At 47.1% G+C, this 144179-nt stretch overlaps 2 protein-coding genes across 13 annotated transcripts; both read right to left on the reverse strand.

The window, feature by feature from the left end:
* Positions 1-3342: 3342 nt before the first annotated feature.
* On the reverse strand, positions 3343-51213 carry miga2 (mitoguardin 2). Of its 9 annotated transcripts, XM_087998173.1 has the most exons (19): positions 51074-51191; positions 48165-48290; positions 40940-41043; positions 37050-37475; positions 30354-30446; positions 28936-29125; positions 28035-28147; positions 25698-25818; positions 24042-24178; positions 22809-22923; positions 22589-22695; positions 19168-19283; positions 18367-18439; positions 16415-16501; positions 14701-14799; positions 13423-13557; positions 7550-7603; positions 7242-7358; positions 3343-6053 (listed from the first exon to the last, which is right to left on the reverse strand). In XM_087998173.1, exons 5-19 carry the CDS (start codon positions 30378-30380, stop codon positions 5847-5849), a joined length of 1698 nt encoding a protein of 565 aa, XP_087854299.1. In that variant the 5' UTR covers positions 30381-30446; positions 37050-37475; positions 40940-41043; positions 48165-48290; positions 51074-51191; the 3' UTR covers positions 3343-5846. The 9 variants fall into 9 exon arrangements, with proteins under 9 accessions (XP_087854299.1, XP_087854296.1, XP_087854300.1 ...); XM_087998170.1 differs by lacking the exon at positions 30354-30446 and having other exon boundaries at positions 51140-51213; XM_087998174.1 differs by lacking the exon at positions 37050-37475.
* A 32065-nt stretch (positions 51214-83278) lies between these two features.
* LOC122565000 (zinc finger protein Gfi-1b-like) lies at positions 83279-118965 on the reverse strand. Of its 4 annotated transcripts, XM_087998176.1 has the most exons (9): positions 118761-118965; positions 114917-115034; positions 102919-103083; positions 98216-98481; positions 93017-93154; positions 91992-92157; positions 85241-86499; positions 84900-85088; positions 83279-83460 (listed from the first exon to the last, which is right to left on the reverse strand). In XM_087998176.1, the coding sequence occupies exons 2-7, from the start codon at positions 115020-115022 to the stop codon at positions 86318-86320; spliced, it is 1023 nt and encodes a 340-aa protein (XP_087854302.1). In that variant the 5' UTR covers positions 115023-115034; positions 118761-118965; the 3' UTR covers positions 83279-83460; positions 84900-85088; positions 85241-86317. The 4 variants fall into 4 exon arrangements, with proteins under 4 accessions (XP_087854302.1, XP_087854305.1, XP_087854304.1 ...); XM_087998179.1 differs by having other exon boundaries at positions 84900-86499; positions 118761-118957; XM_087998178.1 differs by lacking the exon at positions 102919-103083 and having other exon boundaries at positions 84900-86499.
* Between the last annotated feature and the right edge of the window lie 25214 nt (positions 118966-144179).

Consider the following 144179-nt stretch of genomic DNA (forward strand, 5'->3'; position numbering starts at 1 on the left):
TCTTTGTCCTCCTCCTTCTGCAAGTACTAACCATATTCCAAAACTTACCTCCCCACAAATTGGGGTCAGGCGAGTAACTTGCTCCAGACCAACTCCTATGCTCACTTAAAAGGTGTACAAACATGAAAACACTTTATTCTTCCCTCCTCTATTTAATGTTCCTCTCCTTCACTCACCCTGGGCACCACACTCTCATCACTTCTACTCTCACCACCAACATTTACAGTTCTCCTAACTTGGCTCCAAACTTGCAGGTTGTATTTCATGAGGTATAGTTTACAAAACATATCCCTGTTGTGAAACCCAACGAGCTCCATTCCGACACGAGGGTGACACACACAGTGTGTGTTAAGTAAGTGCCTAATTCTCTTACACATTAGCCTGAATCAGAAATAATTGGTACACTGGGCTTTCAGAAAGAGCTACAAGAAAGATTAATAAAATTCATACTTCTGTAAGCACAGAGCTTGGAAGAATGGTGTCTGCTGGTGCACTGTGTGGATCAACGAGGTTCTTTAACTACAACAACATGCAAACAAACTCCCGGCTGATTAATAGCCCTCACTTGGGTTGACATAGCTCAATCAATAACCGAAGTAAACACATCTTTTCCAAACCTGATTCACATATCAATTCCCTCATGTAAAAATTAATATATTGGAATTAACAGAACAAAATCCAACAATGTCTTGCTAGCTTTGTAAACAATAAAAGTCACTGCTAGAGACATCAAGCGAAAACAGGACAGCAATCAAAACCAAGAGAACATTAAATTTAAAGTCACCAAAAACAACCGTGAATGCAAAGCGAAGGATGTTGTGATCAAATTATACAGAGCTATGATCAGGTCACATTGCATAGGCAGCATTCTGCTCTGGTCATGGGCAGCAAGGTAAGAATTAAATATTCTCCGGAATTTGGACGAGAGAAAAGGAATTAAGTGACAAAGACTTTTCAGCCTGAAAAGGAAGCTAGCCTACAAATAGACAATATTAAATAGTATGGAAAAGGTTAAATCTAGATATTATTTTAAATCCAATGGTAGGAATAGGACACAGATTAAAACTGACTAATTAACTGCAGGATAGCCATCAGCAAGCTTTTCCTGCAAAGAAGTGTCAGCAACGGGAAATTTCACCCAAGTAAAGATTTTGATGCTAAAATACGAGAATGATTTGAGAAATCACGCTGGCCTCGCAGGGTACACTCTGATGAAGAGTCATGTAGCCTCAAGACGTTAGCTTGCTCTCCCTGTAGATACTGTCTGACCGCTGGGATTTCCAACATTTGTCGTTTTCAGTACAGATTCCAGCATCTGCAGTAATTTGCTCCTACACTTGGTTGAATAATGGGCACCTTTACCCACACTACCTTGTGATCTTAAATCACAAGCAGTTGCTCTTTAGAGAAAGTGGGGCAGAAACCAGAGGTCTGATGGCTTTGCTACTGAGAGTGAGCTGTTTCTAAATGGACTTCCATTGCTTTCTCCAACTTGGTAGGAATAGAATTACAATGAATGACAAGAATGATCCCAGCTCACATCTAGCCGAGTCATAAAGGTAAGCCCACAGATGTAGGGAGCAGCAAGATCCACAGGCAATGAAGGAGGCATGGGGATCAGTGGCCATAATTACCTATGAATCAATGCCAAAAGCACATTCTCAGTGAATCAGCAATGGGAAGCCCTATGACCTTCGGTAACTGTTAGAATGTATTAGTCTTCCACTGCAGAGTTTCAGGAACAAATTCTAGGCTGACACTCCCCATAGATCACTGAGGGAGTATTGCACTGTTGCAGATACTTTAGGTTAGCTGAACCATTAAGCCAGAGCCTCCTATTATCTATTTAGATGGTTGGCCTTCCTGGCACTATTCTGAATTGCAGCAGGTGCTTCCCAATATTTTGTCCTCAATCAACTATCATGCAGAAAAGATTATTCCATCATTGTCCCGCTTGAGAGATTTAGCTGTGTGTAAAACAACTCCAATATTTTCTATTTTACAACAGTGACCACTCTAACACGTGCTCAATCACTGAAACATTTTGGGATTTCAGAGGTCACAAAATCTGCTATACAGATGTATATCCTTTCTTTAAAACAGTTACAATTTTACAAAGTCAGCAATTCTGGTCTAGGCCAAGATTAGAGGTGCTGAAAATGTGTTGCTGGAAAAGCGCAGCAGGTCAGGCAGCATCCAAGGAGCAGGAGAATCGACGTTTAGGGCATGAGCCCTTCTTCCTGAAGGACTCATGCCCGAAACGTCGATTCTCCTGCTCCTTGGATGCTGCCTGACCTGCTGCGCTTTGCCATCAACATATTTTCAGCTCTGATCTCCAGCATCTGCAGTCCTCACTTTCTCCTCCAAGATTAGAGGTGGTAGAGTTTGGAATTTGTTCAACTTGGCCCAAGATTTCTTAAATGAAATAAAGAGCGTTAGCAAATCAGATTTCTACGTAGCCAAATTTGCTCTACTTTCTTAAAAAAAAGGCAATTGGACTTTTATTGAGCATGACAATTTTCTGGCACATTATCAAAAAGAAAGCTTTGCTGTTGACAGTACAGTTTCCAAGCTAGCTCATAATTGGTGAGCCCACATAGACGTAGACTCAAAGTGCCTCTCTTCCATCTTGTCCTTGGAGAAAGTGAGGACTGCAGATGCTGGAGATCAGGGTCGAGAGTGTGGAGCTGGAAATGCACAGGCAGGCAGCATCTGAGGAGCAGGAGAATCGACGTTTCAGGCACAAGCCCTTCATCAGGAATCCGCCACACTCTCTACTCCATCTTGTCTTGTCAAGTACTCCCGTGTCAAGTATACCTTCCATTAAGATGCAGAGTCTAAAAAGGCTCGCTTCACTTGCCACGATGTACTTCAATGCCCAGCTGCAACACAGAACTCCTGACTGCACTAGTCCCACTCCAGTCTCCTTTGCAGGAAGATGAACCCTCACGTATTAGTGATCCAGGCTACCCCAAACTTATCACATCCAGAAACCTCATACCTACCAAGATGAAATTTCATCTGGTCGGAGCTGGGTTCCCAACCCAGGAACTGATGGAGAATACAGCCAATAAGATCACTATTATACCCAAGCCCTCAAGCAGATATCTTCTATTTAAAAGCGATTGCATTTTGTAATTTCTTTAACCCGTTTAACACTTCTAACGGGAATCGCCTCTAGATAATGACTCCTGCCCGTAGTGCATTTTTCCAAACTACCATCAACCACTTTGTTTCCTGAACAGCATGTCACAAATACATGCCCAGACCTCCACTATTTTCCCATAAGCCTCAATGACAACTCAAGAAGAAACAAAGTTACAAATTTCAACACAATAGAAATCACTGCTTAAAAATTCTATTCTCTTTAATATCTTAATACATTCAGTAGTCCTATTATAAATCCTTTAATAATCAACAGGATGTCATTCTGGAAAACATACAGTGACTAAATTATAAGGAGCTTCCATGACACATTGTTGGAAACAATAAACCAGACAGTTAAATTCAGTTTGCAAGAACAATAATCAGTAATTATCCAAGGAACCGATTGTATCAGGGACAGGGTTTGGTCTGAAATTCCAAAGCTCAAACAGAAAAATCACAAAACCTGACACTGAGCCTTTCCTTTTAAAAGCACATACAGACCTGCCCATCTTTAGTGAGTTGTCTCACCTTCTGTAAGTGTTGGTGTAGCACGATCCTAATTGCTCCAAAAGGCAGAAACAGACTTTCTGTTGCTGATGCTGTTCACCATAAACAGATTTGTTCCAAGTCTCTCTGAGACAACATTCAAGTAGACAAAAGACCTGTTTCAGGATGGCATCTATTGATCATAAACCATTGTTAACAGGTGCATCAGGCCTCTTCATTTGGAGGGTTTAAAAGTAATATAATTATACAAACCTGAGTAATAAGACACCTGGTCTTTTAAACAATCCTGACACACATTAAGAGAACCCTCCTCTCACCCCGCCACCTCACACAGGATACAGTCAGCCAGCATTATTTGGGCTATTAAATGTTTGACACCAAGGACCATGTCTCATTGGTGATAATGTGCGCCTGAACTGGCAGAGGGAGAAAAGGGACAAGAATGAGCGATTTGAGTAATCAAAAACCACTCCCATCACAGCAGGAGGCATACATGGAGACAATACAAAAGTGGGGGGAGAAAAGTCTTGTGAATGTAATTTTTCTTTTTTTTTTAAAAAAAAAGTGCAAACTCACTTAAAACTTTGATTTAGACTTTGAGCCCACAATGAAACTTTCAGATTTCCTAAACTAAGTTTAGTCCATCCCTCAAAATTAAAATTATTACATATTAACAATTTCAAAAGGAACTCAAGATCTAAAAAGAGAAACAATTTCATTACAAGATATTCCACGAGTTTGTTTTGCCCCCAAAGTCTTTCAGGTGGTGTATCAATTTAGGGACAAAGATTCCATGTCAGAGGATCTTCAGGGTGGAAGCAATGATCGCTCATATTTTTCTTTGTTTGTGCTGCCTGTTTATTGCACTGTAAGACCGTGTGCATCCGAGGGGTCAAAACTGGCTTATGTCCTTGCAGTACATTCCAGTATGCTGTGTACCCAGACAGCCTTACAGGAACAGAGGACAGAAGTGAGCAATTCACCCTCTCCCATGAATGGTAGGATGGAAAAATATGAGAAACAGGATTATTTCTCCAGCAAAATGCAGTGTGTGGTGAGTAAATACAGAATAGTAATTAAGAGTCACAACAATCCTAGTCACTTACAGCAGTGTGGTCTCTATATGTGACTGACAGGAGATTTAACCAATTCTGGTTGGGACAGTGGGGTCACTATTTGCAGCTTTTTGTTAATACCCTGATGATTATTACCCTCATCTTCCAGAGAGTGCAGGGTGTAGGATTACGGAGAAAGCAACATGTTCCATGATTCAGTTATCTTTGCCCCGCCCCCTGACTGTGCCCTGTAGTGTTGCCAGCTAAGGTGGTGGATGGTGGCACAGGTTACAATGCAATCATTGACAAGAATGACATTAAAATCACAGTCCTTTTTTTCAAAAAGAAAAAAAATTAAACAAAACTAGTTGCCTGTTTTTTAGACTCCAGGTTAGTACTTAAAAAAATAAGTGCTTTGAAATTTCAAACATTTAGCCATTTTCTTTGTACAACGGCTGTCAAGAAATGGGTGCCTCATGTACTTCATCACGCTATAACTTGACAGTAATGTGCTGGGCAAAGAGAAATGAGCAGGCACAAACTGTGGATAAGCATTTTCCTCTCAAGGCAGGAGATGTTAAGGCCAACTGTAGTGTTTCAGTTTACAATCCTGGATATCTGCCACTCGCAACTCACATTTCACGACCCATACAGTTCAGTAACAGACCAGGCAGTGCAGTAAATCAACCACACCACAGAGAGGCACTGTTCCACCCAAGCTTAAAGAGCAAGGCTGATAACTATGCCACACCCCCCCAAATTAAACACAACCTGGAGGGAAGTGTACTACCAATCCTGCAAGCCTCAGAATTTGCTCTCAAGGACGCTCCTCTCCATCAGCGAACATCTCTGCAATGTACTAGATTCACAAGAATAATGCTTCATTCTTCCTGTCCCCAACCAATGATATATCAAAATGCTGATATTCAACAGAAAGAGACAATTGTAATGTATAGGGGGTATTCTGATCAAGATTCTTAATAATCTCCTCAAAACAGACGTGGGAAATGAGGGAAGATGGGAAATCATCCAGGAATCAGATACAGGTCACTGATTCTTAGTGCCAAGTTGTTACTTGTTTCTTGCAAAAATTAATCGCTTTTTTATTTTAAATAAAAAAACCTGTGTGTCCAAGTTTCATACAAGACTGGCCTCTTCCAAAGGTCCATTGTCAGTGGGTAACGTCCCATTCATTTCTGTTATTGCATCAACGCCCAGGTAGCCAAGGAGAATCTCACTGCGTCTGCGTGATAATTGTACAATGTCGTCCGCCAGTGAATTCACTGTAGTGTATCGCACTTTGTCCAAATCAAACATGTCCTTCAAATACTGAAGTATTTGTTGCTATAAGAAAAAGCAACAAGTGTGCATAAAAACCACATTCAAACAACAAACAAGTTGTAAAGCATACAAGATACATCCCTACCTACCCTCTTTCTCTGAATTACAGGATTTATTTATTTCTGCACTGAATTTCTGTCATAACAGCAGGTTCCACTGGGTGGCAATATTGAGGACAATTCTAACTTCATTAAATAGGCAAACTGAACCTCTAACAAAGAAAAAATGCTGGAGAAACTCAGCAGAGAGAGAAATAAAGATAATGTTTTGAAACAGTATGTGAAGTAACTCCAGAGGCCAGTATCCTGTCACCAAGTCCCCCTTTAATTACACGTGGAGAGTCCTCGACACTGATCCAGCTCTCTCAGAGCCAGCTCTCGGTCAACAAAACCTCTACCACTCCTGTTTTTATCTGTCAGCCAGGGCTCCCTTTTTGGATCAGATCAACAGCCTCAATCAGGGAACTCATTCTTTGAGGTCTACCTGGCTGACTTCCTTACAATCACTACAGTATAAGTAGTCTTCAGAAATGAAAAGGGCTGGAAAATGTTTTTTTTTAAATAGATCTGACAGAGGCAGAGCAGCAGCAAGGAGAACAGATCATATAGAGGCCCTGTGTAAAGGGCAAAGGGGTTGTTAGCTGTGATGAAAGCAGAAGCATCAGCTGCTCATATCTTTTCCCCCATCAGCAGCAACATCAACATGATTGGGAGATGGAAAATAGTGATTTTCATTGTTTTACTGAATAGCCCTTTTAACAACCCCCCTCCACTGTCCCTCAAATCCAAAACGTGATGGAATCTAAACATGAAACTGCAAAACATAATGGAATCACGTTAGCCTCATACCTTGGACTTTGCAGTGATGTGCAGCTCTGCGAGCCTCTTAGCAATGGCCAGCATAACACTGACTTATTGCTATTCTAACACCAGTGAGTCAAAAACCTAGAATTCTCTAACAGGCCCTTTCAACACAAGTGGTTTAAGTAATCAGCCAAGTATCACTTTCTGAAGGGATAACAGTATGAATAACACTTTCCAGTGTCATTCTCCATCCCAGAATAATTTTTAATCTCACATTACAAAACATTAAATAAAATTATCAATGTTTGATAAGGCCCTGGGGTAAGCACCCTTACCCTTATCTCCAATACACTGGGTGACCAAGGAGATTTTAAAAGAAGCTTCTTACCTTAAATATAGTGCAAACTTCACAGAGGTGTTGTTTTGGTCCGAGAAAGCCCCAGGCAAGGACAGGACTTACATGCTCCGAAATGGAGTAAAAGTGGGAAATGAACCCATCAGGGACCTATAGTCACGAGGTAACACAATGTAATCACCACAAACTAATCTTGAGAATATCACTCATTTTAAATTTTAGGCTAAATATTATTCCATTTTCACTAAGCTCACAGCATGCCCCACACATCGCGTATTTTATAATATTTTACAATTATTGCCTTGTTTCCTCCCCCATCCCGTGTCCCTCTGTTTACTGACCTGTAACAGTCGCCTTTTTGCTTTTAACACTGACCAACAAGCTGTGGCAAGGGCCTGTGAAGTTGAAGAAATCAGAACAGTCAAAACAGTTTTCTTTTTAAAGGGTGTGGATGTTGTTGGCAAGGCCAGCATTCATTGCCAATTCCTGGTTGCCTTGAACTGAAGGAAATGCAAGGACTATTTCAGAGAACAGTTGAGAGTCAACCACATTACTGTCGCTGTGGAGTCACATGCAAGCCTAACAAGGTAAAGATGCAGATTGCCTTCTGTTATGAAGGTGCAGGCGTGTACGGTACTTTTGAGAGAGAGAGGAAGTTAGAAAGGACTCTGAAAGCACGGTGTGCGCTGAACAATTTAAAAAGTAAAATTTGGTTGAAACAAATAGCTGGAGCCACATTGCCATGGAACAAAAACAAATTCAAATTCGGCCAAATTAAATTAAGCCCCAGCTACCAAAATCCAATCGATTTTGACATCAAACCAATGAAATGATCCGATGCTTTGGGGGTATAAAACCGTACATTTTAAACAGTTAGGGGGAAGAACTGCCACCATCACCAACAAGTACAGACTGCGAGCCGAATAGCTCTCTGTAAAATACCTGTCCATAAGGAAACTTCTGTAGCACCAACACTGAAGACGACCTAGAGGAAAATCTACAAAGGAGAATCGACAAAGCTGACCGGTTTTGAAACATGTTTTTTTCGTAAATTTTAATCAGTTTTTTTTTAAAATCAGACCAGTATTGTAGACTGGGAGGTAAAAGATAGGTTTGAGAGAAAAGAGTTATAAATAGTTGTCTAATGTTCTCTTTTGGACTTAAAGAATAAAATTGTTAATTTTACTTTATATAGCGACCTCTGGGATTGTTCCTTGCCTCTCAAAACTTAACAGATTACGGCGCAAGGTGAGCTTCTTAGTGTGTCAGGTTTAAATTAGCAGAGGGGTTTATCATGTGTGGTAACACTTACGATTGACCTTTTTCCAACCAATCAATGGTGTTTACAGGGCACATTACTGAGACTAGCTTTCAATTCCAAATTTTAATAAGTAATCAAATTTAAATGCCATGGGACTTCCCCCATTACTCCTAAAGTATTAGCCTGAGTCTCTGAACTACTAATCTGCAGTGCCATCGCCCCTCCCTGCTAAATATAATACACGAAGAATAAATAAATGTATCCACAATCACAAAGCTGAAGATATGTGATGGCTGCCAGAGAATCTACTCTGCTTACTGCTAGGCAAATTCATACATGTCCCACAATATGCAGAATAAACGCACTCAGAGACATAGCAGCAGTCCTTGATTAATATGGCTTTAGATTGTGTTTGCGCAGCATAACAGCAATTTGACTTAACTACCCATTATTCCAATAACACCAACCCAAAGAAACCCAAACATATAAATAGAAAGCAGGAATCATGTACAGTGCTTCGTCCAGAGGCCCACTGAAGATGTTACCTAGTATGGTGACAAAACGTTTGGAAATGACCCTTCCAGCTCAGTAAGCAAACCTACGTCCAGAACCTCAACCTGAGCTACAAATCTTCTCAAAATTCCTGACTCTCAGCAAACGTGATTATCATTGATTACCAATATGCTGACAGATATATAAGCAACGCTAAAGGTGGTCTTTAATGGATGATTTACATTTATTCCCACCTCTGAGAACACATTATTTCTTTTCGAAGTCTCTATACTTGCTGTTGCAACCCATCCAGCTGTGCCTGGGACTATTCCCATCTGAATGATTTTCTCCACATCATTCATTGTATTTATAATGACAGTCAGTTCTGCTATAACGCATGTTTCTTCAACACAAATTGGCGATAACGCAATTGAAGAATTTATACCATTATTTGTAGTATGTGAACTTTCCTTGCCTGTATTTGGTATAGCACAATTCCAATCCTATATCGGTTTAAATGTACAGTCGGTTCTGATATAATGCGATAGCTCCATTCTCGTGCAATACCGCGTAATAAGAAAATCGCGCAAAAGTCGCCCCATTTAAACTAATGGGGCCAGAATCATGTTATAGCAAATACAGGTAAGGAAAGTTCATGTTCTAGAAATAATGATCTGAATTCTTCAATCGTGTTATAGCCAATTCATGTTGAAGAAACACGCGTTATAGCAGAACCAACTAATAGTGACAAATCCCTGTTGTAATTGACATGATCCTTACTTGAAATGTCCAATGAAAGGACAGCATTAATCAATGCCATTCTCTCGTAGTGGGAAGGGAGGCAGTATTATTCACTAAGTCGTGAAATGATGGCAATAGCAGGAGGACCCAATCTGTTAAAAAGGTGTCTGATGACATCTGGAACATAACCCAAATATGGGGGAAAAGAGACGATGGCTTGGTGGTATTATTGAGAGACCATTATTCCAGAAACTCGGCTAATATTCTGGGGACTTGGGTTCTAATCCCGTCAAACGCCATCCCTCATTCCCAATTCCTCTGCCTCTACCACATCTGTTCCCAGAAGGACCAATTCCACCTCAAAGTCCCAGATGGCTTCCTTCTTCCAAGATCACAATTTCCCTTACCACGTGGTTGACTATGCCCTCCAGCACATCTCCTCCACTTCATGCTCCACCACCCTTGAACCCAACCCCTCCCAATGCAACAAGGACAGAACCGCCCCCTCACCTTCCACCCCACCAACCTCCGCATACATCGCATCATCCTCCGACACTTCTGCCACGTTCAAACAGACCCCACTACCAAAGATATATTTCCCTCCCCACCCCTTTCAGCGTTCTGGAGAGACCATTCCCTCCGCAACTCGCTGGTCAGGTCCGCGCCCCCCACCAGCCCACACCCCACTCCTGACACCTTTCCCTGCCACCACAGGAAGTGCAAAACCTGCGCCACACCACTCCCCTCACCTCACCTCCATCCAAGATCCCAAGGGATTCTTCCTCATCCATCAGAAATTTACCTGTATCTCTAGCAATGTCATTTACTGCATCTGTTGCACCCAACGTGGTTTCCTCTACATCGGGGAGACAGGCACCACCCTCCTGATCTGTCCATCATCCCCCCCCCCCCCTCTGACCTATCCCCTTCTCCCTCACCCTCATCCACCTATCGCTTTCTCAGCTACCTTCCCCCCCTACCCCACCCCCTCGCCTACAAGCCTCATTCCTGATGAAGGGCTTATGCCCGAAACGTTAATTCTCCTGCTTCTTGGATGCTGCCTGACCTGCTGTGCTTTCCCAGCACCACACTCTCGACTCTGATCTCCAGCATCTGCAGTCCTCACTTTCCCCTCCTTCAAATCCCATCATGGCAGATGGTCGAATTTGAATTTGATAAAAATCTGCAATTAAGAGTCTAATGATGACCATAAATACATTGTTGATTATTGAAAAGCTCATCTGGTTCATTAATGCCCTTAATCAATCTTAATGTCAGCATCAATCAACATCAACCCAGTCAAGGAAACACTGACTACACTATTAGAAGACCCAAAGACACATACACCAACCACCACCAACTTCATCAGCAAGGAAAATATCATCAAGCTAGTGGACCTATGCCTTATCACACACTTCACTTTCAACAACAAAACCTACAGACAAACCAACAGAACACCCATGGGATCTACGATATCAGGGTTCTTGGCGGAGACAGTAATGCAGAGACTCGAACAAACAGCTCTGCCAACCATCCAACCCAAACACTGGGTCTGCTACGTGGATGACACCTTTGTCATCACAAAACAAACAAATTAGAGGAAACCTTCAAGACCATCAATAACACCCTTACTGGCATAAAATTCACTAAAGAGGAGGAAAACAACAACAACAAAATGCCATTCCTAGATGTTACAGTGGAGTGAACAGCCAATGGGGAACTTCAAACCAGGGTCTACAGGAAAACAACACATACAGACCAAATATTGAACTACAGAAGCAATCATCCCAACACCCATAAACGAAGCTGCATCAGAACATTATTTCAACGAATCACCACACACTGCAGCACTGAGGGACTATGCATAGCAAAGGAAAATTACCTATACCGTGTACTCAAAAAGAATGGGTACCCAATGAACACAGTCCACAGATTTCTTAGCAATAAACCCAAACAGACAAAATGCGTCCAGAAACCCTAGTCACTCTCCCCTACATCAAAGACATCTCAGAAATGACTGCCAGACTACTCAGACCCCTTGGCATCATGGTAGCTCACAAACCCACCAACACACTAAAAAAGCAGCTAATGAACTTGAAAGACCCAATACAGACAACAGGCAAAACTAATGTCATTTACAAAATACCGTGCAAGAACTGTAACAAACACTACATTGGACAAACAGGCAGAAAACTAGCCACCAGGATACATGAACATCAACTAGCCACAAAACGACATGACCCTCTCTCACTAGTATCCTTACATACAGATGAGGAAGGTCACCACTTCAACTGGGACAACACATCCATCCTAGGACGAGCTAAACAGAGACATGCACGAGAATTCCTAGAAGCATGGCATTCCAACCGGAACTCTATCAACAAACACATCAACTTGGATCCCATTTACCACCCCCGAGAAAAAGAACAGCAATGACATCACCATAGTAAATGACATGACCAACATAAATAGAAAGCAGGAAACACCAGCAGTGCTTCGTCCAGAGGCTCACTGAAGATTTTACCAAGTATGGTGACAAGAATGTCTGAAAACAAACCTTCCAGCTAAGCGAGCAAACCTACACCCAGAACTTCAACCTGAGCTACAAATCTTCTCAAAGCTTGCTAACATGATTGACTCTTAATGGCAATTATGGATTGGCAATAAATGCTAGCCTCGCCCAAGTCCCACAAGTATATTAAAAAAATTACATGGGTTTCTATGGAAACACATCTTTCCAACAATACAGTTTTGCTTAACATAGTTATTTCCAAGAACATAATGGCCACATTATTCAAGGATTACCTGTACTTTGTCTTATGTTTCATAAAAAGTAAACAAAGCTCTTTTGACATATCTAAATGGCTTAAAGGATATTGAAAATCTGACACTCGTACCTTCTGTTAACTTTGGTCAGCACACATTCACATGACTATAGTAAATACTGCATCCCTCCATATAAATATGTCTCAACATAAAACACAGTGTCTGGCCGCTGGAGACACTGCAAGGTCCCCACTAGCTCAGGTGGGGTAGGGTGAGGGGTTAAAACAAGTGAAAGAGGGAGTTAATTACAGCGTGACAAATTAACTTGGACAGCTTCATTGTAAATGTAACCATTGTAATTTATAATAAAGATGGAATTAAAAATAAGAATGCCTTGCTTCAAAACAGTGACTGAATGGTCTCTGTACACCCTGAATCAATATCATCGCCCATCCTCAAACTTCATTTCACCAGGAAAACTATCACAACAGAAAGAGAGCACAGAGAGACATATGTGGGGCACATAACGAAAGGGAAGTGTGGGTAAGAGCCTCGGAAAATGAGACAAAGTAATTAAAGCTCATTAGTCCAGAGCACCTTCAGTATCCCCGAGCTCTGACACAGCCATAGAATCCTTTCAGTGTGGAAACAGGCCATTTGGCCCAACAAGTCCACACCGACCCTCTGAAGAGCATAACACCCAGATCCATCCCTGTCACCCTCCATTTTCCTCATGGCTAACACACCTAACCTATACATCCCTAAACAGTATGGGTAATTTAGCATGTCCAATCCACCCAACTTGCACAGCTTTGGAATTCAAGTTCTCTGGAGCTCTCTCAGTGGTCAGGGTGACCAGAGATAGATTAATTAATTTATTTGCAACACATGTAGCTGATGAATCATCTTTCCTACAATCATTGCAGTGCAGTACCGTAGATCAATGTCACTTACCGTCTCCTTAAAACTATCTGAGAGCCAGCGGTTCCGTAAAACAGCAACCACAGATGAAGGAGGATTTTCCAAGTCTTCAAAGGCATCCATCAGAATGAAATCCAATACAATATCAAAAAAGCTCATGCTCACAACCTGTAGACACAAGTTTTCTCCCATGAGTGAAAGAAATGGCGTTTATACAGCACTTCACATAACCTCATGACGTCACAAACTACTTTACGTACAATTCTGTTGTAGGAAACAAAAGTGTGTGAAAGCAAGGTACAAAAACAGCAACAAGACGATGGCCAGATAATCTGTTATAATAATTCAATAAGAGATAGAGAAAGACCATTCAGCCAACTAGTCTATGCTCCACATGAGTCTTCTCCCATAAGTCTTCATTTCACGCTATCCCAGCATCGTCTGATCCCTTTCTCCTTTGTGCTTATCCAGCTTCCCTGTAAATGTGTTTACCGTATTCACCTCAATCACTCCTTGTCATACTCTCTGGGAAAAGAAGTTTCTGCTAAATTCCCTACTGAAATTAGCAGCAAATACATTTATATTGATGGTCCCTAGCTCTGGTCTTCCCAGGAAGTGGTAACATCTCCATCACAAAGTAGAGATGGGAAACATAGGAAAACAGAAAATAGGGTCAGAAGTAGGCCACTCAAGCCCAAACCCACTCTGCCATGCAACAAGATCATGGTTGATCCTCTATCTCATTCACTTGCAATCTCCCCCCCGAGCTTCCAGATATCTCCTCTTTCCTAAACATATTTCAGGGATTTGATCTCCACAGCCATCTGCAGCAGAGAATTCCACAGGTTCAATGCCCTGAATGAAGAAATTTATTTACATTTCAATTCAAATGGCCTACCCTCACATGCCCCAAGACCATGACCCCTTGTTCAAGTCCCTCTATAATGGGGACCCATAATTTACAAAGATCACAGTGTGAAAATTAGGACCACACAGATGGACCCATACAACTTCAGATTTATAAAGACATGATTTGGGAATGCAAGGAATTCAGGTTGATCAGATCTCATTAATACTTGCACTTCAGAATAAATATTTCATTGTTTCCACAGCAAGACATGCAAATGTTACACTCTAAACTTCACCGCAGCACAGGCTGCCCCTCATTGGCGTACACCTGAGTGAATGAACAATAAGGTTCTGTAATACGATCAGCTCCAGTCATTTAAAATAACCACATCAGCAAAACATTGAATGGAAGTTCACTTCTGGCCCTAATCAGACAGCGACTAAAATGATTTCGGAACCTACCCCGCGCCCCTCCAGCTCTCTCTTGGTCGTCGCCCAGGTTTCTTCCCTTGCTGCATACTGCAGCATTTCGTGGTAGGTCTCATGGAATCTATTTACATTCTGCAATAGGAAAAGAGAGTCAAGGGAAGGAAGGTGAGATTGCTCTTTTCAATACTTTATAATGATGAGAATATCAGATTTAGTTCCTGCCCAGGTGTACCTCCTTCCTCAAACATTTTAACTGTCACCAGCACCACCTATTGCAGCACAGCTGAGAAATCAGCCAGTCAGCACCTCACACTGCAAGGTTGGTCATAAGGCTAATAACTGCTCTTACAACAGGACAGATTCAAGCTATGAGAAAAAGGAACTGAGACTGCTGGCCAGTGATCTGAGCGTGTGGAATTCAGATGTTAGGTCCATTATCCAAGTATGTTACATTTTAAAATTAAAAAACCCCAAAGAACTGCAGATGCTGGAAATCGGAAGCAAAAGTAGCAACTGCCGGAAAATCTCAGCAGATCTGACAGCAACCATGGAGAGAAATCAGCGTTAACATTTCAGGTCCAGTGACTCTTCCTCAGAACCTGAAGTTGGATTCGCTGTGATTGTTGTCCTTCGATGAGAAGATGCTGAGGGTAGATTTGATTGAAATGCACAAAACTGAGAGGGACCCGGGTAGACTGGATGATTCAATTCTGAGGAAGGGTGATTGGACCAGAAACCTTAAGCCCGATTTCTCTCCACAGATGCTGCCAGACCTGCTGAGATTTTTCAGCATTTCTATCCTTGTTTCATACTACTCTGTAATCCAGGGTGTTAAAACGCCCATCATTGCCAGATACCTGGTCCTCGGATGCTGCCTAACCTGCTGTGCTTTACCAGCATCACTCTAGACTTGGGTTTCCAGCATCTGCAGTCCTTGTTTTTACCTAAATAAAGATACCATTCAGTTCAACTGTGCCCTCATCTACTGACCTCCAATTATTTTAAAGATGAATTGCAAAACACTTAAATGAAACAACAGATATAAATTGTTACTCTTTTTAATTCCACGCAGAAAAGAGGCCACTTGGCCCATCATTTGCTGGCCAAAAAATAAGCTATCCAGCTTAATCTCACTTTCCTCGTCCATGTCTCTACAGGCTATGGTCACCAAACATCTCTCTCTCATTGCAGACAAGCCTTATGGTAGGACGATGATGTTTTTACCTTTTTTTAAATACTTTAAAAAGGTAAAGGGTTTCCTATCTTACCCCTTTTCAGGAAGTGAACTCCAGACACCACCATCCCCTGAATTAAAATTTTTCTTCTTCTTTCTAACCTTTAAACCTATGCCCCCTATTCACCGACTCTCTGTTAGGATAAAAAGGCCCTTCCCATCCAGTCTATCCAGACCTCTCCCAATTTTGTACATCTCAATCAAATCTGCCCTCATCTTCTCATCCAAGGAGAACAATCACAGTGAATCCAATCTTTGCTCATGGCTGCACTTTTCCCATCCAGGTTACATTGTTGTTAATCCCCCTCTGGACCCTCTACAGTGCAAACACATCGACAGCACATACTGCAACAAGAAACAAGTTCCAGCATAACAGGATTTACAAAAAACTTAAAAGGTCGCACACAGCTTTACCAGACAGCCAGGACTGCCTTGGAATCCCAAAATCTCATCACATTAAATCACAAAGTTCCAAATTACAGAATATCTGTAGGGTTGGGCCTGTTGTTTTACCTTTCCTGCAGTGGACATCAGTCCAGTAATCATCTGCTTCCCAATTTCACTGAAATATAGCCGGTTTGCTTCATCCTGCAGCACTACCTGTGCCAAAAAACAGTTTCATTAGAAATGGAAGCAACTCACAGACCCTGCCCCCATAGTGCATGTGAGAACTCCCAAACTGCTAATGTCATCTAATATAGCAGAAGCAGAAAATCCTGGAAATATTCAGCATGCTAGGAGCATGCACACAAAGAGAAACCAAAGTAATTTTTCATGTCTGTGAGAAAAATGTGGCCTGCTGATGGTTTCAGTACTTTGTTTTAATTTTAGATTTCCAGCAATCACGTTGTATCATCTAATACACCAGGTGCAGAGTAGCTACAGACCAGGGTTGAAGCTTACAATAGAAAATCAGACTTAAAAAGTGCTTTACAAATTCACCTTTCCTCAGTCTTCAACTTGTTAGGGATGAAATATACTTTTTAAACAGAAGGTACCTTCCTCGCAGATCACCCTCACCTCCTTTCCTATAACATAGGCATGTTACGCTCTTAAAATTCCTTCCCTCTTCAGTTAAAGCCACAGATTTCTGATGGGGTTTAGCTTCACCACACAGCCCTCAATTAATCATGTGCAAATCTTTTTTTGAATGGCACAAATCCACTTTAGAGAAAATCACAGCCAGACCAAACCCTTGTCTCTCCACTTCACTTGAAAACTGCAGACATCCAAATGAATAGCATCTAAGAGCAGGAAAAGGTGCATCATTATTCTAGCACTTCGGAGCTAAGACTACAAAGTAATGTATTGGACAAGGGGGCAACCTTTCGTCTAGTGAGCCAAGTCTTCCAAATCTCCCAGCAGGCCACTGTAATTCTTGAACTAACAGATTTGTGTCCCTTTTCCCAGCTATGTTTTTTTAAACCATGCCATGGTTCTCTGTCCCACTATGACTGCGAATGATCAACAGTACTTCACTAACCCACAAAAAAAAATAAGTAGCCTGAATTGCCTGTTTACTTTTGACTAACCAAACTTTAAACCTTGCCCCTAATTGCTGTATTCTTCAAAAGGAATAAACTTTAAATGTATTGTAAACATGCTTTAAAATACTTGATTCAAATTATTCTGAATTCCTTCACTGGTCCCAACCAGAATTAGAATTGATTCCAGTGTCTGAAATACTGACCCCACATCTCTCAGAGTGATACCACCTTCCTAATGTATTTGTTTACTGTCCCTTCCTTCAACCAGCTGTATACATTACAAGCCAGCCAGCATCTTTCTTGTAGGCCTTTGCCAGTCTTCATCTAACCCAACTGTTAATAAGTAAGACATCAACGAGGAAGAACTCACTGTAACTCACACCCTTGCCGTTGGAGCCTCTTCATACTACATCATGTGAATCTTCAATGCGAGGCAGTCTTTTTTGATTTCTTCCCCCCACCCCAACCCCCATAATTCCTTCAGGGTTTTAACCAAACATTTCTGGTCTGGAACTTATAAATTAAATTCCTTAGTGAGGTAACCTTTTTCTTAACGATCTTAAACTATGTCCCTTTCTCAAGAGCATCTGTTTCACACATTCAGCTTCAGCGAAGACTCCTGCAAAATTGTCCCAAGGTGAAACTAAAGACTTTTTCTCAAGCTATGGGCGTTTCTCATAAGTCCCAAAAAAAAAACAATTCCAGAATCCTCTATCTGAAAGAATTATGCACTACACTATTTATTTTGTTCCGGAATTTGACCTCATCCCTCAATAGTCAGAATGTCTTTCCTCAAATTTGGAGACCAAAACTGCGAACAATATTCCAGGTGCGGTCTCACCAGGGCCCTGTATAGCTGCTGAAGGCCCTCTTTGCTTCTACACTCCATTCCTCTTGTTATGAAGGCCAGCATGCTATTCACTTTCTTCACTACATCATTTGCTTCCTTCCCACAATGAGCAGCCTCATCAAGCTTACCTCAAATGCCTGACGCACACAGTGTAGCTTCGCCAAAAAATCCTCATCGCTGTAGCATTCCAGGAGCTCCGTTCTGCAACACACAGAACAGTTGTCAGCTCTATCAGGGACTGAAAGCAAGTTAAATCTGACATAGAACGATGGGCAGCACTGCCTCTGCCCTGCGCTCACCGCTGGGACAACCCAGAGAGTCTGACTTCAGCAAATAACAGCTGCTATTTATACAGCGTGCTTAACACAATAAAATGACCGAGAATGCTTCAGAGCAGTACAAATCAGACAGAATTTATTTTTTTTAACACCGAACAACGCAAGGTGAAGAAAGTTTTAAGGAGAGTCTTTAGAGGAAGACAGAAAGCTGGAGAGATTTAGGAAAGGAATTGTACACCTTTGGTGCTAAAGGAGTAGTCACCAAAGGTGTGACAAAGGGAATCGGGGATGCAATAGAGGCTGGAATTGAAACAAAGCAAGATTTTTCCAAGACTGCAGAGGAGGGTTAAAGTGATAGGGACAGGTGAGGCTTCAAAAGATACGAGAACAGGGCTGAAAATGTGATAACTATCCAGCAAGAACTGCTGGGAAAAATGCATGGGCAAAGACAGGATAGAGTAGATTTTACACCTGCCCTTCCAACAATCCACAATCTAACCCCGCACTGTAACAGGGCACCAGAAAGCTGTCCACATCACCCCTGGAGATGTACTGCTGCAGGAATACCCCCTAACAGAGCAGGAAATTGGCTGGGGGTGGGGATTGTGCAGGTAAGCAGCAAGCAGACAAAGGTACAATTTAGCCACACACCTGAATGATCGGCAGGCGACCTGGTCATCTTGAACGATCCTCATGGCTTCTTCATATAAAGCAGACGATCTGGACGACTGAAATCTCTCCTCATCGAATGATAAAGAATCAAATAGCTACAGATATAAAAGTAGTATGGATCATATTTAATTTTTTTTTTGCACAACACACATGATGGCTTAAATGTTGAATTAGGACACAAGTTCCCTGAGTCAACATTCCTCTTCTTCCACATGTCCTTCTATGTCCAGTGCTGATCAGCGGAATCTGAAACATCGTAATTTGAATCTGACCTGGAAGCTTCTGGCAGACCGAAATGCAGAAGGGGAACTGGCCTTTCTCACACTCTGCTTACAGCTGCTGAATCTATTTTAAGCAGTTTAACTTCTCGTTGGAAGGTCCCTATAAACTCCCTCAAAGGCCTCATTAGCTAACACTTGCACTCAACTAGATGAGAGGGTGTCAGGTTCAACCTGTGGTCAGAGGGCTAACTGGAGGATGACAGTTACCTCCAGACTTTACCATTATGACTCCCCTGGCCAGCCTCTCACTTTGCACTCACTGCAAAACCACAGACTCTGCTGCCTTGTATCTTAATTCATATCACGCCCCATTCACCAATCATTGCCAGTGATTACTATACTGGTTTAACGTCTAGCAGCACTTTCAAATTCTCACCTTTGTTTTCAAATTTTGCCACAGATCTGTAACCTTCTTTTGTTTTACAACCCTCAAAGACCTCTGCCTCCCTCCAATTCTGGACATGCCAATCTTCATCACTACACCATTGATTGTCCCTTGGACCACCTAGGCCCAGACTCTGGACTTCTCCCTATGGTACCTCAGATGGTACCTTGTGTGGCGCCATTACGCACTTTTCACCGTACTTGAGAACACAGGAGAATAAAATCTAAATCTAAAATAAATTATCCACTGCTCTCTCTTCACCATATCCTCTTTCTCTTCTTCTCTTTTTCCTCAGATGTAACTACCTTACATTCATCTCAGTCATTTGTATAAAAAATGTTTTTTCTCAAATTTCTCATGAGATTTATAAAAACAAATCAATGAAAAGTTCAACATGTACCTAAAGACTTCTGTTGCTATGTAGGCAAGCGTGCAATCGACCTACACACAGCAAGGCAATGCAGGGAGCATCTCAATCACCCCATTTACAGGCACAGAACATCTCTTAATACATCATAGACAACAAAGTACTGCTGTAATGTATACAAACTGGTAAGGCAATTTGCATGGTTCCCCAAATAGCACGGAGATAAACCAACCAGAAAATCAGACTTAAACACAAGGCAGAATTCTACTGCTCTTCTACACACTGTCCACCAGAGGGTGAGCCAAGGCTACCGTTTACATTTTCATCTGTTAGAAAAGAACTGTCAACTCTATTACATAACTTAGGTGTGGAGCAGTCTTTCCCTTTGTAGGACGCTCCAGGACCAAAGGGAAGAGGGGGACCCATTAAAGACAGAGGTGAGGGGAGGATGTTTTCTTTGAGGGTGGTGAATCTATGAAACTTTTTACTGTTGGATTGATTAGTATGCTCAAGGCTGAGACAAGATTTCCTGATTTGGAGATGCCGGTGTTCGACTGGGATGTGCAAAGTTAAAAATCACACAACACCAGGTTATAGTCCAACAGGTTTGTTTGGAAGCACTAGCCTTTGTAGCGCTGCTCCTTCCTCAGGTGTTTGTGGAGAATAACGATTGTACGACACAGAACTTATAGCAAAAAAGTTTACAGTGTGATGTAACTGAAATTATATATTGAAAAAGACCAGGATTGTTTCTTTCATATGTAAATCACAAAACTTTTTTGAAAAGTTACATTCTCAAGTGCACTTTAACAATTCATGTCATGTCGGCACACATACAAAGTTTGTGGGATGAATTTGTACTTGCAGAATTACATTTTACTTTGCTCAAAAACTGCATGAATCCATGTAAGATTCTGTAAATCTGTTTTTTTAGATTAGAATCAGTCTGACCATTGCGGCACAGACAGTGTCACAGGGAGTTAACACCTTCAATACCTTATCTGGGCCAACATGATACCAATTGTTAAAGCGCACTCGAGAATGTAACTTTTAAAAAAGATTTTGAGATTTACATGAGAGAAACAATCCAGGTCTTTTTCAATATATAATTTCAGTTACATCGCACTGTAAACCTTTGCTACAAATTCTAAAACCTGGGTGTTTGAAACAAGATTTCCTAACCGTTAAGGGAATTTAGGTTGAAGGGGATGAGGGAGGAAAGTGCAGTTGTGAATTATCAGATCAGCCATAATCGAATCGAATGACAGACAGACCTTTATGGACCAAATGGCCCACACCTGCTCCTATGTCTGATGTTATCGCATGCACCTAGCACCTTGCAATATGAACAGAAAAGCTAGTGCTGGCTTGTCTTTCCATTCAGTGAATAAAATCTCTTGCTGGTTTGCGGAAATGGTACCATTACAAATTTCTGAACATGGTGTTAGAGGAGAAAAAGATTTTCTGACTGATCCGATCATTGCAGGAGTGTATCAAAGGTTGCAAGTTCACAAAGCCACGATCAAACTGTCAAAGCAGACTGGTTGAATGTTGGTTGATGGGCACGGAATGGCCAGAAATTAAACAGTCAATTACATTCAGTAAACATGATCGAAATAGATGACATAAAAACTGCTGAGATACAGTTTTCCTCAAGCATGCCAAAGTGACATTACATTGCAAATATTAAATCTGGTGAAATCAGTGAGTTATAGATGGTGACATTATGGAAGGATCCCAAACTCATGCAATGACCTGGTATTGTTTTAAAAGGGACCATCTGGCTGATATTCTGCTATCATCCTGGATTGCACCAGTCAGTCAGCCATCATAGCTCTTAGGGGAGATTCAGAGCCAGTGTAAAGCTCTTGAACATAAATAACAATTTGCTGTAACCAGTGGTCAGGGAAACTATTGCCACTATCAGTGTTCAGACACGATACAGTCAACATCCCTGACTTCAGGTTGGATAAGAGTTAACACATTCCTGATCATAAGATAGGCATATATATTGGGGCAATGGGGTAAAAGGGCATTTGACTCAAATGTGATGGTTCACAATTTAAGCAATGCACAAATGTCTGGACAACCTCATGAAAATCAACCATCCGGGGAAGAGATGAGTGCAACTAGGTACCTGTGTATCATCTCACAAAACTAGGCAAACAATTTCAGGAAGATGGAAGGTAAAAAAGGACAAGAGGGGGGTGGCCATGCTGGATGCAACGGGTCAAATGGCCTTCAGTGCTACAAAGACTGTACAGATCTGAAGAAGAGATTGATCCAAAAACAGGATGTAGCATACTCAGTATAAATTCAACGCAGCATCTTAAAAACTCAACTTGACAGCAGATACTGAAAGCTCACCTCTGCTGCTGAAAAGAATGAATCTTCAGACGTCACACTGACATCATCATCAAGATAATATCGTCCAGAATCCTCTGCATATGGAAGGGCCAGAGCCCCAACACACTCTGGGCAATAACAAAATAAAGAGGTTTCTTCTGTGCAACAATACTGTGTAAGTCATGTTGAAAATCAGTAATTATCCAATCTATTTCTTCCCAGTTAAAGAACTCACACTTACCAAAATCAGCTAGTACACTATTAGAAGGTACCGTTTCCCCAAACTCTTCCTGTAGCCGGTATGCTCGATTCAGGAGGGCTTCCAGCTTCTGTGAAAACTCCTTGTTTCTTGGTGCCTGTTCAACCATTTACATTTTGTTAATTTCAACTTCAACTCATGTTCCTTTCTACCCTTCTAAATGAACCTTTGTAACAAAGTCTACAGGGAGTCATATTTTGGCACAGAGGCTCCTACAGTCGTTCCCAGTGGGACTTACTAACAACAAAGGCTGAGCAAGTGGCAGGTTCAGCTCACCCAACCTTGTAGGTTTCCCACTGAGTCACAGACCAGAAGTCCCTTTGTGATTTCAACCAAGTTGGTGGTAAGGTATGACAACAGGCTTCAGTGAACTGAGTTAAGAGGATGGAAGGGAGGAACATAGTCAGGGCTCAAAAATCAACTTTTCTCTTTCTTCCCGCTGAATAATCCAGGGCATATCACCGAACAGACTGCATTGAGAGTCTGACATCTATTTCTCATCAACAGAAAGGTTATTGTTAAATCCCCTGGCGAATGAACACTCAACTCACCTCCTTTCATTTTAATTCATTTACAGGATGAAGGCTTCAGTGGCTAAGCCAGCATTTATTGCCCAACCCTAATTGCCCAGAGGGTAGTTAAGAGTCAACTACATTGCTGTGGCTCTGGAGTCACATGGAGGCCAGACCAGGTAAGGATGGTTGTTTCCTCCCCCAAAACAGATGAGTTCTTCCAACAATTGACAATAGATTCATGGTCAGCAGTAGCCTCTTAATTTTACATTTTTGTTGACTGCAAATTCCACCAGCTGGCCTGGCAGGACTTGAATCCAGATCTCCAGACATTCCCAGAGTCTCAGCAATGATACCACTTGTCCATCACCTCCCTCCGTAGTTATTTCTCCAGGACACTATGCCAAACACCCACAAGCCCTAACACAGAAGCACATTAAACTCAGAATGTATACGCCAAGCACTTGTCTAAACCAGAGTAGCCAGTTTGAGGAGTGGCATTAAGAGTCAGCTTTATTTCTGATTTCAGTGCCACACAGAAACACGTATGCTGCAGTTACATGATCACTTAGGCAAAGCAGGCAAAATATTTTGGCTCCTCACCACAAACCAATGAAGCCACCTCACAACCGCTACTCAGACATCTGTACAACCACAGGAAGGTATTACTGTTCTGCAGAGTTAACAGCTCTATGTGGTGTACCTCACAGCCGTCCCCAAGTGCGCCACTCGCTCCCAGGTTCATCAGACAATTCTTTCTTTCTGTTTCCGAACTACTCCTCTTCCGTTTGGTAAGGGCAAGTTCCCACTTTTGCAAAGCTTCTTCAAACAGCTCCATCCCTGATCATTAAAATACAGTTACACCGAATTATACAGAAGGTATGGGTGAGAAAAAGGACCAATCAGCTCAATAGGTACATTCTGGCATTTATCATTATTTCACCCTTCATCACCTCACCTCATCACTTTAGCCATCTATTCCTCTCTTCCTTGCATTTGCCCAACTTTTATTTAAGAGCATCTATATCATTCACCTTATGGATGTGAATTACAATTTCTCACCAATATCAGGGTAGAGAAGTTTTGCCTGAATACACTATTGGGAATTTTAGGGCTCCCAAGTGTTTCATTTGTAAAATAAAGGGTCCTTAATATAGGATACTGATTTATAATCAATCACTATCCTATATTAAAGCCCATTATTTTACAAATGAAAAACTCAGGAACCCTAAAATAAAAGACTAGTATTACCATTGAAAATTAAGGCTTAATGTTCAACATATCTGCTCCTTAACATTTGTCAGTATAATCAGAGACAATGGTCAGCACAAGAGGGACAATAATTAATTCAACCATTCCACCATCCAGAGAGGAGCACCTACTTCCCAAGCTGATCAAGATCAAATTAAGAGAACAGTTCATCTGATCTGACACTATAACGTGTTCTAAACAGACTGCTACTTTAAGACTCTTAATTTTTTATTCTCTTTGTAATTAACTGAACTAACTATTAGTTCATGAATCCTTCAGAAAATCAACAATAAAAAAATCTTAGCAGGGTTACATATGTTTCCAATTCTGAGAACAGCAGTTTAGGAAGTATATCCCCAAGGTTTTTAAAGAGGTTGCAGAGGTGATTTCCTAGAATGGTGTCAAGGATGAGGGACATCAGTTTGTGTTAAAACACAAGAGACGTCGGATCTGTCCTTCTTACAATAAATACGAGGGGGATTTTGTAGGGTCTATAGTAAAACAGCAGTGAAAAGGAGACTAAATCAGATAGCTCTTCAATCATATGAATCAGAAAAAGCAGGTAATAGGAAGGCAAATGGAATGTCGGTCTCTATTTCCAAAAGAATGGAATATAAAAGTTGGGAAATCTTGCTCAAACTGTACAAGGCATTGGTCAGATCAGAGCTGAAAAACTGACATTTTGGTCCCCTTATAAACATTAAAATTCTCATCCACGGCCTCTCCCTTCCTGATTCCATAACCATTTACCCTCAGCCTCTTTGATCTCTGTGATCCTCTAATTCTGGACTCTTGAAAACTCAATATTAATCACTTGTCCGTACAAAATCATAGACTGAGGCACCTGGACCCTAAGCTCTGGAAACCTTCCCTAATCATTTCTACTTCTTCCTTTGATACACTCCTTAAAATCCACTTCTTCAACCAAATTTTGGCTGTCTGTCACAATATCTTCTTCTGTGGCTAAGCATTTTTGCCTTATATCACTCCGTAAAGTGTCTTGGGACATATTATTACATTAAGAGCACTATGTAAATGCAACTATTAATATTGTGGGGGCACATTATATTCAGTTATAATGAACACAGAATATAGAAAGCCTTCCTACCAATAATGTATAGGTTCTCAGCATTGGAATCCTCTGTGGGTTCATTCTCTTCTTGAACAGCTCCTGCTTCCCAAGTTTCAGTTGGCAGACCTGCTGGACTTGGTGAGTTCGCTGGTCGCACCTTTCAGAGAATTATTTAACAGAAAGAAACAGCTCAGACTGAAAAAAAGAACAGCTTTCAAAGTAGTAACTAACTTCAGGGACTCCAAACAGCCAAAGTATTTATAGCCAATTAAACACTTTTTCTTTGAAGTGCAGACATTGGTGTTGTGGTTCTGTTCGCCAAGCTGAGAATGTGTGTTGCAGACGTTTCGGCCCCTGTCTAGGTGACATCCTCAGTGCTTGGGTGCCTCCTGTGAAGCGCTTCTGTGATGTTTCCTCCGGCATTTAGTGGTTTGTCTCTGCCGCTTCCGGTTGTCAGTTCCAGCTGTCCGTTGCAGTGGTCGGTATATTGGGTCCAGGTCGATGTGCTTATTGATTGAATCTGTGGATGAGTGCCATGCCTCTAGGAATTCTCTGGCTGTTCTCTGTTTGGCTTGTCCTATAATAGTAGTGTTGTCCCAGTCGAACTCATGTTGCTCGTCATCTGCGTGTGTGGCTACTAAGGATAGCTGGTCGTGTCGTTTCGTGGCTAGTTGGTGTTCATGGATGCGGATGGTTAGCTGTCTTCCTGTTTGTCCTATGTAGTGTTTTGTGCAGTCCTTGCATGGGATTTTGTACACTACATTGGTTTTGTTCATGCTGGGTATCGGGTCCTTCGTTCTGGTGAGATGTTGTCTGAGAGTGGCTGTTGGTTTGTGTGCTGTTATGAGTCCTAGGGGTCGCAGTAGTCTGGCTGTCAGTTCGGAAATGCTCTTGATGTATGGTAGTGTGGCTAGTCCTTTGGGTTGCGGCATGTCCTCGTTCCGTTGTCAAACAGGAAGACAGCTAATGATCCGCATCCAAGAACACCAACTAGCCACGAAACGACACGACCAGCTATCCTTAGTAGCCACACACGCAGATGACAAGCAACATGAGTTCGACTGGGACAACACTACTATTATAGGACAAGCCAAACAGAGAACAGCCAGAGAATTCCGAGAGGCATGGCACTCATCCACAGAGTCAATCAATAAGCACATCGACCTGGACCCAATATACCGACCACTGCAACGGACAGCTGGAACTGACAACCGGAAGCGGCAGATTCAAACCACTACAAATGCCGGAGGAAAGATCACAGAAGCGCTTCACAGGAGGCTCCCAAGCACTGAGGATGTCACCTAGACAGGGGACGAAACGTCAGCAACACAAATTCCCAGCTCGGCGAACAGAACCACAACGAGCACCCGAGCTACAAATCTTCTCAAACTTTGCAGACATTGGTGTTCCCATATGCTTGCTGCCCTTGTTTGACCAGGTAGTAGAGGTAATACGTTTCAAAAGGGGCTGTAGAAGGCAGTTGGTGAGAAGCTGCAGTGGATCTTGTAGATGGTACACATTGCTGCCCGTGTGCTGATGGTGACGCGACTGAAAGTTTAAGCTGCTGAGTGGGGTGTTGATCAAAAATGACTCTTGAGTAATGGCAGAGCAAATTCAATGGGTGGAGTAGTCTACTTCTGCTCCTCCATCATATTATCACATGACTCTTTCAGTATAACATCCACACTACCCACTTCCTTTGTGAAGATACATGCAAAACATTTAATACTTCAGCCATGCCTTCAACCTCCACATGAAGATTGTGTCTCCCTAGCTAACTGCCTCCAATTTATATGCTCATTAAATGGTTTAGGCTCATCGCTTGTTAATTGTTCTCTAATTACTGCTCTTTGCCACATATTACCTCTGTCCAGTATTTTCCAAACCTTTTGTGTTGTTATCTGAATCTTGCTCGCACTATTAGTCCACTTTCTCAGTTTTACTTTGCATGTTATTTCTTTTGCCATGCAAAGCACATTAGTTTTTGATGGTATACCTTTTATCATCAAAGGAATGTTCTTAGTCTGCACCTGAACTAAGTTGTCCCCGAATGCCCTCCAATGCTCCATAAATCCTTTACCCTGTAACTGCAATTCCAATCTACTCGCAGAAGTCCCCTTCGTAAAATTAGCTTTTCCCCTGCTGAGCAGGTAATGAGAAAAATCTGCTTTGTTAGCAGTCAATAACAGCATACACCTGGCAAAATGAGGATTGTTTTGGACATTAAATACTGATGCAGGATCATACAGCATTGGAGCACTTCTGCAATCCTCCGAATCCCAACTAATCTGACTACCGCACTCTTTGCCCACAGCCCTGGAATTTCCTCATGTAGGAAGACAATAAAGAACTCATGGTTTAATTGCTCCTTACCGATGTTAGACTTTGGGACGAGCTAGATCGCCTGCTGAGCACACTGGAGGAGACTGCACTGAGAGTATCATTGCTCTTACTCCCTGGGCTCTGCACTCTTCTGGGTGGGGTTGCTGTAAGGAAGAGGAAAGATATCAGACAATTTGATAGGATCCCTTTAGGGTCAGTGAGGACAATAACATGTGTGCGTGCTTGCGAAATTATGACAGTGTGTGTGGGGTTAGCATAAGGCGATGCCTGTGAATTTTAAAAAATCATTTTTTTATTATTTTAATAATAATAATAAAACTGTTTGGAAAGGTGGAAAAAAGTTGGCAGCCTTGGTTAATTTCATTGCTGATCACCTTAAAGGCTTAAGATAAAATACCTAACCCACACCAGGACCAAATGTGACACCACTGTCAGCTACTGTTCAAATTTGTGGAAACTGGTCATAGTATCTGAAATAAGAGGCAAAATATCCCTATCAAGAACTTATTTGCCTCTAAAACATTGGTAGCAACATTTTAAACTTTTCAGGGCTGCCTGTGGACATCCGAAGGTATTCTGTGGAGCACATGCAGCATTAGCATGCAAACTAGGAAGATTCCAGTTTTGATTCCTGGTCTCCACTAAAATAGCAGATTTATCAGAGCACCCATAGGATTCAGAAAAGAAAATGAGTTTCCCACCAAATATTGATCAGAGATTCTCACAGAGGGGAACAGGAGTGTGAATATCAGGACGATGAGATCAGGTCTCTGTAGTACAATATCACACTGACCCCACCGTCTGGGATCAGCAACAACAGTCCTTTGACCTACACCACTGGCATTTGAGACCACACTAGGAGTCAGACCATTCTAAAAAGGAGTGGAGAACCTAAACAAACACAAACAAAACAGTGGCATCACATTTTTACCTCTCTTTAAGGATGGAAGCTTGCCCAGTGCAGGGAGCTGTAACGCCTTGTGTTTCTCTGCATCTTGCTTTTTCCTCCGTCCTCTCCTCTTCAACTGGTGTGCAGTGAGGGCCAAGGCTACTGTGCCCAAAGCTGTTGCAAACAGCACCTTCTTCAGACCCGGAGACAGCTTCAGTTGTGAGAAGATGGACTTCAAATGGTATCAAACAAAGAACACATTAAAATCAGTGATAAGATGTTATATTGATATCACAGCACAAAAACAGGCCATCTGGCCCAACGTATCATGACACCCAAGTGCCACATGAGCTTCTTTCCACCCTTCATTTCACTCTGACAATATAAAATCATAGAGGTCTACAGCATGGAAACAGACTCTTTGGCCCAACCTGTCCATACCTCCCAGCTTTCACAATTAAACTAGTCCCATTTGCCGTTGTTTGATTCATATCCCTCCACACCGATCCCATCTAGGTACCTATAGCTTCTAATCCTTTCTCCCTCATTACCCTCGGTAACTGGTGGAAGGAATAAGGAACATACCCTCTTGCCTCGCCTGTTAAAAAGGACATTAACCTGCTACTCTATTCAGTCTAACTGGGTGGGAAATATACATCATCATAAAGTGTAACTAGGCTTCTAGCAAGGATAGCAGTATACTCTACAGTTGGGTTTATTTTTATTCTGTTCAGTACTGATGTCAAGCAACTAGGCACATTCAGCACCCACTTAGCTGTCAAATCTAGCATTGATCATGAAGAGAACAGTCATTGGGTCAGAAACTTGAAGATCATGCCTCACAAACTTGATTGAGTTTTTTGAGGAAGTAACCAAAAAGATCATTGAGGGCAGGGTGGTAGGCATTGTTTACATGAACTTTAGTAAAGCCTTTGACAAGGTTCCACTAGGTAGACTAAAGTTAGATTGCAAGGAATTCAGGGAAAACTTGCAATTGGATACAAAATTGGCTTGATGCTAGGAGATAGGTGGAGGAGAGTTGTTTTTCAGACTGAAGGCACCTGATCAGCAGTATTCCACAGGGATCAGTACTGGGTACACTTTCCTTTGTCATTTATGTAAATGATAAGAATGTAGGAGATATGGTTAATAAGTTTGTGGATGACACCAAAATTGGTGGTATAGTCGACAGTGAAGGTTATTTAAGATTACAAAGGGATCTTGATCAATTGGGTCAATGGGCTTAGAAGTGGCTGCTGGCGTTGAATTTGAATAAATGTAAGGTATTGCTCTTTGGTAAAACAAAGATGAGCAGGATCTATACAATTAATGGTAGGGCCCTGAGTAATGATATCAAACAGAGAGACCTAAGGGTTCAAGTACATAATTCTGTGAATCTGCAGCACGGATAGACATGTAGTTAAGATGATGTTTAGCATGCTTGCCTTCATTACTCAGACCTTTGAGAATTGGAATCGGGATGTCATGTTGAGGTTGCACAGGATGTTGGGGAAGCCTGTTCCAGATTACTGTGTACGGTTCTGGTCGCACTCCTATAAGATGGATATTATTAAATTGGAGAGAGTTCAGAGATGATTTACCCAGATGCTACCGGGAATGAAAGGTTTGCGTTCATAGGAAAGACTAGATAGGCTGGGACTTCTTTCCCTGGAGCGCAGGAGGTCGAGGTGTGACCTTACAGAGGTTTATAAAATCATGAGAGGGCTCTGTCCTAAATAAACTCACCCTCAGTCCCCATTCTTTTTGAACCAGAACCTAGTCTATCATCTATTCGCATCAGCAAACTTTAGGCCCCACCAACTCTAATCAGTGGAAATGCTTTAATAAAACATTTACATAGGTAAAGATAAGGTGAATTGGATGGGTCTTTTCTCTAAATTGGGGGATTTCAAAACTAGAGGACATATTTTTAAGTTGGGAGAAGGAAGATTTAAAAAGGACATGAGGGGCAATTTTTTTTGATGGTTTGGATGTGGAAAGAAATACCAGAGGAAGTGGTGGATGCAGGTGCAGTTAAAACATTTAAAAGACGTTTGGATAAGTACATGAATACTAGGAGAGATATAGGCCAAATGCAGGCAAGTGGGACTAGTTTAGTCTGGAAACATGGTCGGCATGGACTAGTTGGACCGAATGGCCTGTTTCCATGAGGTACAACTCTAAGCTGTCATCGCAGAGTTGAGACTGAACTGTTTGTTTCCCTCTAAGGGTACAATATTTAGGTTTTTTTCTAAAAGGTTATAATTTCTTGCTTTTCTAAGAGTCTCTTCTTTCCACATAGGCCCTTAGAGATTTAACCTAAACTGTGGATCTTACATTGCAGCTTTTCTCAAACTGCCTCACAGAAATGCTGAGTGATGCTTAGATTTTCAAAAAGCCTCAAATGGCCACTTAAGTCCAGTCATAAAATGTTAAGATACTATCGGACAGTGGAATAGTCCATAAAATTACCAGATATTCAACAAAATCCCAATTATGAAACACACATCTATTTTTTAAAAAGGCATTAAACTTGAATAGAAGAAACAGAGAAATGATTCTACATTTCTTTCTTTTCAACACCTTTTGTTCAATTATGCTTTGCAAACTAAAGAAACATTGCATAAAGCATTAGGAAAAGGAGTATAGAACAATCAAATCACTCGTGCACAATTATAAAAGTAGGTAAGCCAAGTGTTATTGATTCATTTGAAGTGTCTAATTTTAAATTAAATCAATTGGCAAGACTGCAAATCACAGCAGAAAGAACTGCAGAATTCAGAGATTCTGTCCTAAATAAACTCACCCTCCGTTCCCATCCTCTTTGAATAAGAACCCAGTCTATCATCTATTCTCATTTTTTTTTAAGATTACTTACAGTGTGGAAACAGGCCCTTCAGCCCAACGAGTCCACACTGATCTGCCGAAGTGCACCCACCCAGACCCATTCCCCTACATTTACCCCTGCACCTAACACTACGGGCAATTTCGCATGGCCAATTTACCTAACCTGCACACTTTTGGACTGTGGGAGGAAACCGGAGCACCCGGAGGAAACCCACACAGACACGGGGAGAATGTGCAAACTCCACACAGTCAGTCGCCTGAGGCGGGAATTGAACCCGGGTCTCTGGCACTGTGAGGCAGCAGTGTGCCACCGTGCCGTCCATCTGCAAACTTTAGGCCCACCAACTCTAAACAGTGAAAATGCTTTAATAAAATATTTACATAGGTAAAGCAGCAGTATTTTGCAATGCTCAGTTAAGGCAATTAAACCATGGAAACCACATGGACACATGGTGGATTTAATAACTTACTCACCACATTCAAGAGGCACTGCAGAAATTCACCAAGGCTCCTTAGGCAGCACCTTCCAAATCCATGACCACTTCCATTGAGAAGGACAATGGCAGCAGATACATGGGAACACCATCTGCAAGTTCCTCTCCAAACCACACACCATCCTGACTTAGAAATATATCACCATTGAGTGTTACTGGATCAAAATCCTGAACTCCTTCCTATTGGCCTTGGGGGTTTACTGATAGCCTGTACAGCTCATCTCCACCTTCTCATGGGCAACTTGGCACAGGCAATAAACACTGGCCAGCTGCTGATGCCCACATCCCATGAATGAATAACAACAACCAAAGGAATCCAGGTCAGACTGCTGACATGCATGTTGTTTCTCTCAGCTTGTCCTCAGGGTTCAATGTGAAATTTCTTTGGACATTCCCAATCTAGTTACATAACAGGAAATTAAAAATCAAAAGGATGACTAGTATGGGGAAGTGGAAGAACGAAATGTGGCACCTGGGATTGGTGCATATTTGTCAGGGTAGAGATGAAAACATTGCTTAATACAACTTATATCTGGAAATGCTTGCTATGCCAAGTAGATTGATAATGTAGAACATGCTGCCTGAATGGTTGAAATAACCACATTCAACAGCAACTTCCAAAAGGGAATTGGATAGAACTGAAAAAAAGGACAAATTTCCAGCAATGGGACTAACGAGCAGCTCTTTCAAAGAGCCAGAGTTACGGTGGGCCAAACAACTTCCTCCGGGAGTTCCAGCAATGAAAAGCACCCAATTTTCAAAAATTAGCAAATTTCTCCCAACTAAGCACAATAAATAGGCATGTAAGCAATCTCTGTTGTGCACCAATTAGCCGCAGAGTAAGATAGTCCGATCTGGGATCGCAGCCATGCTTTTTAGATAATGGACAAAGTGGATGCACCACCAAACAGCTCACTGTTTACCTTCATATACTCCATTGAGACAAGAGACCAGCAGAAAACCAGGAACCACAGAAATGAACTCCATCAAGGAGCCTAAACCAGCAGAAAACCAGGAACCACAGAAATGAACTCCATCAAGGAGCCTAAACCAAGACAGGAGAAAACAGAGGATGATAAAAAAAACAGGGAAAAGCTTTAAAAATAAAGATTGCACATCAATATCCTACTGATGCATAGAATATAATGAAGAGTAGTCAGTGTGAGGGAGCTCTCACATGAGTGAGACAGAAGCCAAGTAAGTATTTTTGGGAATTGGTTCAAAGTGAGAATGCAGTGCATGGAGCAAAGAGATGCTTTCAGTAAGGCTTATTGCAAGAACTATACCGAGTGAGGGCAAGGAGGATTATACGTTTCAGCCTCCAGCATCTGACTTCCAATCTTTGCAGCAGAGATAATATGTAAATCAGTAGCTGGTAGTATTAGAAACTGTAAGTATAATGCATGTATTTTACTGTTTCATTGTTTGTAAAAAGTGTAGTGGCAATGCTAAAATATTTGGGAGGTGCAGGCTGCATCAGTTAGAAATTAATCAGTAATTTTAAATAATTAACAATCATTAGTGATGGCAGGGCAGGGGAATGTGGGAGCTTCTGGATGCCAGCATGATCCAAAGCAAATGCATCTGCAGCAAGGAAATACAACTGCAGGAACTTCAGCTGAGAGTAATTGAGCTGAAGCCAAGCTGTACACACTGACACAACAGGGAGGGGAATAACTATCTGGGCACTTTATTTATACCCTTAGGAAAGGGTCTTCTGATTGTGTCAGTGGTGAGGGTCAGGAGGTTATGACTACAAGTAAGAGACTCAAAGTAGAAGCCTTAGCCTCTCCAACTGTCTAAAAGGTTTGAAATTTTCAGTTTATTTGAATGAATTAACTGGCAATGACAGTGTGGTTCAGGAAGTTATTCCAGAGTGAAGCACAAGGAGGAATGGAGTGCTAGTATGGAACAGTGTTGTGATGGAATTGACATTATTGTCTGCAGCAAAGAGCACATGTCCAGGTGGGTGTGTCATCTACCCAGTGCTAAGGTTTCAAATATCTGCTGTGGGCTGGAGAAGAACTTGCAGTGGGAAGGCAGCAATCCCATGGTTATGTTCCATGTTGATACAAACAACAAAGATAAGATAGAAAAAAACAGTTCTGCTGAGCAGGTATAACAAGTTAGAAAGCAGAGCCTCAAAGATGATAATGTCTGGATTACTACCTCAGCCATATGCAAACTGGCATAGGATGGATAAGATTAGAGAAGTGGCTCAGAGGATGATTGGGAGAAGTGAACCCCAATTCACAGGACACTGGCACTAGTGCTGGGGAAAGAGGAATCTCTACTATAGGGCCATTTCCACCTGAAGCATACTGGGACTGGTGTCCTCACAAACGGCGAATGAAGTAGAGGGCACTTTAAACTAAACAAGTGAAGTGAGGGATCAAGTTTGGGTAAATGTAACAAATCGAGACAGGTAGCTGAGGCAGGACAGCAAATCACCAATTTGGAAAATGGAAGTCAGAGAATGGCTGGAAGGGAAAGAGAGAAAAATCCAAGCCTATATGAGCAGCCAAGACTAGAGGCTACAAAAAATAACTACAAACACAACTAAGAGCTCTGTACCTAAATGCACATAGTAGTCATTAAGAAAATAAATTGACAGCACTCGCTGTACTGAATAAATACGATCTGACAGCTATTACTGCAGTATAACAAGGACTGGGTTACATATTGAGTGTTGTATGACATTCAAGAAGAATAAGCTATGCAAAGGAACAAGATCAGCACTCCTAATCAAGGATGATATTGCTGCAATTGAGATGAACTTGGTTCAGGAGACCATAATGCAACATGAGCCTGAGTGGAGGTGAGGAAATAGTAAGGAAAAGAGGTCACTTGGAGTGACTTACTGACCCCTGAACAGTAAGCATGATATAGGAATAGAAATACATGAAATACTAGGTGTTATACATACAAACCATAAAAATCAGATTGGCCGTTATAGTAACTTTGATGTGGAGTTCTTAGAGCTGCAGCTTTTGGAATTGACCAGACAGACTATACCAGACATGGTGTTGTGTAACGTGACAGAGTTAATTAATTACCTCAGAGTAAAGTCACTACTAGGCAATAGCAATCATAACATGATTTAATTTTACATCCAGTTTGAAAGGGAGGAGAGTTGGCCTGAGACCAGTATTTCACACTTAAAGGGCAACTATATGGGCACGGGCGTTGCGCTAGCTGGAATGAACTGGGATATTAGGTTAGACAACAGATCTGAAATGAGAGGCTTCGAACCCATGGAAGACAAACAGGAAGAGAAGAATGTGAAACCTAAAATACTGCACTGCAGTGATGCTGAGCTTTAACTGTGAATGCCAACAGAGGAGGTATAAACGTCAATGGGCTTGCTGAGCTGCACCAAGCAAAATGTCCAGAAGAGGGAAGGAGGTGTCAGGCAGCACGTCTGCCCTCATCACCTCACATTCAAAAACAAAGAATCAACCAACTCTGGTTAATTTAAACTACTAAACTAAGTTATACATTCACTTTATTTTTACAGATGTATGTGCCAACAGGAAATTCTGTAAATAAGGTTGAAAAGCAATCCAAGACTGAAGCACAAGAACACAACACACTGATAAATGTGTGATCAGATTAGATTCCCTACATCGTGGAAACAGGCCCTTCGGCCCAACAAGTCCACACCAACCCTCTGAAGAGTAACCCACCCAGACTAGTTTCCCGCATTTATCCCCAACTAATGCACATAACACCACGGGTCATTTAACCTGGCCAATTCACCTGACCTGTACATCTTTTAGAATGTGGGAGAAAACCGGAGATCCTGGAGAAAACCTACACAGACATGGAGTGGGGTGGGGGGGGAAGAAACGTGCAAACTCCACACACAGTCTCCCTAGGCAGCAATCAAATCCGGGTCCCTGGCGCTGTGAGGCAGCAGTGCTAACCACAGTCACCATTCTGCCCCGTGTGGAATACATTATCTTAAGTGGCCAAGGCAAAAAGCACCAAATGCATTTAGGGGAAGTTAATGAAGTACATTTGGGAGAAATAAACAGAAAGGCACATTGATAGGATGAAATAAAGTGGAAAGCAGGAGGAAGCATTCATGTAAGTCAAATACCTGATATAGTGTCGCACATTCTAGTGAATGTAACAAGCAGCTCCAGATGGATGAACTATTCCTCTGTTGCTTACATGGACCATGTATGGAACTAGCCTGAACAGTCTTGATGCAGTTCCCATTGAGCTAGGGCCTACAATGCAAAACAAATCTTTGCACGATTTACTTCAGAGGGAAACGCAGCAGGCTGGTCAGTGGATACTGATCAGGTACTACCTCAGTATTATTCTCAAGTGGAGCTGAGGCAATAATACTCCTGGCCTCCAGACACTTACTGCTGGAAAAGGTGCTTCATTCTCTGGCACTTGCATCTTTCAAACTCACAAGTAATCCCTTTATCTTTTAAATTGCTCATCACATTGCGTCAAGCTCTGCCTGACCTGTGACCATACCCCAAATCTGACAGCAATAGTTCCGGATTTGCGTCACTTCAGCTCAGATATTAGCGCTTCAACGAAGCGCTGAGGATAGAATAGCTAGCTACAATATTCCTCCCAACGGTTTCTTTCAAACTGCAATATTAAGATTATTTATAAGTCAGAATAATGAAATTACTTGGCATACCTACTTTGAAAACTGCATACAATATAGGAGCCTGTGAGGACGTGCTTATGCAGAAGCAGGATTTTTGTCCACAGTCCACCCCCTCACCCACAGAGAGAGAGAGAGAGAGAGATGAGAAAGGAATCTTGCCCTGTTGGTTGTCAACATACCTGCCCGAACGTAGAGTACAGGAATACCGGAATCTCAGCCACAGTCATCGCCAGGGCTTGGATAATGGATGCCCCATCTGTTCTCCTCAACGACATTGCGCACTCAGATCAACTCTTCCTGTATGTCCACAAGGCTTTGTTCGCTGAGGATTTTGTTCAGTCAATTGGCGAGAGTCATCAAGCAGAGGGGGTTGGGATGTTTCAGTCACTTCTCATTGCATTTTGAAATTCAGCATCAAGGCTCCCTCGAGAGGGATGTGGTGGGGTTGGTGGTGGAAAAAGGTTGCAATCCTCTCAAACTGAGCTGCCGCCCCAGACCCTCTCTGTTGCTTCCTTCCAATGCCAGTAGGTTGACAGCTCTCAGTTACTGTGTGGTTCCAGTCAGAGCTCCTGCCCTAGCCTCAGTGCTCTAACCACTTGCTTCTTCTAGATCAATGAAAAGCCAAGTTTAAAAACAAGGTAACAGCAGTGAGCCGCAGAACAAGCACAATTGCCACAAACACATGCAGCTCTGTGCATCCAACTCCCTACTCAGGTATAACCTCAAACTAAGAGGGGGCAACTCGCTCTGGATTGCAGCATTACACCTACATTAGATTAACACTCCCTCTCCCTTCCCTCTGAATGGGATCATCAGGAATCAGAGTGATTCTTCAGTGCTCCCAAAGTAGCAGCAAAGAAGGGAGAAAAAAAGTCTTCAAAAAGAAGCTAAATCTACATTCAATACAACCAACAGACATGTCTGAGCCTACAATTCTACACTTACCCACTTGGAATCATATCCATTTACAGCATAGGAGGTGGCTAATCAGCTCATTACGTCTGTGTTGGCTACTTGTTAGAGTATCCAAAAGTAACAACTGCCTCACAGACCTGTATCTGCCTCTGTTTCAAACGCACTATCTCTTTTTACCTTAATAAATGCATGTGTCTATTTCAACCTTTCCTTTTAGCAAAGCTCACATGGTCCAATAACTCTCCACGTAAAAGAATTTCTGCTAAATTCTCTCATAACTTGCACTTTAAACAGTTAACCCCTAATCGCTGCCCCACCAGCTGGGTGACTTTCCCTATTCGCCTCCAGAACCATCATTTTAATATCCTCAGTACAGAAAATAGCTCACCCTTCCAACCCCATCTCTCATGTCGCTCTTCAGAATTACAGATTCCCAACATTGCATCATATTAATGAGTCTATCCTATCCATTCCTTATGGTTTTAATGTGCTTCTTATAACGAATATTACACACAACACCACAACTATTGTAAAACACCCTGTCCTACACACAGCATTAGGATTTAATTCCATTGAATGGGATGGAGTTCTTTTTCACAATTACAGATAGAATATCATGAAATGTGCACTATTTTAGAAACAATAAAATAGCCAAAGTTGCTCATTCCCAGAATGTTTCAGTGCAAGGGTGACACCTGGCAAAAAAAAAAGTATTTGTCAGGAAGGTGATAACTGGATTGCACTGCCTGCGAGTGTAGTGCTGGCAGGTCCAATCGAATGGGTTGAAATGGAATTTGACTGTTACTTGAAAAGGAAAAATTTAAAGAGTTATAAGGATTAAGCAGGGCAATGGTGCAGATACAATGGGCCGAATGACCTCTCTCTGCACAGTAAACATTCTGTGATTGAGAAGTCTTTTGTGAGCAGAGCACTCCATATCACAAACAAATCAGACAATAATCAATAAATTATGAAACTGAGAAACAACTACCACATCAGACTGAATTAAACATTACAAGGAAAGATGTGAGTGATTAGAGTCCTTTAATGATTTTAAGCATTCCTTTTCAATTTGCAAAAGGTTAGAACTGAAAGATAAGGGTTTTGTCTGAACCCAGAGCAAAAGCAGGTACAGGTAATTTGTTTTTTTTTGCATGACTATGCCTTAGGGCACAAGTGTGACAAGACAGATTGAACTCAATAATGATTATTTGCAAACCAAAAAAACTGACGTCAAGTCTAAGAATTAATACTGTGGAAAAAAAACAATTTTTTTACAAATTTATTAATTGCCTCCACTCCCAGATTTATAAAAGCTAAATGCAATTTTAAATAAATTTATCGACCTCTAGATCCACTTTCAGAGGATTTGACTCGAGTCACCTCTTTTCACCACATTTTTCAGTACCTTTCCATTGAGTGCATACTCCAATTGCTTGCTGTTTTGTGCAAAATGACATGGCCCCAAATGAGTTTAATATAGGACTTCTACAAAAACTGAGCCATAAAGTTTAAATGGAGGCTCAGCCACACAAGTTCAAAGCTCAATTAAATATGGCAATGTACAGATGGGGAATGCTCTGTGGATCACTGGCCCTTTAAACATCAGCAAACCAGGACAGTGCCAACTGTCCCAAAATCAACTCCTCCCAAAAATAAAGCAGCATGCAACACAAAATGGGTGTACTTTAACAGGAGCACTGCCCAATCAGGAACAATGCAGGGACATACTTTAGTTATGCATCTCCCAGCATCAGAAGAATATTCCTTTTCACATTGCAGCCTCCCTGAGCATTGTCAGATTTAAACCCGGCACCTAGCCAAGCAGCTGTAGGTCTGTCAGCAAATTGTTCCAAATTTGCACACCACATTAATCTGACCTAAGCGGCAAATAACAGTCAATTTTAATTATACACCACTTTTAACTGTTAAAATGTCTCAAGGATCTTTTGTTTTAGTTTTTTTTTTAAAAATGGGATGTGAACATTACTGGCAAAGTCAACATTTGTTATCCATCCCGACCTGCCCTTAACCCGAATAGCTTGATAGGCCATCTCAGAGGGACGTTAAGAACCAACCACATTGCAGTAAGTCCAGAGTCACATGCAAGCTAGACCAGGGAAGGACAGCAGATAAATGTGCTACATAAAAAAAAGACACTGATCTACATAATGGGATATTTGGGTCAAACACAAATGGCAACAGCAATGTTTAGAAATGGAATTCCAGAGCTCAGAGACCTGGTAGCTGAAGACATGGTCACCTTCTCTTAGCAACAGTTAAGTTCTGTTCTCCAAAGAATGCAGTATGGGAAAGGAGACACTGGGACACTTATTTGTACTTGCACCTGGGCCAACACCATCGAAATTCAAGGGCAGCAAGTTGGGGAGGCTCCATTGCAATTGATTCAGTGAGAGCCTGGTACAGGACAAGATAAAATTAACCTTGCAAAACTTTAAAAATGTTTTGTCAGTACAGAGTTAGCTGGTCTCTGATGAAGCAGGGCTTTCAGCTGAGGAGAGGACAAGTCAACTCACAGTTCCATGCTAACCAGCTGTGACAGCATTGATTTACAGGCAAATTCACTTTCTCCCCTTCTTCCCAAATTTCCCTGCACTCACTTCAAATATGGTGAATGCTGCTGGATATGGACATCAGCAACATTTACCCTTCATGTCTAGTTGCCCTGAGGTGGTGGTAGGTTGTGCCTCAACCTACATAACTTGAACGCTGGTCTAATACAGTTATTTGCTGGGCTATTTCAGTGGGCAGTTAAAAGCCAATGTTGGCCTGAGACGGATGTCACAAGGAAGTCAGACTGGATTTACACAGCAGATTTCCTTCCCTAAAACATTTTTATGTTGATCTGACAGAACTTGAACAGACGCAAAACTGAACTCAAAAATGGCTACAGTGGGATTTGCAATTCCTGTTCTTTGGATTACCAGTCGTTTAAAATAACTGCTACATTTCAAATTAAGGATGAGAATCATAACCCTCTTTTATGTTGCATCTGAGTCCAACAGCAGACAGTCATGAAACAATTCGGGGGCGTGGGGCTGGGCATTGCTCCAGTTAATTATTTTACACTCATCTGAATTTTTTTTTTTACTTAAACAATGTATACAGTTGGCTAAAAAACATTAAAAGGTACCTTGAACACAGAATGAGGCTCACTTCCCACTATTCCACCAGACATCCTCGGCCCCAGGATCAGGGTCTTCAGGATACAATTTGATGAAGAACAAACATTATATCCTGTTGAGAATGAGAAACACAACTAAGTCAAAAAAGAGAACACTAATGTTGCAACACTAACATTGAATGAATGTTAAGAAATCAGCAGTGCATGAAGGGAAAAAACCTGAAATTTCTATCCAAACAGAGCATAATGCAGCCAACCTGAAATTTTAAAATTGTTCATGGGACATTGGTATCTCTGCCCTCAGGAACATGCCCTCAGTAAACGATCATGAACTGCAGCAGTCTGTGTGGTTTGATATTGTTAGGTAGGGAACTCCAAGATTTTGTTCCAACAATATTTTTCAAGTCAGGATGATGCACAATTTGGAAGGGATCTTGAGGGTAGTAGTGTTCCCTGGGTGGTAGAGGACAGGGAGTTGGAAAGGGCCATTGAAGTTATTTCTCATAAAAGTGCCAACTGGAATGACTGCTGTGTTCCTATTGAGGCACAACATCATAACTATGATTTGGAATTATGGTAACATATACAGTGATCTGAATAAGTTGCATTGGACATAACATATTAACTGTTTCTCTATCCACAAATGCTGCCAGACCAGCTGAGTTTCTCCAACATTTTCGGTTTTTACTTCTGGTCTCCAGCATCTGCAATGCTCCACTTCTCTTATTGTACTTATATAGAATCTTTAACAGACAGAAGTAGACCTAGAGAACCTTACAGGGCCACATGAACACAAAAGGTGTATGAAAAACCAAAGAAGAAAATATTAGAAGTAGTGATTGCTCAAAAAGGTGAAATTTTAGAGGGAATTCACATGTTTACAATGTGCACAGCTTAAGACAGTTAACAGTGGTGGAGTTTCCTGCTTAATCTAAAATCAAACAAGAAAAATATATGAAATTACAATACATCCACCTTGAATTTATTTAAAAACAAGGTACTAAAAAGTTAAAATGCAAAAATGAAAATATATTTGCTAACTAAATGAAGCGAATCAGCTCTAGTTACAAAACTAGCTAGTAAGGTCACCTTGCTGCAATTCAGTGCATCAGCTCAGAAAACGTGCTGAGGTATGAGAAACAAATATGAGCCAAATCTGTCCTCTGATACCTATGAATTACAATGTAAAGGAGAAAATCAACTGCAGCTAGCACCTGACTTATGAACGCCCAAATTACAAACACTCATACTTATGAACTAGATTCCACAAAGGGGTGTATTAATACGAAAGATCCAAACATGTGAATGCTTGCTCATTTTTACAAACAGCTATTTTATATTGTACTGTATTGTGTTCTGACTTGTGTACAAATCGACTTAGTGAAAACACACAAGAATGGAACTTAAATGCACCTGTAACATGAACATATGAACAAGCAGGAAGAGGCCATGCTTGCCATTTAATAAGACCACAGTTAATGTCATATAACCTCAAATCTAATTCTCATCGACCCCGATAACCTTACAATCCCTCACTGACCGAGAATCTAGCCTCCTCTTCCTTAAAAATATGCATAGACTCTGCTTTCACTGCCTTTTCAGGAAGATAATTTAAAGACTCACAACCCTCAGAACATATTTCGCCTCATCTGTGTTTTAAATGGACGACCTCTTATTTTTAAGCAACAATTTCTAGTTCCAGATTCTCCCACAAGAGCAAACATCCCAACCAGCAGATGCACCCCTGCCTTTTCCTGAAGCCCTGAAAATGAAACAATTTCAGATAACTTCCACTTGTAAGCCATGATTGAATCTGCATCCATTGCACTCTCAGCACATTCCAGATCTGAACCACTTGCCGCTTAAACATGTTTTTCCAAATGTAAGTTGCTGCTGTTTTACATCAATGATGCCAGACCCTAGGATGTTGCATTGCAGGAAGATGATTGAGAAACCAATTTTTAAGGGAAGACAGAATCAACATTTGAAGTGATGTTACAGGGCTGTGAAGAGATGGCTGAGTGGATTGCTACAGAGAGAGAATCTCTGTAAACAGTTAGTGGTGTGCTATGTTACTACCGCATCTGCTTCATGTGAAATTGTACACGAGACTTAGAAGTCAACTTGCTAAAGCACTGTCCGAGACCAAAGGAGAAATAAATACCAGTTCATGTCTGACTAGATGCCCAATGAAACCAGATAAGTATTTTGGATACAAATCCAAACACAATCAAATGATTATATTATATAAAAGATTTGTCAGGCATTTTGAATGCAAAAGAAAGTAAAATAATTCAGCAAATTAGTTAAAAGGAATTAAACCCCAGTTACTCAGCATCCAAAAGATACACACTAAATTATACTGCAATTTTTTTTTGTTTCAGGAGAAAAATACAAGGAACCAAACTACCAACTGCAGATTCTTCAGCACACAAACAATAGCTAGGAGTTTGCAACACGCTCGGAAGAAACTCAAGAGATTTAGATATTGCTATAAATAGCCAAAAAAAACCAAGCTTGAGAAACTCTGAGTCAGATGGTCCGCAGATGTGTTCATGCATTGAATGTAGCCATTTTTTCCATATTACATTACATCGTACATACTGAATATAAGACTCTTGCTGCAACAAACCTATCTGCCAATAAATTCATTATAGCAAACTGTTAATTGCAATAAATTACTGCACCTCTTACACTGGAGTCACTCATCACTGATCAAGCTTCTAGACATGTCGCTCTATCCCTTTATGTGGCTTGGTATTTGATTTTGTCTGATTATATGAATGAGAAGCGCCTTGGGATATTTTTCTGCGGTTAAAGGAACAATATAGTTACAGCAAGTGACTGTTTCAAAAGCATTTAGCTGGTGTAAAGTGCTTTGCGAAATCCAGAGGTCACAAAAGGTAAACTTTCCTTTTCACTTGTCAACATGCTGTAGCTGGATGCTTCCATTATCTCACATACTGTCAATAATTATACGCCACTTGCATAAACAGACTGATCTGATTGCAATCATAATGCAAGCACTACAAATACCTTCATGCTCAGGCAAAACCGTGCCAACGCAAGTCTCACCTTAAACATATCCACATGCCAGCCATCACTGTTTAAAATGTGTTGCTGGAAAAGCGCAGCAGGTCAGGCAGCATCCAGGGAACAGGAGAATCGACGTTTCAGGCATGAGCCCTTCTCCTGAAACGTCGATTCTCCTGTTCCCTGGATGCTGCCTGACCTGCTGCGCTTTTCCAGCGACACATTTCCAGCTCTGATCTCCAGCATCTGCAGACCTCACTTTCTCATCACTGTTTAAACCGCCATTTGTTCAGTTAACCAAGCTTGTGCTCAAAATGTACAAACGCTGTATAAAAACAATCAAAACTTGCAACCCCCAAATAGCCATTCAGTAGTTACTAATAAATTCAATAAGGAACACTGGAGAGTTCTGTTTACCCAGAGCATGAGGAGAACAATCAAACAGGTTGTTTTTTTCCAAAACAAACCATTTAAAAGGCATCTGGATGGGTGTATGAATACGAAGGGTTTAAGAGCGATATGGGCCAAGTGCTGGCAAATGGGACTAGATTACGTGAACTGAATTGGATTTATTTTCATGTGTACTGAGGCACCGTAAAAAGTGTTGCCTTGCAAGCAATACATCATTCAGTAGCATAGATAAGTAAATAATAAGTAAACAGCAGCAAAAATAAAATTACAGATACAGGCGAATATTAAGAGTTTGAGTGTCCATTCAGTATTCGAACAACAGGAGGGTAGAAACTGTTACGAAACCAGCTGGTGCGCATGTTCAGACTTCTGTACCTTCTCCCCGATGGAAGAGGTTGTAAAAAAACATTGCCAGGGATGGATCTTTGAGCATGCCGACAGCCTTTCCTGAACAGCAGGCCTGGTAGATGGATTCTATAGATGGGAGGTTGGCTTTGTGATTGTTCAGGCCAAGTTCACCACACTCTGTAACCGTCTCCGATCTTGAATGGTACAGTTGCCATACCAGGTAGTGATACATCCAGACAGAATGCTCTTGATGGCACACCTATAAAAGTTGGCAAGAGTATTCGCCATCATGCCAAATTTCTTCAGCTGCCCGAGGAAGAGGAGACATTGTTGGGCCTTTGTAACCAGTGTGTCCACATGAAGAGTCCAAGAAAGCTTGTTATAGATAACTACTCCCAGGAGCTTGATACTCTGCACTTGTTCCACCTCTGTGCTGAAAATGTGTTGGGGGGGGCATGAGTAATATCCCACCAAATGTTAGGGCATCTGGTCGGCATAAACAGGTTGGACCAAAGAGTCTGTTTCTGTGCTGTATATCTCTATGACCTGTTCAGACAAATTATTACTCTGATGCAGATGGGACTCCAAAAAAATTTTTTAAAATGGATCCTACCACTTTGCTACAAGATCCCTTTGGAACTGCAGTCAGCAGGACTTATACTAACATAGGAAAACCCCAATGGATTTCTAATCCATCACTTTAACCATTTGGCCTCAAATACAGGCACTGAGCGCTTGAGGCAAATGACACATGTATTTAAACAAGTTAAATATGAAAGGGAAAGGAATGCAAACAGGAATCAGGAGCCGGAGAAAGCTATTCGGTCCCTCCAACCTTCTCCAGTGTTCAATAAGATCACAGCTGATCCAGTCACTCCACATTTCTGCCCATCCTGGATAATATTTCAATCATGCTCAGCAAGAATCGATCCATTGCTGCCTTCAAAATATTCACACACTCAGCTTCCAATGCCTTTTGAGGAACAGTGTACCAAATACCATGATCTTTCATAAGAAGGAAATTCTCCTCAGTTCTGTCTCCAATGGATTTCCCTCATTTTGAAACAGTGAGCCATCCTTCTAGATTATTCTTCTTACATGCACCCGTCAAGACTCCTCAGGATCTCGTGTTTCAATCAAGTCACCTATTAGTCTGCCAAACCCTGCTGCATACTAGCCTAGTCAATGTTTTGTTCATAAGACTTCCATCCCGTCCCAGGTGGAGTAAAACGTGGCTGATAGGGTGAGCTGAAGTAAGGTGGGAGGAGGTGGAACATATTTGAAGAGAAGCAGCATTCTTCTCAATATTCAGAATAACAGTGACCTTTCAAACAGTAACACTGAAACAGATCTAATTGTACAAAGCAAGATCCCACAAACAGCAAATTGTCTGCAAAATGTCTCTACTGCTTCCAAAAATGTTGATAAAATAATTTTCAGTTGACAGAGGGCGGCACGGTAGCTCAGTGGTTAGCACTGCAGCCTCACAGTGCCAGGGACCCGAGTTCGATTCCAGCCTTGGGCGACTGTCTGTGTGGAGTTTGCACATTCCCCCAGAGTCTGCGTGGGTTTCCTCTGGATGCTCTGGTTTCCTCCCACAATCCAAAAGATGTGCAGGTCAGGTGAATTGGCCATAGTGTTAGGAGCATTAGTTAGGGGTAAATATAAGGTGGAGGAATGGGTCTGGGTGGGTTACTCTTCAGAGGGTCAGTGTGGACTTGTTGGGCCAAAGGGCCTGTTTCCACACTGTAGGGAATCTAACAGACATTAGAACAATAACCACAACTGTGACATATTTAATTGGCTATTGAAATGGCTTGGTACATTCTGAAGGTTTTTCCCCCTTTAATGTAGGTTCTACTGAGGATGGGCACAATTTTTTTCATTCATTCATTGGATGTGGGCATCGTTGGATGGGCTACCATTTACTTCCCAGCCCTCATGGTCATTGAGAAAGTGGTGGTGAGCTGCCTTCTTGAAACGCTGCAGTCATTTGGTTGAAGTGGCCCCACAATGTCTCGCCTCAGGAGTCCTCACCTCTGACCTACACTAGTAGCAATTGTATTTACGTGGCTGGACTAGTTCTATTTGCAGTCAATGGTAATCCCCAGAATGTCGACAGTGGGGGCTTCAGTGATGGTAACACCATTGAATGTTATGGGGCAGTGGTTAGATTTTCTCTGTTGGAGAATCATTGACTGGCACTTTTGTAAAACACATGCCACGTATCACTTGTCAGCCTGCATTTGGAGAACATCTAGTACTGCTACATTCAGACATTAGACTGCATCAGTATCTGATGAGTCACAAATGGTGCTGAATGTTGTGTAATCATCTGTGACCATGCTTACATTTGACCTTATGATGGAGGGAAGGTCATTGATGAAGCAGCTGAAGACAGTTAGGCTTATGACATGACATTGAAGGACCTAAAGCTCTTGTGGCACAATATTAGTGTCCCTACTTCTGAACAAAAGCCCAGGGTCACAACCCAATCCCTCCAGAGACATGTGACCATCTCAGAACAGGTCGACTCAAAAATATCTACCTTGAGGAACTCCTGCATTGATATCATGGAACAGAGGTGATGGACTTCCAATAACCACATCCATCTTAGAGTCATACAGCACAGAAACAGACCCTTCAATCCAACTAGTCCATGCCAACCATGTTCCCAAATTAAACTTGTTCCACTTGCATGGCATTTGGCCCTGGTCCCTCTAAACCTTTCCTATTCATGTACCTATCCAAATATCTATTAAAATGTTGTAACTGTAGCTGGATCCACCACTACCTCTGGCATTTCATTCCAGACATGAACCACTCCGTGTTAAAAAAAGTCACCCTTCGAGTCTCTTTTAAAATTTTGTCCTCGCATCTTTAAAAAATGCTCTCCAGTTTTGAACTCCCCTACCATAGGGAAGATATCCTTGCTACACACCTTGTGTGCACTGTTGTGGACATTTGATTACAGAAAGGCAATTACTGCCACAGAGTAAGGATGATGCAGACACATCCATTATAAATGTAAAGAGGAAATTGAGAGGTTGTTTCTTCCAAAGAAGAGACTGCTATGGCGTGGTTAAGAGAATGTAGAGTAAGAGAAAGAATGCTGAAGAAGCGTTCGGCAAGTCTACTTTAATTGGTACGGAAATCTGTAGTGAATGCTCATTCTTAAAACTGTCACTTAAGATGAAGGGAGAGAATACAAGAAATTCTTAATGTAGTAACATATCTCTGACACTAGTAACAGCTGATATATTGGCACTCGGATGTTTGAGGCAGAGATCGCTACACCTTGTGTTAAAAAAAAAGTCTGGATAAATATTGGTGCAGATTTGAAAGAGAGGAGGCAGTGGGATTCATTTCTGGATGGCATTAACAAAGAGTAATGAGTAATGAGCCAAATGGCCTTTTTGTGTTGCGAACTTCAAAGCCTTACCTGCCAATGGGGAAAATAAAAGATGCTCTATGTTGTCTGCTTTGATTTACTGGTGACACTCTTATCTCGGAGTCAGCGTGTTGCAAATTCAGGTTCTGTTCCAAGGACTTCAGCATACAATCCTGGCTGACATAGTATTAAGGAAGTATAACGTTATCAGAGGTACTGAGACATTGAACCATGGCCTGAACAGGCAGTTATAAAAAAGATTCCAACATTTCTCCTTCAATCAACACCATCCAGTTGTCAAATTGCAGCTTCTGGGAGTATTACTACAAGCAGAAAACAATAGCAACTGCATGAGGAAAAAACAAACCAATGGAACTGAAGAGGACGAGGACATCCCCAAGGGACTGACAGATACCTAAAATCTCTCATGGTGTAAAAGCTTTGCAGTATATGTATGAACATTTCTTCCTCCTTGTAAGATCACCATACTACGCCTGACCGGAGAATGATCAACACTGACAAGAGATGCACAAAATGAGGAAACCCACCATGCACTAGCACGAACAGGCTCACCCAGCAGAGCAGAAAAAGTAACAGAAAATCCGAGAAGTACTGAAGATTGTGAGATGGATCCAGATTCAAAGAATTAAACAGAATTTTGAGGGAGAGAAACAGGCTATTCAGCTCAAAAGATTGACATTTACATTTCATATATACCACCTCCTACTCCCCTATATCAAATCCTCATTAGGAAATCCTTCTATCCCTTGTTCTCTCTCACCTATTTATCCAGCTTCCCCTTAAGTATTCCTATGGTTCTCACCTCCACCACTTCATGTGGCACCAAGAAAATACACACTGCCACTGCTGAATCACACCCAGTCCAGATTTCAAGCATGAGGGGAAGGAGACAACTGTTTGTCAGGGTAGGAAGGAGAAGCGGAGGGATGAGATAGTGTTGGGGGGGAGTATGGGGAAGAAGAGAGAGATCAGGTAGGGACACAGAGAGATGGGAGATTTGGAGGGAGAACACAGCAGTCATAGCTGACTGCTGAACAAGCTTCACATAGATTGATCACTTAGCATGGCAAGGTAATATACCAGTCACCCTACCAACCTTCGCATCAACCAAATCATCCGCCGACATTTCCGCCACCTCCAAACAGACCCCACCACCAGGGATATATTTCCCTCCCCACCCCTTTCCGCCTTCCGCAAAGACCGTTCCCTCCGTGACTACCTAGTCAGGTCCACGCCCCCCTACGACCAACCCACCCATCCTGGCACTTTCCCCTGCCACCGCAGGAACTGTAAAACCTGTGCCCACACCTCCTCCCTCACCTCCATCCAAGGCCCTAAAGGAGCCTTCCACATCCATCAAAGTTTTACCTGCACATCCACTAATATCATTTATTGTATCCGTTGCTCCCGATGCAGTCTCCTCTACACTGGGGAGACTGGGCGCCTCCTAGCAGAGCGCTTTAGGGAACATCTCCGAGACACCCGCACCAATCAACCAAATCGCCCCGTGGCTCAACATTTCAACTCCCCCTCCCACTCTGCCGAGGACATGGAGGTGCTGGGCCTCCTCCACCGCCGCTCCCTCACCACCAGACACATGGAAGAAGAACGCCTCATCTTCCGCCTCGGAACACTTCAACCCCAGGGCATCAATGTGGACTTCAACAGCTTCCTCATTTCCCCTTCCCCCACCTCATCCTAGTTTCTAACCTCCAGCAACACTGTCCCCTGACTTGTCCGACCTGCCCAGCTCCTTTTCCACCTATCCACTCCACCCTCTCCTCCCTGACCTATCACCTTCATCTCCTTCCCCATTGACCTATTGTACTCTATGCTACTCTATCCCCACCCCCACCCTCCTCTAGCTTATCTCTCCACGCTTCAGGCTCTCTGCCTTTATTCCTGATGAAGGGCTTTTGCCCGAAACGTCGATTTTGCCTGTCCTCGGATGCTGCCTGAATTGCTGTGCTCTTCCAGCACCACTGATCCAGAATCTGGTTTCCAGCATCTGCACTCATTGTTTTTACCTCGGCACTCAAGAGCAGGCAACCCTCCACATAACAGGGCACCCCCGCTGGCAGCAACACAATTCACTCTTCAGGGTGTCATTCTGCTTCCTGGTAGGAAAGGCACAATGAAACAAAGTACCAGCTGATGCTGGAGATCATCCACCATCCAGTCTGGGTTCAATTCCACCCTCAGGCGACTGTGTGTGCACAGTCTGCATGCTCTCCCCATATCAGCATGGGATTCCCTCCAGGTGCTCCAGTTTCTTTCTGCAGTCCAAAGATATGCAGGCTAGGTGGATTGGCAGTAAGAAACTGTCCGAAGTGTCCAGGAATGCACAGGTTAGGGTGGTTTGGCCAAGGGAAATTGCCCCATAGTGTCCAGGGATGTGGAGGAGGCCAGGGTGGACTAGCCATAGTGCACAGCCCATAGTGCCCAGGGACATGAAGGTTAGGGTGGATTGGCCATTGGAAATTGCCCATAGTGCCCAGGGATGTGTGGGTTAGGATGGGCTAGTCACAGTACTAGCCCAGAGTGTGCAGGTTAAAGTGGACTGGCAATGCTACATTGCCCATGGTGCCCAGGGATGTGCAGGCGAGGGTGGGCAGCCCATGGGGGCATGCAGGGTTACAGTGGGTTTGGCGGGGGAGGGGTGGAGCTGGGAGGGGAATGATCTTCGAAGGGTTGGTGCAGACTCGATGGGCCGAATGGCCAACCTTCCGCACTGTGGGGATTCCATGACCTGAAACAAAGAAACTCAGCAGGGGAGGGATAACGTTTGGAGTCCGGTGACCCTTCTGCAGACCCCAAGGGAAGGCTGGACGGGGATGAGCAGAAATGGTGGATTTTACCCAAACCCTGAGAACACTGGGGCTCCCTTCTCCTACACATCACCAGGGAGACAGACCCCAAAAGGCACACCCACACCTCACCTTGCCTACAAGGCGACAGAAAGCTTTATTCCACGCTCCAGGTGATAGTTAAAGGTATGTACAGACCTGCCCCCACTCACGGGCCCGAGCAACACTCGCTCTGTGCTCTTCATCCCCCCCTCTCAGAGGACAACACACACCCACCACCGCAACCAAACCTGCTCGCCGGATGTCCCACCCTGACCGACAGCCCCCTCCACCAATGGAAGAGCGGGGCAGCCCCGGGCCCGACGTGACGACACCAGTAGAAAGGTACTGGAGGCGGGCACTACGCCTCATCAGGTTTGGTTGAAGCCGACGTCCGTCGTGCGTCACCGTGACGTGGGCGGGATGAGGTAATCCATTGGTTGAAAGAACACTGATTGGCGGGTGAGGAACCAATCATCGGCCAGGGCCCTTTCTTTGGGGAAAACACCATTGATTATTGCACAGATTCCAATTTGGGGATTTCAAATAATATTCACAAATCAGCGACATATTTAACACCTGGCAATCAAACTCTACAATAAATACACACAACACGTCTTACAATATGCACAAAAATGCTACATTTGTCAGAGAGAGCATGTTTGAAGGTGGCAGGGCAAAATCATAAATCTGTTTTTTCCAATCAAATTTATATTCTTTACGTATTGCACAGAGCATAAAAGCAAACAACTCATGCTGATTCTTAATAAACCAGAACCAATAAATTGATAAACCATACATTATGCCTCTCCTGGAGTATTATGTATAATTTTGGGCAGCTTGCTTTAGGAAGGATATGTCAAAGTCTTTAATTGGAAAGCTACCAGAGATAAGGAACTTCAATTATGTGGAAAAAGTGGAACAGCTGGGTCTGTACTCTTTACAGCAGAGAAGTGGAGGGGCAGGGTTATTGCATGTACATAAGCCTCTGAGGTGTGCTGTGAAACTGTGATCCAGGTAGACATGTCATGAAGACTCTGCTGGAAGATTGGAACTAGAGTAGCTCAGAGGGGGGAAATCTGCTGCCCTATTGGTTTCATTATCAATAAATATTGTTCAAAGAAAACTTAAGGTCTGGCCTGTTGGGCCTATATAAAGAAAAGGAAAGCCAAACTAAATAAAGTAGGATAAGACAGACCTGCATTTATTTAGTGTTGCCACTATGACAAAATCTATTCATAATGGTTTCATTGCATGAATTGCACATTTCCCCAGCAATCCCAATTTTTGGAATGATAGAATCCCTACAGAGTGGAAGCAGACCATCGAGTCCACACCTACCTTCTGAAGTGCATCCCACCCCCCACCCTATCCCTGCATTCACCATGCTAACCCACCCAGCCTTCACACCACTGTACACTATTGGACAATTTAGCACAGCCAATCCATCCTAACCTGCACATCCCTGGATGCTATGGGACAATTTAGCATAGCCAATTCTCCAGTCATTCATCAGTCACTTGGCAGCCAACACACCCATCATTGTGACACACCGCCTTCCTCCTTGATTGGGTTGACTATCACCCAAGCAGACCTTTTCCTCCAAATTTTCAATACTTTTATATCTGGTAAATGTTTAAAAAATAGCAAAAAAAAAGAATGTATTGATTTATCCCCAGAGTTTGGGCACAGCACTGACAACACAGTGAGCATTTCTAAAATTGTGAGATTCCAAAGCTTCTGAGGAAAATACAGGAGATAGAAAGAACATGATAGGAAATTTCAGAATAATTGACGTTGCTTTGAGGAATAAAGATTCATCAAAGTTAACATAGCAAACATCTTAAATTTTGAGTTGTATCATCTGTTAATGAATCTAAGACAGTGTACTGGAGATTGATCTTTAATTTCTCGAAACTCAAGGCCAAGTGGAAAGCATTAGAGACCCAAAAAAACTGCAGATGCTGGAATCTAAGGTCAACAAGCAGGAGACTGGAAGAACACAGCAAGCCAGGCAGCGCCACGAGGTGGAGAAGTCAACGTTTCAGGTATAACCCTTCTTCAGGACTGGGGGTGGATGTGGGGGGAGCTACAGGTGAAGAGGGTGGCGGAGGCAGGGTGGTGAAGTGGAGATAGGTGAAGTCAGGTAGAGAGCACGATCTGGTTGGTCAATCAGATATGAAACCAAAAAGGTGTTTGTAGAGTTGGTAGATTCTATTCGATATGAAACCGAAAAACTGTTTGTTGAGTATTAGCAAACCTATCTAACATCTTTTATGACATTTCAAAGTGGTTAATTCCATTTGACAAGGTCTCTCATAGCAGACTGGCACAAAAGGTGAAATCACATGGTATCAGGGGTGAGCTGGCAAGATGGATACAGAATTTACTTAGTCATAGCTGACAGAAAGTAACAGTGGAAGGATGCTTTTTGGAATGGAGGGCTATGACTAGTGGTGTTCCACAGGGATCAGTGCTGGGACGTCTGCTGTTCATGGTCCACGTAAATGATGTGGAGGAAAATGTAGCTGGTTTAGTTAGTAAGTTTGCTGACAATACAAAAATTGGTGGAGTTGCAGATAGCGAGGAGGATTGTCAGACGATACAGCAAGATATAGATCAGTTGGTGGCATAGGCAAAAAAATGGCAGATATAGTTTAATCTGGACAACTGTGAAGTGATGCATTTTGGAAGATCAAGTGCAGATGGAATACCAATGAATGGTAGAACCCTTAGGAATATTGTCCGTAGTGTTAGGTAAGGGGTAAATGTAGGGGTATGGGTGGGTTGCGCTTCGGCGGGGCGGTGTGGACTTGTTGGGCCGAAGGGCCTGTTTCCACACTGTAAGTAATCTAATCTGGGTGTGCAGGTCCACAGATCACTGAAGGTGGCAGTGCATGTAGATAAGGTAGTAAAAAAGGCCTATGGCATGATTGCCTTCTTTGGAAGGGGCAATGAGTATCAGGATAAGGCAAGTTATGCTGCAGCTTTATACAGCTTTAATTAGATCACACTTGGAATATTGTGTACAGTTCTGGTCACCACACTACTAGAAGGATGTGGATGCCTTGGAGAGAGTACAGAAAAGATTTACCAGGATGTTGCCTGGTATGGGGGATTTTAGCTATGAAGAAAGGTTGGGTAGACTGGGTTTATTTTTGCTGGAACGCAGGACGTTGAGAGACAATCTGATAGAAGTGTATAAGATTATGAATGGCATGGATAGAGTGGTATGAATGAGGCTTTTTCCCAAGGTGGAGGGGTCAATTACTAGGGGACACAGGTTAAAGGTGTGTGGGGGGGGGTAGTTTAAAAGAGATGTGCAAGGGAAGTTTTTCACACAAAGGGTAGTGAGTGTCTGGAATGTACTGTCAGAGGAGGTGGTGGAAGCAGACACAATAGCAGCATTCAACAAGCACCTGGATAAATACATGAATAGGAAGGTAATAGAGGGATACGGACCCTGTAAGTGAAGACAGTTTTAGTAGGAAGGGCAAAATGTGTCATTGCAGGTTTAGAGAGCAGAAGGGCATGTTCCTGTGCTGTATTGTTCTTTGTGCTTTGTCCTAATAACGTCTGTTGCCAGTACACCATTGTTGTCATACAGTCATAGAGTCATAGAGATGTACAGCATGGAAACAGACCCTTCAGTCCAACCCGTCCATACTGACCAGATATTCCAACCCAATCTAGTCCCACCTGCCAGCGCCCGACCCATATCCCTCCAAACCCTTCCTATTCATATATCCATCCAAATGTAATGTGACAATTATTTTTAAAAGTCTTCTATGTTTCTAAAATTGTAACCTCTATTTCATTCTTGAGTCCAAATGGCTCTAAGAGGTGGTGGTGACCAGGTCTGTCAATGAGGGTAGGGCAATTGATGTAAAACATAGAATTCTATGGTCTATGGTCTGACCTCTTTAACCTCCTTCATTTCTACAATTCTCTAAGAGCTCAGCACTTCCAATTCCAGTCTTTCACATTTCCTGACTCCGCCCACTTCATGATTGCCCTAATCTCTGATCCTCAGGCTGTCCTCCTTTAAGATGTACCTTTAAAAGCCATATATCAGACCAATCTGTTGTTATATCTCCATTTGGTTTGATGCCAAATGTTGTTTGATAACATTCATAGACATGTCTTGATAAGTTTTAATGTTAAAGATGGGTTGCTGTTCACTTGTCCACATTCTGGGGAAGTTCAGTCAGATCCCTTTAAGTTTATTGTTTGCAGAAGGGGGATGAGGTGGCATAGTGAGAGAGGTATGGTCTATCCTGTCCAATAGCCTCACAGAAATTCCTCTCCATGCCAGGTTTGGAATCACCCTGCCAAGGGAACAAGACTCAAACCTTTATTTTCTGGTTAAAATTTAATTCACATTTCTAAATGTTGCATCCATAGGTCAACAATTCCAGACTTGGATAGCAACATCTATGTGTCACACTTTTGACGTCAATGGCTCTAGATGGTTAAAATTTAGCCAAAGCTCCTGTCCTTAATCTGCTGAAAAGTGTGACTGGATGCACAAGGCTAAGATTTTTTTGTGATTTTCCCCTTTCCCTCGATCGTCATCAAATACTTTTATCACAAGGTGTTAGACAACTAGTGAGTCATGGAAGTTTAATAGAGTTTGTCAGACTGTACACCAGGTAGAAAGGAGGGGAGGGGATAGAACAGAAGGGGAGGCCAGCAAAGGAGGAAAGAAAAGTGAGTACAGCTTGAGGCTACAGCTCAGAGACATAACTGAAATATTAGAGTCAGCTCTTTTAGGAAGATCCTGAGGCAGCATCTTCCAAACCCACGATGACTTCCATCTAGAAGGACAAGGGAAGCAGGTGCATTGGAACACCACACTCTTCAAGTTCCCCTCACCATTCTGATTTAGGAATATTTCGTCATTCTGTCAGACTCACTGGCTCAAAATCCTGGAATTCTCTCCCTAAGGTCTACATACAGCACATGCTCTGCAGTGGTTCAAGAAGACAGCTCACCACCACTTTCTCAAAGGGGGCAACTCCGGACAGACAATAAATGCTGGGCCCGGCCAGCAATATCTGCATCCCGTGATTGAATTTTTGAAAAAGGAAACTTGTCAACAATTATTTTGGTAAACCTGTGGGAGACATTTGGAACGTCCTTCAACAAACGGCAGTTGATGTTGGGTCAATTTTTAATTTTATATCTAGATGTTAATCAAAGATACTAATGGATGCGGATAAAAGGGGGTCAAATGGCGTTAGGTCACAGATCTGGAACATTCTCACTAAAAGCCAGAATGAGCTTAGGGGGCTAAATGGCATCCTCCTTCACAATGATATTTGAAGATTGCTTGCTGCAGGAACGACACATGTCCACCCAACCAGCTCATAATACCTGTCAAACCAAGAATTCATTTTGAGAGGTTTCTGGGACAGCTAATTGGATCAAGGCATTGTCAGTGTAGCTTTCTCTACAGGTGCCAGGTTTGATGGGAACAGTTGAATTTAACCCCTCCCAAAAAGAAACACAGGAAAAAATGAAACCAGCACAACTAGTGAGGCAAAGCAACAAAGTAGTGAGAGTCGAAACACGTCAAGGTCATTCTTCATCATGCAGGAGGGCTGGGGTAAGATTGGAAATACATTCCAGATCTATTCCAGGAGATATTGCCCATAGCCTGCCCCACTCCTACTCTCCCATCATTACCAAAGAGTCATAGAGATGTACAGCACAGAAACAAACCTTTCAGTCCAGCTCGTCCATGCCGACCAGATATCCTAAACTGATCTGGTCCCATTTGCCAGCACTTGGCCCATATTCCTCCAAACCCTCCCAATTCATATAAGTAAAAACAATGACTGCAGATGCTGGAAACCAGATTCTGGATTAGTGGTGCTGGAAAAGCACAACAGTTCAGGCAGCATCCGAGGAGCAGTAAAATCGACGTTTCGGGCAAAAGCCCTTCAGCAGGAATAAAGGCAGAGAGCCTGAAGTGTGGAGAGATAAGCTAGAGGAGGGTGGGGGTGGGGATAGGGGTGGGGAGAAAGTAGCATAGAGTACAATAGGTGAGTGGGGGAGGGGATGGAGGTGATAGGTCAAGGAGGAGGGTGGAGTGGATAGGTGGAAAAGAAGATAGGCAGGTAGGACAAGTCATGGGGACAGAGCTGAGCTGGAAGTTTGGAACTAGGGTGAGGTGGGGGAAGGGGAAATGAGGAAACTGTTGAAGTCCACATCGATGCCCTGGGGTTGAAGTGTTCCGAGGCGGAAGATGAGGCGTTCTTCCTCCAGGCATCTGGTGGTGAGGGAGGGGCAGTGAAGGAGGCCCAGGACCTCTATGTCCTCGGCAGAGTGGGAGGGGCAGGTGAAATGTTGGGCCACAGGGCGGTGTTATTGATTGGTGCGGGTGTCCCGGAGATGTTCCCTAAAGCGCTCTGCTAGGAGGCTTCCAGTCTCCCCAATGTAGAGGAGACCACATCGGGAGCAACGGATACAATAAATGATATTGGTGGTTGTGCAGGTAAAACTTTGATGGATGTGGAAGACTCCTTTAGGGCCTTGGATGGAGGTGAGGGAGGAGGTGTGGGCGCAGGTTTTACAGTTCCTGCAGTGGCAGGGGAAGGTGCCAGGATGAGAGGATGGGTTGTAGGGGGGCGTGGACCTGACCAGGTAGTCACGGAGGAAACGGTCTTTGCGGAAGGCGGAGAGGGGTGGGGAAGGAAATATATACCTGGTGGTGGGGTCTTTTTGGAGGTGGCGGAAATGTCGGCGGATGATTTGGTTTATGCGAAGGTTGGTAGGGTGGAAGGTGAGCACCAGGGGCATTCTGTCCTTGTTACAGTTGGAGGGGTGGAGTCTGAGGGCGGAGGTGCGGGATGTGGACGAGATGCGTTGGAGGGCATCTTTAACCACGTGGGAAGGGAAATTGCGGTCTCTAAAGAAGGAGGCCATCTGGTGTGTTCTGTGGTGGAACTGATCCTCCTGGGAGCAGATACGGCGGAGGCGGAGGAATTGGGAATACGGGATGGCATTTTTGCAAGAGGTAGGGTGGGAAGAGGTGTAATCCAGGTAGCTGTGGGAGTCGGTGGGTTTGTAAAAAATGTCAGTGTCAAGTCGGTCGTCATTAATGGAGATGAAGCGGTCCAAGAAGGGGAGGGAAGTGTCAGAGATGGTCCAGGTAAATTTAAGGTCAGGGTGGAATGTGTTGGTGAAGTTGATGAATTGCTCAACTTCCTCGCGGGAGCACGAGGTGGCGCCAATGCAGTCATCAATGTAGCAGAGGAAGATGTGGGGAGTGGTGCCCGGAGGAAGAACGCCTCATCTTCCGTCTTGGAACACTTCAACCCCAGACCATCCTCTGCCCTGAAGCTCTTCAACCAGATCCTGAAACAAACTCACTACCGCAGCCACATTTGCTTCCTCAGTGCCTGCCTCCATAACCAACTCATCCCACACGGACTCCAGACCACCTTTAAACCAGCAGAGTTCAGACCCGAACAGTACAGACTACAGATTCAAAAACACCAGCAACAGTTCTCCTTCAAGATCCACGCTTGCAGCATTGCGCCGGCACCTAACCTCTCTACAGTCAGCCCTGCCTCAGCTGAGGGCCACACTCTCTCAGAATTGCAAAGGACCCACTCTGTACTACGTCCTCAGGAGAATTCATACTCTCAACAAACAGTATTTCAACTCCATCTCAAACATCAAAAACTGTAAGTACAACAAACTTTTATCTACCCACCTCCATAACCAGCGCTCCTCAAACATTCCAGAAGATTCCCCCGGCCTCTGGAAATGTTTGGACACTATTAGCCATGCAGCTGGTACAGCTACCGCGCCCATGCTGATTGATGATGTCACTTCTGCCCCCATCATGGCCACTCCCACAGCCACTTCTGCCCCTCACAATTCCTCATGCATCACACGTGACATCACTTCCACCCCCACATCATCGCTGATGCCACATGCTCAGTGACTTCCACCACCACTACTGCTGTGTCTTCCACCACTTCCGCCCCCACCAACGCCACTCATCTGCATTCTGCTGGTACACACCCCCCACAGATCCCACTGTCAACATTCCTGGCCCCCAGAACCCTGAGGGGAACACTACCCCTGGTCATGACTCCACCCCCATTCCCCCCACCACCACACCCACTCCAGTTACAGGTTTCGCCCCCACTCCCAGCTCCACACCCACACCAGATCCCAGCTCCCAGCTCTGCCGAGTTTTCACCATCCCTCCAGACCTCCCCCTCACTGCGGACGAACGATCAGTCCTCAACAAAGGAATCACCTTCATCCGCCTCCGTCCACGCATCAATGAATTTAATACACGCCGTGACGTTGAACACTTCTTCCAGTGCTTCCGCCTCTGAGCTTACTTTCACAATCAGGATTCCCGTCCACCTTCCGAGGACCCTGTCGCCCACCTCCAACACACTGCATCCACCTGGACACCCCGCGCTGGCCTATTACCCGCCCTCGACCTCTTCATTTCCAATTGCCGCCGGGACATTAACCGTCTCAACCTGTCTACCCCACCCCCCACTCCAACCTCTCACCCTCACAATGCGCAGCCATCCAATCCCTCTGCTCCAATCCTGACTTCACCATCAAGCCAGCAGATAAAGGGGGGCGCAGTGGTAGTCTGGTGCACTGACTTCTACACCGCTGAAGTCAAATGCCAACTCGAGGACACCTCTTCCTACCGCCCCCTCGACCATGACCCCACCCCCAATCACCAAACCATCATCTCCCAGACCATACAGAACCTCATCATCTCAGGAGATCTCCCACCCACAGCTTCCAACCTCATAGTCCGGGAACCCCGCACTGCCCGGTTCTACCTCCTTCCCAAGATCCACAAGCCTGACCACCCTAGCCGACCCATTGTCTCAGCATGCTCCTGCCCCACTGAACTCATTTCTCCCTACCTCGACACTGTCCTATCCCCCCTAGTCCTGGAACTCCCCACACACGTTCAAGACACCACCCACGCCCTCCACCTCCTCCAAGACTTCCGTTTCCCCGGCCCCCAACGCCTCATCTTCACCATGGATATCCAATCCCTCTACACCTCCATCCGCCATGACCAGGGCCTCCAAGCCCTCCGTTTTTTCCTCTCCCGACGTCCCCAACAGTACCCTTCCACCGACACTCTCATTCGTTTGGCCGAACTGGTCCTCACCCTTAACAATTTCTCCTTCGAATCCTCCCACTTCCTCCAGACCAAAGGGGTAGCCATGGGCACACGTATGGGCCCCAGCTATGCCTGTCTCTTTGTTGGCTACGTAGAGCAGTTGATCTTCCGTAATTACACTGGCACCACTCCCTACATCTTCCTCCGCTACATTGATGACTGCATTGGCGCCACCTCGTGCTCCCGCGAGGAGGTTGAGCAATTCATCAACTTCACCAACACATTCCACCCTGACCTTAAATTTACCTGGACCATCTCTGACACCTCCCTCCCCTTCTTGGACCTCTCCATCACATAGACTGCCATGCTGATCTTTGAGGGACCCTATTCTCTCCCTAGTTACCCTTTTGTTCTTGACATATTTATAAAATCCCTTTGGATTCTCCTTAACTCTACTTGCCAAAGCTATCTCATGTCCCCTTTTTGATCTCCTGATTTCCCTCTTAAGTATACTCTGACTTCCTTTATAGTCTTCTAAGCATTCACTCGATCTCTGTTGTCTATACCTTACATGTGCTTCCTTCTTTTTCTTAACCAAACCCTCAATTTCTCTAGTCATTCAGCATTCCCTATACCTACCAGCCGTTCCTTTCACCCGATCAGGAGTATACCGTCTCTGCGCTCTCGTTAACTCATTTTGAAAGCTTCCCATTTTCAAGGCGTCCCTTCACCGGCGAACATCTGCCCCAATCAACTTTTGAAATTTCTTGTCTAAGACCGTCAAAATTGGCCTTTCTCCAATTTAGAACTTTTAACTTTTAGATCTGGTCTATCCTTTTCCATCATTATTTTAAAACTAATAGAATTATGGTCGCTGGCCCCAAAGTGCTCCCCCACTGACACCTCAGTCACCTGCCCTGCCTCATTTCCCAAGAGTAGGTCAGATTTTGCACTTTCTCTCGTAGGTACATCCACATACTGAATCAGAAAATTTTCTTGCACACACTTAACAAATTCCTCTTCATCTAACCCTTAACACTATGGCAGTCCGAGTCCATGTTTGGAAATTCAAAATCCTCTACCATAACCATCCTATTATTCTTACAGATAACTGAGATCTCCTTACAAGTTTGTTTCTCAATTTCCCAATGAATACTGGGTGGGGTGGGGTCTATAATACAATCCCAATAAGGTGATCATCCCTTTTCTATTTCTCAGTTTTTGCCCAAATAACTTCCCTGGGTGAAATCCCAGGAATAGCCTCCTTAAGTACAGCCATAATATTATCCCTTATCAAAAAACGTTAGTCCCCCTCCTATCTTGTCCCTCTTTCTATCCTTCCTATAGTGTTTGTATCCTGGAACATTAAGCTGCCAGTCCTGTCCATCCCTGTGCAATGTTTCTGTAATTGCTGCGATATCCCAGTTCCATGTTCCTCATCATGCCCTGAGTTCATCTGCCTTATCTGTTAGGCCTCATGCATTGAAATAAACGCAGTTTAATTTGTCAGTCCTACCTTGTTCTCTGCTTTGTCCCTGCCTATCCTGACTGTTTGACTCACTCCCTTTCCCAACTCTACCAGACTCAGATTGATCCCTTTCCTCATTATTTCCTTCCCCACCTCCCCGTCCCCACCTTACTAGTTTAAATCCCCCTGAGCAGCTTCAACAAATCTTCCTGTCAGCATATGAGTCCCCCTCCAATTCAGGTACAATCTGTCCTTTTTGTACAGGTCACTACCACCCCAGAAGAGATTCCCCTTGGCTCTTTAGAAACCTACAGCACAGAAAAATGTCTTGTGGCTCATCACTTCTGTGCCAGAATCCCAACATATTCAGACCAATGACACACATCCTTCCAAATTCAAGTACGTAGCAAACGACTGTCTGATTGGATGATTTTGGACTGTCAGTCAAATAGCGTTTCCTTCTCCCAAACTGTTTTTAGTCATTATAAACAGTATTCAGACACTTATTTAAAAGAAGACATTATTGTGAAAACCCTCTTATGATTTTTCTCAGAGATTTGATCAGTGCTGTTTGCATTCCTGGAGATTTGATGGTAATCTCCAAAAGTTTGGGGCCACTCTCTTGGGACAAGATCTAAATTCACAAAGATGCTTGAAGCAGCAAAATTTCAGAATGCCCAAGAATATTAACATTCAACATAAAGTAATACAAATGAGTTGGATTTCCACTGCACTTCTCACTTGTCTCTTTTGTTTGAAGCAACTACTTATTTGGTCACCAGAGTGCAACATAACAACACTTTTGAATTTACGAGTGTTTTGCTTTCCTGATAATCTTCTCCTGAAGGTGTCCACTCCTTCCTGGTCAATGGTTTTACAAAACAGAAGTAATGTGAAGCCAACGTTTATATACTCCCAGAAAAAAAAGCCAGAGCTTTTACTTTTGAAGTCCATCTTAATGTCAAAAATCACAACAGCTAGATTGCAAGTTCCCAACATCAGCAATGAGACAAAATGATGAGCTGAAGAAAGAAAGGATGAACTTACATTTCATTGTTACAATCTCAGGATGTGGTGGTTAACAAGCTAACAATTAACAAGAGGTGGAGACTCCACAAATATCCCCAACCTCAATGACAACAAAGCAAAGAACATCAGTGCTAAAGACTAGGCTGAAGTATTTGCATCTGTCTTCAGCCATGCCTCATCACCAGAACTTTCCAACAAGCACCAAGACATGGCTTGGCTGGTGGTGAGAAGGGCTGTGCCTGTGTGATCCTTTATGCATGCCCGGACTCTCTCCCGCACCGCACGCTGCCCCCAAAGTCGGGGTCGAAACTGTCACACACCTCCTTCTGGAATGTGCCTATGCAAAGGAAGTCTGGAGAGGAATGCAGTGGTGTTTGTCGAGGTTCGTCCCGAGCAGCTCCGTGACGCATGACTCCGTGCTCTACGGTCTGTTCCCCGGGACGCAGACCAAGACGAACATCAACTGTGCCTGGAGGATCATCAGCTCGATGAAGGACGCTCGCTGGGTGGTCCGAAACCTGTTGATCCTCCAGCTGAAGGAGTTGACCCCGACTGAGTGCTGCAGACTGGCACATTCCAAGGTCCAGGACTACGTGTTGAGGGACTCGCTGAAGCTTGGGGCAGCTGCTGCCAAGGCGCGGTGGGGAAAGACCACCGTGTAACGTCTGCCTGCCTAAGCACAGGGGGCCGACACAGTAAGGGGGCTCTGCTGACCCCCCTGCTAAATATGTGGATAGTAATCGTACAGACCTGTTTCTATGAATGATTAGTCTGTCTCTGTATGCCAAGAAATGGAATGTTTACGTACATGTGGCATGACCAATTGTACAGATCATCTGTCTTCAGCCATAAGTGTTGAATGATTCCTTTGGGTCTCCTCTGGAGGTATCTTGCATCACACATACCCGTTTTGAGCCAACTCGATACACTCCATGTGATAGACACTGAATACTGTAAAGGCTAAGGGCATTAACAATAATCCAACAATAGGGGACACGTGTGTAAAACTAGCTGACTTTCCTCAGCATCTGTTCCAGTACTGCACTGGCATTTACACAGCAATGTGGAAATTTTCCCAGATATGTCCTGTCCACCAAAAAGCAGGACAAATCCGACGGGCAATTAACATCCCATCAGTCTCCTCTTGATCACGGGAGAAGGGGTCATCAACAGGGCAGTCAAGCAACATTTGTTAAGCAACAACCTGCTCAGTGACGGCATGTTTGGGTTCCGCCAGGGCCACTCCGCTCCTGACCTCATTCCAGCCTTGGTTCAAACAGGGATAAAAGGAGCTGAATTTCAAAGCTGAGAGTGACTTCCTTTCAAATTAAGACAGCATTTCACTGAATATGGCACAAGCACGCCTACCTAACCTAGGAATCTGGGAGAAATCCTCTCCTGGTTGAAACCATTACTAATGGCTTCATTGTTGAAAGCTAATTGTCTCAGCTCCCGGACATCTCTGCAGGAGTTCCTCAGGGTAGTGTCAGAAGGTCAAACTATCTTCAACTGCTTCATCAGTGACCTGGTCTCATTTGTAAACTCTGTATTTTTTTTCCCTTATTTTTGATTCTGGACTAGAATGGGTAAAGGCTTGGTTTAAATTAAAGTAAATGCTGCACTTTTAAACACATTGGAACTCATTGGGAGTTGTGTTTATGTGGTTGCTTTGCAAGCAGTGAGGGAAAACAGATATGACACCACAGGACCTGTGTGCGTGTAGAGTGAAGTCCATCCAGCAACAGATTGCTGATTAGTTTGTGCAATTGAGAACAATTCTGAATGCCATAAGACCATGCGACCATAAGATATAGGAGCAGAATTAGGCCATTTCGCCCATCAAGCTTGCTCCAACATTTGATCACAGCTGATAGGTTCTCAACCCCATTCTTCTGCTTTCTCCCTGCAACCCTTGGTCCCTTAACTGTCTATCTTTGTCTGAAAGACCCTCAATGACTTGGCCTCCACAGCCCTCTGCAGCAATGAGTTCCACAGATTCCCCACCCTCCGGTTGAAGGGATTCCTCCTCATCTTCACTCTAAAAGGTCATTTCTTCCCTCTGAGGCTATGTCTTTGGGTCCTAGTCTCTCCTACTAGTGGAAACATCTTCTCTATGTGCACTCTATCCAGGCCCCTCAGTAATCTGTAAGTTTCAATCAGATCCTCCCCCCCTCATCCTTCTAAACTTCATCGAGTACAGACCCAGAGTCCTCAATCATTCCTCACATGACAAGCCCTTCACCACTGGGATTATTCTCATAAACCTCTCTGGACTCCCTCTAATGCCAGTACATCCTTCCTTGGATACTGGGCCCAAAAGTGCTCATAATATTCCAAATATGGTCTGATCAGAGCCTTATACAGCCTCAGCAGTACATCTCTGCTCTTGTATTCTAACCCTCTTGAAATTAATGCTAATATTGCATTTGCCTTCCCAACTGCTAATTGAACCTGCATGCTAACCTTAAGAGAATCCTGAACTAGGATTGTCAAGTCTCTTTGTGCTTCAGATTTCCAAAGCCTTTCCCCATTTAGAAATTAGTCTATGCCTCTATTCTTCCAAACAAAGTGCATAATCTCACATTTTCCCACATTATATTCCATCTGTTGCTGCTTTCCCCGCTCTCCTAGCCTGTCCAAGACCCCTTCACCGCTTCCTGTCCCACCACCTATCTTTGTGTGACCTGCAAACCTAGCAACAGGTTAATGATTAAGGTAAATAGTTGTGATCCCAACATGGACCCCTGCAGAACGTCACTAAGTCATTGTCCGCTATCCTGATGAAGACCCCTCTATCTTCTGTCGGTCAGCCAATCCTTTATCTTTAAGAAAGAACAGGATTACAGTGATAGTGTGCAATGTCACTAAAACACAGCTCCATCTTCAGTACAAAAAAATAGAGAAAATAAGGAAAAATGTTACACTACATTACAGATATACACAGCATAAATTGTCTTTAGGAAAATAACAAATAAAGCTAAAAAGATAGACATTACAATCTTTCTGTGAGGGCTTCCATGTGGTTTGACTGGGCATCACCAGTTCCCAACCAGTATCCATCTTCACTCCAGACTCGCTGACCGTCTCCCCTTCACTCTGGACACGCTGACCGTTCCCCCCTCGCTCCGGACAAACTAACCGTTCCCCCCCTCACTCCGGATTCACTGACCATCCCCTTCGCTCCAGACACAATGACCGTTCCCCCCCTCGCTCCAGACACACTGACCACCCCCCCCCCTCGTTCTGGACTCACTGACCATCCCCCCCTCGCTCCGGACACAACTGACCATCCCCCCCTCACTCCAGACACACTGACCGTCCCCCCTCTCGTTCTGGACTCGCTGACCATCCCCCCGCTCACTCCAGACACACTGACCGTCCCCATCTCGTTCCGGAGTCGCTGACCATCCCCCCTTTCACTCCAGGCTCACTGACCACACCCCCCCCTCGCTCCGGACTCACTGACCGTCTCCCCCTCACTCCAGACTCACTGACCGTCCCCTTCGCTCCGGACTCACTGACCGTCACCCTCTCGCTCCGGACTCACTGACTGCATCCCCTTCACTCCAGACTCACTGACCATTCCCCCCCCACCTCGCTCCAGACTCACTGACCGTTCCCCCCACCTCGCTCCAGACACACTGACCGTTACCCTCTCACTCCGGACACACTGACCGTCACCCCCTCACTCCAGACTCACTGACCGCACCCCCCTCACTCCAGACTCACTGACCGTCCCCTTCACTCCAGACTCACTGACCGTTCCCCCCCCCTCGCTCCAGACACACTGACCGTCCCCCCCTCACTCCAGACACACTGACCGCACCCCGCCTCATTCCGGACACACTGACCGCACCCCCCTCGTTCCGGACTCACTGACTGTCTCCCCCTCACTCCAGACTCCCTGACCGCACCCCCTTTCACTCCAGACTCACTGACCATTCCCCCCCACTTCACTCCCGACAGACGTACTGTCACCCCCTCGGTCCGGACACACTGACCATCACTCCCTCGCTCCGGACTCACTGACCACACACCCCACCCCACTCCAGACTCACTGACCGTCCCCTTCACTCCAGACTCACTGACCATCCACCCCTCGCTCCAGACACACTGACCATCCCCCCTCTTGTTCTGGACTCACTGACCAACCCCCCTCGCTCCAGACACAACTGAACGTCCCCCCTCTCATTCTGGACTCACTGACCATCCCCCCGCTCACTCCAGACACAACTGACCGTCTCCCTCTCACTCCGGACTCACTGACCATCCCCCCGCTCGCTCCAGACACACTGACCGTCCCCACCTTGTTCCGGACTCACTGACCGTCCCCCCCCTTCACTCCAGACTCACTGACCATTCCCTCCCCCTCGTTCCGCACTCACTGACCGTCCCCCCCTCGCTCCAGACACACCGCACCCCCCCTCGTTCTGGACTTACTGACCGTCTCCCCCTCACTCCAGACTCACTGACCGCACCTCCTTCACTCCAGACTCACTGACCATTCCCCCCCCACCTCGCTCCAGACTCACTGACCGTTCCCCCCCACCTCGCTCCAGACTCACTGACCGTTCCCCCCCCACCTCGCTCCAGACTCACTGACCGTTCCCCCCCACCTTCCTCCAGACACACTAACCGTTACCCTTTCACTCCGGACACACTGACCGTCACCCCCTCACTCCTGACTCACTGACCACACCCCCACTCACTCCAGACTCACTGACCGTCCCCTTCACTCCAGACTCACTGACCATTCCTCCCCCCTCGCTCCAGACACACTGACCGTCCCCCCTCGCTCCAGACACACTGACCACACCCCGCCTCGTTCTGGACACACAGACCGCACCCCCCTCATTCCGGACTCACTGACCATCTCCCCCTCACTCCAGACTCCCTGACCGCACCCCCCCCTTCACTCCAGACTCACTGACCGTTCCCCCCCCTCGCTCCGGACAGACGTACCGTCACCCCCTCGCTCCGGACACACTGACCGTCACCCCCTCACTCCGGACTCACTAACCACACCCCCCCCACTCCAGACTCACTGACCATCCCCCTCACTCCAGACTCACTGACCATCCCCTTCGCTCCGGACTCACTGACCACCCGCCCTCGCTCCGGAAGCGCTGACTGCACCCCCCTCATTCCAGACTCACTGACCGTCCCCACCTTGCTCCAGACTCACTGACCATCCCCCCCTCTCTACGGACTCACTGATCATTGCCCCCCCTCACTCTGGACTCACTGACCATCCCCTCCCCCCCCCCCCCAGGTATGATACTTCTTCCTTGGGATGAATTTCTGCTGGGCCTCCTGAATTACCTCCAGAAACCCCTGCCATTGCTGCTCCACTATCTTCCCTGATGCCTCACCTTCCAATCAGCTCAGACCAACTCCTCCCTCACGTCTTTGTAATTATCTTTACTCACCTGTAATACCGTTACGCCTGATTCCAGCTTCTCCCTCTCAAAGTGCAGGGTGAACTCGATCATTTTATGGTCACTGCCCCCTAGGGGTTACTTCTCCTTCAGCTCTCTCATCAAATCTGCTTCATTAAACGTCACCAAATCCAGCATTGCCTGTTCCTGAGTGGGGTCTACCACAAACTGCTCCAAAAACCATCCCGTAGACATTCCTCAAATTCCTTTTCATCACAGCCACTACCAACCTAATTTTCCCAGTCCACCATGGTTATTATAAAAGTCCCTTTGTTCCGTAACCGATTCTATCTCCTGGTTTATTTTCTTCCTGACTACTGTGAGGAGGCCTGTACACAGGGTCGTTTTTGCAGTTCCTCAACTCTACCCAAATAGTTTCTACAACTTTCGACTCCCTATCGATTTCATTTCATTTCTTACGCGTGCAGTAAACCCACCCTCTCTGCCCATCTGCCTGTTCTTTCATTAGAGACAGTAAAACTGCAGATGCTGGAATCCAAAGTAGACAGTCAGGAGGCTGGGAGAATGCAGCAAGCCAGGCAGCACCAGGAGGTGTCAACGTTTCTTTCATTAGCACCTGATCTGATCCCCCTGCAGCCATGACCATGTGATACCCATGACATCAGACCCACCGATTCCAATCTGCACTACACCCTGTTTTGTGTACTGCATGCATTTAATTACAACATTCGCAGTCCTGTGTTGATTGCCTTCTCGGTAGTTGTTCCCTTATCTGGTCTGCCTGGAATTAGATTCCTGACTGTTTCCACACTCTTTCCCCAAATACTTGTTCTGGAAACTTTAATAACCTCTGTTGAGTCTCCCCAACTCCCACCTTTAACATTTTCCATAACATTCCAAGCAACTGATCCCAGCTCCCAGTATTTGATTTCAAGCCCTATCCACAGCCCCAATGATGCCAGGACTCTAGTGGAGCCCAGAGGGTGACTTAAGTGGAGCCCATCCCATCCTAGCAGCTCCCTCCTTCCCTAGTGACCCATGTATTTCTGGTGTAGTCCTTGTAAATTGCCTCTGCACCCTCTGCAGTACCTTCATATCTTTTCTATAATGCAGTGAGCCCACAGCAGTGGGGAGAGAAGCCAAGGGAATACTTTGCGTCGGTGACCTTCCATTGGAACCTGACCTGAGACAGCGGTACCCTCTCAGGGTAGACTGCCCTGCGTCACTCTGAACCAGTGTGAGTGGAAAGCGATTTGATTCCAAGCAGAACCTCTTCGGCACGGCAAATAATTTCAAAAAAGTCACTCTAATGTTGTGGGATTTTTAAGATTCATTCTTGGGACATGGCTATGACTAGCCAGCATTTACTGCCTGTCCCTAGTTACAATACAGAAGCTGCCTTAACGTAGAACATCGAACAAAGAACATTACAGCACAGTACAGGCCCTTCGGCCCTCAATGTTGCGCCGACCTGTGAAACCAATCTGAAGCCCATCCAATCAAAACTATTCCATTTTCAACCACATGTTTATCCAATGACCATTTAAATGCCCTTAATGTTGGCGAGTCTACTACTGTTGTAGGCAGTGCATTCCACGCCCCTACTACTCTCTGAGTAAAGAACCGACTTCTGATATCTGCCCTATGTCTATCACCCCTCAATTTAAAGCTATGCCCCCTCGTGCTAGCTATCGCCATCCGAGCGAAAAGGCTCTCACTGACCATCCTATCTAATCCTCTGAACATCTTGTATGCTTCTACTAAGCCACCTGTTGACCTTCTTCTCTCTAACAAAACAGCCTCAAATCCCTCAGCCTTTCCTCGTAAGACCTTCCTTCCATACCAGGCAACATCCTAGTAAATCTCCTCTGAGCCCTTTCCAAAGTTTCCACATCCTTCCGATAATGTAGTCATCACAACTGTCTTCTTGAACCACTGCAGTCCATGTGCTGTAGGTAGATCCACAATTCCCTTAGGGAAAGGAATTTCAGGATTTTGACCCAGCGACACTGAAGGAACGATGATATATTTTCAAGTCAGGATGATGAGTGGCTTGGAGGGGAACTTGAAGGGAGTGATGTTCCCATATACCTGCTGCCCTTGTCCTTCTAGATGGAAGTTTGTAGGAGTTACTGAGGATTCATTTCTGCACACAGAGAGTGGTGAGCCTGTGAATGGCAGAAATTAGTTGAGGCTAAAACATTGAATGTTTGCAAGGAGCTTGGGCTAAAGGGATCAAAGGAGGGAAAGCAAAAATGGGGGACTAAGTCAGATGACCAGCCATGGACAGGCTTGAAGGGCTGAATGGCCTACTTCTGTTGCTATTTTCTGTGTTGCTATGTTCCTGACATTGTTTTATAAAGAGCTCTTTGAGATTGTCCAGGATTGCTGCACTCTCCCTGATTACAGAGAGAGAGACGGAATTCTGTGATATCTCCTTGTGGACAGACCGAAGTGGCAGCACAGCTGTCATTTATTTCAGGGCTGTGGGCCGTACTTATCTCCTCCTTTTCCAGTAAAACATTTCACATCATCCTAATATTCAATGAGCTACCCCAAAGTGTCAGGGGAACATGATGAGTATTGAGGTTGGGGTTAGGAGCTGAGGGATTGGTGAGGGGTGCTAATTGCTGAGGATTTTCACGTGGAAGTTCAGCAGAGTGTGTCCTAGCCTCAGTATCAACCCTCCCCACACTATACTGGTGTCCAGGGTCACACTGTCACAGCATAACTGCAGCATAGGTCAGGAAAGACAGGGTGGGGGTTGGGGAGTAGTGATTGTTGTTGATTAAAATGTGATGGATGGTACAGTAACCACAGAGCTTCTATCAGACTCATGCAGAGAGCCCCAACCCCTATGACAGGGCAGATTCATAGAACAAGGAACGTAGTGTCAAGAAATCAGAATGTCAGATTAAAGTCACCAACTGTAAAATTATTGTCCAGGGAAAGATCAACTTTACTTTCCTGTTTCTAAACATAGGAATGTGCATTTCCCACATTTTATTTTGTTTATAATTCACTCCTGCTCTTCAGCGGGTTGGTGTGGACTCAATGGGCCAAAAGCTGTAGTGTGCATCGAAGGCTGAGTGATGGTGTAGTGGTGTTACCTGGGTTCAAATACCCCCAAGGCAGAGGGTGGAATTAAAATTCAATAAAAGAAAATCTGAAATTCAGAGTCTAATGATGATCATGAAACCATTCTCAATTATTGGGAAAAAGTCCATTTGGTTCATTAATGTCCTTTAGGGAAGGAAACTGCTGTCCTTACCTGGTCTGGTGTCCATGTGACTCCAGACCTCTGGGCAATTAGGGATGGGTATTAAATGCTGACCTAGCCAAAGATGCCCACATCCCGTGAATGAATTAAACTAAAAAAGATCTTCATAACCATGAGGTAGCAGAAACCTCCACTGTGATTCCCCAAAGCTCAGAGACAGGAGAACAGATAACTTCAGTCCAAGTTGAGTAGAAAAAATGTGACATGCATCTTTACTTTTTGGAGAGAGAGAAAGTTAGAGATTCCCACATCCCTCTGTATCAGGAATACTTCTGAACACCATCCCTGAATAATCTGGCTTTAATTTTAAGGATCTGATCCCTTGTTCTGGAATCGCCCACCCCTATCATAAACCACCAGGGAAATAGATTGGCCTTATCTGTCTCTATATGCCTTTATTATTTTAATCCTCATGGTATTGATATTCTTCTCAAATACGCATTCAGTCAATTTAACATTATAAATTCTGATGAATTTCTGCCACATCCCTTCCAGGCATCCTGAAGTGTATGTTCTCAACTGAGTGTGACAGTTGCTAATTACATTTGAAACAATCAGAGTGTAACAAGATTCAGTAATTTCCCACTCGGTGTTACAGGGGAACGTAGGGGAGGGAGTTGCAGAAGGCAGGGGAAGGCAGTGGTACTGTCAGATAGCTTTATCAGACACCACTTCACTGGTAACTGTCAGCTCCCTCACATCATGTGCAAGGGAGGATAAGTGGCTTTCAGTGCAGAGATAGAGTCATGCTGACAATCATAGTCAAAACGTATTCAATTAAGAAAGACTTGTCAACAAACAAGACTCGAAACTTTTGGTTATGTCTTAGTTGGTTACCCAGACACACTTCAAAGCATTTCATGTCACCCCTTCCCACGCTGGACTGATTCATGTGGACTGAAGATACTGTCCTAAGCAGCAGGATTGAGTAAACTAGGCCATTCCCTGAAGAGTTGGGGTGGGGGGAGGCAGATGAAGTTCTGGGAGGGCTGACATAGGTATTTAACCAGGAGCTGATTCCTCAGGCGGGAGAGTCAGTGGTGCATAGCAATAGGCCCACTCCCGCCGGGATCATCCAGTCATGGTCCGATGAGGTCCTGAGGTCATTTTCATTGGTCACTCAGACCTTGGGTATTGCCAGGTAGGCAGCTTATCCATTGGACATCCCATCCACAAAATAATAATTACAACATGGATACAACACTGGAATCTCCCTAACTGTGTGGAACATCGCCTCGTCAATTGGACATACAGGAATTGAGCAGTGAGAAGCAAAAAGTCATATTTCATCAAAGATTTGTATCTCGCACTCATCAGGACAATTCATAAGAATACCAATAAAGGGGAAAACCCCGGATTGATACTGTGTGAGAGATTGCTGATTGGTTGGCACATGGGCTGTGATTGGTCAAGGTGTTGCTGTGGAGAATGTAGCAGTTAATGATCATTGATGTTTGCCTGTGTGTGGGCATAGATTAGATTGTTAAATCTCTAAAACTGGGCATGAACCCACACCTTTGCCTCAGGCTAGTTGCAACTGACGGCTAATGAATATTTATAAAAATCACATGTAGATCCTTGATCGATGTGGTCATCAACAATTCTGAAAGGAATGAGAAGCCCAGGTCATTGGTTCAGAGGTCAGTCAATATCTCCATCAACCGCCTGGAAGAACTGGGGAGAGAGAAACAGGCAGCAGGACCCAGTCGCTTAAAGAAATCTCGATGTGTCCAATTGAAACAGTTTCTTGCTTATCAAAAGAGTTCATTCAAAATGGAAGGAAAACAATCCTGTCATCAGCTCACTTTGATTAACAAATGAGCAAAATGCAAAACAACCTCTGAAACCTCACCTTGCAGGCTGTAAAATCTTCCTTATCTTAGAACAAGCAACAGGAGAGAGCCATCTGTATCACAACACAAGAATGCTTCCTTGCTCCTGCCTCTCGTTCCCAATTCCCCACTTGTACTCCTTACTCACCTCTCTCCCCCCCCCCCACTGACCAACCTCCCTCCTCACTCCCCTCACCCCCCACTGACCAACCTCCCTCCTCACTCACCTCACCCCCCACTGACCAACCTCCCTCCTTACTCCCCTCCCCCCCACTGACCAACCTCCCTCCTCACTCCCCTCCCCCCCACTGACCAACCTCCCTCCTTACACTCCTCACCCCCCCCACTGACCAACCTCCCTCCTTACACTCCTCACCCCCCCCACTGACCAACCTCCCTCCTCACTCCCCTCCCCCTACTGACCAACCTCCCTCCTCACTCCCCTCACCCCCCCACTGACCAACCTCCCTCCTTACACTCCTCACCCCCCCACTGACCAACCTCCCTCCTCACTCCCCTCCCCCCCACTGACCAACCTCCTTCCTCACTCCCCTCCCCCCCCACTGACCAACCTCCCTCCACACTCCCCTCACCCCCCCACTGACCAACCTCCCTCCTTACACTCCTCACCCCCCCCACTGACCAACCTCCCTCCTCACTCCCCTCCCCCTACTGACCAACCTCCCTCCTCACTCCCCTCACCCCCCCACTGACCAACCTCCCTCCTTACACTCCTCACCCCCCCACTGACCAACCTCCCTCCTTACACTCCTCACCCCCCCACTGACCAACCTCCCTCCTCACTCCCCTCACCCCCCACTGACCAACCTCCCTCCTCACTCCCCTCCCCCCCACTGACCAACCTCCCTCCTCACTCCCCTCCCCCCCACTGACCAACCTCCTTCCTCACTCCCCTCCCCCCCCACTGACCAACCTCCCTCCTCACTCCCCTCCCCCTCTCTGACCAACCTCCCTCCTCAGTCCCCTCACCCCCACTGACCAACCTCCCTCCTTACACTCCTCACCCCCCCCACTGACCAACCTCCCCCCTTACACTCCTCACCCCCCCCACTGACCAACCTCCCTCCTTACACTCCTCACCCCCCCCACTGACCAACCTCCCTCCTTACACTCCTCACCCCCCCCACTGACCAACCTCCCTCCTCACTCCCCTCCCCCTACTGACCAACCTCCCTCCTCACTCCCCTCACCCCCCCACTGACCAACCTCCCTCCTTACACTCCTCACCCCCCCACTGACCAACCTCCCTCCTCACTCCCCTCACCCCCCCACTGACCAACCTCCCTCCACACTCCCCTCCCCCTCTCTGACCAACCTCCCTCCTCAGTCCCCTCACCCCCACTGACCAACCTCCCTCCTCACTCCCCTCACCCCCCACTGACCAACCTCCCTCCACACTCCCTTCCCCCCCCACTGACCAACCTCCCTCCACACTCCCCTCCCCCCCACTGACCAACCTCCCTCCTCACTCCCCTCCCCCCCACTGACCAACCTCCCTCCTCACTCCCCTCACCCCCCACTGACCAACCTCCCTCCTTACTCCCCCTCCCCCCCACTGACCAACCTCCCTCCTTACACTCCTCACCCCCCCACTGACCAACCTCCCTCCTCACTCCCCTCACCCCCCCACTGACCAACCTCCCTCCTCACTCCCCTTCCCCCCACTGACCAACCTCCCTCCTTACACCCCTCTCCCCCCACTGACCAACCTCCCTCCTCACTCCCCTTCCCCCCACTGACCAACCTCCCTCCTCAGTCCCCTCACCCCCACTGACCAACCTCCCTCCTCACTCCCCTCCCCCCCACTGACCAACCTCCCTCCTCAGTCCCCTCACCCCCACTGACCAACCTCCCTCCTTACTCCCCCTCCCCCCCACTGACCAACCTCCCTCCTCACTCCCCTCACCCCTCCACTGACCAACCTCCCTCCTCACTCCCCTCACCCCCCCACTGACCAACCTCCCTCCTCACTCCCCTCTCCCCCCCACTGACCAACCTCACTCCTTACACCCCACTCCCCCTCTCTGACCAACCTCCCTCTTTACTCCCCTCTCCCCCCACTGACCAACCTCCTTCCTTACACCCCTCGCCCCCCCACTGACCAACCTCCCTCCTTACACCCCTCGCCCCCCACTGACCAACCTCCCTCCTCACTCCCGTCTCCCCCACCACCAACCTCTCTCCTCACTCCCTCTCCTCCAACTGACCAACCTCCCTCCTTACTCATAGAGTAATAGAGTCATAGAGATATACAACATAGAAGCAGACCCTTCGGTCCAACTTGTCCATGCTGACCAGATATCCCAACCCAATCTACTCCCACCTGCCAGCACCTGGCCCATATCCCTCCAAACCCTTCCTATTCATATACCCATCCAAATGCCTCTTAAATGTTGCAATTGTACCAGCCTCCACCACTTCCTCTGGCAGCTCATTCCATACGCGCACCACTCTCTGGGTGAAAAAGTTGCCCCTTAGGTCTCTTTTATATCTTTCCCTCTCACCCTAGACCTATGCCCTCTAGTTCTGGACTCCCCGACCCTAGGGAAAAGACTTTGCCTATTTATCCTATCCATGCCCCTCATAATTTTGTAAACCTCTATAAGGTCACCCCCTCAGCCTCTGACGCTCCAGGGAAAACAGCCCCAGGCTGTTCAGCCTCTCCCTATAGCTCAAATCCTCCAACCCTGGCAACATCCTTGTAAATCTTTTCTGAACCCTTTCAAATTTCACAACATCTTTCCGATAGGAAGGCGACCAGAATTGCATGCAATATTCCAACAGTGGTCTAACCAATGTCCTGTACAGCCGCAACATGACCTCCCAACTCCTGTACTCAATACTCTGACCAATAAAAGAAAGCATACCAAAAGCCTTCTTCACTATCCTATCTACCTGCGACTCCACTTTCAAGGAGCTATGAACCTGCACTCCCTAGGACCTTACTATTAAGTGTATAAGTCCTGCTAAGACTTGCTTTCCCAAAATGCAACCCCTCACATTTATCTGAATTAAACTCCATCTGCCACTTCTCAGCCCATTTGCCCATCTTGTCAAGATCCTGTTGTACTCTGAGGTAACCCTCTTCGCTGTCCACTACACCTCCAATTTTGGTGTCATCTGCAAACTCACTAACTGTACCTCTTATGCTCGCATCCAAATCATTTATGTAAATGACAAAATGTAGAGGGCCCAGCACCGATCCTTGTGGCACTCCACTGGTCACAGGCCTCCAGTCTGAAAAACAACCCTCCACCATCACCCTCTGTCTTCTACCTTTGAACCAATTCTGTATCCAAATAGTTAGTTCTCCCTGTATTCTGTGAGATCTAACCTTGCTAATCAGTCTCCCATACACCCCTCTCCCCCCACTAACCAACGTCCCTCCTTACTCCCCTCACCCCCCCACCACTGACTAATGTCCCTCCTTACTCCCCTCTCCCAGCCCTCAGCCATCTCTCAGTACCCTGGGTATCACTGGGTTACATTTTCTCACCATTGAGACAGCACTTTGTGTACTTTTGTCCCTCTTCTATTTCAAAAATATTCTTTATTCATCAAAAATCTTTACATACATCGTCACTAGAGCAGTTCGGTTCTATACAGACTTTGCATCTGGGGAACAAACAAACATTTTTGTTACAGTTTTAACAAATAAACCAAGCCATTTCTTACTAATGCAAGATACTGCCTACATACTGTATACAGTATTCGAGGCACTGGGAGGGTCCGATAACTGAGAGGAACCTCATTGTACTTTGGCCAAAAGACCCTAGACGGTCGTCTTTCCCCATTGCGCCTTGGCACCAGCTGCCCCAAACTTTACTGCATCCCTCAGCACATCGTACTGGGCCTTGGAACGTGCCACTCGGTCGGCCTCTAGAAAACCAATACGTTTCGGGCAGAGCAAAGAGCATCTTTCACCGATTTGATGGTCCTCCAGTTGATGTTTGTCTCAGTGTGCTGCCCAGGGGACAGGCCGTACAGCACAGAATCCCACCTCACGGAGCTGCCTGGGACAAACCTGGGACAAAAACAAAATCACCGCATTTCCCTCCAGCCTCCCTTTGCAAAGGCACATTCCTGCAGGAGGTGTGCGACAGTCTCTCCCCCTCCCCTCACCCGCAGCTGCTACAAGTATATGGGATGGCACAGAGAGTTCGGGCAGACATGAAGGGTCTGACTGGCAGTGCCATTCTCACCAGCAGCCACAGTGTCTGTTTCACCCGTACAGACTGATACTGAGAGAAAGTGAGGATTGCAGATGCTGGAGATCAGAGTTGAAAAGTGTGGCATAGAAAGTGCTTTCTGATGAAGGGCTTATGGCGGAAAGGTCGACTCTCCTGCCCCACGGATGCTGCCTGACTTGCTGTGCTTTTCCAGCACTACACCTTCCATATGGATACTGAGTCACTCCCCCCTGGATGTGTCCGCATTGTGTGACATGGTGTCTGTCTGATTTGGGGCAGGGACCTGTTTGACTGATTGTTGGAAATCAAGATCACCACTTTTGGGTTTTGTTTTAGATCAATTGTCTGAGATCAGCAAACATGCGGCACTTACTGAACCTACATCCTGCATGCTAAGCACAACCTGCCAGTCAACCTCCGTATCCATGGCGCTGGCTCCTGATTTGCATATTTGGTTGTGCATTTGCCTCTATTCTTAAAGCGAAGACAGATTTGCACTTAGACGGAACCAGTCTGTATCCTGCTTTACACTGGAGGAGGTGGGGGGGGGGGGGCGGAGGGGAGGATAAGATGTATGGAGTGCCACAATCCACACAGATCACTGGATTGAGCAGGTAAACTCTGCTCTTTTGAAATGCGTGTATTTCTAAGCATGCTTCCAACCAACCACACACCCACCCCACACCCCCTCCCCCCCACCCACCAGGGGCTGGTTAGTGATGCAGCATGTCATCAACAACACGTTCAGTTCCTGTGGCAGCTAAGGCCACCGTTGAACCATACAACCCCTACGGTGCAGAGGCAGTTCATTCGGCCCATCAAGTCCACACTGACCGTCCGAAGAGCATCCCTCCCAGGCCCAGACCCTCACCATACCCCGTAACCCTGCATTTCCCATGGTTAACCCACCTAGCCTGCACAGCGTTGGACACTATGGACAATTTAGTATGGCCAATCCACCCTAACGTGCACAGCTCTGGACTGTGGGAGGAAACTGGAACACCCGGGGGAAAGCCCCGCAGACACGGGGAGACTGTGTAAACTCCACCCAGACAGTCACCCAAGGCTGGAATTGAACCCGTGTCCCTGGTGTTGTGAGGCAGCAGCACTAACCACTGAGTCACCATGCCAACCTGCTTACCGGGACACCAGGGAAAAATATCTAAGCTCTTCTTCAAAGTGGACTCTTTGACATCCAACTGATACTGTAAGGGGGTCCTCAGTTTAGCATCTCATCTGAAAGGGAACACCCCTTGTACAATGGGACTGGCCCAAAGCAAGGGAGTGAAGGGGGGAAGGGGGGGAAGTATTTGAGTCTCTCTTGGACACTTGACCTTTCCCTCAGAGCATGTTGCCCCCTCCCACCCCCCAACTACCCCGCGCCCCCCCCCACCCTCCCACAATCCCAGTAGCAGCTGACACCTTCCGTAATGAAGCTGGCCATTGGACGGTTCAGTATTCTCACCCAACACATTCACAGGGCAGAGCAGCCATGACACAAACATCAGGGACAGCAGCAGACCATTCTTCCCGTCAGCCTAGTCCACTAATCAGTAAGGTCATGGCTGATTTGGGTATGCCCTTCCCTCCACTGATGCCCTTCAACTCCCTCTCGGGTCAGGAAGCTATCAATCTCTGCCTTAAAATTACACAAACAGTGTGCTCCCTCCAGCACTCTCTGAGGCATAGATCATTTTAAATAGAAGACCCCTTCGTTTTAACCTGTTTGCTCTCGTTCCAGTCAGAGTCAATCACAGAATTGTGACAGCAGAGAACCCACGCCCTCCACCTCGCCAAGACTTTTGTTTCCCCAGCCCCCAATGCCTCATCTTCACCATGAACATCCGGTCCCTATACACCTCCATCCGCCATGACCAGGGCCTCCAAGCCCTTAGTTTCTTCCCCTCCCAACATGCTCACCAGTACCCTTCCACGGACAGTTTCATTAGTTTGGCTGAACTGATCCTCACCCTCAATAATGTCTCCTTTGAATCGTCCCACTTCCTCCAGATGAAAGGGGTAGCCATGGGCGCCCACATGTGCCCCAGCTATGCCTGTCTCTTCGTCAGTTACATGGAACAGTCCATCTTCCGTAGTTACACCGGGACCACTCCTCATCTCTTCCTCCGCTACATCGATGACTGCATCGGCACCACCTCGTGCTCCCGCGAGGAGGTTGTGCAGTTCATCAACTTCACCAGCATATTCCAGCGCGACCTTAAATTCACCTGGACCATCTCTGACACCTCCCTCCCCTTCCTGGACCTCTCCATCTCCATAACAGTGACCGACTCAAGACTGACATATTCTACAAACCCACCGACTCCCACAGCTACCTGGATTACACCTCTTCCCACCCTACCTCCTGCAAAAATGCTATCCCGTATTCCCAAATCCTCCACCTCCGCTGTATCTGCTCCCAGGAGGACCAGTTCCACCAGATGGCCTCCTTCTTTAGAGACCGCAATTTCCCCTCCCACGTGGTTAAAGATGCCCTCCAATGCATCTCGTCCACATCCCACACCTCTGCTCTCAAACCCCACCCCTCCAACCATAACCGTAACCGTATTCCAGACCTGAACCACTGGCTACATGAAAACGTTTATTCTCCCATCACATTTGCTCCTTTAGCAAATCACTTTTAGTCCACATCCTCTTGTCCTTCTTTGCTTTTACAAGTGGGAACAATCTTCACCCTGTTACAGAAACATCCTCTCAGCATCCTCCCTGTTAAGTGCCTCAGGATTTTATAGGTTTCAATAAGATCATCTCCCTTTCTTCTAAAATCTTCCCTTGACTGCAGGCAAAATCCCATCATATGGCTCTCTCCAGTGGCTCAGAGTGAGGTCGCAAGATAAAGATTTAAAACCTTATTCGCCAGTTTCCTTACTCAGTCCCTGGAAAACTCTATCTCTGTAGCACTGATACCAGCTCACAGCTGTGGTAATGGACAGCTGTATATATACACACAGATACATAGATACACACTGACACACAGACATAGATAGATACACAGATATACACTGACACACACACAGTCACAGACAGATACACAGATACACACTGACACACAGACATAGATAGACACACAGATACACACTGACACACAGACACAGACACAGACAAATACACAGATACCCACTGACACACACACACAGGCAAAAAATACACTGACACACACAGGCACACATACACACACTCACAGACACAGACAGATACTCAGATGCACACTGACACACAAACACAGACACAGATCTCAGATACACACAGACACAGACAGACAGATAAAAGATACACACTGACATAGATACACACTGATACACACAAAGACAGACAGATACACACTGACACACAGACACACACACACATAGACAGATACACAGATACACTAGGAGAAAGTGAGGTCTGCAGATGCTGGAGATCAGAGCTGAAAAATGTGTTGCTGGAAAAGCGCGGCAGGTCAGGCAGCATCAAAGGAGCAGGAGAATCGACGTTTCGGGCATAAGCCCTTCTTCAGGAATCCAGCTGCGCTTTTCCAGCAACACATTTTTCAGCTCAGATACACAGATACACACTGACACACACTCACTGACATAGACATGCGCGCACACACAAACACACAGGATGTGGACAGGATGTGGAGGTGCCGGTGTTGGACTGGGGTGGACAAAGTTAAAAATTAGATGACACCAGGTTGAAGTCCAACAGGTTTATTTGGAAGTAAAAGCTTTCAGAACGCTGCTGCTCCACAGCTACCGGATGAAGGAGCCGTGCTCCAAATGTTGGTACTGTAATTCTGAATAAACCTGTTGGACTATAACCTGGTGTTGTGTGATTTTTAACTAGTGGACATAGACCATGGCAGGGATAGTGACAGTGGGTCCCAGCTGGTAGTGACTTCTCAGAACCTGCCAATAAAAGCCAGTGTCTTCAAATACAATGAGGTAAGTGACTCCGATATTTGCATACTTGGCACCAGAGTTCCCAAACCTGTTCAACTCTCAGCCACACAGCTCCAATACTGATTTGTGTCTCTTTCCCAAACTACCTGATTTGCCTTTGTCTCAGGCAGCTCTCGACTGAAATCTTGACACATTTGAAACAATCAGCTCCCTCAACATCACAGCAAATTTGTTTGTCAAATATTTAAATGCCCTGCTCAGCCTTTGCAGGAACTGTTCTAGCCTACAGTCCACTCAGTTAGTTGGAGTAGTGGGGAGGATTGCAGGATGGGACAAAGTGGGGGGAGTTGAGGAGTGGGGGGGTGGGGCAAGATATATGTGTGTGTGTGTGTGTGTGTGCATGCACGCGCTCTATGCATGTTGGAGAGGTTAAAGGTCGCAGGCAAATTTTCCTTTGGCTATAGGCAAAACCCCATCACATGGCTCTCCCGAGTGGCTCAGAGTAAGGTCGCAAGATAAAGATTTAACACCTTGCTCACCAGCTTCCTTACTCAGTCCCTGGAAAGCTCTATCTCGGTTAGTGAGCATTGATATCAGCTCACATACAACACACACACTCACAGACATAGCTATGATGTGGAGGAGCCAGTGTTGGACTGCGGTTCACACAATCACACAAAATCACACAACACCAGTTTATAGTCCAGGTTTAATTGGAAGCACTAGCTTTCGGAGCACTGCTCCTTCATCAGGTGGTTGTGATTTTTAACTAATGAACATAGACCATGACAGGGACAGTGACAGCAGGTCCCAACCACCTGATCAAGGTGCAGCACCCAAAAACTAGTGCTTCCAAATAAACCTGTTGGACATAGGTATGCAAGCACACACAGACACACATTCACACACTCAAATCTCCCATACCCTCTGACATTCCTGTACCACTGTACACCCACCTAAGCTCACTCTCTCACACACACACACTCACACACACACACACACATGCGCACACGCACACATGCACACACACACGCACACACACACAATTCGATGTTTCCTCTTCCTCCTGCTTAGACACTGAGATGAAGGTGCTCCTATTACTGGCTACAAACCCCCACTCTTTCACTGGATCTCTCCTTTATTAAAAATAATTAAATTCTGTTTTTTCAGGACTGCCTGCTTTACCACTAATGAAATATTTCTGAAGTGTTGTCACTGTTGTATTGTAGGAAATCCAGCAATTCATTTTCACCAAGTGAACAGAAATGTGACAATAATGTGACGCTGATTGAGGAATTATTAGCCAGAATTCTCCTGCTCCTCTTTATAACAGTGCGGTGGGATCTTTGACATCCCACAGGACACAGCAATGTTTGTGTGCCCGCTTGAACCCCTCACCTGAAAGAAGATACCTCAGACAGTGCAGCACTCTCCCAGTACTGCGCTGGAGTGCCAGGTGTGGGTTTTACACTCAAAACCTCGAGTGGGATTCAAACCCAGAAGGTGAGCCGAGAGACCTTGGTGTTTGTGTCTACCAGAAGGTGGCAGGACATGTGGACACAAAGGTAAAGGAGGCATTTGGGATTCTTGCCTTTATTAGTCATGGTATATAATTTAGGAGCAGGGAGGTGATGCTGGAACTACATAAAACATTGGTTAGGCCACAGGGAGAGAATTGTGTGCAGTTCTGGAAACCACATTATGGGAGGGATGTTTTTGACCAGATGGGCTGAAGGGCCTTTTTCTGTGCTGTAGATGTCTGTGACCTTCTGATTCAGAGGCGGGAGTGATACTTGTAGCTGGCACCTGTCTGGTTGCACTTCCCACCCAATGCCAATAATGTCTCTGCCAGCCTGGTATTGAACAAAAGCTGTTGTTGTTGAATCTGGCAACAGGGAGCCAGTCTCTCACAGAGGGTGGTATACGTTGGCAAGGATTTTGCCAACTACTGCTTCCCAGGGGCAGGGGGTTACACAGCAGAACCCGGAGAGAATGGTCAGAAAAACAACCTCTTTGGAGTAAAACTGAGGCAAAGAATTCGACTGAAAGCCAGTTAATTCAGCAAACATTTATTTTAATAAAGTCCATCCACCATCAGAAACAGAAAGAGGCACACTTTTTGACTCTGATCTCAACATCTGCAGTCCTCACTTGTTCCTGATTGAAATGCAGAAAAGTCTACCCAGGGTGGCCACACGCAAGTTGCTGGGAGGATGGTTACGCTGGTTGGGGAACCTAAAACCAGGGACAAACAAAAACATAAAGTGTTGGAGAAACTCAGCAGGTCTGGCAGCATCTGGGAAGAGAAAGCAGTATTTCATGTTTCGAGTCCAGTGATCCATCCTGAGCACCACAGGGACAAGCGACACTGTCTCGGGGCGATACGGAGTAGACCATTGATGAGGAAATATTTCTTCACTCAGAGGCTGGTGTACTTGTGGAATTATCTCCTACAGAAGGTTGGAGAGGCCTGGTCACTGAATATGGACGTGGGGGAATGCAGGAACTGGTGACTTGGCCATAATCACGATGAATGGCAGAGCGGGCTCAAAGGGCCTCCAGCCCTTTGTTTCTAAAAATACAGTCAAAGAAGTGATGGGTAAATCTCTAAAGGCACCAAGGGGTATGGAGAGAAAGTGGGAATATTGCATTGAGATAAGGGATCAGCCATGGTAGTATTGAATGGCATAGCAGACTCAAGGGCCAAATGGTCTACTCCTGCTCTGTGTCTCTTTGTCTAAAATTATGTTCATGTGCATAAAAGGAAACACTGAAATTAAAGAGAGGTTCCCAGCACAAGGTTAGTCACGTTTCGAGTCTAACTGACCTTTGTCAAAGCTCTGCTGACACAATGGGCCTGCCGGGACAGTCCTTCTTGTGGATTTTGGAGATTAGGTAGAAACTGGCTGTCCGGGGTTGGGAGACTGTGAGGTTGGAAGCTGTTGGGGGGAGGCATTCGGAGGAAATCAGGCCAGTCACAGTTTTGGAGACAATGGCTTGATGCTCAGTGGTGTGGTCATGCTCCAGGGGGAGGTAGGAGGAGGAATCTGAGAGTTGGCGCTCAGCCTCTGCGAGATAGAAGTCAGTTAGACTCAAAACGTCAGCTCTTTTCTCTCCTTACAGATGCTGCCAGACCTGCTGAGATTTTCATTAGTGAAAATTAGTGGATTAGTGCATTCATTAGTGAATGCATTTTCTCTGTTGGTTTCAGATTCCAGCATCCGGCTTTTATACAAGGTTAGTCATGTTCTCTGAATAATTCTGTTTCTGTCCTTGCCCTTCCATCAATGTTCAGGTCGTGCAGTACATGGGACGGTGTCAGAGAGCAGGAACCCCCCAACTAATTCACACCACCCCTCCACAAACCCTGCGGCACTGGGGTCACACTGTCCCCCTGCACCAAAGAGAGAGCCACATAATTCTATCGCTGCAGACGTTGAAGATTGAAAATAAAATCAGAAAATGCTGGAAAAGCTCAGCAGGTCTGGCAGCATCTGGAGAGAGAGAAACAGAATTGATGTTTCAAGTCAAAAATAGCTGCTTCCAAACTCAGCACCTGCAGGATTGGTTTGACTTAAGTTCATCAGCAACAACAACTTGCATTTATGTAGCATCTTAAAGAGAAACCTTGACACTGAGCAAATTTTTAAAAAGAGGCGACTAGCATGGCTTACCACAAACGTAGTCCATGGACAAAGAGGTAGATTCTTGGGTGTGTCTTAGGAGTAAAGAGAGACAGGTGAAGAAGTTGCGGGAGAAAATTGCAAAGTTTAAGGTCAACACTGCTGAGGGAGCAAAGAGACTGTGTGATACATGAGAGGTCAGAACGTAGAATTGTGGAGCTTTGGATGTAGGTTTGCTCGCTGAGCTGGAAGGTTCATTTCCAGATATTTCATCACCATACTAGGTAACATCTTTGCCTGAGGCCAACTGAAGATGTTCCCTAATATGGTGATGAAACATTTGGAAATGAACCTTCCAGCTCAGCAAACAAACCTACATCCAGAACCTCAACCTGAGCTATTAATCTTCACAAAACTCGCTAATTGTGGAGTTGTTGAAGGATTTTAGGCGCTGACAGAGGTTGTAAGGTTAGAGAGGAGGGTGATCGCCTGAGAGTGATCAGCCTGCTCCATTTTGGTGGTAACAATGCCTGATGACATTGCTTAGGCCACTTTTGGAATTTTGCGTGCAATTCTGGTCTCCATCCTATCAGAAGGATGTTGTGAAACTTGAAAGGGTTCAGTTAAGATTTACAACGATGTTGGGAGAGTTGGAGGTTTAAACTATAGGGAGAGGCTGAACAGGCCTGGGGCTGTTTTCCCAGGAGCGTCGGAGGCTAAGGGGTGACCTTTTAGAGGATTATAAAATCATGAGGGGCTTGGATATGGTGAATAGACAAGGACTTTTTCCTGGAGTGGGGGAGTCCAGAACTAGAGGGCATAGATTTAGGGTGGCGAGGGGAAGATTTTAAAAGGACTTAAGGGGCATCTTTTTCACGTAGAGGGTGTTGCGTGTACGGAATGAGCTGCCAGAGGAAGTGATAGAGGCTGGTACAATTGCAACATTTAAAGGGCATCTGGATGGATAGAGAGGAGCCTTGATTGTCCGAACGACATGGATGGAGAGTATTTTGTTAAGATAATCGAATGTTCGGATAATCGGATGCCAGATAACACAGTTTAGCCAAGCATTGGCATCTTGCAGACTTATTCGGATAATTGACTTTCGGATAATCAAGGATGATAGGAAGGGTTTAGAGGGATATGGGTCAAGTGCTGGCAAATGGGACTAGATTTATTTCAGATATCTGGTCATAATGAATGAGTTGGACTGAAGGGTCTGTTTCCATGCTGTACATCTCTATGACTCTATGACATTGACATTAACTCCAAAATCACACAGACCACCTCTGGAGTAATGACAGAGAAGGTGAGAATGGGCGACAGCACAGAGGGATCAGATGTTCCAGTATTTGTGGCCAAACCCCTAAATGCCCTGAAACAGAGTGGCTCTCCAGAACATTCCAAAGGGCATGGCCAGTTGACTGTACGTCCACCCACTCCGACCCATGCGGGATGGCTGCTTGCTCCTACACCTTCATCCCGTGCTGGGTCTCCCGATGACGCCGGAGATCCACCTTGCGCTGAAAACCTTTGGTGCAGAGTTCACAGCCGAAAGGTTTGAAGCCTGAATGCTTGCGGCTGTGGGTAATGAGGTTGGAGCTTTGGCTGAAGGATTTCCCGCACACCTGGCACTTGTGAGGCTTCTCTCCTGGAAATAAACAAACCAGAAAAACCCCGAGTGAAACAAACCGAGCTCAGACTCTCTCCTCACGGCCTCCCGAGACACTTCACAGCCAGTTACATCCCTACAGTGTGGAGGCAGGCTATTCAGCCTATCGAGTTCACACCAACCCTCTGAAGAGCATCCCACCCCCCCTCACCCTCTTCCCTTAACCCCGACATTTCCCACAGCCAATCCACCAAGTCTACACAGCTCTGAACACTATGGGCAATTTCCCATGGCCAATCCACCCTAACCTGCACATCTTTGGACTGTTGGAGGAAACCCACGCAGACACGGGGAGAATGTGCAAACTCCACACAGGCAGTCACCCGAAGCTGGAATCAAACCTGAGTCCCTGGAGCTGTGAGGCAGCAGTGCTAACCATTGAGCCAGAGTGCCGCCAATGCAATTCTTTGAGACACAGCCTTTGTTTCAATATAGGAACACCACCGCCATTTTGTGCACAGGTAGATCCCACAAACATCCATGAAGCAATGACCAGATAATATCCTTGATTAACCTTGCTTAAGAGATGTGTATTGGAGCCAGGACATCAAGATTACCTCACAAGTAAAGGCTAGATAGGTTAAAGGGGTTCAGTTTGCTCAATTGGCCAGACAGCTGGTTTCTAATACAGAGTGGCCCCAACAATGTGGGTTTAATTCCTGCAATGCCAAAGGTTAGCATAGAGTCATAGAGATGTACAGCATGGAAGCAGACCCTTCGGTCCAACTCGTCCATGCCGACCAGATATCCCAACCCAATCTAGTCCCATTTGCCAGCATTTGGCTCATAACCCGCTTCCTATCCATAGACCCATCCAGATGCCTTTTAAATGCTGTAATTGTACCAGCCTCCTCCACTTCCTCTGGAAGCTCATTCCATACATGTACCAGTCTCTGCGTATCACTTTAAAAATTTTCCCCTCTTACCTTAAACCTATGCCCGCTAGTTCTGGACTTCCCCACCCCAGTGAAGAGATTTTGTCTATTTATCCTATCCATGCCCCTCATAATTTTGTAAACCTCTATAAGGTCACCCCTCAGCCTCCGACGTTCCAGGGAAAACAGCCCCAGCCTGTTCAGCCTCTCCCTATAGCTCAAACCCTCCAACTCTGGCAACATCTTTGGAAATTTTTTCTGAGCCCTATCAAGTTTCACAACATCTTTCCTGTAGCAGGGAGATCAGAATTGCACACAGTATTCCATTAATTGCCTAAACAATGTCCTGTACAGCCACAAAATGACCTCCCAACTCCGAAACTCAATATTTTGACCAATAAAGGAAAGCATACCAAATGGCGCCTTAGTATCCTATCTACCTGAGACTCCATTTACAAGCAAATATGATCCTGCACTCCAAGGTCTCTTTGTTCAGCAACACTGCCCAGGACTTTACCATTACATGTATAAGTCCTGTCCTGAATTGCCTTTACAAAATGCAGCACCTCACATTTATCTAAATTAAACTCCATCCGACACTCATAGAGGGTGGTGGGGAATCTGGAACTCGCTGCCTGTGAGGGATGGAGGGGCTGAAATCCTCGTCACATTGAAGAAGGATTTCGATGTGCATTTGCGATGCCCAGGCTATGGGCCAAGTGCTGGGAAATGTGATTACAATAGTTAGGGAGTTATTGTTGACTGGCACAGACCCAATGGGCCAAAGGGCCTTTTACTGTATGATAGATCCATATGACTGTCTGATTATCAGGGATATACAGGATTATAGAGTGAGTTTAACATTAGATCCACCATGATCTGATTGATTAGTGGGCTAGAGTCGAAGGCCGAATGGCCTCCTCCTGTTTGAATTGAGGTAGCAGTCAAGAGATTATTGACACTGATGTCAGAGGGTAAACAGGGTCAATCTTTAAACTGTCATTTCAAAGTGGAGATTAATTGCTGTGAGTCAGGCGAGGAGTTTAAGATTGAATCCATCTGTTTTACCTTCATAAACATTTATTTACAGAGATGTATTTTCTGAATGTGCAGCCACAAAAATCCCATATAACCTGTTTCAGTCTGTCTTTATTGACTAGGTCACACATGTTAATGTCCAATATCTGCACACAACTGAAATACACAGCACTCCTTCAGCACTTGCTGTGTCAGGCTCTATTTCTGAGCTCAAGTGACTGGACACCACTATCTTTAGTGAGATATTTTCCTATTCCTCTGTTCAGTGATGTTATTACACACCTCTGGATCAGGTAGGACTTGAATCCAGGCCTCCTTGACCAGAGTTAGGGACACTTCCAGTTCACCCACAGGAGGCCCTAAACGACCAACAGGTGAAGAGAATCTGTGTCTGAGCTACAGGTGGTACCAAGGTGAGCAAGGGGAGCTGATGTTCAGGCAAGCATTCATCTGCTGACTTCCGGAATCACGTGTGTCATCAATATTTCAGACCAAATTTACCATCAGCTTGGCGTTTAACAGATCTGCTATGATTCTGACATTACAGGAGGGACTGTGTTTAAACATAATATTACAATCAGCTCCAAAGCTACAGCTCAGGAAGGTTGCTATACAAGTGAAAGATTTTATTTACTCTCAGTCCTCAGTTTACCGAGAGAAATCATGCATGTTCAGGTCTAACTGCAGGTATTTCCCTGCGTACCTGTGTGCATGGGGATAGACTCTGCGTACCTGTGTGCATGGGGATAGACTCTGCGTACCTGTGTGCATGGGGATAGACTCTGCATACCTGTGTGCATGGGGATAGACTCTGCATACCTGTGTGCATGGGGATAGACTCTGAGTACCTGTGTGCATGGGGATAGACTCTGCGTACCTGTGTGCATGGGGATAGACTCTGCATACCTGTGTGCATGGGGATAGACTCTGAGTACCTGTGTGGATGGGGATAGACTCTGCATACCTGTGTGCACGGGGATAGACTCTGCGTACCTGTGTGCATGGGGATAGACTCTGCATACCTGTGTGCATGGGGATAGACTCTGCATACCTGTGTGCATGGGGATAGACTCTGCGTACCTGTGTGCATGGGGATAGACTCTGAGTACCTGTGTGCATGGGGATAGACTCTGCGTACCTGTGTGCATGGGGATAGACTGCGTACCTGTGTGCATGGGGATAGACTCTGCGTACCTGTGTGCATGGGGATAGACTCTGAGTACTTGTGTGGATGGGGATAGACTCTGCATACCTGTGTGCATGGGGATAGACTCTGCGTACCTGTGTGCATGGGGATAGACTCTGCATACCTGTGTGCATGGGGATAGACTCTGCGTACCTGTGTGCATGGGATAGACTCTGAGTACCTGTGTGCATGGGGATAGACTCTGCATACCTGTGTGCATGGGGATAGACTCTGCGTACCTGTGTGCATGGGGATAGACTCTGAGTACCTGTGTGCATGGGGATAGACTCTGCGTACCTGTGTGCATGGGGGTATATTGCCCACGTGCCTGTGTGGATGGGGGTATATTGCCCACGTACCTGTGTGGATGGGGGTATATTGCCCATGTACCTGTGTGGATGGGGTATATTGCCCATGTACCTGTGTGGATGGGGGTATATTGCTCGTGTACATGTGTGGATGGGGGTATATTGCCCACGTACCTGTGTGGATGGGGGTATATTGCTCGTGTACATGTGTGGATGGGGGTATATTGCCTGTGTAGTGTGTGTATGGGGATATACACAGGTATTTCCCTGCATAACTGTGTGCATGGGGATAGACTCTGCGTACCTGTGTGCATGGGGATAGACTCTGCGTACCTGTTTGGATGGGGGTACATTGCCCATGTACCTGTGTGGATGGGGGTATATTGCCCACGTACTTGTGTGGATGGGGGTATATTGCCCACGTACCTGTGTGGATGGGGGTATATTACCCAGTACCTGTATGGTTCGGGGTATATTGCCCACGTACCTGTATGGTTCGGGGTATATTGCCCACGTACTTGTATGGATGGGGGTATATTGCCCACGTACCTGTATGGATGGGGATATATTGCCCACGTACCTGTAGGATCGGGGTATATTGCCCACGTACCTGTGTGGATCGGGGTATATTGCCCACGTACCTGTATGGATCGGGGTATATTGCCCACGTACCTGTAGGATCGGAGTATATTGCCCACGTACCTGTATGGTTCGGGGTATATTGCCCACGTACTTGTATGGATGGGGGTATATTGCCCACGTACCTGTATGGATGGGGATATATTGCCCACGTACCTGTAGGATCGGGGTATATTGCCCACGTAACTGTGTGTATTGGGGTATATTGCCCACGTACCTGTATGGATCGGGGTATATTGCCCACGTACCTGTATGGATCGGGGTATATTGCCCACGTACCTGTATGGATCGGGGTATATTGCCCACGTACCTGTGTGGATCCGGGTATATTGCCCACGTACCTGTGTGGATCGGGGTATATCGCCCACGTACCTGTATGGATCGGGGTGTATTGCCCACGTACCTGTGTGGATCGGGGTATATTGCCCACGTACCTGTGTGGATCGGGGTATATTGCCCACGTACCTGTGTGGATCGGGGTATATTGCCCACGTACCTGTATGGATGGGGATATATTGCCCACGTACCTGTAGGATCGGGGTATATTGCCCACGTAACTGTGTGTATTGGGGTATATTGCCCACGTACCTGTGTGGATCGGGGTATATTGCCCACGTACCTGTGTGGATCGGGGTATATTGCCCACGTACCTGTATGGATCGGGGTGTATTGCCCACGTACCTGTGTGGATGGGGGTATATTGCCCACGTACCTGTGTGGATCGGGGTATATTGCCCACGTACCTGTGTGGATCGGGGTATATTGCCCACGTACCTGTATGGATCGGGGTGTATTGCCCACGTACCTGTGTGGATGGGGGTATATTGCCCACGTACCTGTGTGGATCGGGGTATATTGCCCACGTACCTGTGTGGATCGGGGTATATTGCCCACGTACCTGTATGGATCGGGGTATATTGCCCACGTACCTGTGTGAATGGGGGTATATTGCCCACGTACCTGTGTGGATCGGGGTATATTGCCCACGTACCTGTATGGATCGGGGTATATTGCCCACGTACCTGTATGGATCGGGGTATATTGCCCACGTACCTGTATGGATGGGGGTATATTGCCCACGTACCTGTATGGATCGGGATATATTGCCCACGTACCTGTATGGATGGGGGTATATTGCCCACGTACCTGTGTGGATGGGGGTATATTGCCCACGTACCTGTGTGGATCGGGGTATATTGCCCACGTACCTGTATGGATCGGGGTATATTGCCCACGTACCTGTGTGGATCGGGGTATATTGCCCACGTACCTGTGTGGATCGGGGTATATTGCCCACGTACCTGTGTGGATCGGGGTATATTGCCCACGTACCTGTATGGATCGGGGTATATTGCCCACGTACCTGTGTGGATCGGGGTATATTGCCCACGTACCTGTGTGGATCGGGGTATATTGCCCACGTACCTGTGTGGATGTATGTATGCTTCTTCATGTCGGATTTCTGGTGGAATCGTTTCCCACAGTATTGACAGGGATACGGCCGGGTGTCCGAGTGGATCAGGAGGTGGGTGGACAATGTAGATGATCTCTTAAAGCTTTTCCCACACATTTTACATTCAAAGATTCTTTCCTACAAAAGAGTAAAACACGAGAGAGTCTGAGCCCCCAAAACAAAATCCTGTCCCAATCCATCATGATGCCTCTTCAGGTGGGAATATCACATTCCTGTTTTCTGATTTCTCCCCCTCCTTCTCCTGAAGAGGCTGACTCCCAATGGGGTACGGGGTCCCCCTCCATCTCCTGAAGAGGCTGACTCCCAATGGGGTACGGGGTCCCCCTCCCTCTCCTGAAGGGGCTGACTCTCACTGGGGTACGGGGTCCCCCTCCCTCTCCTGAAGAGGCTGACTCCCAATGGGGTACGGGGTCCCCCTCCCTCTCCTGAAGGGGCTGACTCTCACTGGGGTATGGGGTCCCCCTCCCTCTCCTGAAGGGGCTGACTCTCACTGGGGTACGGGGTCCCCCTCCATCTCCTGAAGGGGCTGACTCTCACTGGGGTACAGGGTCCCCCTCCATCTCCTGAAGGGGCTGACTCTCACTGGGGTACGGGGTCCCCCTCCCTCTCCTGAAGGGGCTGACTCTCACTGGGGTACGGGGTCCCCCTCCCTCTCCTGAAGGGGCTGACTCTCACTGGGGTATGGAGTCCCCCTCCCTCTCCTGAAGGGGCTGACTCTCACTGGGGTACGGGGTCACCCTCCCTCTCCTGAAGGGGCTGACTCTCACTAGGATATGGGGTCCCCCACCCGCTCCTGAAGGGGCTGACTCTCACTAGGATATGGGGTCCCCCACCCGCTCCTGAAGGGGCTGACTCTCACTGGTGTGTAGCCCCCTCCCCCACTATGCCCTCTTCCCCAACCCCGGTGTGTTTGGATGTTACTCATCCCGAAGCCCCCCCCGACCTTTGATGTTGTTACACAGTCCGTGCCGGGTACCTGTGAGTGAATGTTCATGTGCTGCTCCAGACTGACTCCATGACCAAACGTCTTCCCACACAGCTCACAGGCATAAGGTCGAATCCCACTGTGTGACCTCCTGACATGGACCTCAAGACCATGGGCGGTGGAGAATACCTGGTTGGGGAATTGGGCTCATTAATACAGGGATCTCAACATAGAGCCCCTCCCCAGGGAATTAATTCACCTGTTCATTCATTCTTTTATTTGGAAGGAGTAACAGGAATGCAGAGTACTGGGCTAATGGTAAGATTTTTGGTAGTGTAGATGAGCAGGGAGATCTCGGTGGCCAGGTACAGAGATCCTTGAAAGCTGCCACCCAGTTTGATAGGGTTGTTAAGAAGGCTTATGGTCTGTTAGTCTTTATTGGTAGAGAGATTGATTTTCAGAGTCACAAGGTCATGCTGCAGCTGTACAAAACTCTGGTGCAGCTGCAATTGAAGTAATGCGTACAGTTCTGTATTATAGGAAGGACGTGGAAGCTCTGGAAATGGTTCAGTGGAGATTTACTGGGATGTTGCCTGGTGTGGAGGGAAGGTCTTAGGAGGAAAAGCTAAGGGACTTGAGGCTGTTTTCATTAAAGAGAAGGAGATTGAGAGGTGACTTAATTGGGATACATAATATAAACAAGAGAGTTAGATGGGTGGACAGTGAGAGCCTTTTTCCTCGGATGTTAACGGCTAGTACAAGGGAACATAGCGTCAAATTGAGGAGTGATAGATATAGGATGGATGACAGAGGTAATTTCTTTACTCAGAGAGTAGTAGGGGCATGGAACGCACTGCCTACAACAGTAGTGGACTCGCCAACTTTAAGGGCATTTAAATGGTCACTGGATAAACATATGGATGATAATGGAATAGTGTTGGTGAGATGGGCTTCAGATTGGTTTCTCAGGGTGGCGCAACATTAAGGACCAAAGGGCCTGTGCTGTGCTGTAATGGTCTAGGTTCATTCATTCGTTCGTTCTTCATTTGTTCTCTCATTCGTTTGTTTGTTCATTCATTTGTCCATTCATCAATTCATTCGTTCATCAATTCATTCGTTCATCAATTCATTCGTTCATTTATTTGTTCATTCTCAGTGCGACCTGGGGTATGTATGGAGGCTGGTATCCTGAGGGAGGGAAGGTGTATCAGTCTGCGTCTCACCGGTGATGGTGATCAAACCAAGGAAATCCCAGTATCCCCACGGATGGCGTCGGATTTACTTTTCCCTTTGAAAAAGAAAAATCACAGACACCTTCTAAAAAATAGTTCCCGTCTCTAGGATCTTCCAGGATCTCTGGACACCCCTAAGCATTGACACACCTGCCAAAGTGTATGTGAATCATCAGCTGTGAGTCAATCACAACTGCCACTTTGGGCAAAGCAAGATCCCACTAACACCATTGACAGGACGTCTCCTTTATGGGGTGTGGGTCGAAGGATCAGCATTGACCAGCATATCAGGGAGCACTCGCCTGCTCCTGAACGGTCAGCTCATGAGAATGATAAACCCAGGCTCAGGACAATGTTCTGCAGACAGTATCCCACTGTGTCCACTGAGGCTCCTAAAGGATCAGTGCTGGGGCCCTTGCTGTTTGAGGTGAATATAAATCATTTTGACTTGAATAAGGTGAGGTGATCAGTAAGTTTGTGAACGGTAGGAAAATTGGCAAGGTGTTGAACAATTAGGAGGATAGGCTTAGATTAGAGGTGGATATAGACGGGCTGGTCAGATGAGCTGATCAATGACAATGGGATTCAATCTGGGTAAGTGTGAGGGTGATGCACTTGGGCAGGACAAACTAGGCAAGGGAATCCATGATCAATAGTAGGACCCCGGGAAGCACTGAGGATCAGAGGGAACTTGGAGCCCATGTCCACCAGAATCGAGAATGTGGTGCTGGAAAAGCACAGCAGGTCAGGCAGCATCAGAGGAGCAAGAGATTCAATGTTTCGGGTATAAGCCCTTCATCATGTCCACCAGTCCCTTAAAGTATCAGGACAGCGGGATAACGTGGTTAAGACCATAAGACATAGGAGTGGAAGTAAGGCCATTTGGCCCATCAAGTCCACTCCATCATTCAATCATGGCTGATGGGCATTTCAACTCCACTTACTCACACTCTCCCCGTATCCCTTAATTCCTTGCGAGATTAAAAATTTATCAATCTCTGCCTTGAAGACATTTAACGTCCCAGCCTCCACTGCACTCCGTGGCAATGAATTCCACAGGCCCACCACTCTCTGGCTGAAGAAATGTCTCCTCATTTCCGTTCTAAATTGATCCCCTCTAATTCTTAGGCTGTACCCACAGGTCCTAGTCTCTCCGCCTGACGGAAACAACTTCCCAGCATCCACCTTTTCTAAGCCACTCATTATCTTGTAAGTTTCTATTAGATCTCCCTCAACCTTCTAAACTCTAATGAATACAATCCCAGGATCCTCAGCCATTCATCGTATGTTGTTAGGCCTACCATTCCAGGGATCATCCATGTGAATCTCCTCTGGACACACTCCAGTGCCAGTATGTCCTTCCTGAGGGGTGGGGCCCAAACAGTACTCCAAATGGGGCCTAACCAGAGCTTTACAAAGTATCAGTAGCACATCACTGCTTTTACATTCCAACCCTCTTGAGATAAATGACAACATTACATTTGCTTTCTTAACCATGGACTCAACCTGCAAGTCAACCTTTCGAGAATCCTGGACTAGCACTCCCAGATCCCTTTGTACTTTGACTTTATGATATTTCTCACCGTTTGGAAAATAGTCCATGTCTGTGTTCTTTTTTCCAAAGTGCAAGACTTTGCATTTGCTCACATTGAGTTTCATCAGCCATTTCCTGGACCACTCTCCTAAATTGTCTAAATCTTTCTGCAGCCTCCCCACCTCCTCTGTACTGTTCACCTAACTTCGTATCATTAGCAGACTTCACCAGAATGCCCCCAGTCCCTTCATCCAGATCATTATTATATAAAGTGAACAGCTGCGACCCCAACACTGAACCCTGCGGGACACCACTTGTCACTATCTGCCATTCCGAAAAAGAACCTTTTATTCCAACTCTCTGCCTTCTGTCAGACAGCCAATCCTCATACAAGGCCAGTAGTTCACCTCAAACACCATGGGGCCTCACCTTATTCAGCAGTCTCCCATGAGGCACCTTATCAAAAGCTTTTTGGAAGCCTAGGTAGATAACATCCACTTGGTTTACCTGGTCTAACCTACTTGTTACCTCTTCAAAGAATTCTAACAGGTTTGTCAGGCACAACCTCCATGCCAACTTGTTCTAATCTGACCCTGCACTTCCAACAATTTAGAAATCTCATCCTTAACGGTGGATTCTAGAATTTTACCTACAACAGAGGTTAGGCTAATCGGCCTATAATTTTCCATCTTTTGTCTTGATCCTTTCTTGAACAAGTGGGTTACAACAGCGATTTTCCAATCATCTGGGACTTTCCCTGACTTGAGTGATTTTTGAAAGATTACAACCAACGCCTCTGCTATTTCCCTAGCCACCTCCCTCAGAACTCTAGGATGTAGCCCATCCGGGCCAGGAGACTTATCAATTTTTAGAACTTTTCGCTTTTCTAGCACTTTCTCTTTTGTAAAGGCTACCATATTCAACTCTACCCCTTGACCCTCCTTAATTGTTGCGATATTACTCATGTCTTCCACTGTGAAGACTGACACAAAGTATTTATTAAGTTCTCCAGCTATTTCCTTATCTCCCAGCACAAGCCTTCCTGCATAAATTTGGAGCAGCCCAATGTCTACTTTTGCCTCTTGTTTGTTTCTTATGTATTGAAAGAAACTTTTACTATCATTTCTAATATTACTGACTAGCCTACCTTCATATTTGATCCTCTCCTTCCTTATTTCTCTCTTTGTTATCCTCTGTTTGTTTTTATAGTCTTCCCAATCTTCTGATTTCCCAGTGCTCTTGTCCACTTTATAGGCTCTCTCTTTTTCTATGATACATTTCCTGACTTCCTTTGACATCCATCCTTTCTTTGGGATGAACCTCTGTACTGTGTCCTCAATTACACCCAGAAACTCCAGCCATTGTTGCTCTACTGTCTTCCCCATGGGGGATGGGTTAAGAAGACATATATTGGCCGAGGCATAGTGTTTCAGAGCAGGGAGGTGATGCTGGAATTATATAAAATGTTGGCTAAGCCTCAGCGACAGTGTGCAGTTCTGGAATCCACATTATGGGGGGATATGATACCACTGGAGAGGGACAGAGGAGATTTATCAGGATGGTGTCTGGGCTGGAAAGTTTCAGTGATGAAGAGAGATTGGGCAGACTGGGGTTGTTTTCCTTAAAGCAGAGAAGATTGAGGGGGGGACATGATTGAGATGAATAACATTATAAGGAGCATAGACAGGAAGGAAGATTTCCCATTGATAGAGGGATCAGTGACCCCGGGCATAGATTGAAGGGAATGGGAAGGAGATTTAGAGGGGATGTGAGAAAAATCTTTTCACCCAGAGAGTGGTGGGATCTGGAACTCACTGCCTGTGGTGGTGGGAGAAGGAGGAACCAGCATCACATTGATGAAGGATTTAGATGTGCACCAGTGATGCCAAGCCTTACAACACTCAGTGCTAGCAAATGGGATTAGAATAGTTATGTAGATGTTATTGACCAGCACAGACTCAATGGGCTGAAGGGCCTTTGTCCTGTAGCTTTCTAAGACTCTGTGACATGGGTTTGAATTTCATTCGGGCAGTTGAAATTTAAGTACTTATTACTTAAATTACTGTTAAATTTGGAATTGAAAGCTGGTCTCAGTCATAGAAACCATGACAAAGATCATCAATATAATGTTCTTCAGGGAAGGAAACAGTCATCCTTACCTGGTCTGGCCACATGTGACTGCAGACCCACAGTGATGTGGTTGACTCTTAACTGCCCTCTGGGCAATTAGGGATGGGCAATAATTGCTGGCCTTTGCAGGAATGCCCAAATCTCATGAAAGGAAGAGGGCAATAGGTAGTTTAACACAGACAGCAGCTCCAGTAGGACAGCACATCCTCAGTCACACACTCAGCTCCCTGGAATAAGGCTGTTACCCACAGAGACAACATTTCGCTAAAACAGGCTGGGGCTGTGACGTGCACCTGTCAACAATGAGCTGGAACATTGTGGACCTTCTCCTGGAGTGACTTCAGCTGCTGTTACCTTGTTACACTTGATGCAGTTGTAGGAGCTGGATGCTGAGCTGTAGTGGGTGCTGTAGTCGATCGGTTGGTCAATCTCCAAGGGTCCCGAAACGCGGGCTCCGTACAAATCGGCTTTATCCATCAGGAGAGGGGAGGAAAAGCTGGAGGAGAGGTGGCACAGATCATACACGTTCTGGAATCGCTCCCAAGGGAAGCCAGGCGTGGAGACTGGGGATAGGATGCAATCTTCATCACTGGCTGAGCTTGGGGCGAGAGAGGCTGACTCTGCAACAGAAAGGAACTAGAGTCAATGTACACCTCAAACATACTGGCCCTCTGGCAACTCCAAACCTGCCTCTCCTGAGGGCACGCCCCCTTGGGATTTCACCTCCAAATGCCCCACTTCCCAACACCCACCTTCCCAACACAAGCTCCTCCTAACATCAACTGGGGAGCCATTTAGGTTCAATCAAACAATTCCTGATGCCATCTTCCAAGATGTCAGGACATCCCAAAGTACTTGCCGGCCAATGAGGTATTTTAAAGTGCATTGACTGTTGTGATGCAGGAAACAGAGCAGACAAGTTCCACACAGCAAGATCCCATAGGAACACGATAATGATGGTCTGTTTATTTTCACGGTGGTAACCTCCCTGCTTGTCTTCACTCTAGTGCCATGGGAGCTCATACATCTCCTTGAAGGGCCCCTGGGGTCTCAGATTAACCTGCCACCTGAAAGGCCAACCCTTCTGTGCCTCAGCCCTGCACCAGGCTGTCAGCCTGGTCTCTGGTGTACTATTCCTGGAATGAGACGAACCCAGAACCTCGTGGCTCAGAGGCCAGGGTGCTGCCAACGTGAACGTGACCCACTCAATGGAGTGAAGAAGCTGAAGGCACAGTCAAGTGAACAAACCAATCAGGAGTTGGTCGTTCGGGCCCTCTGCTGCTACACCATTCAATAACGTTGCGACTGACCTGATTCCTCAAGTCCGGCCTACTCCCAACACCCTCCCCTCACCTCCTCCCTCTCCCCCTCACTTATCAAGAATCCCACCCACCTCTGCCTTAAAAGACTGTGTTTCCACCACCTTTTCAAAGACCGATGACCCCTTTGGGGAAAAGCCTTCACATAATCTCCATCAGAAACAGCTGACTCCTTACTTTTAGAAGAATTTCCCGTTCTAGCCTCTCACACTGTCCACGCGCACCCTGTCACAATCCCTCGCGACCTGATCGAAACACACACAATCAGGTGGTACAGTTTCTAAACTCCCGCAGGCCCAAGCTGAGCCTATCCTGCCTTGTGCAATTTGCATTTTTATAGCCACCTTCCAAGGTATCACCAGTTGGTGGAGTCAAAGATGCTCAAGGCTCAGTGGTTAGCCCTACTGCCCCACAACGCCAGGGACCCCAGGTTCAATTCCAGCCTCGGGGGCGGGGGGGCGCGACTGTCTGTGCAGAGTTTAGATTAGAGTGGTGCTGGAAAAGCACAGCAGTTCAGGCAGCATCCGAGGAGCAGTAAAATTGACGTTTCGGGCAAAAGCCCTTCATCAGGAATACAGGCAGAGTGCCTGAAGGGTGGAGAGATAAATGAGAGGAGGTTGGGGGTGGGGATGGGGTGTGGAGTTTGCTTGTTCTCCCTGTGTCTGCGTGGGTTTTCTCTGAGCGCTGGAGACAGTAAGGACTGCAGATGCTGGAAGCCGGACACAATAGGTTTGGAGCTGGAAGGACACAGTGGGTCAGACAGCATCTGAGGAGCAGGAAAGTCAACATTTCAGCCCAAAACCCCTTCGAGAGAAATGTTGACCTTACTGCTCCTCGGATGCTGTCTGGCCCTCTGTGTTTTTCCAACTTCACATCTATTGACTCCTCCAAGTGCTCCAGTCTCCTCCCACAGTCCAAAGGTGTACAGGTTAGAGTGGATTGGCCATGGGAAATTGTCCCACAGTGTCCTAGGATGTGCAGGTCAGGGTGGATTGGCCATGCTAAATTGTCCCACAGTGTCCTGGGATGTGCAGGTCAGGGTGGATTGGCCATGCTAAATTGTCCCACAGTGTCCTGGGATGTGCAGGTTAGGGTAGATTGGCCATGCTGAATTGTCCCACAGTGTCCTGGGATGTGCAGGTCAGGGTGGATTGGCCATGCTGAATTGTCCCACAGTGTCCTGGGATGTGCAGGTCAGGGTGGATTGGCCATGCTGAATTGTCCCACAGTGTCCTGGGATGTGCAGGTCAGGGTGGATTGGCTGTGCTAAGTTGTCCCACAGTGTCCTGGGATGTTCAGGTTAGGGTGGATTGGCCATGCTGAATTGTCCCACAGTGTCCTGGGATGTTCAGGTTAGGGTGGATTGGCCATGCTGAATTGTCCCACAGTGTCCTGGGATGTGCAGGTTAGGGTGGATTGGCTGTGCTAAGTTGTCCCACAGTGTCCTGGGATGTTCAGGTTAGGGTGGATTGGCCATGCTGAATTGTCCCACAGTGTCCTGGGATGTGCAGGTTAGGGTGGATTGGCCATGGGAAATGTCGGGTTATGGGGAGAGAATGGTGGAGTGGGCCTGGGTGTGATGCTCTTTGGAGGGTCAGTGTGGGTACCTTGGGCAGAATGGCCTGTTTCCATGCCGCGGGGGCTCTATGATTCGAGGGACCAGAATTGAGCGAGTGCGGGTATTCCGGAGGGCTCGAGGGGTTTGGAGAGATTGGGAAGAATGAGGTCATGGTGGCGAGGGGGGGGGGGGAGGGTGAACTGGAAACGCACAGGAGAGAAAAGGAATTGGAGGGAAGGTGTTGATGAGGGAATATGGGAAAGGAGGCATTTAGGACAGGTCACTGCTGCCTCTCTCCCAGCAAAGGAGCTTGGCTTGTGGTTCCAGCAATGCCACTGGGTGCCCGATGCAAGGGGCATTCACTGAACAGCTGTGAGAGCTGGAGTTTTGCCCATTGCCACTCCAGAAGTGCCAGGCAGAGCAAGGGGTCGGGAGAGGTCAGAGAAATAAACTGCATCAGCTGGCCCCAAGTGAATGGTGGGAAAATGGTATATCGCAGAGCAAAGTCTGAGCAACGCCATGGTGCTGGATACTGAAACGTTCAGAGTAAATCAATGCATCAAATAGCTCCTCTTATGGTCACCATACTCTCCACCGATCTGACGATGAATCTCAGCCACATTAGAGACACAGTTCAAGGATGCAGTGTTAATCCCATTAAAGCCAAATTCACTGACAAAATGCTGTTGTGGAAGTAATTATTTTTAACAACTCACAGTCTGTACACCACCATTAACTTTATTTTGACTCAACTGTTCACTTCCTGTACAGAATAAACACACTAAACAAGTACACACACAAAATGCCTTTCTCAAACAGCAGGAGCTGGAACTTCACTGGAAGTCCCACAGAATTACTGTTTGAAATGGACACTTCTTCATCTTATTGACCTCATAGTACAACCTGACACCAAGTTTCAGCCTCTGCCCTCCCCTCTACAGTACACTTGTCACATCTGGCTCAGCGGGAGCACTGACACACGATTACAAGGTGGGGAGCAATCACATGACCCTTTGTCACGTGGTCAGGCCTGACATGATCATGAGTTGGCAACACAGGGAATGCTGCTCTGTCAGAGGAGACACAAAAGAGCCTGCTCTCTCAGGAAAACGTTAAAGATTCCACAGTCAGTCTTTGAAAGAACAGGAGGAGTGGCTGGGAGACGGGAGGGAGGGAGTCAGGATGTCCAGGCCATTATTGATCTGACAGGACTACTATCCGATCACATGATCATCATGGGTGCAGTTTTTCTTACATCACGCCAGGATGTAAATACTTTGTTGGCTTCAATTGCAATGACATTCTGAAGTAATGAAAGAAAATAGGAACAGGAGTAGGCAATTCAGCCCCTCCAGCCTGTCCCAATATACAACGAGACCATGGCTGATCTGTGGCCTTTGGCCCATATCCCTTAATACCTGTGCTTAACAAAAAATTCTCTCTCTCAGATTTAAAACGGCCAACTAATCCAACATTTATTACCATTTGTGGAAGAGTATTCCAAACATCTCCCACCCTTTGTGTGTAGTTGTGCTTCCTAACATCTCTCCTGAACTGTCTGGCCCTAATTCTTAAACTGCGCCCCTAGTTCTAGAATCCCCAGTGAAAATAGTTTATCTTTATTTACCCTGTTTTTTCCCGTTAATATCTTGGAGACTTTGATCAGATCACTCCTTAACCTTCTGAATTCCAGAGAAAACGGGCCTAAATTGTATAATCTCTCTTCATAATGCAACCTCTGAAGCCCAGGTATCATTCCTGTAAACCTACATTGCTCTCCCTCCAAGGCCAATAAATCCTTCGTGGGCTGTGGTGCCCTGATCTGCTCATAGTACTCCCAGGTCCAACCAGAGTAATACAAGCTCCATTTTCCCTACCATTTTGAGTTCAGTTGGAAATTGAGATCATGAAACTCATGCCTATAAGTTTTTTAAAAATTATTCATCAATGCTACGTGGATATCACGAGCCATGCCAGCATCTATTGCCCATCCCTAAGTGCCAGAGGGCAGTGAAGAGTCCAGTCCATTGCCATACGTCTGGAGTCACACGTAGGTCAGACCAGGTAAGGATGGCAGATCTCACTGATTTTCCTTGTTGAATCCGCCTCATTCCTCAACACCCCTCAATTTTAAATGGCAGGATCTTCCTCTTCACAAATAGGAAACTGGGTCTTCTTACCTGAAGAGAAGGTGTAAGTGGTGTCCTTGGTCATGTGACATCGAGATGCCCTCTCATTGGCTGTGCTGTTCTCCCATGGAAGCTCCTCCCACCCAGGCTGGGTGTCATGACCTTTCACCCCAGCCTTGGGTTCTACACGGTGTCCCAGAGACCAAGAAGGTGAATCTGGGGGAATGGCAATGGGAAACCAGATGTGTTTCATTTAAACCTTGCAGAGATCCAGAAACAGGGTCTGTCATAATTTATATCAACCTTCTGCTTTAACGCAAGAGGTCCTATTATCCCCCTGACCCTGCTCCCACCTCAGTCCAAAATTCCGATACTGCGTTTCCGATAGGTTTACGGTCAATCAAGTATTTTAACAACATGATTAATGTTGTATTGTTTGTGGGAGAACCCAAAACTAGGGGCGTTTGAAGCAGATTCATTTGGAACTTTCAAAGAGAATTAGATAAATATATTTGAGAGGTGAAAATCTGGAGGACTATAATGAAGGAACAAAGGGATTGGACCAAACTGGATAGCTCTTTGAGGAGTAAACACAGGGATGAGGGCATGAGTGGCCTCCTTCTGTCCTCTATCGTTCCACAATCTTAGAACAACACATAACGACAATGATTTGGAGTTCAACCTGGATAAATGTGAGGTGATGCATTTTGGAAGGTCAAATTTGAAAGCTGAGTACAGGATTAAGGATAGGATTCTTGGCAGTGTGGAGGAACAGTGGGATCTTGGTGTGCAGGTACATAGATCCCTTAAAATGGCCACCCAAGTGAACAGGGTTGTTAAGAAAGCATATGGTGTTTTGGCTTTCATTAACAGGGGGATTGAGTTTAAGAGTCGTGAGATCTTGTTGCAGCTCTATAAAACTTTGGTTAGACTGCACTTGGAATACTGCGCCCAGTTCTGGTCGTCCTATTATAGGAAAGATGTGGATGGTTTGGAGAGGGTTCAGAGGAGGTTTACCAGGATGCTGCCTGGAATAGAGGGCTTATCTTACGAAGAGAAGTTGACTGAGCTCGGACTTTTTTCATTGGAGAAAAGGAGGAGAGGGGACCTAATTGAGGTATACAAGATAATGAGAGGCATAGATAGAGTTGATAGCCAGAGACTATTTCCCAGGGCAGAAATGGCTAACACGAGGGGTCATAGTTTTAAGCTGGTTGGAGGAAAGTATAGAGGGGATGTCAGAGGCGGGTTCTTTACACAGAGAGTTGTGAGAACATGGAATGCGTTGCCAGCAGCAGTTGTGGAAGCAAGGTCATTGGAGACATTTAAGAGACTGCTGGACATGCATATGGTCACAGAAATTTGAGGGTGCATACATGAGGATCAATGGTCGGCACAACATCGTGGGCTGAAGGGCCTGTTCTGTGCTGTACTGTTCTATGTTCTATGCCGGTGTTGGACTGGGGTGTACAATCACAAATCACCAGGTTATAGTCCAAGAGGTTTAATTGGAAGCACACTAGCTTTCGGAGCACCATTGTGGACAGCCACCTGATGAAGGCGCTCTTAAAGCTAGTGCTTCCAATTAAACCTGTTGGACTCCAACCTGGTGTTGTGTGATTTTTAACATAACAGCAATTTATACAACAAACCATCCCACTACACAGGACCATTATAAAACAAAATGTTACACCGAGCCACTTAAGGAGATATTACACCAGAGACCAAAAGCTCAATTTAGGGATTGTCTTCAAGGAGGCCAATGGGATAGAGACAGGGAGGCTTATGGGAGGTAATCTCAGAGCTTTGGGCACAGGCATCAATAGGGATACAACAGGGAATTATCAAACAAACACCAAGACTGGTCTTTCTCAGCAGCGCTTTCCTACAGGGGCAGTAGGTTTTTGTTGAGGTCTGTCCTAAGCAGATCCGTGATGCGGGACCCTGTGTTCTACAGTCGGTTCCTTGGGAAACACACTGAGACAAATACCGACTGCACCTGGAGGACCATCAGCTCCTTGGTCTGCCCAAAACCTGTTGGTCTTCCAGTGTAGAGAGTTGACCTTGACCCAGTGTTGCAGCCTGTCACATTCCAAGGCCCAGGACTACGTGCTGAGGGACACAGTAAAGGTGCAGTGGGGAAAGACCACTGCCTGGGGTCTTTCATTCCATAGTACAGTGAGGAGCTGGGCAACTGTCGAACCCCTGACAAGGAATGTACACTGCACATATTGAGACAATTACAACTCAAATATTTTGAGGACCCTCAAATAGGGACATGCTATTTGGAGTCAATGTGGGAAAATGTAAAATTGTTCATTTTGGCAGGAAGAATTTTAAAAAAGATGCATATCATCTAAATGGTGAGAATTTACAGAGTCCTGAGATGCAGAGGGATCTGAGTATCCTCATGTGTGAATCGCCGAAGATTAATATTCAGGTACAGCAGGTAATCAGGAAAGCTAGCAGAATGTTTTTCTTTATTCACTCAAGGAATGAGGCCAGCCCATCCCTAATTGTGGGCGGCACGGTGGCACGGTGGTTAGCACTACTGCCTCACAGCGCCAGAGACCCGGGTTCAATTCCCGCCTCAGGCGACTGACTGTGTGGAGTTTGCACATTCTCCCCGTGTCTGCGTGGGTTTCCTCCGGGTGCTCCGGTTTCCTCCCACAGTCTAAAAATGTGCAGATTAGGTGAATTGGCCACACTAAATTGCCTGTAGTGTTAGGTGCAGGGGTAAATGTAGGGGAATGGGTCTGGGTGGGTGCGCTTCGGCGGGTCGGTGTGGACTTGTTGGGCCGAAGGGCCTGTTTCCACACTGTAAAGTAATCTAATCTAAAGTAATCTAATCTAATCTAATCTAATTGCCCAGAGGGCAGTTAAGAGTCAACCACATTGTTGGAATCACATGTAGGCTAGACCAGGTAAGGATAGCAGATTTCCTTCCCTAAAGGGCGTTAGTGAATCAGGTGGGATTCTGCAACAATCGATTCATGATCATCACTAGATTCTGAATTCTGGATATTTACTGAATTCAAATTCCACCATCTGCCGTGGTGGGAATTTGAACATAGGTCCCCAGAATATTACCTGGATCTCTGGATTAACAATTCAGCGATAATACCACTGGACCATCTCCTCCCTCTTGATCGGGAGAGCGATTGAATCAAAAAAGGAGAGAGGACTTGTGTTTCAGTTATACAGGGCATTGGTGAGATCACATCTGTGAACAGTATTGGTCTTCTTATTTATGGACAGAGGTGAATGCATTGGGAAGCAGTTCAGAAGAGGTCTCTGAGACGGATATCTGCAATATTCTGGATTGGTGGTGCTGGAAGAGCGCAGCAGTTCAGGCAGCATCCAAGGAGCAGTGAAATCGACGTTTCGGGCAAAAGCCCTTCATCAGGAATAAAGGCAGAGAGCCTGAAGCTTGGAGACCTTTATTCCTGAATGAAGGGCTTTTGCCCGAAACGTCGATTTCGCTGCTCCTTGGATGCTGCCTGAACAGCTGTGCTCTTCCAGCACCACCAATCCAGAATCTGGTTTCCAGCATCTGCAGTCATTGTTTTTACCTCGCTGATATCTGCAATAGGTGACTGTCTTATGAGGAAAGGCAAGGCTTGTATCTGCTGGAGGTTAGAAGGTTAAGAATTGAAAAATGCAAGGTTCTGAAGGATCTTGACTGGGTGGATGTGGAGAGGATGTTTCACCTTGTGGGAGAGCTGGGTCATAGTTTAAAAATAAGGGGTCACCTGTTTAAGAGAGAGCTGAAGGATACTTTGTTCTCACAGAGAGGTCATAAGTCTTTGGAACGCTTCTCCAAAAGTTGTGGGAGTAGACTCTTCATCGTTAAAGGCAGAGGTGGGTAGATTCTTGAGAAGCAAGAAGGTGAAAGGTTATGAGAGGATAGGAGGGAATGTGGAGTCATCAGATCAGGCAGAGTCTCATTTGGATGGTGAAGCAGATTGGAGGGGGGCCGAATGGCCTCCTCCTGTTCCGGACTCATGTTTGTATGTTTGAGTTTTATTGCAACTTTTATGACTTTCAAGTCGTGTACCTTTTATCTTACACAAATAAATCACATTTTTGGGCAAGTATACACATATAAAACAGATACTGAGAAATACAATGAAGAACAGATGGAATTGTTTACCACACAGTAGTTTAGAGAAATGGCATCAATGTGTTTAAGGGAAAATACAACAATAAACCCACAAGAGTAAATGGGATAAAAGATTATATTGATAATGATATATGCTGTATCTGTTCTGGAATCCCAGGAAAAGGTTCCCTTCAGATTTTCATTTTAATCACTTTGTTGTGTGTAACCCTCCTTCTGAACACAGGTTCTGCTGGAATTACCTGCCTCCACCTTCTACTGAGCAGACCGTGATTTGAATGGAACTGATTTGAATACAGTGCCCTGGTTTAACTGCTCCACATTCCAATCTTTAACATAGTGTGAAAAAATCAACACAGTTTTAATCTCTGCAATAACTTTCCTTTCCTTCATAACAGAGGAAGCAATGGCAGGGAGAGAGCAGACGTGGACAGACTTTAACAAAAAAAGCATGCATTTCCTTAGCGCCTTTCACAACCCCAAAACATAAATGTATAGCTCTAATATAGAATGAGCACAGGCACGACAGGCCGAATGGTCTTTTTTTTGGTAGCAATTTCTAAATTCTCTCACTCTCCCCCCACATTATGAATCACATTGTGGTTCAGACTGGTCACACCAGCTCCTACACCTGACCAGCTCCACAACCCTTTGAAATTGCTACACTCTTCAAATTCTGCCCTCTGTCTGCTGCTCCTTTTACTCATCCTTTATTTGGACTCTTTCTATTTCCTCACACAACGTTAGCATTTCTGACTGGGACAACATTTATTGCCCATCCTTAATTGCCCATGAGAGATGGTGGTGAGCTGCAGTCTGTGTGTGATGTTGGGTGAGTCCATCTCTTGTAGACTTCCTAACCGTTAGATCTGAATGGCTTGCCCACATAGACGCCAGAAAACTCCTGAATCTCACCTCCCATGGCCCACATCTCTTGCCACAAGAGAAGATGTGTTTGTGATGGAATCAGAAGGGAATGCACAAACCTCCAATTATGAAGGCAAGTGTGCAGGTACAGTAGGTAGTGAAGAAGGCTAATAGCATGCTGGCCTTCATAACAAGAGGGATTGAGTATAGAAGCAAAGAGGTGCTTCTGCAGCTGTACAGGGCCCTGGTGAGACTACACCTGGAGTACTGTGTACAGTTCTGGTCTCCAAATCTGAGGAAAGACATTCTGGCTATTGAGGGAGTGCAGCGTAGGTTCACGAGGTCAATTCCTGGAATGGCAGGATTACCGTACACTGAAAGACTGAAGCGACTGGGCTTGTATACCCTTGAGTTTAGAAGACTGAGAGGGGATCTGATTGAGACGTATAAGATTATGAAAGGATTGGACACTCTGGCAGCAGGAAACATGTTTCCGCTGATGGGTGAGTGCCGAACCAGAGGACACAGCTTAAAAATACGGGGTAGACCATTTAGGACAGAGATGAGGAGAAACTTCTTCACCCAGAGAGTGGTGGCTGTGTGGAATGCTCTGCTCCAGAGGGCAGTGGAGGCCCAGTCTCTGGATTCATTTAAGAAAGAGTTGGATAGAGCTCTCAAAGATAGTGGAATCAAGGCTTATGGAGATAAGGCAGGAACAGGATACTGATTCGGAATGATCAGCCACGATCATGTTGAATGGCGATGCAGGCTCGAAGGGCTGAATGGCCTACTCCTGCACCTATTGTCTATTGTCGTGGACACAGGAATTTAAGAAGTAGGAGCAGGAGTAAATTATTTCAACCCTTGGAACTCTCTCTACCATTCAATTGAGATGAGGAGAAATGTCTTCACCCAGAGACGGGGGCAGCCATGTTTTTACCCAGAGACGGGGGGAGCCATGTCTTTACCCAGAGACGGGGGGAGCCATGTCTTTACCCAGAGAGGGGGGAGCCATGTCTTTACTCAGAGAGGGGGGAGCCATGTTTTTACCCAGAGACGGGGGGAGCCATGTCTTTACCCAGAGACGGGGGAGCCATGTTTTTACCCAGAGACAGGGGGAGCCATGTCTTTACCCAGAGACGGGGGCAGCCATGTCTTTACGCAGAGACAGGGGGAGCCATGTCTTTACCCAGAGACGGGGGCAGCCATGTTTTTACCCAGAGACGGGGGGAGCCATGTCTTTACCCAGAGACGGGGGGAGCCATGTCTTTACCCAGAGAGGGGGGAGCCATGTCTTTACTCAGAGACGGGGGAGCCATGTTTTTACCCAGAGACAGGGGGAGCTATGTCTTTACCCAGAGACGGGGGCAGCCATGTCTTTACGCAGAGACAGGGGGAGCCATGTCTTTACCCAGAGACGGGGGCAGCCATGTTTTTACCCAGAGACGGGGGGAGCCATGTCTTTACCCAGAGACGGGGGGAGCCATGTCTTTACCCAGAGAGGGGGGAGCCATGTCTTTACTCAGAGAGGGGGGAGCCATGTCTTTACCCAGAGACGGGGGCAGCCATGTCTTTACCCAGAGAGGGGGAGCCATGTCTTTACCCAGAGACGGAGGAGCCATGTCTTTACCCAGAGAGGGGGGAGCCATGTCTTTACCCAGAGACGGAGGGAGCCATGTCTTTACCCAGAGAGGGGGAGCCATGTCTTTACCCAGAGAGGGGGGAGCCATGTCTTTACCCAGAGAGGGGGAGCCATGTCTTTACCCAGAGAGGGGGAGCCATGTCTTTACGCAAAGATGGGGGAGCCATGTCTTTACCCAGAGACGGGGGAGCCTGTGGAATTCTCTCCCATAGAAAGTGGTTGAGTCCAAAACATTGATTGTTTTCAGGAAGGAGTTAGATCCAGGTCTTAGGGCTAAAAGGATCAAAGGGTGTGGTGGAGAAAGCCGGAAGAGGGAACTGAGTAGATGATCAGCCATGATCCTATTAAACGATAGAGCAAGTTCAAAGGGCCGAATGGCCTACTCCTGCTGCTATTTTTTATGTTTCTACAAGATTGTAGCTGAACCACTGCCTCACTGTCATTTCCTCTGCTAGCCCTGTGTTTTTAACAAGTAGGTCTCCGACTGAAACATTCCCAACGACTGAACTTCCACAGCTCTCTGATGCAAAGAGAGAATGAATGAACTAGAAGGGGTGTCAATCTCCGAGTTTTTAAAACTCAAGGTCTGTAAATGGTTGGGAATTTAATAATCTCAAACTCACCACAAATTATCGATGGACTGTGAAGCAAAATGTAGATTGTAGTAAAGTTCTCAGTTTTATCCTGAAAATTAAGGAGCCCCATATTTTGCAATGTGCTGTATTTCCCATCATTATGGAATCCTTTAATAAAACCATAAAATGTACCAGCAGATGTAGGCCATTCAACCCATCGAGTCTGCTCCATCATTCAGTGAGATCATAGCTGATCTGGTCATCCTCAGCTTCACTTTCCTGCCTCACCCCCACAACTCTCGATTCCCTTTCTGATAAAAATGCAGTTGATCTCAGCCTAGAATATTTTGAATGACCCAGCCTCAGCAGCCCTCTGCAGTAAAGAATTCCACAGATTACAACAGGATCTGGACCAGATGGGCGAATGGGCTGAGAAGTGGCAGATGGAGTTTAATTCAGATAAATGCGAGGTGCTGCATTTTGAGAAAGCAAATTTTAGCAGGACGAAAACACTTAATGGTAAGGTCCTAGGGAGTGTTGCTGAACAAAGAGACCTTGGAGTGCAGGTTCATAGCTCCTTGAAAGTGGAGTCGCAGGTAGATAGGATAGTGAAGGAGGCGTTTGGTATGCTTTCCTTTATTGGTCAGAGTATTGAGTATAGGAGTTGGGAGGTCATGTTGCGGCTGTACAGGACATTGGTTAGGCCACTGTTGGAATATTGCGTGCAATTCTGGTCTCCTTCCTATCGGAAAGATGTTGTGAAACTTGAAAAGGTTCAGAAAAGATTTACAAGGATGTTGCCAGCGTTGGAGGATTTGAGCTATAGGGAGAGGATGAACAGGCTGGGGCTGTTTTCTCTGGAGCGTCTGAGGCTGAGGGGTGACCTTATAGAGGTTTACAAAATTATGACGGGCATGGATAGGATAAATAGACAAAGGTTTAGGGTGAGAGGGGAAAGATATAAAAGAGATCAAAGGGGCAACCTTTTCACACAGAGGGTGGTACGTGTATGGAATGAGCTGCCAGAGGATGTGGTGGAGGCTGGCACAATTGCAACATTTAAGAGGCATTTGGATGGGTATATGAATAGGAAGGGTTTGGAGGGATATGGGCTCGGTGCTGGCAGGTGGGACTAGATTGGGTTGGGATATCTGGTCAGCATGGATGGGTTAGACCGAAGGGTCTGTTTCTATGCTGTACATAGGTAAAAACAATGACTGCAGATGCTGGAAACCAGAATTTAGATTAGAGTGGTGCTGGAAAAGCACAGCAGTTCAGGCAGCATCCGAGGAGCAGGAAAATCGACGTTTCAGGCAAAAGCCCTTCATCAGGAATACAGGCAGAGTGCCTGAAAGGTGGAGAGATTTATCTCTCCACCCTTCAGGCACTCTGTTTTCCTGATGAAGGGCTTTTGCCCGAAACGTTGATTTTACTGCTCCTCGGATGCTCCATACTGTACATCTCTATGACTCTATGATTCACTCCCCTGTTGCAGAGGAAATTCCTCCTCATTCCTGGCTTCAATGTGTGACCCCCCTCCCCCTCCCACTCCTCATTCTGAAATGATACCCTCTGGTCCTAGACTCTCCCACAACCTCTCTACACCTTCCCCTGTCAAGGCCCCTCAGAATCTTGTATGTCTCAATAAGGTTTCATCTTAACTCTGAGTACAGGCCTGACCTACCCGATCTCTCCAGCTACGACTGCATTATTTCATTTGAATGATGGTCTGCAACTATATCATGAATTACGATACCTTGTTTTGTTTGAAGCAACATCACAGTTTGACACCTGCTGTTGGGATGAGTTTTCAACAAACTCATTATCAACCTTTTCATCCTCACTCTCTCCCTCCCCATCCCTGCTCCTGGGTGAACCAGTTACCTCTGGAGATCTGCATGGCCTGTCTGTTTATGCGACACAACGGAGATTACTTCCCATCCCAGGTTCATGCAAATCATTTATCTAGCCCATTAGCAGCCACTGCAGTTGGGAGCTAAGGGTTTTCAATCTTTAGCGCTGTGAAAGCTGTAGTTGCTGATGGCGGAAAGATAATGCCCTTCTGTGTTTACTGTTAGCAACACAAGCTGCGACTCCTGTCCCTTAAGCCAACTCCACCCCATCCAAAAAAAATTAATAATAATCAGCGCAAAGTTTACACATAAATATTTCCACGTTGGGTGAGAATGTTTCTATTTTCTTGTCTGTTTTTCCTCTCACTTGAAAATATTGTCTTCGAGCTGGGTACATGCAGGTCCCACAGTCACTTGGCAAAGAGTCAGCTGGGTTGATTCATTGTATGTTTTAACCACATGATCTACATCTGCCCCCTCCCAAGGTAATCAGAAAGTGGTCAGAATCTTTGCAATCCCATTGGATAACTCTTCACTGACATCCAGAGGCTTCACCTCGGGAACAGGAATAGGCCGTTCAGCCCCTCCAGCCTGTTCCTCCACTGTTCAATGAGATCATGGCTGATCTGTGGCCTAACACCATCTACCTGCCTTTGGCCCAAATCCTTAAAATGTTACTCATGGGGGAAATCTAGAATGAGGGGGGCACTGTTTCAAAAGAAGGCATCAACCGATCAACTCTAGCTACCCGATTAATTCTTCTTCAAAACCCTAAAATCTTCAACTAAATTAATGCCAAATTAATTTAGGATTGGCCAGGAGTCTCCAGGGATTGAAGATCCCAGGCTAATGCTCAGGGAACACAGGTTTGACTCCCTCCATGGCAATTGGTGGAATTACAATTCAATTAATAAATCTGGAAATGGAGATTTAGATTAGATTAGATTACTTACAGTGTGGAAACAGGCCCTTCGGCCCAACAAGTCCACACCGCCCCGCCGAAGCACAACCCACCCATACCCCTACACATCTACCCCTTACCTAACACTATGGACAATTTAGCATGGCCAATTCACCTGACCTGCACACCTTTGGACTATGGGAGGAAACCGGAGGACCCGGAGGAAACCCAAGCAGAGAATGTGCAAACTCCACACAGTCTGAGGCAGGAATTGAACCCGGGTCTCTGGTGCTGTGAGGCAGCAGTGCTAACCACTGTGCCACCGTGTTGCCATATAGCTGAATGACAACCATTGTCAATTGTTGTGAAAACCCATCAATGACCTTTAGGAAAGGAAATCTGCCCATCTTTATTTGGTCTGGTTGACATGTGACTCCAGACCCACAGCAATACGGTTAATGGCTAACTCTTTGAGATGGACTCGAGAGCCACTCAGTTCAAGGGACAATTAAAGATGGGTAACTATAGCTGGCCTGTGATACCCACATCCCATGAGAGGACAGAGAACAGACCAGTTTCCAGGATGTTGAGTGGAGAGAAACCAAGGAGTGTTAAAAAAATTGATTTTTGTCATTTTCTCTTTCCCAGGCAGAAACACAGAAGATAGGAACAGGAGCAAGCCATTCAATCCCTCAAGACTTCCTCACCAAACAATTTGATCATGGCTGATTATTGAGTTCAGTGCCATAATCCTGCCCACTATCCTTGATCCCTTTAGACCACAGTTGTAGTGACTTTCTTCTTGAAAATATAAATATTATATACATAGGCAATTTGACTGTCTGTGTGGAGTTTGCACATTCTCCCCGTGTCTGTATGGGTTTCCTTCGGGGGCTCCAGTTTCCTCCCACAATCCAAAGATGTCCAAGTCAGGTGAATTGGCCATGCTAAATTGCCCATAGTGTTAGTTTCATTAGTCAGGGGTAATTATAGAGTTGGGGAATGGGTCTGGGTGGGTTACTCTTTGCTATGGACTTGCTGGGCCAAAGGGTAGGGCATCTATTCTAATCTAATCTAAATATTGCAAAGGGACCCAAAGGCTGATTGGCTGACAGTTTGACACCATCCAAGTGGGTCATAAAGTTTTGTGTTTTCCCATTGGTGAAGGAAGGTATTGTGCCATGCATTAGCTGACCAATGGCTGGAGGGTGAGAGTAAGTCATGTGATGAACCCTCCAGTAGAAGATTTCACCACAGATGGCAACTCTTGCTCAACCAGAACTGACTAATGTGCCATCTCCTCATCATTAAAATATGGAATCATGGCAACATTCTGAGTGAAACTGTGCTCCACTCATTCATGGCCACCCAAGGTGCGATGTAGACAGAGCTCTGGGTGGGGTCAAACCGGGGATATGTACGGTTATGGCATTCCAGCCTCCACTTCCACCAGCCTTTTAGATTGACCATGTCATCGATCAAGAGGCAAATGATGTAGAGATACGGCAAACAAAAATGCTGGAAAGTTAAAGGGAAACAGAAAGTGGAAGAAGGTGAGAGAAGAGCAATAGGGGAGACAGCTGCCTGGTGGTATTATCACTAGTCTATTAATCCAGAAACTCATTTCATATCCTGGGTCCAGGGTTCAAATCCCACTGCAGCAGATGGTAAAATTGGAATTCAATTAAGAAAAGAATCTGGAATTAAGGATCTAATGATAACCATTGCGAACCATTGCTAATTATTGGGGGAAAACCCATCTAGTTCACTAATGTCCTTCAGAAAACTGTCGTCCTTACCTGGACTGGTCTACGTGTGCCTCCAGCAATGTGATGGACTCTTAACTGTTAATTGGGGGCTGAGTAATAGCCAGAGATGCCCACATCCCATGAGTGAATCGAGAGAAAGGAAAGAGAGAAATATGGATCGAACAAGGGATGGGTTAAAGGTGAAGCATGGGAGGGAGCTAGAGTCTTGAGGAGATAATGATATCGTAATGGATTGATGAATTCTCCCTCCGTTATCACACACTCATCGACAGCTGCATGGGACAATGCACCTCACATTATGCCTGTCCCAAAGGATACTCACCAACAGGATGCGATGGTGCTGGCTCCAGTTTGAGAAACACTTCATCATTGGTGGGACGAACCTGATGGTAAGTCTTCTTTATCTTCACCAGAAATGATCGTGGCATTGTGACAGCCCTCTGGAGAAAGATTGGGGAAAATAAAGCATCATCATTTGAAAACAGCTAAAAACAAGATGTGGACAGCTGTTTGGCCCATCGTTTATTCATTCTAACCCCACGCTAAATCAAAACTCTCATTTTCCACACTTTTACTGTGCAGCCCCGCCATCAACTCTATCTGAGAACCAGTTCCAAATATTGACCAATGAGGGTGCAGAAGAGATATAAAACCATAAAATATAAGGAGCAGCAGTAGACCATTCAGCCCATCGAGTCTGCCCCACCATTCAATGGGGTCATGACTGATCTGATCATCCCCAACCCCACTTTCCTGCCTTTTCCCCATATCCCTTGATCCCCCTTCCTGATTAAAAATCAGTCTCAGCCTTGAATATACTGAATGACCTCATCCTGACAGTAAAGAATTCCACAGATTCACCACTCCAAGAGAAAAATTCCTCCTCATCTCTTGCATTAACTGTATTCTGAGATGATGCTCCTAGACTCCCACACATTGAAACGACTGCTCCATATCACCCCTGTTCAACAAAGTCACATCTCATTCTTATAAACTCCATCAAGTACATACCCAACCTTCTCACCCTCTCCTCGTCTGACAGTCCCTCCATCCCTGGGATTAGCCGAGTAAACCCTCTCTGGACTGCCCCCCAATGCCAGTCTATCTTTCCTTAGATAAGGGACCCAATCCTGTTCACAGTATTCCAGCTGGGCTCTGATTAGTGTCTTGTATAGTTTTAATAAAACCTCCCTGTTTTTATACTCCATTTCCTTTGAAATAAAATCCAAAATACCATTTACCCTCCCTATCACCCACTGAATATGGCTGCTCGCATTTTGTGATTTATGGATAGGACTCCCAAAATAATCAGTTCTGTCACTTTCTGCAGTCTTTCTCCAATTAAATAACCTTCACCTCCTCTATTCTTTCTGCCAAATTGCATAATATCATGTTTTCCCATATTACATTCCATCCGTTGAGTTTTGCCCACACCTCTAACTTGTCTCTATCCCTCTGCAAACTCCTTGTGCCATCTTCGCCACTTGCCTTCCCAATTATTTTCATATCATTTCCAAACTTGGCTATTTACTTTCCTGGGTCCCAGCACTGATCCCTGTGGCATTCCACTAGTTATATGTTGCCATCCTCAAAAATGTCCCCCTTATCTTAACTCTGATTACTTTGTCAATCCTCTATCTGTACTAATATACCACCCCAACACTGTGGGCTCTCGCCAAATGTGAGATACCTTATCAAACTCCTTCTGAAAATCCAAATATATTACATCCACTGCTTAACCTTTATCTATCCTGCTTGTTTCTTCCATAAAGAGCTGTAATAAACTTTTCAAGAATGAATTCCTGTTTATAAAGCCACACTGACTCTTCTTGATTATATTACGTATTTCTAAAGGCACAGGAATTTCATCCTATGTCATAAATCTGGCATCTTGCCAAGCTATGCTAATTGTCTGATATTTACCTAATTTTTTTCACGTCATATATTTCTTTCTCTCTGGTCGAATGGTGTGAAAGGGAGAGAGAGGGGGTTTAAATGACCAGTGACGGTAATGGATTTTCAACAGATCCCAGAAGATCCCTGGAATGTGATCAATGTTCAAGTTAAGTTTAAAAAATATTTATTTATTGATGTGGGCATCACTGATGGAGCATTTATTATTCACTCCTAGAGAAGGTGGTGGTAAACTTTATCAAATGTTGATTTTCCATATGAATTGTAGCAATTCTAATCACACCAAATTCAGCACTTGTATCATTTCAACAAGTTGGAGTTAAAACAGAAAAGCAGGAATGTTTTGCTACATTTGTGCAGGGTATTGGTCAGATCCCTTCTGGAGATCTGTGGACAGCTTTGACCTCCTTACTTGAGAAAGTATTTAATTATTTGAAAACCAGTTCAGTTCAGAGAAGTTTTGTTGGGCTGAATCCTTGGGGTAGGAGGGTGGAGTTATCATATGAGGGAAGGTCTTGTATCTGTTGGAGTTCAGAAAAAATGAGAAGTGATCTTACTGGGACATAGACAATCCTGAGGGGACTTGAGAGGGTGGACACCAAGACAGTGTTTCTGTCCTCGTGGGAGAGACTAGAACTGGGCGACACAGTTTTAATACAAGGGCTCTCTCATTTAAAACAGAGAGGAGGAGAACTGTTTTCATTCAAAGAGCCAAGAGTGTTTGGAACCGTCTGCCCCAGACAGCAGAAAGAGGGAATCGTTCCAGATCCCTCATGTCTACTCCAACTTGTTCAATGAGCAGCTTTCCCTCTGTGCCAATCTCCTGCCCTCTCCCCATACCCTTGCACATTATTTTTATCTAAATAAACACCCAATGCAGTGGAGGCAGGGTCCTGAGTCCCTTTATGACAGAGGCTAATGGATTATTGATTAATGAGTGAGTCAATGGTTATTGGGGTAGGCAAGGAAGTAGTCTTGACATTACAATCCTTGAAGCATGATCTTCCTGACTAGCTTGCTCAATGGGCTGAATGGCCTACTCCTCCAAGTTTGTAGATTCTTATGTCTGATAAAAAGATTCCACTTCCAAGCCTCCAACATCCTCAATGAGATTAACATGGTTTTTATGAGGACGGCAACCCTTTAACAAACTATTTTTAGGAACAAAGCAAGTGGCCATGTTAGTTCCTTTAAATTCAGACCAGGACTGGGACAGACTGGAACTGAGGGCGACTTGGACAGGGACAGACTGAGATTAGAGAGAGGCTGGGATTGGAAGAGACTGGAGAGGGACCAGGATAAGGGAGACTAGAATTGAGGGAGACTGCATTTAGGGTAGACAGATGGAGGAAGACTGGGATTAAGGAAAATTACTTGGGACATAGTGAGATTAGTTAGAGCTGGTATTGGGTCAGAGACCGGGAATGGAGCCGATGCAGGATTTGGACAGGATTTGGTTGGAGAGAGACTGGATTTTGAAGAGACATTGGATTTGGAGAGAGATGCAGATTAGGAGAGAAACAGATTGGAGAGGAGACTGGGATTGAGAAAGAGATTGGGATTGGAGACTGGGGTTGGAACCAGGAATTAGACAAGGATTGGAGCGATGGATTGGGAGAGGGATTAGGAAAGAGGCATTGGGAGAGAAATTGGGATTGGGAGAGAAGGTTTGGAGAGAGGGATTGGGAGAGAGGGTTTGGAAGAGACAGGGATCGGGGAAAGAGATTGGGAATGGGAGAGGGAGGGATCAAGGAGAGAGATTGGGATTGGGAGGGGGATTGGGAGAGAGAGCTGGGGAATGGGAGAGGGAGAAATCAGAGAGAGAGATTGGGATTTGGAGAGGGGGGATCGGGGGAGTGAGATTGGGATTGGGAGAGAGTGTTTGGAGAGAGGGATTGGGAGAGAGGGTTTGGGGGAGAGAGAGAGCTGGGGATTGGGAGAGAGAGGGATCGGGGGAGAGAGATTGGGATTGGGAGAGAGTGTTTGGAGAGAGGGATTGGGAGAGAGGGTTTGGGGGAGAGAGAGAGCTGGGGATTGGGAGAGAGAGGGATCGGGGGAGAGAGATTGGGATTGGGACAGAGTGGGTTTGCAGTTTTCTGGGACTGAACCCGGATTCACTGGCACGGACGGAGTGATCAGGATGAGGATTAGGGATTCACTCCTCTCGGAAGCTGGGAACAGGATGAAGTTCCTGCCCCGGTCACAGAAAACAAACAGCAGCCCCTGAGCAATAGGTAACGCTTCACTATCACCTGGCTCCCTCTCTCCGGCAGATTCCCAGATTTCCAGCTGCTCCTTCCTAGCCCCGGGCTGGGATGGTGCCTCCAATACCCTCCGCCTTCAGCAGCCGGCAGCCGCGATCCTGGAGCGGCGTAACTCTCTCCGCCGCTCAATCCGCCGGTCCCCGGCTCTGCCGCTTCTCCGGCTCTCTCTGTCCCTCTGTCTGGGTCTGTCTGGGTCTGTCTGGGTGTGTGTGAGTGAGTGTGTGTGTAACCCGCCCTGATTTTTCAATCTGATAATGACATTCCCCCACACACCCACAAATCTGTTTTTGGGGAGGCATTCACTGGCCAATAGGGAACGGGATAACTTCAAACTGTTACAACCGAGAGAGAGAGAGAGACAGAGACAGTGACAGAGACTGGGTGAGAGAGAGAGTGACAGAGAGAGACTGAGACAGAGACTGGGTGAGAGAGAGAGAGTGACAGAGAGAGAGACAGAGACAGAGACTGGGTGAGAGAGAGAGAGTGACAGAGAGAGACAGTGACAGAGACTGGGTGAGAGAGAGAGAGTGACAGAGAGAGACAGTGACAGAGACAGTGACAGAGACTGGTGAGAGAGAGAGTGACAGAGACAGAGACAGTGACAGAGACTGGGTGAGAGAGAGAGAGTGACAGAGAGAGACAGAGACAGAGACTGGGTGAGAGAGAGAGAGTGACAGAGAGAGACAGTGACAGAGACAGTGACAGAGACTGGGTGAGAGAGAGAGTGACAGAGACAGAGACAGTGACAGAGACTGGGTGAGAGAGAGAGTGACAGAGAGAGACAGAGACAGTGACAGAGACTGGGTGAGAGAGAGAGTGACAGAGAGAGAGACAGAGACAGAGACAGTGACAGAGACTGGATGAGAGAGAGTGACAGAGACAGAGACAGTGACAGAGACAGTGACAGAGACTGGGTGAGAGAGAGAGTGACAGAGAGAGACTGAGACAGTGACAGAGACTGGGTGTGAGAGAGAGTGACAGAGAGAGAGACAGAGACAGTGACAGAGACTGGGTGAGAGAGAGAGTGACAGAGAGAGAGAGACAGAGACAGTGACAGAGACTGGGTGAGAGAGAGAGTGACAGAGAGAGACAGAGACAGTGACAGAGACAGTGACAGAGACTGGGTGAGAGAGAGAGTGACAGAGAGAGACTGAGACAGTGACAGAGACTGGGTGAGAGAGAGAGTGACAGAGAGACACACAGACGGTGACAGAGACTGAGTGAGAGAGAGAGTGACAGAGAGAGACAGAGACAGTGACAGAGACTGGGTGAGAGTGAGAGAGAGTGACAAAGAGACACAGAGACAGTTGACAGAGACTGGGTGAGAGAGAGTGACAGAGAGAGACTGAGACACAGTGACAGTGACAGAGACTGGGTGAGAGAGAGAGTGATAGAGAGACACAGAGACAGTGACAGAGACTGGGTGAGAGAGAGAGTGAGAGAGAGAGACTGAGACACAGAGACAGTGACAGAGGCAGGGTGAGAGAGAGAGTGACAGAGAGAGACTGAGACAGAGAGACAATGACAGAGACTGGGTGAGAGAGAGAGTTGACAGAGGGAGACAGAGGCTGGGTGAGAGAAAGCGAGAGAGTGATAGAGAGACAGAGAGACAGTGATAGAGGCTGGGTGAGAGAGAGAGTGACAGAGAGAGACTGAGAGAGAGAGACTGAGACTGAGAGACAGTGACAGAGACTGGGTGAGAGAAAGCGAGAGAGTGATAGAGAGACAGAGAGACAGTGATAGAGGCAGGGTGAGAGAGAGAGAGAGCGACAGAGAGAGACTGAGACTGAGAGAGAATGACAGAGGCAGGGTGAGAGAGAGAGTGACAGAGGGAGACAGAGACAGTGACAGAGACTGGATGAGAGAGTGGCAGAGGGAGACAGAGAGACAGTGACAGGGGCAGAGTGAGAGAGAGAGTGACAGAGAGAGACAGAGGCTGGGTGAGAGAAAGAGAGAGAGAGTGACAGAGGCAGGGTTATAGAGAGAGTGACAGAGAGAGACAGAGACTGAGACATAGAGACAGTGACAGAGACTGGGTGAGAGAAAGCGAGAGAGTGATAGAGAGACAGAGAGACAGTGATAGAGGCAGAGACTGGGTGAGAGAGAGAGTGACAGAGAGAGACTGAGACACAGAGACAATGACAGAGACTGGGTGAGAGAGAGAGTGACAGAGAGAGACAGAGACAGTGACAGAGACTGGGTAAGAGAGAGAGTGACAGAGAGAGACAGAGACACAGAGACAGTGACAGAGACTGGGTGAGAGAGAGAGTGACAGAGAGAGACAGAAGCTGGGTGAGAGAAAGCGAGAGAGTGATAAAGAGACAGAGAGACAATGACAGAGGCAGGGTGAGAGAGAGAGAGAGTGACAGAAAGAGACAGAGACACAGAGACAGTGACAGAGACTGGGTGAGAGAAAGCGAGAGAGTGATAGAAAGAGACAGGATGAGAGAGAGAGAGACAGAAAGAGAAAGAGAGAGAGCGATTGAGAGAAACAGAGTCGGACAGGAAGATGGAAACAGAAAGAGAGACAGGAGGACACAGTGACAGTGAGTGAGGGACAGAATGAGACATACACACAGGGAGACACAGAAAGACACACACACAGCGAGAGACAGAGAGAGATACACACAGGGAGACACAGAAAGATATATACATACAGCGAGAGACAGAGAGAGATACACACAGGGAGACACAGAAAGACACATACACACAGCGAGAGACAGAGAGAGATACACACAGGGAGATACAGAAAGACACATATAGACAGGAAGACAGAGAGAAACACACAGGGTGACAGAGAGAGAGAAAGAAGCACATACACACAGGGAGACACATAGAGAGACAGACACACAAGGAGACAGACAGAGAGATACACATGGGGAAACACAGAGAGAGACACATACACACAGGGAGACAGAGAGAGGAAGAGATACACAGGGATGGACAGAGAGCGAGACACATACATACAGGGAGACACAGAATGACAGATACACATATAAAGGGACACAGCTATATAGAGAGAGATACACACAGAGACTCACATAGCGACAGGGAGACAGTAACAAAGAGACTTATGGAGAGAGAGGGGCACAGTGTGACACAGAGAGTGACACAGATACACATAGGGAGACAGGTCGGGGGAGAGAGAGAGGGACACATAATCATGCGAAGGGAGAGACATAAAAGGAACTGAATAAGACAGAATTCTGCACAGGAATAGAGGGATAGACACACATGGACAGACAGAGAAATGTACACAGAGACATAGACTGAGACACTGGGGAGCAGAGTCAGAACACATCTGCTGTGACACACAGACACACACACAGACACACACAGATACACACTTACAGACACACAGGCATGTGCACACACATGTACACAAGACACACAGACACAGATACACACACAGTGGAAACGCAGAGGTGTATATATTAAATGACAGATTCCAGTGGGCATTCTCATACAAAGCAATACTTTGTTATAAATCACACAACACCAGGTTATAGTCCAACAGCTTTATTTGGAAGCATTAGCTTTCAGAGCGCTGCTCCTTCATCAGGTAGGTGTGAAGCAGTACCGTAAGACACAGAATTTATAGCAAAAGATCACAGTGTCATGCAACTGAAACAATACATTGAACAAACCTAGATTGCTGTTAAGCCAACTTTGTGATTTTTAACTTTGTTAACCCCAATCCAACACCGGCACCTCTGTATCAAAGGAATACTTGACAGACCCACAAATATCATGGGGAGTATCAATCACATTTTGTTTTTGAAATAATGCTTTGGTGTCTAACATTTCTGGTAGTCACCCAGGTCAGGATACTTGATTGGAGACTGCAACTCTTGTCTTAGAAAGTTATGAAGAATCTAGAATCAATGTTTGTTTACAGAGGCATTGAATACAGTATACAGATACCTGTTGCTGAGAGCATAAGGTTTCACAGTATATTTGCATGGATTTTTTTTTCAATGGAACATACAGTTTGGGAGTGTATTTAAGACTAGGACTTTCTCTCACTGACTTTTTTTTACAGCATATTAAACGTAAGATTGTGTTGCCACTGGAAGCTGTGTCTGTTTCAGACTCAGAAATGTTTATTCCATTTCTCTCTCTGATCTGATGTATCTTTTTTAATTCCTTCTTTCTGAGCTATACCCTCACATCTGACTGATAACAAAGCTCTTATCTAAGCCATACAGCGAAAACTTGGGGTTTGGTAAGACAGAAAACCGCCCTACTCCAAGTGAAGCTGAGAGATAGGCAGAAAGAAGGAAGGAGAGAGCAGTGAAAGCAAAATAGCAAGGAAAAAGAGGCATAAGGAAGGAGATATGATGGATAGAGAAAGAAGACAGTCATGTTTATAACAAACAGCAGCCAAGGTATAATTTCACATGCAATTGCCCTGTTAATTTGTGCTTAATATAAACAGATCTGAAACAGTCCACTCAGAGTTTATTGACCCTTGTGTATTATAATTTCTAAAATTGAAGAATATTCTACAGATTCACAAAGAATTCAGGGAAATGTTTGAGATGATTGTAACATACAAATAACACATATCAAGACTCACTCAGATAGAGATATTCCTCTCTCACACACACACACGTTCACAGACCCCACAATTATAGGCATCTGGACAAACAGACACAGACATTCATACCCACAAGTACAGACAGACGGGGACACACATTCACAGAGACAAACACACACACACTGACAGAGACAAACACACACATACACACACACATACCCACAATCACTGACACAGACACAAACACATACACACACTTACACAGACAGACTCACACACCCCACACTCTCAGTCAGAGACACACACACACACACACATGCACACCCACCCACATGCACACACAGCCACACTCACAGACAGACAGACACAGGCACAAAGACATACACACCCACAGTCCCAGACACAGACAGACAGATGCACACTCAACCACAATCACAGACAAACACTCAGACAGACAGACAGACAGAAACACACCCATCCACACTCATGGATACAGGCACACACACACACATCCCAAAACACACTCTCACACACACCTCCCAAAACACACACACACCTCCCAAAACACACACACACCTCCCAAAACACACACACATATGCGCGCACACACACACACACACATTTCCCAAAACACACACACGGACACGCACACACCTCCCAAAACACACACACATTTCCCAAAACACACACACATATGCACACACACGCGCACACATACACACACACTTCCCAAAACACACACATACCTCCCAAAACACACACACACCTCCCAAAACACACACACACACCTCCCAAAACACACACCCACCTCCCAAAACACACACACTCACACACACCTCCCAAAACACACACACATACGCACACACATGCGCAAACACACACCCACCTCCCAAAACACAAACAGATCCACCCACCTCCCAAAACACACACCCACCTCCCAAAACACACACACACCTCCCAAAACACACACACATACGCGCACACATGCGCAAACACACACACACACTTCCCAAAACACACAAACACTTCCCAAAACATACACACCTCCCAAAACACACACACACACATCCACCTCCCAAAACACACACACACTTCCCAAAACACACACATGGGCACACACCCACCTCCCAAAATACACACACACACACCTCCCAAAACACACACCCACCTCCCAAAACACAAACAGACCCACCCACCTCCCAAAACACACACCCACCTCCCAAAACACACACACACCTCCCAAAACATACACACTCACACACACCTCCCAAAACACACACACATACGCACACACATGCACACACACACACACTTCCCAAAACACACACACGGACACACACACACCTCCCAAAACACACACACACACACGCACCCACTTCCCAAAACACACACCCACCTCCCAAAACACACACACCTCCCAAAACACAAACACACCTCCCAAAACACACATACCCCTCCCAAAACACATACACATACGCACACACATACCTCCCAAAACACACACACACCTCCCAAAACACACACACCCCTCCCAAAACACATACTCATACGCACACACACACCTCCCAAAACACACACACATTTCCCAAAACACACACACCCACACACACACCTCCCAAAACACACCCACATACGCACACACACACGCACACACACGGACACACACCCACATCCCAAAACACACACACACATGCACACCCACCTCCCAAAACACCCACCCACCTCCCAAAACACACACACTTCCCAAAACACACACACACCTCCCAAAACACACAAACCCCTCCCAAAACACACACACATACGCACACACCCCTCCCAAAACACAACCTCCCAAAACACACACACCCCTCCCAAAACACACACACCCCTCCCAAAACACATACACCTCCCAAAATACACACACACATCCCAAAACACACACACCTCCCAAAACACACACACCCCTCCCAAAACACACACACACCTCCCAAAACACACAAACCCCTCCCAAAACACACACACATACGCACACACCCCTCCCAAAACACAACCTCCCAAAACACACACACCCCTCCCAAAACACACACACCCCTCCCAAAACACATACACCTCCCAAAATACACACACACATCCCAAAACACACACACCTCCCAAAACACACACACCCCTCCCAAAACACACACACCCCTCCCAAAACACACACACCCCTCCCAAAACACACACACCCCTCCCAAAACACATACACCTCCCAAAATACACACACCCCTCCCAAAACACAACCTCCCAAAACACACACACCCCTCCCAAAACACACACACCCCTCCCAAAACACATACACCTCCCAAAATACACACACACATCCCAAAACACACACACCTCCCAAAACACACACACCCCTCCCAAAACACACACACCCCTCCCAAAACACACACACCCCTCCCAAAACACATACACCTCCCAAAATACACACACACATCCCAAAACACACTCACACACAACTTCCCAAAACACACACACACCTCCGAAAACACACACACCCCTCCCAAAACACATACACATACACACACACACACTTCCCAAAACACACACACACTTCCCAAAACACACACACCCCTCCCAAAACACATACACATACACACACACCTCCCAAAACACACACACACTTCCCAAAACACACACACACCTCCCAAAACACACACACACACCTCCCAAAACATATACACATACGCACACACACACCTCCCAAAACACACACACCCCTCCCAAAACACATACACATACGCACACACACCTCCCAAAACACACACACACTTCCCAAAACACACACACACCTCCCAAAACACACACACACACACCCACCTACCAAAACACACACACACCTCCCAAAACACGCGCACTCACACACACACACCTCCCAAAACACACACACATACGCACACACACGCGCACACACACGGACACACACCCACCTCCCAAAACACACACACACATGCACACCCACCTTCCAAAACACCCACCCACCTCCCAAAACACACACACCTCCCAAAACACACACACACCTCCCAAAACACATACACATACGCACACACACGCGCGCACACACTCACACACACTTACCAAAATACACACATGGGCACACACCCACCTCCCAAAACACACACACACCTCCCAAAACACACACACACCCACCTACCAAAAGACACACACACCTCCCAAAACACACACACACCTCCCAAAACACGCGCACTCACACACACACACCTCCCAAAACACACACACATACGCACACACACGCGCACACACACGGACACACACCCACCTCCCAAAACACACACACACATGCACACCCACCTTCCAAAACACCCACCCACCTCCCAAAACACACACACCTCCCAAAACACACACACACCTCCCAAAACACACACACCTCCCAAAACACACACACACCTCCCAAAACACACACACCTCCCAAAACACACACACACCTACCAAAACACACACACCTCCCAAAACACACACACCTCCCAAAACACACACACACCTCCGAAAACACACACACACCTCCCAAAACACATACACATACGCACACACATGCGCGCACACACACCTCCCAAAACACACACCTCCCAAAACACACACCTCCCAAAACACACACCTCCCAAAACACACACACACTTCCCAAAACACACAGAGATACGCGCACACACGCGCGCACACACTCACACACACTTACCAAAATACACACATGGGCACACACCCACCTCCCAAAACACACACACACCTCCCAAAACACACACACCCCTCCCAAAACACAAACAGATCCACCCACCTCCCAAAACACACACCCACCTCCCAAAACACACACACCCCTCCCAAAACACAAACAGATCCACCCACCTCCCAAAACACACACCCACCTCCCAAAACACACACCCACCTCCCAAAACACACACACCCCTCCCAAAACACATACACATACGCACACACACACCTCCCAAAACACACACACACACACCTACCAAAACACACACACCTCCCAAAACACACACACCCCTCCCAAAACACATACACATACGCACACACACACCTCCCAAAACACACACACACACACCTACCAAAACACACACACCTCCCAAAACACACACACCCCTCCCAAAACACATACACATACGCACACACACACCTCCCAAAACACACACACACACACCTACCAAAACACACACACCTCCCAAAACACACACACCCCTCCCAAAACACATACACATACGCACACACACACCTACCAAAACACACACACACCTCCCAAAATACACACACACACACAATTTGTTGCAGTGCCTGGCTACATTCCCAGAGAGCAATGTGAGGTGTTTGCCACAGTCACCCAAACAGGGTTGTCTCCAGCTTGCTGTGGTGAATGGGGAACAGCCACTTCCCAACAGGAATAAGCAGCTCAGAGAAATCCACCTGGGAGCAAGCAATGAGGGAATCCCAACGACGGTGCCTGGAAAGTTCTTATGGCAAAGAAATTCAAGGGGTCAGTGATTTTTACTGACAGTGTCAGGCTCTGATTGAGAATAGGCCGCTGACTTTGAACCAATCGAGGACACAGGGATAGACAGAATCCAGCCATAGGCTCAATGGGCTGAAGGGCTGTAGATTCCCAGATATATTACTCCAGTGACTTCAGGTAGCTTCTGGAAGTACCAACCGTGAGAACAGCGAAAATGAGGTGGGTTTGACTGTAGACCTTGAGCGGTGACTGTTTCTGAGTATCAACATGTCATGCCTTGCTCTACATGACAACAGCGAGGTTATGTTACTCCTGTGAGTGATTCTTCTTGAAGGATGTCCCATATTTATATGGACAGTGAGTAACCTGGTAAATCTCCCTGTGCTATCGGGTGTAAGAGGTAAAGTGACTATGCCTCGCTCCTTAGAGAGAGACGACTGGTGGGGATTTAAGCTGAGAGTCACCACAGCTCAGGTGAGGGGAGAGGTTGAGTAAGAGAATCCTTCATGGTAAATTCAGCCAGTGTGGGAATTGAACCCACTCTGTAAGCATCGTTGCTATTGAAGGAATCCGGCAAAGGTTCACCAGACTGATTCCCGGGATGGCAGGACTGACATATGAGGAAAGGTTGGATCGAATGGGTTTGTACACACTGGAGTTTCAAAGAGTGGGGTGGAGTCTCATAGAAACATATAAAATCCTGATTGGACTGTGCGGGCTAGATGTGGGAAGAATGATCCCGATATTGGGGAAGTTCAGAATAATGGGTCCCAGTCTGAGAATAAGGGGGAAGCCATTCAGGACTGAGATGAGAAAGAATGTCTTCACTCAGAGAGTTGTGAAGCTGTGGAATTCTCTCCAACAGGAAGCTGTTGGGGCCAGTTCATGAGGTAGATTCAAGAGGGAGCTGGATGTGGACCTTGCGGCTAAAGGGATCAAGGGGTTTGGAGAGAATGGGATCCTGAGGTTGAACGATCAGCCATGATCATATTGAATAGTGGTGCAGGCTGGAAGGGCCGAATGGCCTGCTCCTGTTTTACATGTTTCTGTTCAGAATTCCAAGCTAATTGACTGCCAAAGATCAGTCCACCCTCTCAATTTCCCACCTCACCTGAGGCAGGGTTCAGCCAGCACCTGTTGTTTTTCTCCCTCTCTCTCGAATGAGTGAGCGGCCCTATGTAAGACTATAGCAAGACTATGGTGACTACAGGATGTACAGTATAAGGGAAAGGGCAGAGTGCTCTCTGGCCTCTCTGATAATGTCACAAGGAAACTAAATGAGTGCATCAGCAAGAAATCCATCTCTTCCATATAGCCCTTTCCTCAGTCCCTTTGTTATCCATCTCAATCCTTCTTAGAATCCCACTCTGATCTTGAGTGATAGCGCCTCCCTGTAGCTCTCCTATTCCTCTCTCACTCCAACGCCAGTCCTCCCCACTCACTGCTCAGGAATCACTCCGATCTCCCTTTCTCAATGGATGGTCACCTGGTAGTGGTGTTAACTCAGTCCCATTGGCCACTTGGTTTGTGATGTAGAATGAAACCCACAACGTGGCTTTGATTCCTGCACGGATTGTGGGATCTGTTGGGGACTTGAGGGTTACGGAGAAAGGTTGGGAAAGTGGACATGAGGAACGTTGGATCATCCTAAGTGATGGCAGACCAAGTCAGAGGGGCTGAATGGCCTACCCTTTTTCCTATTTCTTATTGTACTCTTATCCATCACATAAGTGAGGCATGAACTACAAATGTCCCAATAAATGAATTAGGAGCAGAAGACCACTACGAGCCTGCTCCTAAATCAATAAGATCACAGCTGATCTGTTTGTGTTTGAAATTCCCATCAAACCCCTGATAACCTTTATCCTTCTGTCTAACATAAATCTCTCCATCTCCACCTCCATATTCAATGACCCACCACATTCTGAGGCAGAGTCTCAAAGTCACACAAGCCTCTGAGAAAAACATTCCCCCCTTCGTGCCCTGGAAAGTTCACCCCACATTTTAAAACAATGCCCCCCTGGTTCTGGACTGACCCACAAGAGGAAACATCCTTTCCCCAGCCCTCAGCATCTTATAGACTTCCATCAAATCACCCCTCACCCTTCTAAACTTCAGTGGAGACAAGCCCAGCCTGTCCAACTATTCCCCAGACAGCAACACACTCATTCCAGCTCTCAATCTGGGAAACCCTCCTCAGAACCAGCTCTAATGTATTTATGTCCTTCCTTCAATAACGAGCTGAAAACTGCACAAGGTATTTCGATAATGTTCTCAGCAATGCCCTGTATAACTGCAGCATAATCCTCCCAGTGCAGTGCCCAGTAGGGGTCTGCTACATTGTCAGGGGTCTGCTAAAAGGAATCAACTATCAGACAAATCAGGTTAGTGTTGGATTGACTGAAATAACTCCAAAGGCCAGTATCCCATCACCAAGTCACCCTCAATTTACACACGACGAGTCATGATACTGAATCAGCTCCCTCACAGCCAGGTCTCAGAAAGAACAGAACCTCTGAAACTCCTGTTTCTATCTGTCAGCCAGGGCTCCCTGATTGGATCAGATCAACAGCCCCAATCAAGGAACTCCTATTCGAGGAGGTCCACTTGGCTGACCTTGTTATAATCACTACAGAGACAAGCAGAGACATCTGGTCAACATTTTCATTAAACAGCAGGAAACACAAACTGACTTGGGACCCTGATCTGATGTCAATTTATTTGTTGTGTGTTGGATCAATCTCCCACTGCAAGACTTTGGTGGTCTTTCTCAACATGATGACACTTGCAGCACAATCATGAACCTGTTGAATCTACAATTATTTTATTCACTCAGTGCTGGCTTGGCCAGTATTTATTGCCTATCTCTAGCTGCCCCTTGAGAAGGTGGGGTTAGCTACCTTCCTCACTGCTCCACTCCATGTGCTGGAGTTTGATTCCAGGATTCTGACCCAGCAACACTGAAGGAACGGCGATATATTTCCAAGTCAGGATGGGGAATGGTTTGGAGGGGAACTTACAGGGGGTGGTGTTCCCGTGTACCTGCTGCTCTTGTCCTTTTAGATGGAAGTGGTCATGGGTTTGGAAGGTGCTGCCTGAGGAACTTTGGTGAATTTCTGCAGTACATCATGTAGATGGTACACACTGCTGTTACTGTGCATTGGTGGTGGAGGGAGTGGGTGTTTGTGGATGTGGGGCCAATCAAGCAGCTGCTTTGTCTTGGTTGGTGTTGTGTTGTTAGAGCTGCACCCATCCAGGTAAATGGGGAGTATTCCATCACACTCCTGACTTGTGCCTTGTAGATGGTGGATAGCTTTGGAGAGTCAGGAGGGCTGTTACTCACCACAGTATTCCTAGCTTCTGACTTGTTCTTGTAGCCACTGTGTTTAAATGGTGAGTCTGGCTAAGTTTCTGGTCAATGGTAACCCTCAGGATATTGATAGTGGGGAATTCAGTGATGGGAACACCATTGAATGTCAAGTAGTGGTGGTTAGAGTGTCTCTTATAGAGTCACAGACTCATGTAACACAGAAACATCCTTCGGTCTAACTAGTCCATGTTAACCATAATCCCAAACTAAATGAGTCCCACCTGCCTGTGTTTGGCCCATATCCCTGCAAACCTTCCTTATTCACGAATGTAACTCAATGTCTTTTAAATGTTGTAACTGTACCCACATCCACCACTTTCTCTGCTGTTCATTCCACACAAAAACCACCCTCTGTGTAAAAAGTTGTCCCCATGCCCTTTTTAAAATTTTCTCCTCTCACCTTGAAAATATGCCCTTAGTCCTGAAATCCCCCACCCTAGGGAAAAGACACCTGCTATTCACCTGCTGTATTCCCCTCATTATTTTAAAAACCTCAGTAAGGTCACGCTCCAGTAAACTCTTATTGGTGATGGTCATAGCCTGGTATTTGTGTGCTGCAAATGTTACTTGCCCGTTGTCAGCCCAAGCCTGGACACTGGCCAGATTTTGTTGCATTTGAAGATGGGCTGCTTCAGTATCTGAGGAGTTGTGAACAGTGCTGAACATTGTGCAAACATTAGCAAGCATCCCCACTCCGACCTTATGATGGAAGGAAGGTCATTGATGAAGCAGCTGAAGATGGTTGGGTCTAGGACACTCCCCTGAGGAACTCCTGCAGAGCTGTCCTGGAGCTGAGATAACTGACCTCCAACAACCACAACCATCTTCCTTTGTGCCAGCTATGACTCTAACCAGCGGAGAGTTTGCCCCCTGATACCCCTGATACCCATTGATTCCAGTTTTGCCCGGGCTCCTTGATGCCATACTCAGTGAAATGCGGCCTTGATGTCAAGGTCTGTCCCTCTCCCCTCCCCTCCCCTCCCCTCCCCTCCCCTCTGGAATCCAGCTCTTTTGTCCATGTTTGACCCAAGGCTGTACTGAGATCAGGAGCTGAGTGACCCTGGGGGAACCCAAACTGGGCGTCACTGAGCAGGTTATTGCTGAGCTGTTGCTGCTCGATAGCCCTGTTGGTGACCCCTTCCATCATGTTACTGATGATCAAATGGGACAATATCAGCCTCCATCCTTCCTCTCCCTCCTCTCCCCCTCACCCTCCTCTCCTTCCTCTCCCTCCTCTCCCCCTCACCCTCCTCTCCCTCCCTCCACTCCTTCCTCACCCTCCTCACCTTCCACTCCCTCCCCTCCCTCCTCTCCCTCCTCAACCTCCACTCCCTCCTCACCTTCCTCTCCTTCCTCTCCTTCCTCTCCCTCCCTCCTTCCTCAACCTCCACTCCCTCCTTTCCCTACTCTCCCTCTCCTTCCTCTCCCTCCTCACCCTCCTCACCTTCCAATCCCTCCCCTCCCTCCTCTCCCTCCTCTCCCTCCACACATTCCTCTCCTTCCGCTCCCACCTCTCCCGCCTCACCCTCCTCACACTCCTCACCCACCTCTCCCTCCTCTCCTTCCTCATCCTCCTCTCCCTTCTCATCCACCTCTCCCTCCTCCACTTCCTCTCCTTCCTCTCCTTCCTCTCCCTCCTCACCCCCCTCTCCCTCCTCTCCTTCTTCTCCCTCCACTCCTTCCTCTCCCTCCTCTCCTTCCTCTCCTTCCTCACCCTCCTCACCCTCCTCTCCCTCCTATTCTTCCTCACCCTCCTCTCCTTCCTCACCCTCCTCTCCCTCCTCTCCCTCCTCACCCTCCTCTCCTTCCTCACCCTCCTCACCCTCCTCACCATCCTCCCCCTCCTCAGCCTCCACTCCCTCCTTACCCTCCTCTCCCTCCTCACCCTCCTCTCCTTCCTCACGCTCCTCACCCTCCTCACCCCTCACCATCCTCCCCCTCCTCAGCCTCCTCTCCCTCCTTACCCTCCTCTCCTTCCTCACCCTCCTCTCCTTCCTCAGCCTCCTCACCCTCCTCTCCCTCCTCACCCTCCTCTCCTTCCTCTCCCTCCTCTCCCTCCTCACCCTCCTCACCCTCCTCTCCCTCCTCACCCTCCATACCCTTCTCTCCTTCCTCACCCTCCTCTCCTTCCTCACCCTCCTCACCCTCCTCTCCCTCCTCACCCTCCTCTCCCTCCTCTCCCTCCTTACCCTCCTCTCCCTCCTCACCCTCTTCTCCTTCCTCACCCTCCTCACCCTCCTCACCCTCCTCTCCTTCCTCTCCCTCCTCTCCCTCCTCTCCTTCCTCACCCTCCTCACCCTCCTCACCCTCCTCTCCCTCCTCTCCTTCCTCTCCCTCCTCACCCTCCTCACCCTACGCTCCTTCTTCTCCCTCCTCTCCCTCCTCTCCTCCCTCTCCCTCCTCACTCTCCTCACCCTCCACTCCCTCCTCACCCTCCTCACCCTCCTCATCCTCCTCTCCCTCCTCTCCCTCCTCACCCTCTTCTCCCTCCTCTCCCTCCTATCCTTCCTCACCCTCCACTCCCTCCTCTCCCTCCTCACCCACCTCTCCCACCTCTCCCACCTCTTCTTCCTCACCCTCCTCTCCTTCCTCACCCTCCTCTCCCTCCTCACCCTCCTCTCCTTCCTCACCCTCCTCTCCCACCTCTCCCTCCTCTCCTTCCTCACCCTCCTCACCCACCTCTCCCTCCTCACCCTCCTCACCCTCCTCACCCACCTCTCCTTCTCACCTTCCTCTCCTTCCTCACCGTCCTCTCCCTCCTCCGCTTCCTCTCCCTCCCTCCACTCCTTACTCACCCTCCTCACCTTCCAATCTCTCCCCTCCCTCCTCTCCCTCCTCTCCCTCCACACATTCCTCTCCATCCTCTCCCACCTCTCCCTCCTCTCCTTCCTCACCCTCCTCTCCCACCTCTCCCGCCTCACACTCCACACACTCCTCACCCACCTCTCCCTCCTCTCCTTCCTCTCCTTCCTCTCCCTCCTCACCCCCCTCTCCCTCCTCTCCTTCTTCTCCCTCCACTCCTTCCTCTCCCTCCTCTCCTTCCTCTCCTTCCTCACCCTCCTCACCCTCCTCTCCCTCCTATCCTTCCTCACCCTCCTCTCCTTCCTCACCCTCCTCTCCCTCCTCTCCCTCCTCTCCCTCCTCACCCTCCTCTCCTTCCTCACCCTCCTCACCCTCCTCACCATCCTCCCCCTCCTCACACTCCTCTCCCTCCTTACCCTCCTCTCCCTCCTCTCCCTCCTCATCCTCCTCTCCTTCCTCACCCTCCTCACCCTCCTCACCATCCTCCCCCTCCTCAGCCTCCTCTCCCTCCTTAACCTCCTCTCCTTCCTCACCCTCCTCTCCTTCCTCAGCCTCCTCACCCTCCTCACCCTCCTCTCCCTCCTCACCCTCCTCTCCTTCCTCTCCCTCCTCTCCCTCCTCACCCTCCTCACCCTCCTCACCCTCCTCTCCCTCCTCACCCTCCTTACCCTCCTCTCCTTCCTCACCCTCCTCTCCTTCCTCACCATCCTCACCCTCCTCACCCTCCTCTCCCTCCTCACCCTCCTCTCCTTCCTCTCCCTCCTCACCCTCCTCACCCTCCTCTCCTTCCTCACCCTCCTCACCCTCCTCACCCTCCTCTCCCTCCTCACCCTCCTCTCCTTCCTCTCCCTCCTCTCCCTCCTCTCCTACCTCACCCTCCTCACCCTCCTCACCCTCCTCTCCCTCCTCTCCCTCTCCCTCCTCTCCCTCCTCACCCTCCTCTCCCTCCTCTCCTTCCTCTCCCTCCTTACCCTCCTCTCCTTCCTCACCCTCCTCTCCCTCCTCACCCTCCTCTCCTTCCTCATCCTCCTCTCTCTCCTCAGCCTCCTCTCCTTCCTCACCCTCCCTCATCCACCCTTGCTCTCCCACCCTCCTCTCCCTCCCTCCTTCCTCAACTTCCACTCCCTCCTTTCCCTACTCTCCCTCTCCTTCCTCTCCCTCCTCACCCTCCTCTCCTTCCTCTCCCTCCTCTCCCCCTCACCCTCCTTTCCCTCCCTCCACTCCTTACTCACCCTCCTCACCTTCCAATCCCTCCCCTCCCTCCCCTCCCTCCTCAACCTCCACTCCCTCCTCACCTTCCTCTCCTTCCTCACCCTCCTCTCCCTCCTCACACTCCTCACCCTACTCTCCTTCCTCTCCCTCCTCTCCTTCCTCTCCCTCCTCACTCTCCTCATCCTCCACTCCCTCCTCACCCTCCCTCCTCTCCCTCCTCTCCCTCCTCACCCTCTTCTCCCTCCTCTCCCTCCTATCCTTCCTCACCCTCCACTCCCTCCTCTCCCTCCTCACCCACCTCTCCCACCTCTTCTTCCTCACCCTCCTCTCCTTCCTCACCCTCCTCTCACTCCTCACCCTCCTCTCCTTCCTCACCCTCCTCTCCCACCTCTCCCTCCTCTCCTTCCTCACCCTCCTCTCCCACCTCTCCCTCCTCACACTCCTCACACTCCTCACCCACCTCTCCTTCTCACCTTCCTCTCCTTCCTCACCGTCCTCTCCCTCCTCCGCTTCCTCTCCCTCCTATCCTTCCTCACCCTCCTCTCCTTCCTCACCCTCCTCTCCTCCTCTCCTTCTTCTCCCTCCTCTCCTTCCTCTCCTTCCTCACCCTCCTCACACTCCTCACCCTCCTCATCCTCTCTCCCTCCTCACCCTCCTCTCCTTCCTCTCCCTCCTCTCCCTCCTCTCCTTCCTCCCCCTCCTCACCCTCCTCTCCTTCCTCATCCTCCTCTCCCTCCTCAGCCTCCTCACCTTCCTCTCCGTCCTCACCCTCCTCTCCCTTCGCTCCCTCCTCTCCCTCCTCTCCTTCCTCACCCTCCTCTCCGTCCTCACCCGCCTCTCCCTCCTCACCCTCCTCTCCCTCCTCTCCTTCCTCTCCCTTCCTCACCCTCCTCACCCTCCTCTCCCTCCTCTCCTTCCTCATCCTCCTCTCCCTTCTCACCCACCTCCCTCTCCTTCCTCTCCCTCCTCACCCCCCTCTCCCTCCACTCCTTCTTCTCCCTCCACTCCTTCTTCTCCCTCCACTCCTTCCTCTCCCTCCTCTCCTTCCTCACCCTCCTCTCCCTCTTCACCCTCCTCACCATCCTCACCCTCCTCACCCTCCTCTCCTTCCTCACCATCCTCTCCCTCCTCTCCCTCCTCTCTGTCCTCACCCTCCTCTCCTTCCTCACCCTCCCCTCCTTACTCACCCTCCTCTCCCTCCTCTCCCTCCTCTCCCTCATCACCTTCCTCTCCTTCCTCTCCCTCCTCTCCTTTCTCTCCCTCCTCACCCTCCTCTCCTTCCTCATCCTCCTCTCCCTCCTCACCCTCCTCACCTTCCTCTCCTTCCTCACCCTCCTCTCCCTTCGCTCCCTCCTCTCCCTCCTCTCCCTCCTCTCCTTCCTCACCCTCCTCTCCCTCCTCTCCCTCCTCACACCCCTCACCCTCCTCTCCCTCCTCGCCTTCCTCACCCTCCACTCTCACCTCATCCTCCTCATGCTCCTCTCCTTCCTCACCCTCCTCTCCTTCCTCACCCTCCTCTCCCTCCTCTCCTTCCTCTCCCTCCTCACCCTCCTCGCCTTCCTCACAATCCTCTCCCTCCTCTCTGTCCTCACCCTCCTCTCCCTCTTCTCCTTCCTCACTCTCCTCAGTTGTCCTCACCTTCCTCTCCCTCCTAACCCACCTCTCCCTCCTCACCCTCCACTCCTTCCTCACCCACCTCTCCCTCCTCTCCATTCTCACCCACCTCACCTTCCTCTCCCTCCTCTCCTTCCTCACCCTCCTCTCCCTGCTCACCCTCCTCTACCACCTCACCCTCCTCGTGCTCCTCTCCTTCCTCACCCTCCTCAAACTCCTCTCCCTCGTCTCCCTCCTCACCCTCCTCTCCCTCCTCACCCTCCTCTGCCTCCACTCCTTCCTCACCCTCCTCTCCTTCCTCACCCTCCTCTCCTTCCTCATGCTCCTCTCCTTCCTCACCCTCCTCACCCTCCCTCCTCTCCTTCTTCACCCTCCTTTCCCTCCTCTCCCTCCTCTCCCTCGTCACATTCCTCTCCCTCCTCTCCTTCCTCATCCTTCTTACCATCCTCTCCTTCCTCACCCTCCTCTCCCTCCACTCCCTCCTCACACTCCGCTCCCTTCTCACACACCTCACCTTCCTCTCCCTCCTCGCCCTCCTCACCCTCCTTTCCCTCCTCACCCTCCTTTCCCTCCTCACCTTCCTCACCCTCCTCACCCTCCTCTCCCTCCTCTCCTTCCTCACCCTCCTCTCCCTCTTCACCCTCCTCTCCTTCCTCACCCTCCTCTCTCTCCTCTCTCTCCTCTCCTTCCTCACCCTCCTCTGCCTCCACTCCTTCCTCACCCTCCTCTCCCTCCTCACCCTCCTCACCCTACTCACCTTCCTCCCCTCCTCACCCTCCTCCCCTCCTCACCCTCCTCATGCTCCACTCCTTCCTCACCCTCCTCTACTTCCTCACCCTCCTCACCTTCCTCTCCTTCCTCACCCTCCTATCCCTCCACTCCTTCCTCTCCTGCCTCTCCCTCATCGTCCTCTCCCTCCACTCCTTCCTCACCCTCCTCTCCCGCCTCACCCTCCTCTCCCTCCTCTCCCTCCTCACCGTCCTCACCTTCCTCATCCTCCACACCGTCCTCTCCCTCCTCACCCTCCTCTCCTTCCTCTCCCTCCTCTCCTTCCTCACCCTCCTCACGCTCACACCCTCCTCACCCACCTCTCCTTCCTCATTCTCCTCACCCTCCTCACCCTCCTCACCATCCTCACCCTCCTCTCCTTCCTCTCCCTCCTCTCCCTCCTCTCCTTCCTCACCCTCCTCACCCTCCTCTCCCTCCTCACCTTCCTCTCCCTCCTCACCCTCCTCTCCCTCCTCTCCTTCCTCTCCCTCCTTACCCTCCTCTCCTTCCTCACCCTCCTCTCCTTCCTCACCCTCCTCACCCTCCTCACCCTCCTCTCCTTCCTCTCCCTCCTCTCCCTCCTCTCCTTCCTCACCCTCCTCTCCTTCCTCATCCTCCTCTCCCTCCTCTCCTTCCTCACCCTCCCTCATCCACCCTTGCTCTCCCACCCTCCTCTCCCTCCCTCCTTCCTCAACTTCCACTCCCTCCTTTCCCTACTCTCCCTCTCCTTCCTCTCCCCGTCACCCTCTTTCCCTCCCTCCACTCCTTACTCACCCTCCTCACCTTCCAATCCCTCCCCTCCATCCTCTCCCTCCTCAACCTCCACTCCCCCCTCACCTTCCTCTCCTTCCTCACCCTCCTCTCCCTCCTCACCCTCCTCACCTTACTCTCCTTCCTCTCCCTCCTCTCCTTCCTCTCCCTCCTCACTCTCCTCACCCTCCACTCCCTCCTCACCCTCCTCATCCTCCTCTCCCTCCTCACCCTCTTCTCCCTCCTCTCCCTCCTCTCCTTCCTCACCCTCCTCTCCCACCTCTCCCTCCTCACACTCCTCACACTCCTCACCCACCTCTCCCTCCTCTCCCTCCTCTCCTTCCTCATCCTTCTTTCCCTCCTCACACTCCTCACCCTCCTCACCCACCTCTCCTTCCTCACCCTCCTCTCCTTCCTCACCCTCCTCTCCCTCCTCTCCTTCTCCCTCCACTCCTTCCTCTCCCTCCTCTCCTTCCTCTCCTGTCTCTCCTTCCTCTCCTTCCTCACCTTCCTCCCCTCCTCACCCTCCTCATGCTCCACTCCTTCCTAACCCTCCTCTCCTTCCTCACCCTCCTCATCCCCCTCTCCATCCTCTCTCTCCTCTCCTTCCTCACCCTCCTCACCTTCCTCCCCTCCTCACCCTCCTCCCCTCCTCACCCTCCTCATGCTCCACTCCTTCCTCACCCTCCTCTACTTCCTCACCCTCCTCACCTTCCTCTCCTTCCTCTCCCTCCTCACCCTCCTATCCCTCCACTCCTTCCTCTCCTGCCTCTCCCTCATCGTCCTCTCCCTCCACTCCTTCCTCACCCTCCTCTCCCTCCTCTCCCTCCTCACCGTCCTCACCTTTCTCATCCTCCACACCGTCCTCTCCCTCCTCACCCTCCTCTCCTTCCTCTCCCTCCTCTCCTTCCTCACCCTCCTCACGCTCACACCCTCCTCACCCACCTCTCCTTCCTCATTCTCCTCACCCTCCTCACCCTCCTCACCCTCCTCACCATCCTCACCCTCCTCTCCTTCCTCTCCCTCCTCTCTCTCCTCTCCTTCCTCACCCTCCTCACCCACCTCACCCTCCTCTCCCTCCTCACCTTCCTCTCCCTCCTCACCCTCCTCTCCCTCCTCTCCTTCCTCACCCTCCTCTCCTTCCTCACCCTCCTCACCCTCCTCACCCTCCTCTCCTTCCTCTCCCTCCTCTCCCTCCTCTCCTTCCTCACCCTCCTCACCCTCCTCTCCTTCCTCTCCTTCCTCTCCTTCCTCTCCTTCCTCTCCCTCCTCACCCTCCTCTCCCTCCTCTCCTTCCTCATCCTCCTCTCCCTCCTCTCCTACCTCACCCTCCCTCATCCACCCTTGCTCTCCCACCCTCCTCTCCCTCCCTCCTTCCTCAACTTCCACTCCCTCCTTTCCCTACTCTCCCTCTCCTTCCTCTCCCCGTCACCCTCTTTCCCTCCCTCCACTCCTTACTCACCCTCCTCACCTTCCAATCCCTCCCCTCCATCCTCTCCCTCCTCAACCTCCACTCCCCCCTCACCTTGCTCTCCTTCCTCACCCTCCTCTCCCTCCTCACCCTCCTCACCTTACTCTCCTTCCTCTCCCTCCTCTCCTTCCTCTCCCTCCTCACTCTCCTCACCCTCCACTCCCTCCTCACCCTCCTCATCCTCCTCTCCCTCCTCACCCTCTTCTCCCTCCTCTCCCTCCTATCCTTCCTCACCCTCCACTCCCTCCTCTCCCTCCTCACCCACCTCTCCCACCTCTCCCACCTCTTCTTCCTCACCTTCCTCTCCTTCCTCACCCTCCTCTCCCTCCTCTCCCTCCTCTCCCTCCTCACCCTCCTCTCCTTCCTCACCCTCCTCTCCCACCTCTCCCTCCTCTCCTTCCTCACCCTCCTCTCCCACCTCTCCCTCCTCACACTCCTCACACTCCTCTCCCACCTCTCCCTCCTCACACTCCTCACACTCCTCACCCACCTCTCCCTCCTCACCCTCCTCACCCTCCTCACCCACCTCTCCTTCCTCACCCTCCTCTCCTTCCTCACCCTCCTCTCCCTCCTCTCCTTCTCCCTCCACTCCTTCCTCTCCCTCCTCTCCTTCCTCTCCCTCCTCTCCTTCCTCTCCTTCCTCACCTTCCTCCCCTCCTCACCCTCCTCATGCTCCACTCCTTCCTCACCCTCCTCTCCTTCCTCACCCTCCTCACCTCCCTCTCCATCCTCTCTCTCCTCTCCTTCCTCACCCTCCTCACCTTCCTCTCCTTCCTCTCCCTCCTATCCCTCCACTCCTTCCTCTCCTGCCTCTCCCTCCTCATCGTCCTCTCCCTCCTCTCCTTCCTCACCCTCCTCATGCTCCTCTCCTTCCTCACGCTCCTCTCCCTCCTGTCCCTCCTCTCCCTCCTCTCCCTCCTCATGCTCCTCTCCTTCCTCACCCTCCTCTCCTTCCTCACGCTCCTCTCCCTCCTCTCTCTCCTCTCCCTCCTCACCCTCCTCTACCACCTCACCCTCCTCGTGCTCCTCTCCTTCCTCACCCTCCTCACCCTCCTCTCCCTCCACTCCTTCCTCTCCCTCCTCTCCTTCCTCTCCCTCCTCTCCTTCCTCACCCTCCTCACCCTCCTCTCCCTCCCCTCCTTCCTCTCCCTACTCTCCTTCCTCACCCTCCTCACCCTCCTCTCCCTCCCCTCCTTCTTCTTCCTCCTCTCCTTCCTCACCCTCCTCTCTCTTCTCACTCACCTCACCTTCCTCTCTCTGCTCTCCCTCCTCACCCTCCTCTCCCTCCTCACCCTCCTCTCCTTCCTCACCCTCCTCACGCTCACACCCTCCTCTCCCTCCTCTCCTTCCTCACCCTCCTCTCCTTCCTCACCCTCCACTCCCTCCTCACCCTCCTCTCCTTCCTCATTCTCCTCTCCCTCCTCACCCTCTTCACCCTCCTCTCCCTCCTCTCCTTCCTCACCCTCCTCCGCTTCCTCACCTTCCTCTCCCTCCTCACCCTCCTCTCCCTCCATTCCTTCCTCTCCCTCCTCTCCTTCCTCACCCTCCTCTCCCTCCTCTCCCTCGTCACCCTCCTCTCCCTCCTCTCCTTCCTCTCCCATCTCTCCCTCCAGTCCACCCTCACCCTCCTCTCCCTCCTCACCCTCCTCTCCCTCCTTAACCACCTCTCCTTCCTCTCACTGCTCTCCCTCCTCAACCTACTCTCCCTCCACTCCTTCCTCACCCTCATCTCCTTCCTCACCATCCTCACCCTCCTTACCTTCCTCACCCTCCTCTCCTTCCTCACCCTCCTCACCCTCCTCTCCATCCTCACCCTCCTCTCCATTCTCACCCACCTCCCTCTCCCTCCTCTCCCTCCTCTCCCTCCTCACCCTCCTCTCCCTCATTTCCTTCCTCTCCCTCCTCTCCTTCCTCACACTCCTCTCCCTCCTCACCCTCCTCACCCTCCTCTCCTTCCTCACCCTCCTCTCCCTCCTCTCCTTCCTCACCCTCCTCAGCCTCCGCTCCTCCCTCTTCCTCCTCACCCTCCTCTGCCTCCACTCCTTCCTCTCCCTCCTCTCCTTCGTCACCCTCCTCACCCTCCTCTCCTTCCTCATTCTCTACTCCCTCCTCACCCTCCTCTCTCTCCTCTCCTTCCTCACCCTCCTCCGCTTCCTCATCTTCCTCTTCCCTCCTCACCCTTCTCTCCCTCCTCTCCTTCCTCTCCTCTCATTCCTCACCCTCCTCTCTCTCCTCACCCTCCTTTCCTTCCTCACCCTCCTCTCCATTCTCACCACCTCACCTTCCTCTCCCTCATCTCCTTCCTCTCCCTCCTCTCCTTTCTCACCCTCCTCTCTCTCCTCACCCTCCTCATCCTCCTCATGCTCCTCTCCTTCCTCACCCACCTCACCCCCCTCACCCTCTTCACCCTCCTCTCCCTCCTCTCCTTCCTCACACTCCACAGCTTCCTCTCCCTCTAACCCTCCTCTCCCTCCACTCCTTCCTCTCCCTCCACTCCCTCCTCTCTCTCCTCTCCTTCCTCACCCTCCTCTCCCACCTCACGCTCCTCGTGCTCCACTCCTTCCTCACCCTCCTCTCCTTCCACTCCCATCTCTCCTTCCTCTCCCTCCTCACCTACCTCTCCCTCCTGACCCTCCTCTCCTTCCTCACTCTCCTCTACTTCCTCACCCTCCTCTCCCTGCTCACCCTCCTCTACCACCTCACCCTCCTCGTGCTCCTCTCCTTCCTCACCCTCCTCACCCTCCTCTGCCTCCACTCCTTCCTCACCCTCCTCTCCTTCCTCACCCTCCTCTCCCTCCTCTCCCACCTCACGCTCCTCATGCTCCACTCCTTCCTCACCCTCCTCTCCCTCCTTACCTTCCTCACCCTCCTCTCCATTCTCACCCACCTCACCTTCCTCACCCTCCTGACCCTCCTCTCCCTCCTCAACCTCCTCTACCTCCACTCCTTCCTCACCCTCCTCTCCCTCCTTACCTTCCTCACCCTCCTCTCCATTCTCACCCACCTCACCTTCCTCACCCTCCTGACCCTCCTCTCCCTCCTCAGCGTCCTCCACTTCCTCTCTTTCCTCACCCTCCTCTCCCTCCTCTCCCTCCTCACCCTCCTCTCCCACCTCACCCTCCTCGTGCTCCTCACCTTCCTCACCCTTCTCTCCCTCCTCGCCCTCCTCTACCACCTCACCCTCCTCGTGCTCCTCACCTTCCTCACCTTCCTCACCCTCCTCTCCTTCCTCACCCTCCTCTGCCTCCTCTCCTTCCTCACCCTCCTCTCCTTCCTCACCCTCCTCACCTTCCCTCCTCTCCTTCTTCACCCTCCTCTCCCTCCTCTCCCTCCTCTCCTTCCTCTCCCATCTCTCCCTCCTCTCCCTACTCACCCTCCTCAACCTCCTCACCCTCCTCTCCTTCCTCACCCTCCTCTCCTTCCTCACCCTCCTCACCTTCCCTCCTCACCCTCGTCACCCTCCTCTTCCTCCTCTCCCTCCTCTCCTTCCTCTCCCATCTCTCCCTCCTCTCCCTACTCACCCTCCTCAACCTCCTCACCCTCCTCTCCTTCCTCACCCTCCTCTCGCCCCTCACCGTCCTCACCTCCCTCTCCTTCCTCACCCTCCTCTCGCTCCTCACCGTCCTCACCCTCCTCACCTTCCTCTCCTTCCTCACCCTCCTCCCTCCACTCCTTCCTCTCCCTCCTCTCCTTCCTCACCCTGCTCACCCTCCTCCATCCCCTCCTTCCTCTCCCTCCTCTCCTTCCTCACCCTGCTCACCCTCCTCCATCCCCTCCTTCCTCTCCCTCCTCTCCTTCCTCACCTACCTCACCATCCTCTCCCTGCTCTCCCTCCTCAACCTCCTCTCCCTCCACTCCTTCCTCACCCTCCTCTCCTTCCTGACCCTCCTCTCCCTCCTTACCTTCCTCTCCCTCCTCTCCCTCATTACCCTCCTCACCCTCCACTCCTTCCTCACCCTCCACTCCTTCCTCACCCTCCACTCCTTCCTCACCCACCTCACCTTCCTCTCCCTCCTCTCCCTCCTCTCCCTCCTCTCCTTGCTCTCCCTCCTCTCCTTCCTCACCCTCCTCTCCCTCCTCACCCTCCTCTACCACCTCACCCTCCTCGTGCTCCTTTCCTTCCTCACCCTCCACTCCTTCCTCACCCCCCACTCCTTCCTCACCCTCCTCTCCCTCCTCACGCTCCTCATGCTCCTCTCCTTCCTCACCTTCCTCTCCTTCCTCACCCTCCTCACCCTCCTCTCCCTCCCCTCCTTCCTCTCCCTCCTCTCCTTCCTCACCTTCCTCTCTCTGCTCTCCCTCTTCTCCTTCCTCTCCCTCCTCTCCTTCCTCACCCTCCACTCCATCCTCTCCGTCGTCTACCTCCTCACCCTCCACTCCTTCCTCAT

This window comes from Chiloscyllium plagiosum, unplaced genomic scaffold (assembly GCF_037043375.1).
Source record: "Chiloscyllium plagiosum isolate Xiang-an unplaced genomic scaffold, Cpla_swu_hap1 HiC_scaffold_21, whole genome shotgun sequence".
Taxonomy (NCBI): domain Eukaryota; kingdom Metazoa; phylum Chordata; class Chondrichthyes; order Orectolobiformes; family Hemiscylliidae; genus Chiloscyllium; species Chiloscyllium plagiosum.

Excerpts from the sequence above, each read along its gene's own strand:
- miga2 (XM_087998170.1), bottom strand. The coding sequence starts at position 37,145 with ATGTCGTTGAGGAGAACAGATGGGGCATCCATTATCCAAGCCCTGGCG. Across the intron at positions 19,284-22,588 it reads CATTCTTTTCAGCAGCAGAG|CTATTTGATTCTTTATCATT; the intron begins GTGAGCTTTCAG and ends TTATATCTGTAG. Across the intron at positions 13,558-14,700 it reads GAGAGCTGGAGGGGCGCGGG|GTTGTGAGCATGAGCTTTTT; the intron begins GTAGGTTCCGAA and ends TTGTGTCTACAG.
- LOC122565000 (XM_087998176.1), bottom strand. The coding sequence starts at position 115,022 with ATGCCACGATCATTTCTGGTGAAGATAAAGAAGACTTACCATCAGGTT. Across the intron at positions 93,155-98,215 it reads ACTGCATCAAGTGTAACAAG|GTATTCTCCACCGCCCATGG; the intron begins GTAACAGCAGCT and ends TTCCCCAACCAG. Across the intron at positions 92,158-93,016 it reads ACATGAACATTCACTCACAG|GAAAGAATCTTTGAATGTAA; the intron begins GTACCCGGCACG and ends ACTCTTTTGTAG.